At 38.1% G+C, this 144,179-nt stretch overlaps 6 protein-coding genes and 1 long non-coding RNA gene across 7 annotated transcripts in view; 3 read left to right on the top strand and 4 right to left on the bottom strand.

The window, feature by feature from the left end:
* The window catches only part of mmd (monocyte to macrophage differentiation-associated), a 4,814-nt gene extending 2,561 nt beyond the window's left edge, over nucleotides 1-2,253 (bottom strand). The window contains exons 1-3 of the mRNA XM_028041655.1: nucleotides 1,919-2,253; nucleotides 237-318; nucleotides 1-147 (exon numbers count right to left, since the gene is read on the bottom strand). The exon at nucleotides 1-147 is cut by the window's left edge and continues 14 nt beyond it. Coding sequence (XP_027897456.1) covers nucleotides 1-147; nucleotides 237-318; nucleotides 1,919-2,043 — 354 coding nt within the window. The 5' untranslated portion in view covers nucleotides 2,044-2,253. The remainder of the gene's footprint in view (nucleotides 148-236; nucleotides 319-1,918) is intronic.
* Nucleotides 2,254-26,524: 24,271 nt separating this feature from the next.
* LOC114160422 (uncharacterized) lies at nucleotides 26,525-32,094 on the top strand. Its single transcript, XR_003598757.1, has 2 exons — nucleotides 26,525-27,135; nucleotides 30,989-32,094. It is a non-coding gene; the product is annotated as an uncharacterized LOC114160422 (long non-coding RNA).
* On the bottom strand, nucleotides 31,932-37,225 carry tmem100a (transmembrane protein 100a). The gene is made up of 2 exons (XM_028043018.1): nucleotides 37,065-37,225; nucleotides 31,932-32,927 (listed from the first exon to the last, which is right to left on the bottom strand). Exon 2 carries the CDS (start codon nucleotides 32,863-32,865, stop codon nucleotides 32,461-32,463), a length of 405 nt encoding a protein of 134 aa, XP_027898819.1. The 5' UTR covers nucleotides 32,866-32,927; nucleotides 37,065-37,225; the 3' UTR covers nucleotides 31,932-32,460.
* Nucleotides 37,226-38,488: 1,263 nt separating this feature from the next.
* On the top strand, nucleotides 38,489-43,803 carry pctp (phosphatidylcholine transfer protein). Its single transcript, XM_028043211.1, has 6 exons — nucleotides 38,489-38,705; nucleotides 39,502-39,619; nucleotides 41,394-41,473; nucleotides 41,594-41,765; nucleotides 42,449-42,516; nucleotides 42,873-43,803. The coding sequence occupies exons 1-6, from the start codon at nucleotides 38,580-38,582 to the stop codon at nucleotides 42,945-42,947; spliced, it is 639 nt and encodes a 212-aa protein (XP_027899012.1). The 5' UTR covers nucleotides 38,489-38,579; the 3' UTR covers nucleotides 42,948-43,803.
* Nucleotides 43,804-78,354: 34,551 nt separating this feature from the next.
* On the top strand, nucleotides 78,355-79,724 carry LOC114159512 (noggin-like). The gene has a single exon (XM_028041473.1). The coding sequence runs from the start codon at nucleotides 78,687-78,689 to the stop codon at nucleotides 79,353-79,355; it is 669 nt and encodes a 222-aa protein (XP_027897274.1). The 5' UTR covers nucleotides 78,355-78,686; the 3' UTR covers nucleotides 79,356-79,724.
* Nucleotides 79,725-101,729: 22,005 nt separating this feature from the next.
* On the bottom strand, nucleotides 101,730-107,591 carry cbx2 (chromobox homolog 2 (Drosophila Pc class)). Its single transcript, XM_028043036.1, has 5 exons — nucleotides 106,253-107,591; nucleotides 106,094-106,137; nucleotides 104,187-104,252; nucleotides 103,291-103,360; nucleotides 101,730-103,212 (listed from the first exon to the last, which is right to left on the bottom strand). Exons 1-5 carry the CDS (start codon nucleotides 106,322-106,324, stop codon nucleotides 101,887-101,889), a joined length of 1,578 nt encoding a protein of 525 aa, XP_027898837.1. The 5' UTR covers nucleotides 106,325-107,591; the 3' UTR covers nucleotides 101,730-101,886.
* A 618-nt stretch (nucleotides 107,592-108,209) lies between these two features.
* Nucleotides 108,210-114,398, bottom strand: LOC114160442 (ectonucleotide pyrophosphatase/phosphodiesterase family member 7-like). The gene is made up of 6 exons (XM_028043038.1): nucleotides 114,127-114,398; nucleotides 113,192-113,337; nucleotides 111,928-112,557; nucleotides 109,450-109,681; nucleotides 108,838-108,961; nucleotides 108,210-108,749 (listed from the first exon to the last, which is right to left on the bottom strand). Exons 1-6 carry the CDS (start codon nucleotides 114,359-114,361, stop codon nucleotides 108,698-108,700), a joined length of 1,419 nt encoding a protein of 472 aa, XP_027898839.1. The 5' UTR covers nucleotides 114,362-114,398; the 3' UTR covers nucleotides 108,210-108,697.
* Between the last annotated feature and the right edge of the window lie 29,781 nt (nucleotides 114,399-144,179).

The raw sequence follows: 144,179 nt of genomic DNA, 5'->3' as shown, positions 1-144,179 counted from the left end.
CTTCCAGGTGATGATGTGAAACACGGTGGAGACCACGAAGAGGGCGCACAGGCCCAGTCCGTACACCCAGGCCGTGATCCGCTCCCAGTTGTTGTCGGACAAGCAGTGCAAGAGTGTCATTCCCACGAAGGCCGGCACGATGAGGAGCTGCAGAGACGAGAGTAAACAAACGGCAGTCAGCGGACAGTCCCAGACCGGAGCGGGTCGGCGGCGGCGTTCAGAGAGACGGGACTCACTGCATGAGTGTAGCAGTTGGCAGCATGTTCGTAGACGGTGGGCTGGTAGCGGCAGTTAGCAGAAGCCCGTCGGTTCATGAATCTGAAACCAGAAAAGTGAAACTTTTGAGTCAGAAAGACTCAAAATAAAAAACAGGCTGAAATATAAAACCGAGTTTGTGTTTTGGTGTCACAGTAAGCAATGCAGTAATTTCCATTTGCATGAATTAATACTAAAGTCTTCAGTTTTTTGGTTTCAACTAGCTCATTTTTGAAGAACAATTTTGTTTCACAGACTTTATAAATCATTTTATTTGTTGTTTCTGTTGTTTTTCTTATTTATTTTATACATTTAAAATTTAAAGTTAATTGAACTTTGAGAATTTGCGTTACTATGCAATTACCATTATATTACTTGAAAATGGTCTCAAAACGACAATATTATCTTTTGTCACAATAACTTATGGATATCGTGACAGGCCTACTCTGGTGAGCGTCTTTGCGTGTTTGGAAATCACAGCATCACCTCCAAACATTCAAATGAAGCTAAATATATAGACCTGTCACGATAACAAATTTTGACAGACAATTAATTGTCCCAGGAGTTATTGCAATAAACGATAATATTGTTGTTTTGAAATCACTTTTAAAATAAACGTTAAATTCTAAAGAACATTTAACACTGGAAGATATTTTAAATATCCAAAATAAAACAAAACAAATTAAATCAATTATGATGTCTCTGTAAAAAAACAAAAAAACAAAACTGTCCTTCAAAAACAGGGTTAGTTGAAACCGAAGCACCAGAGTGAAGACGTTTGCACCCAGTTCTTGGTAGAAAGAGAAAAACAAGAAAAATGATTAATCATGCAAACGGAAACTTCTGAGCTTGTTTTAATTTAACAAGTGATTAATTGATTTATTGCAACAGGCCTATAAATATGTTGGCTCTGAGTTGAACCCTGATGCAATCATAGCTTCAACCAACTTGTTTGTCAAACCGTTCACCTCACCACTGTTACAACATAACTGATCAAACTGATAGCAGTATTAGCTAACTAATGTAGTAATATTTGTTGCTTAATGCAGTTCACCATTATCTGAACAGGTGTATGATAAAATAATAATGAAACAGTTCTGTTTTCTTATTTATTTTATACATTCCAAATGTCTTCTGGTTTATTCCAGTGTTAAAATAATGAACAAACATCTGTACATCTGTAGTATGCATACTACAGATGTTAGTATGCTTTATAATTTCAGTGCTTAAATATATTCACGTGGTGAAAACTATGTTTTAAATTCTTCTATGTAATAAAAACAAATTCCACGAAATGAGAATTACTTGATTGCAAAACCATTTAAATATTAAAAAGTGTATTATTTGGCCAAAACAGAAGTATCTAAAACCCCAAAGATGATTAATATAAATAATGATTAACACCGATTTCATATCGAAAGACAAAGAGGCCGGAAGTGAACCCTCCCCATCTTATTGAGAAAAAAACTGATTTTCATAGATCAACAGGCATCCAGGAAGCCTATCAAAATTATGAATAGTTTTTATCATAACTGTAGCCTTAGATTAGTCAATTGTTAAAACTTTGCATTTCTGGAAATTCTCATATAATTTATACAAACTTTATTCACACAAAAAATAACATTTTTATTATCTAAAAAGAGCCAAAACTGCCTTCACTTACCTGTGAAAACTATAAACACCCTTCATATCTGCTCCTTTTATATTCCACAGATTAAAACAACAGAGACCTGATGAATAAAACAATAAACCTGCCCGAGGAGCCGCACAAATCGAAAGGCCTAACATCCAGCTAGCGGGCTACAAGCTAACTGTAGCTACAAGGCACCGTCGGCATCACCCCGCCCACTGCTAAAGCTCCATTTTAGCCTTTTTCTCAACACCATTATGATGGAAACCGCGAATCAACGCCTCATCTGGAAGATGGAAATGTCCATTAACACCAGCGTCTCACAGGCGGAAGCCCATAGCGCCCCGAACACCAGGGGCTGCTCAGACAGTAAAGAAAATCTGAAACCTGCTGAACTCTACCGGCGTTGATTGGCAGTGGGCTGAGCCAATCAGGAGCGACGCTTCTGCAATACGGGCCAATCAGATTTGAGATAGACGGTAACGTCATAAATATTAACTTTCATAAATTGTTTATACACCTGACCCAAAGGTAATATAGTTCAACAAATAATTTATCAATCAAATTAATATTTAAACGTAAAAGAAAACTGCTATAAATCCATAAATAAATAAAAACGATAGATTTTTTTATAACTGTTAATCATGTATTAAATACACAATAAAATGAAACACGCTTTATTAGATAACTAGATAGATTAATATAATCTATCTATCTATCTATCTATCTATCTATCTATCTATCTATCTATCTATCTATCTATCTATCTATCTATCTATCTATCTATCTATCTATCTATCTATAAAATAAAGATACATGACACACAGATTATCATTTAAAGTCTTATCATTATTATTATGAGACAGACCACTTTGTTTTTGTTTTTTTGTTTTGTGGTAAACTTCTTCTGATTCAAACACTTAATCTGAGTAAAAACCTTCAGACACATTTTGGCCATGAGTCCAGACAGTGAACTGCACACACTGCCATGTCAAGCTGGTAAAGCCCGGTTACATAACAGCACTGTGACTCCTTTAATGCTGTTTAGATGTAAAGGAGTGTTTATGTAAGAACACAGAGGGCTTAGTAAAGTTCGCTCTGTATTCGACCTCAAAATGAAACCTCTCTGGTGTGTTTCTGCCTCTTTTCTGGGAATATTTCTAATCCGCAGCTACATTTGTTTGTGCACTCCCTGGTTTTGCTCACATCTCTACAGACGTCGCTCATCATGGCTGGATGTAACTGATCTGAGTGTTTATCTGACTTCCACTAATCACTTTCTCAGGTGGGTGGAGGATGAGGTTTCTCTGCCGTTTAACCTGCTCTCACCGGAGACGCTGCGTCAGATTACACGGGGAATTTCCACCTGGTCAAACGATCTTTACGTCTAAACAAACAACTGGGAATACATTCACAAACTAATGGGTTGGATTTTATTTAGTAATGTCCTGTTTGAGTTTTATTTTTGTGTTGTAGTTTAGCAACTCAACCTCAAAACAAACTTTGGTTTGATTTGCTCTCAAATTATAATATGTTCTATTTTGCACACAAATCATGTTAATATGTTATTAAAGATTTTTGTAAACAACTGTAAACTTTTTCCAAATTCTGTCCAAGGTTTGAAAAGGTAATCAAAAGGAGAAGAAAACACCTAAAGGTCAGAAGTTTGATTTTATATGAAACTTAAGTATGATAAATAATAAAGTATGAAATATCACACAGTGCTGGTAAAAAGTTTCTTCTAAGAAGGTATAAATCAAAAACTGTATTCAGGATAATAATAATAATAATAATAAAATGTAGTTTACAATACACTCTACATGTAAATCTCAAAGTGCTACCGAATTAAAACTAAAACATTAACCAACGTAAAAACGATAAAAACTTATTAAAAATATTAATTGTAAGATATTAAGTAAAAAAATATTAAAACAGTGATTGAGTTTACATTTCAAATTGTACAATAATGAACCTTAAATTTCATTATTTCTTAGTTTGTTTTTATATGTCTATTTTTTAAAAGACTCCTATCCTACAGCAAAGTAGTTGACATCCAGACCAGCATTAGATGTGTAAATGTTTCTGAGCGGGGAGCTTTTTAAAATTTGGATTTAAGATAAAATATCACATGGAGGAATAAAGATTTGTCACATGTTCTATTGCTGTAAAGTCAATTTATTTATTTTTTTCTGTCATTTAAAAAAAAACAAACTTTTCCATTCGCAAGTCAAAAGGGAAAAAAAACAATACTGAAAAAAATTGAGACATTTTTTCTTTGTTGAATGCAAAACAAATTTCCTTCAAAGTTGATCTAGATCAAATATTTTCCACTTATTCTCAGCCTGGATTATAAGATCTGGATCTGAAAAGACCACCAACAATCCTTCTCTGGTTAAATTGAGTCCAACTCTTTAACTTTTAATTTCAAATCTTAAACAAGTATTTTGACTAAATATTTTATTTAATCACAAAGTAATAATTAATTATTTCTGTATTTCTAAAATATTATTAAATGTTAACTTTACTGATTCTGTTACTTTTTAAAGTATTAATAGAAATAAACAAATCATCCAATAAATTGAGAATATGACAAGAAAACTGATCAATAATAAATGGAATAACATGTTCATCTGCTTTTACAACATTACATGAGTAACATCATATCATTAAGAAAAACAAATTGAATTGTTCAGTTGTATAGAATCAATGATTCAGAGAATTGCTGATAATCAGAGGAAATCAATTAGCTGGTAATGTTAGCAGATACTAGAGCAGAACCTCTAATTTAAAAGCTAATCTGTAATTATTTGGATGTTTACAGCTAAATTAGAACATTTTTATATTTCATGATCAAATTAGTGATCAAAAAAACCCAAACTTACATTTTAAGCTAACATTAACCACACATTAGCATCTTTATTAGCTTTGACTCGTCATTCTTTGGGTAAGACTAAATTTTCTCTACTCTGGGGTACAGCTTTCATGTTTTTAATCCCTGATTAGACGCAGGATCATATCCGACTCCATCGTCTCTCTGATCAGGTTTCTAAACATACAGCCAGGCAGAGGAGTGGCAAAAGCAAACGTGGTGGATTAGCAGTGCTTTGCAACAACTGAAGGTGTTACTGGGGAATATTGTTTCTTCTGTCTGGATATGGAGCTGTTAACATGTCATGATAATTATGAGACCATCATATAACAACAGTCTGCAGTCAGAGGCCTCTTCAGGTTTGTTGCAGGACTGACTGCTACTGGAAATATTTCCTGCAAATTGACAACGATTCTTTGATTGTTTTTCTCTCTATCTTGCATTAGATCTGGTTTATGAGTGAAACAAAGATTGATTCAAGTGTTTTGCTTTATATCTTTGAGCTTCTTGCAGAACTTCAGTCTGTTCTTCATACTTTTCCCACATAGAAGCGACTTCTTCTTGTTTTTTAAAGGTTTTCTAATCAAAATAAAATTTTAGAAATAGCTGAATATCTAATAATTAGCTGTGAAGCTTCTGCTAAATGTTATCTTGCAGATTCTTATAACTTTTGAGTATAAAACTGAGCTTGCATGTAAATATGTCACTTGTACATGTTTAGAACCAAATAAAAGTGAGTACTGGCACCCCAGAGAGCATATTTGGGTTTTAGCAGAACTACGTCCAGGAGTCTGCTGTGAAAAATGTCCATGCAGGAGAGAGACTTGAATTAAAGAGGCTTTGGGTACACACATGGCAGCAAGTTAAATAGCTTTCTAATTGGTTTACACTTTCCTGGACGGGGTGTATTGGTCACATCCAGTCATGGTGTTCTAAAATCTCAACCACAGTGTGAAGGTCAGAGACTAAATTAAGTAGGAAAGTGAGTTTTTAATTTTTAATCTATGGTTCTTGTGTCCTTTTTTAGTTTTATTTTTGTTTAAGTTTGTCTGTGTAAATAGTATAAAATGTAGCCAAATCTTTTTTATGCTTTTCATACCAAACAGATCCTTTAATGTTTCTTCTCTACAGTTTCCTGCCACTGAATCCCATTTAAAATGAATAAATACATTAACTCTGCAGCTGGACTTCTATTTTTCTGTTAATTGTGAAGGTGAACATATTTCTTTCTTGCATTTTGCTACTCTGGGTTTCATAACATGCCTCACCACTACATTAAAAAAATAGTTTGAATAATAATCACTAAAACGAGCTTAGTAAATTCTGAAAATAAATAAATAAATATTGTTTTATGTGGCAGTGAGGACTGAAGATAAAAAAATTGCATTCATAAATAAGTTTAAAAATATATTTAATGGTAATTTTTTAAAGGTAAGTTTTTTGTGTGTTCAAGGGACTCAGGTGGATCACATCATGATGGTCCCAGAGGTTATTGTGAATAATTACTCCTCTAATGGCTCCTATCATCTCCAAGGATGCAATGAAGTATAAGAACCAACATTTAAGTAGTACTAGTGCTAATAATACAAGTACTTCCATCCATCCATCCATCCATTTTCTGTTCACCCTTGTCCCTAATGGGGTCGGGAGGGTTGCTGGTGCCCATCTCCAGCTACGTTCCGGGCGAGAGGCGGGGTACACCCTGGACAGGTCGCCAGTCTGTCGCAGGGCAACACAAAGACATACAGGACAAACAACCATGCACACACACACTCACACCTAGGGAGAATTTAGAGAAACCAATTGAAATACAAGTACTTTTCACATAAAAATGTGATCTGTGCCTATATGTGGAACTAAATCATATTTTATAGCTTTCATAGCGTCTGCGGTCTGAACGGTCATCCAATCAGACTTCTCTACAGAAGCTGGTAATTATTAGTTGTATTTTCATTAGTTTCCTTCGTCTTGTTGTGATTTTGTGATAATACTGTCGGCTCCACTTGCTCAAAATCGATCCATAGACGGTGGCGTCCATTATTATTTCCGTAAACAAGGCGCTGCTCTATGACGTCAACGTTCTTCTTCTGCGCATGCGGCTCGCTTTGAGGGCCAAACCGTTCTCAAGAAGACTGATTGCGGTCAGTTTAGTTGTATGAACGACCTCACAAATAAATAAATAAATAAACAAATAAACAAATAAATAAATAAATGTGATTGTAGCAAAAAAAATTGGAATTAAGCACTGCTGTGTAAATTAGTCATATTGTATATTTTCCGGCATAGAAGCCCATTCGATAGCAGAGTAGCACTATTTTAACATAGTTTTACTCAAGTAAAAGTAAAATGTAGCTGTTCTGTGTGCTGTGGTGGTGCAGTGGTTAAGCACAGCCCACATATCAAGGTCTTAGTCCTCGACGCGGCTGTCGCGGGTTTGATTCCCGGCCTGGCGACCTTTGCCGCATGTCTTCCCCTTCTCTCATTACCCACTTTCCTGACAATTAACTTTCAAATAAAGGCTACCAGAGCCAATAAATCCAAAAAAGTGGCTGTTCAAGAAATTACTTAATTAAGAGTAAAAAAAGCTAATTGGTAAAAAAGTCTACTCAAGTATAAATCATAACATCATTTAAAAATTACATCAGTAGACAAACCAATATACATTTGCATGGACATTTTGGAGTTTAAAGACCAAAGTGAAAATAATTAATATAAATAACATAATTGCAAAATCAAGCAAAAGATATTTTTTTCCCAAATCAATTTATTTCACAATCAAATTTATTAAATTTTAACAAAAGCTGCAGGTGTGTGCCTGGTGAACGTTTGGTTAAAAGTAGAACATAAAAACTCCTAAAAGTAATTTTTTTTCAGTTATTCAAATAAATGTAACTAGTTTCTACCCAAGTCCACTTTTTATTATTTTGTCAAATTAAATTTTTTAAAATACATTTTCACATGATCTTTTTGTTGTATTTTTGCCATTAAGTGGGTTGGAGTTTGTGTGAGCGAGCTACTACTGGCTGTTACAGCTGGAATTAATCTGTCATCAGACCAGCACCACCTCGGACAGATACCCACCTGGGATTGGCACTGGAGCGTCTCTAATAATCTACCAGATTAAATGCATGCCAGTGAGTTTGCTTCATGTTGTCTAAATAATTTAGACGTAAAAGTTAATGCTTCAGGCTGAAGATCATGGCTGCTTTCCTGCTCCCAGTTTATCTGCCTCAGTAACATCTGTTTGATTTAATCTGTGTTTCCATTCTTCGACATAATCTGCAATAAAACTCTGGTTTAACAGAACCCTGCTACCATAATCTGCTAAAACCAGCTAGATTAATAGGGTGTAAATGATAATTTCCAGAAAAACAGTGAAATTTAAAAACTAATTAATTAGTCATGTGTTTCCAGGCTATAGTCAGATTACAGAAGTTCTGTTTTATGAATTGAATCCATTTATTTCCTAGAAGAGTGAGGATTACGCTGAGCAACATCCCTGAGTCTAGGCGGCTTTCTTACATCTATTTCTGTCCAGCTTTAGCAACACAAGCTGAACGCTGGGACGTAAAAATAAAACATTGTCTCTTAGTAGACAGTCTGTATGTCTGTTTATTTTGCAGGATAATATTTTCTCGTTGATTTTCTCTTGATTCAGCTTGTTCAGATGAAATGCTGAACACATTGTTCTTATGTCAGACTTGTAAGAACTACATTTTCAGCTGTGTGGTTTGCTGATGTCACCGTGTCAAACAAGCCAAACCTTTTAAAAAACCTGTTCCCCTCCTCACCTGTGGTGGCGCTGCACCAAGAACCACTGATAAAAAACACCAAATCTCACCAGCTATTGTTGTCCACTTTCTAATGCAAATATCTTTGTAGACTTTTTAATAAGACTAACTTACAAGTAACTTTTCAACAAGATAGAGGAGCTTGTTTAAAGTCAATAATGTCTCAATATTGATGTTCTAGTTCCACTGGCTGATTTTTTGACTTTTAATATAAATTCCATATTTATTTCACACGGAAAAATGTCTTGTAATAAGTGGAAAAAATCCTCAAGTGGAACTAGTATGTTTTTATAATCAATTTTATGGAACTATTTACATAATTCCCTAAAATTGGAATTATGTCATATATCTGGCTGAAAGGTTACTTGTAAGTTGGTTTTGTCTTATTAAAAAGACATTTGCAGTAGAAACTGGACAGAAACATTTGGTACCATGTTGTGTTTTTGCATTGTGTATGTCAGCTGGCTTCTGGTTACACATTAAACAGATGTTATCTACTGACATGCAACGTCCTTGTTATGTGGAACTGATAATAAATGGGGTTACATTGTAACATGCAAGTGGATGATATGAGTGACGCAACTTACAATCCTTCAAACAGGACGCCTGTCTCAATACAGTGATATAAAAGAATAATTATCTCTCATGTTTTTGGTTTAATTTTGTCACATTGACATTGGATTAGTGTCAGAGCTATAGAGTTAAAAAACTGGCCTTTTTAGAACCTGTCTGACAACAGGAAGTAGACAAAAAGAAACACTTCAGTATATGACAATCGAAGTCGTAGATATCTATCAGTCCGGAACCATTTCCAAGGTTCTGGGGCTCCAGAGAACCGCGGTGAGAACCTTACCAAAACTGGCCGATCTCCAGCGTTATTCATCAACGACTCATCACAACATCTGGAACTGTCAGTTGAGGTCAGAGGTCGTGCTTCAACAATAAGAAAAATAGGCTGAGCAACAAAAAAAAGAGCCTCCTTTCAAAGCAGAGTTTCAAAGCAAGAAACTACACAAAAATGTGTCTCATATTTACCAAAAACATCTTAACGGATCTTTTCAGAAGGTTTAAATCTGACGTAAAACTAACAGCATTTCATAAAAGGACCTGAAAAGCTGAAAAGGACGAGAGAGAAGGATAAAAATGTAACCGGGATAAAAAGACAGCGGGTAAGTTATCAGGAGGAAGTTTGTAAATATTTGCTTAAGTTGCTACTAAAATTACTGTTGTCCTGTTTGTATTTACAAGAAAAATAAAGGAATTTTTTCGTTGTTATTTTGTTCTTCAGACAGTAATCACTTTTTTTTATTTTATAAAACTGATAAACAACTTGACTTGAGTTTAAATGTATTTCTCAATATAACACTACATCTCTATTGTTATGTTTCTGATAAGCCTGATCAGTTGTATCCAATAATCCAAATAAAGATATAATTTAAAGGGACGGTGTTATGCAATTTCCTGGCACATAAAGTCATTTTATTGCACAACCAGTAGCTGTGGCCATCAGTAGTTGTAAAAATGCAGCATATATCAAACATGACTTAGAAGAAATTAGCACTGCAGCTAACAATTATTTTAGTAATTAATAACCTTTAAGTTATTCTGACGATTAGTTAATTAATCAGATAAAAAAATAGTATATTCTACAAATTTCTCATTTCTTAACTTAAACCTTTTCTTTACTTCAATCTGTTCTAACAAACATTATATTTGCATTGTCTTCTGTAAGTGTTAGCTTCATTTGTTTTTTATGATTTGTAAAAGTGAAGCTTGAATATTGTATTTTATAATCATGTTATTTATTTTATCTTATTTTAGTCTTTAAAATGCCAGAATTGGGACATAAATTTACATTTTTGCATTTATAGATTTTAAATCAGATGTTCTGATCAGTTCAGTACTTGAGTCGCCTTTTAACCAGATACGTTTTTTTTATTTTTTTTACTTTTATTCAGTAATTTCTCGGATAGTTACTTTTCACTTCTACTTGAGTAAAAAAATGCTGAAGTATTGCTGAGGTTTCACCTGAACTTCGCTCTGGATTTTATAACTTTTATCACCGTCTGGACTGAGCAGTGCAAAGTCCAGTGGCTTCGAGGAAAAATAGTTTCTCACCTGCATCTTTTCCAACATTGACCTTAATCTCCAGTCCTTCCTTGGTTCCAATGACCCAAACGCCCACCATCCTGCCTTTATTCCTCCTACTTTATTAGTTGTGACATTTCCCCTCCAGAGCAGACAGCCAGCTTTGTGTTGAGATAAAGAGGGATTTTACCGGCACACACACACACACACACACATACGCCCCTCCCCCCCACGCACACACACTGCAAAAACACAAAATCCTATCAAGTGTTTTGTCTAGTTTTTAGTGCAAACATCTTGGCACACTTGAAATAAGACAAAACTAAGTTACTAACTTTTTATTACTGCACTAATAGAAAACCTTCTGGTTCAGCATTCATTGTTGTAAAGTGTCATATAAATAAGATTTGATTACAAGTAAATTTGAAGCAATTATAGGAGCTTGTTTTAAATAAATAATAACTTAATATTGATGGAGGAGTAATATTTCCACTGCCAGATTTTAACATATATGACATGAAAATGTCTTATAAATGAAATAATCTGCAAGAGGGACTACTTTATCAATATTCAATCATTATTGACTTAAGACAAGCTCATATTTCTTTCTTTATGTTAGTTTTGTCTCATTTCAAGTGTCCTAAGATACTTGCACTAGACCAAAAATATTCTGTAAGATTTTGTGTTTTTGCAGTGCACATTTTACTTTGGCGTATTAGAGCTACTGTTGAGAGAAAAAAGGATTAAATATCCACTGAAAAACTCAGAAATTTTCTAGAACAAACTCAGAAATTTTGAGATTAATGTCAGAAAATTTCCAGAAAATCCATGTAATTTCCTGGGGTTAGAAAGTCAATTTTTTTATTTTTATTTTAAAACTCAAAGAATTTCCGAAAGTCTAAATTTTTCAACTTTTGAAACTCAGATTTGTTCATGTTCTTCTAGAGATTATCTGAAAAAATTCTAGATTAATAAAAAAAAAAAAAAAAATTCTGAGTTTCTTCTTGCAAATTTTCTACTTTTCAAACTCCGAAATTTCCAACTTTTTCTTAAAACATTTCTGAAATTAAATGCCAATTTATTTAATTTTTGCAGTTTGTGTCGGAAATTTACTCTTCCTTATTTTTCTTTTTTTTTTTTTTAAATCTACAGTGGCCCCAACATGCAGCAGTCGTCACTTAAACAACTACGTCACTACCTCTTACCTTCCAAGTCTGGTCCTGTGCAGGTCAAATCCGAGCTTTGTCCCGGCACAAAACAGCAACATGTAAAAGCAAACGAATATGTACAGCAATAAAAAGCAAAAAAAAAAAAAAGTGAGGTATGTACAGAGTTTATCAGCGCTGTGTCCTTCACACCATCGTGCTCTTCTTCTCCCTGAAGTCCGAGTGCGACGGTTCGTGGTAGGTGGTGATCATGTTGGCCGTGTCCCACCGGCCCATCGGCGCCGAGGAGCTCTGCATCACCACCAGCCTGATGGGGGACTGGGTGGGCTGCGGGTCCGGAGCGTACTCCTTGGTGGGATCTTTGCCCCGGCAGTCATACATGATACAGGATATGAGGAAAACCAGGAGCAAGATAACGTAGCTGGCGATGAGGATGCAAAGGTTCAAAGTGACGGGGTCGATCTCCTGGTAGTTTTCCAGAAAGCCCATGGTGCCTGCTTCATGCTGGCCCTCAGGCCGTGGAGATCTGGAGGAGAAGGCAGCAGCTCTCTGCCACTAGATCCTCCTCAATCTGTCCTCTCACCTTCCCTCCGTCTCCAACCTCTCCGTTTCAGATCAGCGCCTTTGCTCTGTGGCTTTGTGGTAAAAATACTTTAATCCGCCTCGCTCCTCTAACCTGTAATTTCAGCTCCCCGTTTAATAACTTAAGCTGCACTTGCAACTCATCAGACTCTGCATTGTGTCGCCATCCTCTGCCAACAAGCAAACATTTAGAAACAGGCGTATTTGAGGACAAACCAGTGTGTGTGTGTGCGTGTGTGTGTTTGTGTGTGTAATCCTAATCTTGGCTGTGAGAAAGGATTGACAGAGGAAGCCATCTGGCTAAACACTAAATAGCTATTCAGAAAATGCTCACAGAATCAGCTCAGCAGAAATAAATTTCCTCATGAAATGTGTCCTGCAGATTATTTTGTTGAAGTTGTAATCCCAGCAGATTACAGCGACCATTGTCTGGGGAATCGGAGAGGAGATTATGCGTCATGTACAGAATGAATGTGTTGTGTAAAAGTTGCAGTTATGTTTCCATTGACCATGTAATCGCATAATTTGACATTTTAAGAATAAATAAGCTTAAAATAAACGCCAATTACAGAAAACAAACTTGTTTTTTGATTTAAAAAAAGTTTTTGTGCCAGGATGGTTGTTTTGTCCGTATCGAAGTTGGTTTATTTCGCATCACAGGAGTCACATGATCAAGAACCAGATGTTGCCACTGGTGCAAACTACAGAGAAGACGGCAACAGGAAGTAGCTGGAAGATGATGGCGCAACATACTTGTCTGTGCAGCACACTGTAAAAACACAAAACCTTTCCAAGTGTTTTGGTCGAGTTTCTAGAGACGATATCATAGTTCACTTGAAATCAGACAAAACAAACTTGCAAGTAACGTTTCAGCCGATTAAAGGAGCTTGTTTTAGGTCAATAATTCCTTAATATTGATTAAATGTAATAATTCCATTGGTAGATTAATTAATTTATGATGAGACATTTTCCCATGTTATAAGTAAAAGAATCTGCTAATGCAACAAGTATTGTTTTGGTCAAAATTAAGGAATTATTTACTTATATAAGTATAATAGTATAATTTACTATTATTTTCTTTGCTGAAAAGTCCCTTTTGAGTTTGTTTAAATCATTTCAAGTGCAAGTTCAACTGCAAATTTTGTTTGTGTTTCTTAAATTAGCAGAATATTGACATATTTGTAATATATATATAGGGTATTGTGTTTCTGCTAAACGGCAGCAGTTTTCAAAAGGTCAGGACTGGGACTGATATTCTTATCAATGTTTGCACAAAATCCAAATTAATAACTTCTAACGTTTTTAGACAAAGTCCAAAAAGATCAAACCATAAAACAGTCGACCTGTCGCTTCGACGTTTCTGACGCCATCGGCAAAAACTATTGCTGCAACCTCCTGTTTTCTGGAGAGTGAAGAGTGCCAAATAAATAAAAAAAACTCATAAAATGAATGTGTCATTCACTTATCAGCACTGGAATTAAATTGATCAAATATTGAATTAATTATATGTGCCTCAAATAAATGTCTTGATATATATACAAAAATAAATATAACTATTACATTTTTTAAAATAAATGATTTCATATTCTTGCTGAAGCACATCATCCATTATTAATTAATGATGTACACTCATTAAAATTAGTGGGCGGGATTAGATGGCTGAGATCCTTACGTCTGATTGGCTGTTTCAGACAGGAAGTGAAGACAACTTCCTTATTAATTTATGGAGCGGAACTGCAGGATGGCCATGGCTCCATAATCGATCATCAGATCATTTGTTTGTGGCAGAAATTAATCCCCAGTGGGTCAAGAGAAGCAACTTTGTCATTTATTGCGTTGTTTTTGCTGACGTTGCTTGTGCGGCAGCTTAATGGGTGTACCAGAAATGTGAGTACAAAGGTTCCGTCTCGGCAGTTTTCTACATAAAAAAAAAGGATTAATTGCGTTAAATTTTAACTGGTTAAAATTAAATAAACTAAATTAAAGCTTTGAAGTTCCGGCTTTATTAAAACTGTAAATAATTTGCGTTGAAATGTCTAGAACATCCACTAGAGGGCGTAAGAATCACATGCAATGTTAGAACAACTAAGAGTAACTTTAAAAGAGAAAAGCGGTAGATTTATGAAACAATTAATTGTAACATAATTAATTGTGAAAATTATTGTTTTTAAAAATTATAAAGTAGTAATAACAATTATTTCAAAATGAAAATGTAAAGCAGGACAAATACACAAAATACAACATAACGGTTCTGAAGGGATCCAATACAGAAGGTAATTTATGTATGTTTGAGCAATAGTAGAATAATAAAGTACATCAAGTTTCACTTTGCCTATTTTACACATGTCAGTATCATCTGACTGCATGAAACAGACGTTTCTAACCAAACAAACACAAAGTTTCTAGCAAAGATTTTACTTATTACTTGTTATTTTGGAGCAGCATTACTCCAAAATAACATTAATAGTACTATTAACTAAATATAAGTAAAAGTTTGATGTAGTAAAACTGCATGACAACACATTTCTCCTCTCATTTTGCTGCCCTCTAGTGTCGGTTCTGAAAACTAAATGCTAACACCATCACTGCTCCATTCCTTTTGGTGTTAAAACTGCTGCTCACCTGTTTCTGATGGTCAGTATAATTTAAATGTATCATAAACTTCTTAATAGAGCATCAGAAAATGGCGCCATGAGAAAACCCTGAGTTAAAGGGGCGGCATCATGTATTTTCCAGGGATATGGTGCCTTTTTATAGCTCAATTAAATAACTATGTTACCTTCAGTTGTTATAAAAATGTTATATGTATCAAACATGATTTAAAAGAAAGTTTACTTTGTAATTTAGCGCCTTGAAATTGGGCCTCTGTCTCTTTAAGAAGCTCCTACTCTTTGTCGCTCCACATTCAGCATTATTTCTGTTTTGTCTTTTTTTCTAGTTTTTCCAGTATTTTCACCGCTGTCTGCATCTTTGTATGCATTTATTTAACCATTTATGCCTCAGTGAGATTACAAATATCAAGAGAGACTTGTCAGTACTGGTTGAAAACAAGTTAGTTATGAATATAAGGAAGAAAATTTCTTTGTAAGTGAAATAATCAAGATTAAGGAATTACTGACTTAAAACAAACTCATTTCTCCTAAGCAGAGGCGGGTAGAACAACCAAACATTCAACTCATATAAGAGTAACAGTACTTCCTCAATATAGTTTTATTCAAGTAAAAGTAAAACATAGCTGTCCAAGAAATTACTCAGCTAAGAGTAAAAACGTATTTGGTAAAAAGTCTACTCAAGTACTGAGTAATTAATCATTTAATTTTTAAAAATTACTTCATCAGATGGACCAAAACATGAAGCTATGTGGAAATATCGCTTTAAAGACAATAATAAAAATAATTCATATAAATACCATTATTAAGAAATAACAAAATCAAACAGAACTTTTTCCAAATCTTTTTTCTTTTTTTCAGTACAAGATATATAAAATTTCAACAAATTCTGCAGGTGTGTGTCTGGTGAAGTTTTTAGTTTAAACATGTTTGCTTTTCATTCAGTGGGTAGAAAATCATCATAATAAAATTACTCAAGTAAAAATTAAAAGTGCAGGATCGTAAAAATACTCCTAAAAATACATTTTTTCAAAGTTACTCAAGTAAATGTAACTGAGTAACTAGTTACCACCCAGCTCTGCTTGTAAGTTAGTTTTGTTTTATTTCAAATGCACTAAGATATCCATCCATCCATCCATTTTCTGTTCACCCTTGTCCCTAATGGGGTCGGGAGGGTTGCTGGTGCCCATCTCCAGCTACGTTCCGGGCGAGAGGCGGGGTACACCCTGGACAGGTCGCCAGTCTGTCGCAGGGCAACACAGAGACATACAGGACAAACAACCATTCACACACACACTCACACCTAGGGAGAATTTAGAGAAACCAATTGACCTGACAGTCATGTTTTTGGACTGTGGGAGGAAGCCGGAGTACCCGGAGAGAACCCACGCATGCACAGGGAGAACATGCAAACTCCATGCAGAAAGACCCCGGCCGGGAATCGAACCCAGGACCTTCTTGCTGCAAGGCAACAGTGCTACCAACTGCGCCACTGTGCAGCCCGCACTAAGATATTTGCACTAGAAATTAGACTGGAAGGACTTGGTTAGGTTTTGTGTTTTTGCAGTGTAGGAACTTTGCTGTGGTGCAACTCTGAGAGTTAGTTACCTTAATGGTAATTTCCCAGCAATCCCTGTCTGTGTCATAAACAAAGCAGTAACTGTAGACATGTGTGTACAGCAACCAAGTTAACATCAAACAGAAAAATCAAAACCACGATATGCATTTAATTTTTACAGCTCCAGCAGTTGTTTCTTTGCTAATGAGACACAAACACTTAAAGCTCAACCAGCTGCAGCAACATGGCAGGAAACCAACCAGAGTTTTTCCTCGCAGAACAAGCAGCACATAAACGTGAGGAGCATAAAATCAGCTGCTAATCTGCGCCGCACAGGATGACCTCACTCTCCTCTCAGGGTCCCAGCCTATGTGTTCAGGAAACTGATGTCAGGGTCAAAAGGCTTGACCCCGATCCTGCGTGACTTCCACCCGGCTCCTCAGGATGGGAGCTGAGGAATCATCTGTCGGCGAACAACAATGACCTCTGTGCGTCACAGATCCTGCTGCAGAAGTTGGCATCTGGAAGGAGTCAGAGCTGCAAGGGTTTTGGTTACAGCGAGGAACGTTTTCATGTTCCTGCATCTTGTTCTCACTAAAAACAGAGATTACACCGCAGTCTCACAGGACAGCTGTCATCTGAAATGAAGATCAAACCATATTAGATCAGTTTACATAATAAAGAAAAGGTTCTCTGGGTTCCTCTTTTAAAGTTAAAGCCGACGGCCGTAACAGGAATAGATTAAAAAAAAATCAGTTTTAATTTGTCCAGCTTCATGGAAAACTAACATTAGTATATAATTTAAGATTTGTTTATTCATGTTTTTATTTCTTCAAAGAGGCAGCAGGAGTATAAATGTTAATATCTGTGACTGTGTGCTAATAGAAAACAGTAGCGCCAAACTAAATATTTAGTCTAAACTAAAGAGCATCACAAGACCCAGCTTTTATTTTGGTAATCCACTTCCGCTTACCAGCAAGTAAATTGACATATGGACAATTTTCTAAATATTTAACTTGCTAATTAAATATTTGATTTGAGGTTAAATATTTAGCTTGGTATTTGAATACTTACTTTGGATCTAGATATTTAGTTTGTTAATTAAGTATTTAGTTTGAAATTATGGAATGTAAATGGATAACATGGAGAAAATATGACTTTGACCAATGAAGCTGCATTTTATTCATTTAGAAAGTGTAATTAACCCATTAATTGACTGTAGCGTTACAAACGGCGCCCCATAATGTTCTAGCAGAACTTTCCACTGAGTGCTGTGGGTTCAGAACCAGAAAGCGTTCTGTGAATCAGAGGAATGCTGCCTTTTCTTTCCTGGGATGTTGTGCTTCTCAGGTTTGGCTGAGTCTGCTCCGTTCCTGCTGGGTGGAGCTTCTCCTGACCCTATCTGAGAGCGACATCTCCCCCAGCGCCAGGCTCTGGTGCCAGGGAGTCCAGCCGTCCCGCTGGGACGTCCACAGAGACACTCAGGAGGGACAGATGAGAAGGAACTTTAGCTGTTTGTCTCTGTGAACCGACGACTTCAGGACTCGTCTTGTTTTCTCTCCATGCGGTTGTTTGGCTGTTTCTCCCAGCAGTGATCCTCCCTTTGATCCGACATGTTTGTGACCTCAGTCTCGCTCTCCCACCATTGATCGTCGCCAGAACAAATGAGGAGGGAGAATCCCAGCAGGTTCTCCTGACCTCACAGTGTGAGCTAACACTGAAACAGGAGAGTGTGGGAGAGTTTGTGCCTCATAAAAGTGGAGTAAAAGGCCCATAAATGGCTCCAAGTCAAACAAAAGGTTTTCATTTGACAAAATAAATTACTCTAATTGTCTGCAGGAACTGTTTCCTGCTCCTCTTGCTTAGATTAGAGGAGCACTGCAAAACCGCAAAACCTTATGTAGTAATTCTGGTTTAGTAAAATTCCTCAGAGAACTTGAAATAAGTCACTTTTCAGCAAGATATGGGAGCCTGTTTAAGTCAATAATTCCTTTAATATTGATAAAAAGTGGCCAGTAGTTCCACTTCTTCACAAGACATTTTTCCAGTGTTATAAGTGAAATAATCTGCAAAAGGAACTACTACTATTTAAAATCAATATTAAGGAAATTATCAACTTAAAACAAGCTCCTTTAAATCTTGCTGAAAAGATGAAAAGTTCATTTTTGCTAATTTCAAGTGTACTAAGATATTTGCACTAGAAACTAGGCTAAAACACTTAGTAAGACTGTGTGTTTTTGCAGTGCAAATACTTTAAATGCCTAAATCAACAACCAAACCTTCTTCAGTATTTATGCATATTAATGATTTATTTAAGCTGTTCTTTTTTTAGGTGAAATGTTTAAACAGAAACAGCTTCAGTGAATTTAAACACAATAACTGTTAGTAATTTAAAGCAGCCGTTCTTTGATCCACCATAAATATTAAGATTAACGGTTAAGAAAAGTCCAGAAATGTTGAAATCAAATGTTTGGGAATGTTGAACAACTTTATTCTTTCCCAACCATTTTCATGTGTGAAAGTTGAATTTGAATAATTTGGAGGTAGTTTTCCTTATGCTCACTTGGTGCAAGACATCATTAATGGCAAGGAAATGACTCCATAGCATGATGCTGCCACCACCATGCCTGACAAAGAGAATTTGGTCAGGAGATTCACCCTGATAAAAAATGAAAACAGTATTATTATTCAAGCTATTCCAGGGTTAAACTCTTGGATGTTGTTTTTCTTTCTTTCTTTTTGTTTCCATAATGTTTTTCCTGCTGTTGTTATTTTGTAATTATGTTATTTGTAGAAATTATTTTCATTTTGGTCGTTAAAATACCAACATTTCTACATAACTTTATGTTTTTATCCACCTGATGGCGTCATTTTGAACTGTTAAATGATTGACGATTCAATCAGTTACACTGCAAAAACACACAATTAAAATAGACCAGAAGTTTTTTTGGTGACGTTTCTAGTGCAAATATCTTGACACATTTAAAATAAGACAAAATTAACTTGCAATTAACTTTTCAGCAACATGTAGGAGTTTAAGTTCATAACTCATTGATGAAAAAGTACAAGTGAAATAATCTGAGTGGAGCAAAACATTTTCCGCATAACATAAAAATATCTTAATAGTAAATTATTTCACTTATAGCTGGTATTTAGTAATCAATATTAAATAATTATTGACTTAAAACAAACTCCAGATTTCAAGATGTTCACCTTAGATTAAATAAATTCTTTCTTGGTCTTAACAGACTTAAGTGGATAAATTTGTATGACACAGTAACTGTTCAGGATTATCAGAAAACACGACAGTATATTTTTTTAAAGTCAGGCTCATTCTGTGGGTGAGAGGGAGATATTTCCCTGAGCCTGCGTTGGTTACTGGGGCAGAGGGCGCAGATGAGGGAGGTGAACGTGATCCAGAGTTCCTGCCGAGACGTCAGCAAGGAGCTGCTGTTACACAACCAGGAGACAGCTGAGGGAAGCTCCTGCTGCGCTGACCTCTCAAAACGCCGCTCTGGCATAATAACTGGCTTTGTGCAAGAGGTCCTGTCACTCATTCAGCTCTTCCAGCATTTCCTGTTTGACAGTTCACATGAATCACATCAATCTTGAAGAAATCCAGAACAGAGAGGGAAACAGAAAATCTGTGTGAAATCACCGAACGCATTTTCTGCACAAAACCATTCTTAGTTCTTCCTATTTTGAGTTGTTTTAGGACATCTTGTCACTTCAAATCCAAATAAGATGCTGCTGGCCACGCCCCCCAACTCCACGTTGACATGCGCACCTGAAAATGGCTGCAAACAGATGTGCAATCTTTGAAAAGCAGAAGTAGAGTCTCCTGCACAACCAACAAGAATGCAGCATCCAGTGGTTTCTGGATGGTATATCAACAACAAAAACACTTGTCTTTTCCAGCAGCCGTTGTACACTGTAAAACATTTGAAGGTGCTTTAACTTGAAGATGAAAGTAAAACTGGTGCCTTGAAAATGCAATTTACATCAACAGGAAAATTGTTTTGGTTTTAACTAAGAAATTAAAGTTCATGAAGTTGATTTAAAAACAAGAGATAAGTTGTCTAAACATTGTTTTTTAAGTTCATTAACGTTAAATTGGGAGATTTAAATAAAATGCTGCAATTTAAACCAAATAATTATTTCACAATATGCACTAAAAAAATCTACCCTCTCTGAGTTAAAGAGCCACATTTCTCTATTATTTTCCTCAATATCAAATTAACATAAATACTTATTTTACTTTGGAATAATTAAAATTCTCCTTTCAAATCACATGAACAAAATTTCTGATCTGATAATGACTTTTATTAAACATCACAATAAATTATGCAAAGCTTCAGGATATTGTCCTGTTCACACTTAATGTTTTTGAGCAAGTTGCATTAAAATAAACATTTAGTGTAATAAAACACAAGAGTCAGATCAATGTAACACATTTCCATCTCAGGATACGACAACATGCCGCCAAGGACTCTGGAAATAGTTCCCACTCCTCGTTTTCTTCTTTCAGTGTTTTTAAATGCTAACCTACAAACTTTAGTTTATTCAACTTTTAGATGTTTGATCAAATTAATAAAAAATTAACACAACTTACTGCTGTAAGTTTATCTTTCACAAACTCACATTTAAGTTCAAAATCTGAAACTCGCTAAATTTATTTGACTTGAAGAGTAGAAGGTTGTAGACACAACTAAATGCTGCTCAAACGTTTTACAGTGTGCAACGCATACAGCAGAAAAAAAAAACAGCTGACCAAGTGTTCTGGAGCTCGGTTGCTAGGTAACGGGCGGAACTCTGCTGGGGTTGCTAGGTAACAGGCTCTGGCTACATCCTGTGATACTGCTCATAAGAAGATAAAAATACTGATGTGTTTGCTTGTTGGTGCAGAAACCTCCCGTATTTTTAAGATATTCTGTCGATTTTGTGGAGATATTCTACTGCAGTCTGATAGGACAGCTGTTAAAGTCCAAGAGACAAACGTATTTTGCGAGAACTAGCAGAAATGGAGCGTTATGCTTGCTTTCTCGTGAAAATGGAGATTCCTGAATTTGTAGCAAACCAGCCGCATTCCAGCGGAGACCAGAGTGTGGTTTGGAGTTCTGTTCTCCAACTCTATCATTCTTATTCTTCAGTGCAAATACTGTGAAATTAAAAAGTGAAACGAGACTCATTGAGGTTTCACAAAATATGGTGTGCAAAATGTGAAGATATTTAATTGCATCATTTTATGAGGACATTAATCATGTTTTATTGGTGCAGTTGTTTTCACACATGTTCCCTTTAATTTGAAACAGATTAAAGGAGGTTTATTTATGATGATGTGTCCCAATTGTTCTGAAGAATCCATAATAAAACAAGCTTATTTGAATAAATTGGTTCTGAATCAGCGATCTTGAGGAAAGATGAGAATCTCCAACTGGAATGTGATTTTTTCCCCAATTTCGTAAGGACTAAATGAGCTGCTGTCACACAGCAGTGGATGAGAGACAGACTGAGGATCTTGCAGATCTGATAAAGTCCCAAAAAAAAGAGTCCTTTCCTTCCTGAGTGGAGGACTGTTTGTGTTAGAGCGATGTGCGTCTCTTCTTCTGGGTGTGGGAAGCTGCTCCTCCCAGAGTTCCTGGTTTCCTCTCGCTAAGTACCCGCCACCAACCAGACTGGGTGGTGTCACTCAGACTGCCTCAAAAACGTTTGTGCAAAACAAGAAAAAAATCAGATTTTTACCTAAATTTAACATTAAGTTAAATGTTAAATTTAATTTAATATTTAAGATGTTCAGACAAAGATGTTGTGTTTGATTTGCTTTGCAGATGGAGATGCCAGCAGTTCGCACTGATCTGATGCACATCCATTCATTCTAAACAGCTCTATTAGTCCTAAAAATTATTTCTATCATTTATATTTACTTACAGGTGAATCTGCACTGCAAAAACATAAAATCTTGCCAAGTATTTTTTGTCTAGTTTCTGGTGCAAATATCTTCATAGACTTGAAACAAGACAAAACCAACTTACAAGTAGCTTTTTACTAAGATGTAGGAGTTTATTTTAAGTCAACAATTTCTTAATATTGATGAAAAAGTACTGGAATAATTCACCTAAAACATGGGAAAATCACCAATGGCCATGCAAAATACCTTCATTGCATTTTTTGTAGAAACTCATTTTAAGTTTCTACAGAAACCAGACAAACTACAGTTTGCTACAGACAAACTACAGTTTGCTACAGTCAAACTACAGTTTGCTACAGACAAACTACAGTTTGCTACAGACAAACTACAGTTTGCTACAGTCAAACTACAGTTTGCTACAGACAAACTACAGTTTGCTACAGTCTGGTTTCTGGGTGGAAAGTCAACAACAAAATACGTTTCATTTTCAGCAGCCATTGTACAGCGGTAAAACCAGCTGACCAAATGTGCTGGAGCTCTGCTGAAGTTGCTAGGTGATGGGCTGGGCTTAGCTGGGGTTGCTAGGTAACAGTGCAGTATGACTCAACAAATGGCTCGTTTTCTAGACACCAAAAAGCCAGAAAATGGCTGGATAACAGGATTCTGTTTTTGTGCAAAATGTTTATGAGATCAGAGCTACAAAAACTGTTGACATGAATGTAAACTAAAACATTTTCTGTTATATTATGACTACAGTATATCAAAGCTACAGAGTAAGGAGAGAGTGAGACTTCTCTTCCTCCTTCCACGAGTCTGTTATTGTGAATCTCATTGATTGATCCCTGAATTGCCTCATTTTCATGTCATGACTGCAGCCGCAGCCTGAATCAGTGAGAACATCACTTCCACAGCCTGTTTGCTCTTCGCCTGGCAGGAATGTCCACAGCTGATAAAACCCCAGACTTCATCCAAACACGTCTCCCCTGCTGGTATTCCCACTGATTGTTTGTCTTCACTGAGGAAGAAGAGGAGGAGGATGAGGGTGGAGGCAGTGGCTTGAGTCAGGGGGCTCTGCTGCACACAACAGAAGAAAACAAATTAGTTTCTCACCAAAGATACTCCATCAATAAAACATTTATGATCATCTGGCTTGGTTGTGATTTCCAGATGGATGTTTCTCACTTTTTATTACTTTTCCAGCCCACAGTGACGTAGGGTAGCGTGGTTTCATCCACTTACTGACTGAAGAAACGAGGGAATTCATGTCTAGGAGTGTCTTTGGTGGAGATCGTTACCCTCTGATGATGTAATGAGGCTCATGTTTTGTTCTGCGGATGTGGATAAAGTTTGGGACAGTTTCCTCCAAAGCAGTGTGTGGAGAGAAGTGATGTTACTGGAAACCGGCCTGTCACCATAACAAATTCTGCTGAATAAAATGTCCCAGAAGTTATGGCGATAAACTAAAATACTCTTGTTTTGTGACCATTTTCACAAATGGTAATGGCATAAATAATGCAAGAACACTTTTACTTATTTTCTGAATTATTTACTAAAATAATTACTTTACATAGCAACTTTTTCAACAACAAAAAGACCCACAACCGGAATATGCTATAAATAATATTGTCATATCTTTTCCAGTAGTAGATTTCTGCTTGTGTTGTTTCTCTGTTTTGTTTTCATCATTATTTTCCTCCAGCCTTCATTTTCTTACTTCCAGTTCTTATGGGAGGATAAGGCTGTTTCATGGGGTTCAGTTGGGAACCAAAACTGCAACATTTCTTCCATTTTCAGCTTCTGCGGTTCTCTTTCACACTACAATGTATGAAACCATCCAGACTAATTGAGAAACCTGTTCCCCTCCTACCCTGTGAGGGCGCTGCAGCGAGAACCACTGGAGGAAACGACACGAAAGCCTTCAAACAAGAAATGAGCTCAACTTCCTCCTTCACGAAATGTAAACAAAAATAGAGTAGCGTCGATTTTAGCAGTGGGAGGATTTCTTTTTTGTCTGTGGTTTCCTGCTAGCGTTAAACTAGCATGTGTATTTTTGGTGGTATTTACCCAGAATGCCCTGTGCTGTAGTCCACTTCCTGCTTTTGGAGCGGTTTGTGTTCTACTTTGCTTGGTTTTTAGTTGGACCAGAGTTTGATCTTTTGGTCCACATCAGAGTTACGCATTCACGCCTTTCTCTTTCTAGACAAACGAGAAAGACTTTGATTAAAGTGGACTAAACATTGCTGGTGTGAATGCAAGATGAAAAACAAAGAAGTTTCATTATTCAGATCTGAACTGATTCTCTGAAATTATTTGTCTTAAAGCTCTTTGGAAAGGTTTCCTTTACGTTTCAGTTTTATGTGTGACAGTGAGTAATGGCTGAGGGGCGGAGGGGACTGTGGAAACTTCACGAGTTGCTCAGATAAAAAGGAAAAGGAGAAGTTCCCTCCCATGACATCACTCTGTTAAATGACCTCTGGGTGAATCAGACACACCTTTTATATTTCCTCCAGGGCCCATTTACATAAAGCTGGTTATTTACTGATCCAGGAATGTTTGTAATAAATCACAGAAGCAACAGAAAGTTAATTTTTAACAGCAGGATTCTCTCCATTGTTATTACTTCTCATTATATTCTGAAGTTTCACTAACATGGACAATACATCTGGTTCTTTTAATATCTGATGTTAGATTTCGTTTAGAAATGTTTCATCTCAGAGGTTTTATCTTATTTACCATCAAACCAAGCAAAACTTTAAAAATGTCACAATTAGCCCTATCATAATGACAAGTTTTGTTTAGTGTGATGAACGATAATATTGACGTTTTCAAGTAACATAATGACATAATAATGGAAGAATGCATTCTTGAATATCCATAAACTTTACGTTTTCATGAACATTTAACACTGGAACTGGACGACATTTTAAATATCCAAAATAAAATAAACAAAACAACAGAAACAACAAATAAAATGAATGATAAAGTCTCTGTACACAAAGGGCTCGTTGAGACTGAAGCACCAAACTGAAGACTTTTGTCATCCAGTTTTTGGTAGAAAGAGAGAAAAACAATAAATTATGCAAGTGGAAATTATTGAGCTTGTTTTAATTTATCATGCAATTAATTGATTTATGTTTCTTGTGACGGAAAGAACTGGATCGTTGTTCCAGAACCCGGGACAGCCTGAGCACGGACGAAGAAGACAAACCGAACACTTGAATGTTTGTCTTCTTCGTCCGATATTTACTCCAGAAACATACGGATGTAATAAACTTTGATGCATCGTGAGGCTGAAATCTGGGCGTCAGCTTCCCTTTTGTTCTTTTTTGTTCTGTTGGTGGAGAGGATCAGCATCTGTAGCTCACCACAAGCTCAAACTCCACACAGATGATTCAGATGTTGTTCAGCATTCAGCTGGGAAGCGGAGCGCCCATCTGCCGGCCAGAAAGGCTGAATGTGATTCAGCACAGTCCTGCTTCCAGGGAGAACAGTCCAGAAAGGAAAGGAAAGGCTCAGAAGCACCCAAAGCTTCATAAACATGCATCAAAGTAGTTTTTACAGGTTGCACATGTAGGTCATTTCTCTATGAATTTCACATGTTTTCTGTTGTTGGTTAGATGAACAAATATCTGTTTTTATCTCACCGCTCCTGTTAGGTTGTGGTGGAAATCGCTAGAAAACAGTCACATCTGCAATCTGAAGCACAGAGTTACATTTACCTGAGTGTCTTTTATTTATTTATTTTTTTTTGAAAAAATGTACTTTTAGAAATATCTTTACTGTTTACCTTATACTTTTACTTTTATTATGAAGTATATCTTCTGTTAATTGAGTAAAATTTCTGGATTCTCTACCTAATGAATGAAAAACAAACATGTTTTAACCAAAAATTCACCAGACACAGACACACACATGCAGTTTTTCTTAAAGTGTTTTATTTATAAAACTGATTTTGAAAAAAATCAGTTTGCCTAATTTTGTTATTTTTTTGTTACTTGTATGAATTTTTGTCATTTTGGTCCTTAATACACCAAAATTTCCACTTAACTTTACATTTTACAAACTTTAAATATTAAAGGATTGATAATTTGATCAGTTACTCAGTACTGAGTTACTTTTCACCAAATACTTTTTTACTCTGACTGGAGTAATTTCTTGAACAGAGGTAAAGGATCTTGTTTTGAGTAAATACTTCTTGAATGTAGATAAAAAGTACTAGATCAAGTAGTTTTTATTTCCACTTATAATGGGACATCTTCCCATGCTAAGTGAAATAATCTTCCAGAGGAACTAGATATTTGCACTAGAATCTAGACCAAAACTACTTTTTAATATTTTGTGTTTTTGCAGTCTGCTCATTTATTCACTTTATATGATTTTCTTTCCCTCCTGTTTTTATAATCTATTTAATGATTTTCAAAGTAGTCTGCTGCAAATCTCTGAGAAGTTTTGTCCAGTTTGGTTGAGGCCTTTGCCGAGTGAAACAAAGAGGATTTAAATTTGTGACAGTTGTCTTGTTGAAGTGGGACTCATCATTAAAAAGGGAGGAAACAGCCTGGAAGAGCTTTGTCTTTATGATCTGGTGAAACGGGGGTTTTACCAGAACCTCTGGGACTTTGAACAACCAACACAGCAGCCACTCCAGGAACCTCTGGCACCACATGAAAGGATCAGAAAAAGTGAGTCCTGCTCTGCTTCTCACACATTTTGTGACCTGCAGATGCATTAGCATCGAAGTGCACATAATGTTTCAGGAAAATTAGAACAAAGGTCCACTCAAGCTTTTGACTTTTCTCTCTCTTGGCTCGTCATGAAGCAAAACTGCCTCCGGTTCCCCTCGAAATGTGCATCTCATTACTCGATTTGCAGCAGAAGTTTTCTCTCTCTGCCTCAGACTCTTCATTTCATAAACTCTCTGCTTCAATCCAAACAAACCAAAGGCTGACGGGGCGGATACACCTCTCCCTGCAGGAAGGAGTTGAGCTGCTGCGTGACACTGAGGAGAGTTTAAAGACTCGGTTTGGCTCAATTTTATGGCCTCCTCTGATTCTGGACTTCCTCTTGCTGGGCGGCGTCGTGTCAAATCAGATGAGGGAAGTGCAGCAGATGCTTTGAGATGGCTCATAATTAAGAGCGTCACATTTTACAAAAGCACTTCAACACTAAACCTGAAGTAATGCATTCATCTAGAAAATATTTTTATAGAAAAAAGTTTCAAAATGATAACAAAAATGTCTTTTTAGGGTTTACACCTGTAGATTTGGTTGGATTGGGGACCAAAATTGCAACGTTTGTTGCTGCTGTGATTCACTCTTATGCTGCACTGAATCAAACAAATCAAACTAATTAAAAAACCTGTTCCCCTCCTCACCTGTGGGGGCGCTGCACCAAAACCGCTGAAGGAAGCGACACAAAAACTTCTGGAGAAGACACTGAGAGCAAAAAAAACATGAAGATGGCGAGGCATCAGATTTTGTCCATTGTAGAATTTCTCTTTTGTGCTTGGTAAAAGATCGCAACTAGCTAGCTAGCGCTGGAATAGCATGTTTGTTTTGGTTGTATTTACCCAGAATGCCCTGCGCTGTAGTCCAATTCCTGCTTTTGGATTTGATCTCTATCAGAGTTCACTTCAACCAAACCCAGATCTAGGTTTGTAGGCGGCCAGAGTTCGCTTTTTGGTCCACATCAAACAAACCGGACTTTGATAAAAACGGCCATGAATGAAATCTAAGATCCGATTTAATAAACAATTAGATCATTTCAAACACTGAGAACGTTTTATTAAAAGGACCAAAGCTGCAAAATGGAGGCTGACAAGACATTTGTTTTATTTTTTGTGTTTTTAAATCAGTTTTGGGACATTTTAAAAGTGAATTGACTCTTTTGGTACATTTCTTGACCTCATGTGTCCTGGGGGCTGAATGTTATAACCCCAAACATAGCAAACATCAACAGCAGCTGCACTGCAAAAACACAGAACCTTACCATGAATTTTTGTTTTCAGTTTCTAGTGTAAATATCTTAGTACACTTCAAACAAGAGAAAACTAACCTAGAAGCAACTTTTCAGCTAGATATAGGAGCTTATTTTAGTTAATAATTACTTTCAATTGAGGAAAAAGTACAATTTCCATTGGTAGATTATTTCACTTGTAACATTGGAAAATGTCTTGTTTTAAGTGAAACAACTTTTGAATCAGTACTGAGGAATAACAGACAGAGAACAAGCTTCTATATCTTGCCGAAAAGTTCATTTTAAGTTAGTTTTGGTCTTAATTCAAAAGCATAAAAATATTTCCACCAGAAATTGGACAAAAGTCATTTTCTGCTGATTGCAGGAAGTAAAACCTAAAATGATGCTGAATGTCTCTCTGTTGTTTATCGTCTGGACTTTGGAGAGTGTTTGTGGATCAGTTCAGTCAGAACCTGCACCGTCGTCTGGGTTACGCCGTTCCTGCCAGCTGGTCGGGGGCCGTCGGATCGGGTCCGTTTGACCCGCTTTATCTCCAGACTGCACAGCTGTTTGACTGGAGAGAAAGCTGCAAGAGCTCAGCTCATTATGTTTAATTGTGGAGAATTTCAGCAATGTGCAGTCGGCTGTGCTGCAGGCTGGAGTTTCACGCGGCTATTTACCGTTTCTGCACTGAAGATAAAGGTTCTGTGCAACCCTGAAGTGTGATATTTATGTTTTATTTATATGTCTTGGAGAAACTTGACAGTTTCAGTCCTTGTAGACTCATATTTTCCGCTGGGTGTGCATCCATCTTTGTGCAGTCAGTTTTTTTTTTTGTGATGCTGATTTTATAGAGAAAAGGTTAAAAGCTGAAGACTTGAGTAGTGAACATGTGTTTTTACATTTTTGCTGCTTTCTGCTGGCTGTGTTTTAACCCTTATTCTGTCAAATTTCAACAATAGAATTACTGGTTGAGAAATAGAAGCAGACTGAAACTAAATGCCAATTTACATCCAAAAACATACATGAATTCTTTGTAAATATGAATATTTGGTGAAAAGTTCACTAGCAGAATCATCTGCATAACATCTAGTTGTGTTTTCATTACAAATGTGTGCAAAACCTTGTCAGTAACTGCATTTCCACTGACCATATAATTGCACAATTTGACAAAAATAAATTTGTTTAATAGAAACATGGCAATTTTGAAAAAAAGAAAAACTTGGGTTTTCGATTAAAAGTTTTTTGTGCTAGGATGAGATGTTTTTTTTTCTTTGGACTTTCGAAATTGATTTTGCAAAAGTGCAAACTTGATCAAGAACCTGCTGGCTAAAAAGACAAAGAAGAAGAAATGTGGCAGGAGGATGACGTAGCATCATGCTTTTTAATTACTCACTGCTTGAACAAACTTATTCATGTAATTTTTATCATGTTTTAATCATGTTTTGATCGTGTTGTAAAATGGTTATTTTGTATGACATAATTATCAGAATATCAGCAGACACTTGTTATGAAAATGCAGCTAATATTCCACTGATGTCGAAAAAAGCACAACTGTGCAATTTCATTAAATTAGAAACTAAATTAAAATCACATTTAGTTTGTTCAAGCATTAAGTTATTATCATCATCCAACTGCTTCCTGTTGTCTTCTTCTTTGTGGTTTGTAGCCGTGGCAACATCCAGTTGTTCATGTGATGCCAAAAAAGTGTTTCAATTGCAGCTTTGCAAAATCACAACGAACTCTGCCACCGCTTCTTATCTGTAAAATTCATGGACATACGATAAAATTAGGTATAATATGATAAACAATGTCAAACTACTAGAAAACTCCTTGTTATTATTTTCTCTATCACACATTTTTTAAAACAAGAAAAAAACTATTTTGGTTATTAGATTACCTTAACTTGTCAGATTGTGTTTAAATTTTTTTCACACCTCTTTTCAGGCTTGACTACATCTGATACATCTGACATATTTGTTTTACATAATGTTACTAACAATAAAAAATCAAAGTGTTAGTGGTACTAATTTGGAAATATTTGTGATATTTGCACTTATTTATGACAGTAAATGCAACTTTTTATGACTCTATAGATTATGGACTCTAATCTGACATCAATTCAGGCTGAGGCAGCTGTTTAGTACAAGTAAGAAAGTTTTTGACAATTTTGGAGAAAAATCTACAATAAACTCTCAATTATTAGCTAAAAACATGTGGGGATTTGTTGATTTTGCGTAAATTTTTCTGAAGAAATTGGAGGGACTGATTGATACAATTTGGCAGTAAACAGATAAAAACTGCATTGATATGACTGATAACATAATATTTAAGCACACTTTGTGTTTAGTCTAGAATCTAGAGGGCCACATAAACAGCTATGGTGGGCAGGATTTGGCCCACGGGCCTTGAGTTTGACACATGTGCTTTATCTGGTTTATCGATACATTCTGGCACAACCCAATGTATTATTGAACATTTGTGATCTTAATGTGGCCCAAAGTGAAAACGAGTTTGACGCCCCTGATCTGCTTCATTAGTAAGTGAACACCTTCCATTGTGGCGACTTTCCTCCTCCAGATTCCCTCCTGTTTATTGATGAACTCCTCCAGCCGGCAGCGCGGCCCTGGCTGGAATGACAACCATGTGAGGCACAAAAAGTGACGCACGCAGACCCTGCAGGAGCCCGCGTAATGAGGCTAAAGACGCTGACGGCAAGCAGCTGTCAAACCTCATATCAAGTCTCTCCATTTTTCCAGCTTCGGGCTGGCTTCCTCTGAACCCGAGAAGCCGGGCAGCAGACGCCCTCCAAGCATCGCCTGTCCCATGAATGTGTTAGCGATCCGCGCACCAGAGGGGTGGTGAGCTCCCAGAAGTGACACCGTGTGTTGTAGGGTCTCCTCTGACGCAAGGAAACCTTTTAGTTGTAGTGTCTGGTGTCACTCGGATGCATAGCAACGCAAATGCTGCCTATAAATATACTTCCCTGTCCGGGCTATTTTAAAACCAATAGGGTCAAACCGAAGAGTTCAGCTTCCTTTCAGTGTTGGAGACAAAATAAAGTAAAAAACTGTAAACGAATAAACTTCTGCAAAGGGAAAGCAATGAGTCAGCAAAGAGTGTTATGTAAAAAACAAAGGGTACACTGCAACAACACAAAATCATACCAAGAATTGTTATTCCAGTTTCTAGTGCAAATATCAGACAAAACTGACTTACAAGTAACTTTTCAGAAAGATTTTGGAGCTTTTTTAAGTCAATAATTCCCTGATATTGACGAAAAAGTATTTGTACAATTGGCAGATTATTTCACTTATACCAAGGGAAAAATGTAAAGTTTTGTTGATCTGGGGAATGTGGTTGTGGACTTTATGGAAAGGGCTTGAATTAAACACAGTTTCTGTCACAGAAGAAGAAGTGAAAATGGTCTCAAAACAACTTTATTTTAGATTACCGCAATAATTTCTTGGATATTTTATGGTCAACCAAAATTTGTTATTGTGACCGGAAAGCTTGCCAAAACTTTTTCTGCACCATGTTGGCGAATCAGTGGCTTTATTGAAACTCATCTTGTTATACATGCAATGACTTCAAGAGTTTACGTAGTAGACCATGAAGATAAGTTCAAACTTTGCTACATAAAGTTTATTATCAAAAACGATGTGAAGGATTAAAGTTCTTCAGGAGAAAACACATGAAAGGTTAAATAGTTTTCTCCAGAACATCATGTATATTATTATGACTCTGGATTTCCCTGTTTCCGTCCTCCATCCTGGGCTGATTTTTTCTTTTCCCACAATCCTTCCTGTTGCAATCAGCCGCCACATGCTGCAGCGGATTAATGCAGGACTTCCTCTCCACCGCTGTGCACAGTGGTAATTCAGTTTAATTGGGATTCGTTCCTCCTGGCTGCGTTCCCAGCACTCCAGATGCTCGTCGTCTGTTTGACAAATAAACCCCTGCCAGTGTCTTCAAAGCCCGCAGCGTCGGAGCCTTTGCAGGTCGGAAACGCTACAATGATGCCTGATTACGTCCCAGAGAGTTTGGCGGGTTCATGTGAAAATGCTCCTCCGGTTGGTGACCAGGGCGGTCTGACTCTCTCGCCGCCTCTCCTTCTTCCGCTCCAGCCGCACCTTCCAGCAGACGGCGCTGGACGCCAGCAGCACCAGCCCGGCCGACAGCAGCACCAACCCGAAGTAGGAGATGGTGGATCCGTGCGAGTTGAAGCTGTACGCCACGGCGGTGACCACGATGCCGGCGATGAGGACCACCACGCCGAACGGGACGGTGCAGCGGTAGCAGGAGAGCTCCGCGCCGCCGGTGGCTGCCGTCAGCTGGACCTCGTTAACCAGGGGGATGTTCAGTGTCGTCATGGCGACTGGTGGTTGCTCGGGGGCTTTGGGCTTCTCAGAGGTCGCTGGCGTCTTCATTGCGTCCTTGTTGAGTTCGTCTGGCATCGCAGGATTAGGATGAACCGACTACAGTTGGCTCCTCACTGCGGTGCTCTGGGGCTCCCAGTCTGAGGAGAGACAAACCAACCAGTAAGCAAACCAGCAGAGTTATGATCAATCCAAAATATCGATAATATCAGGGCACAACTTTATACTGTCTGAGGTGTGTGGACACTGCGGCGTGACTCTGTTTTAGGGTTTTTACACATCTGATAGTCCAGTAGACGCCCTCAGCTTGGAGACCAGAATTGCAACATTTGCTACATTTTCAGCTGCTGTGATTCAATTTCACACTTTTTGACTGAATCAAACAATCCAAAGTAATTGAAAACCTCTTCACCTCCTCGCCTGTGGTGGCGCTGCACCAAGAACTATTGAAGGAAATGACACAAAAACCTCTAAAGAAGACACTGAGCACAATTTGCTGCTTCACAAAATGTAAACAAAAATGGAGCAGCATCAGATTTTAGCAGTCAGACGATTTCTGTTTTGTCTTTGGTAAAAGACTAAGAAACCATTTCTCCCTCTAAAACTAGACTCCCACGTTTGTTTTGGTGGTATTACCCAGAATGCCCCGTGCTGTAGTCCACTTCCTGCTTCTGGAGCAGTCTCTATGACGTTCACATATGCATTCGAACCAAACCAGAGTACACTTCAACTGAATTGAGACCGAGGTTTGTAGGTGGGCCAGAGTTGGCTCTTTTGGTCTGCATCAGAGTTTGATTATGCACTCACCAAAACAGCTGGACTTTCTAGACAAATGAACTACAGTTCAATTAAAGTGAACTAAACAGGTCTGTTGTGAATGCAACTGCAGATCGAATCATTTTCAAACAGACAAAAGTCATTTTTAGGCCTTTGTTTTGGCGCCCCCTCTCGTACAGCACCCATATGCAGGAGATATCATGCATACTAATGATAATTGCAGTGATTGATGATTCTATCAGCTTTTCTTATGATTAATTGGCTTAAAAATGGGCAGGCTCTGCAGGATTTCTATTTAACTTATTTTAGTTTTTACACATTAGAAATATATTAAAAGATGTAAATAATGCCTGCAATAACAATAGCAATTCTTTCGTGTATGCTTAATCAATACCAAAGGATGCATCTGCAGCTAAAAACAAATACTGTGTACTAATCTGTTTATATTTTTGATGAATAAAAAGATAGCAACAGGTGCTTAATTACAGGTTTATTTATTGTTTTTGCAGAAAATAAAAATATTTAGTCTGTATCCTCAGGTAACAATTATTCAGTTAGATGACGATTATTTCTATAATCATGATTAATTGGATAAATTGTTTCAGCCCTGGTCAAAAGGCCAACTTTAGTTGCTCAACGCAGAAGAAACGAGTCTGAAGCAGATGTTTCTGGTTTGATTTCCACATCACATTTCACAATTTGCCAGCCCACTCTGACCACCACACGCTGCTTCAATAAACCAATGTAACCCCTTTGCACAATCCAGGCCGCCTCAGCCCAGTCAGGGGAGAATGACGCAGGTCCGCTCAGCCCGACACGAGCTGAGACATTCCCTGGAGAGCGCGGGACACGGAGCACTCGCTGAAACGCAAGAAGCATCTGAAATCACAAGCAGTTTCACAACCGTCCCCTCCTTTCTCCCGCCTGCGTGTTTTCCCAACGCGAAGCCGGGATTCAGACGCTGAGAGACAAACAAGTTGCTTCATCACAGCCAGATGCTGCTGGAGTTCATCTTTCTTATCCCAGAACAGTCACTGCATATAGGAAGCTTTCCTGGAGGTTTGTTTACTCACTGCTGATACTGGACCTCAGGTTCAGCGTCAGTCTTTGGATTGAAGCTGAAATTCTTCCACGTTTAACATTCCAGCATGTGGCTGAAATGTTTGATATTTCTCTAAACTAAGCGACAGATTTCTTTTTGTTAGTATTAAGCATCCCATTGAAGAGGGAGGGACACAGAGGAAACAGAAAATCACTAATAATGACTTAATTTGTTCATGTCTCTGAAGGTAAAACAACCCAGAATGAGAAAGCGTCCACACCAGAGATTCCCAAGACATTTTGTCCAAGTGAAAGTCAAGTGTCAGCCGCCTGAATGATTATTTTCCTGTTTTATCAACAGTTTTCAGTTCATGCTGCTGTTCTTTTATTTTTAAGCAATTAGAAGGCACGGCGGCAAAACCTGAAACTGCTGCTGCACAAGACACTCAACAAGTTGTTGCTAGGAAACCAAATGAGTGAGTTGCTAGGTAACCAAATAATTAGTGAGTTGCTAGGTGAGTGAGTATATTCCAAAAACCCAGTTTAGCTGGCTGAGAGGTTGAGCTACTAAAATAAAAGCCTTTCCATTGCCTACATCTCCCAGAATGCAGTGCGGTTCTGGATCAGAGTTCAGTGAAATTATTGAAAATTTTATTAGATGTATTATCAGTAGATATTGATCACGTCTATCGCTATATATAGCTATATATATATACAGTATATATACATATATATATATATATATACTGTATATATATATATATATATATAATTATTTATATATATAAAATACAATAAATCAATAATTGATAATTGATCAATAACTGATAATTCCAGTTGTTAATAAAAGGTGACTAAACCAGTGGGTTTTTAGCATATATTCAAAGGAACTCAAGTGTTTCAGCTGTTTTGCAGTTTTCCAGAAGTTTGTTCCAGATTTGTGGTGCATAGAAGCTGAATTCTGCTTCTCCATGTTTGGTTCTGGTTCTGGGGATCCAGAACAGAACCAGAAGACCTGAGAGATCTGAAAGGTTGATACAACAACAGCAGATCTTTAATGTGTTGTGGTGCTAAGCTGTTCGGTGATTTATAAACTACCAGTATTTTAAAGTTTATCTTCTCTGTCTTCCTGGTTTTAGTCAGAACTCCAGCAGCAGCGCTCTGGATCAGCTGCAGCTGTCTGAGTTTTTAGACAGACTTGTAAAAACACTGCTGCAGTAACCAATGCAACTAAAGACAAACACATGATCAAGTTTATCTTGCCAGGACATTAGTCCTTTAATCCTAGAAATGTTCTTCAAGTGATAAAAGGCTGAATTTGTAACTTTCTTAATGTCTCTGAAGGTTCAGGTCTGAAATCACACAACCAAAAAAACACTTCCTCAAAAAACTGATATTATTACCTGATTAAAAATACTTTAAACATCATAGTTAAAATCAGACATTTTACCACAACCCATTTCTTACCGACCATCACAAACACAAGAACATTTTTCAAAATAAAAATCTGGAGGTGGAAGAAACTTAAAAGTGTTTCACTGTTCGGTCTTTCAGCCAAAATCAACAAAATAGTTCAGCAGTAACAAAATCAACTTTCTTCCTGTGAAATGTCGTGAGGGGATGAAATTCTTTGATCAAATAACTGAAAACTTAATTTCTAAGATTTTTTCCACTTGTAAAATGTTGCATAGGTTTATTTCTTGTTTGCTACAATGTTGCAAATAATAAATGAATGTTCTTGGTGTTCTCAACTAATTTCTAGAAATATTAAAACTGCAACAAGTTGCAGTTTAATTGAATAGATAAGATATTAAAAACTATTTTTAATGACTGTTGGGAATTTTGTGTATAGTGGACGCTGTTTAATTTTCAGATCTTAAAGAGATGGTACCAATCTATGCATACAAAACATGATAAACTGCAGTGAAAAAATAAAAATGTTTTCTCATAAAATCCTCTGAAACTTTGCAGGCTGGTATGTTATTTGACTTATTTGAGGAACAAACAGGCGAATTTTTCTTTTATATAATAAAACTGTTGCTGCTGGTTAAGTTTGCTGCAGAAGTAAAAACCAAACATTTACATTTCCTTGAATAAATTTGTAGAGTTAATTATTTAGTGTGTTTTGTTGCAATTCAAGCCAAAATGAAAGAAATCCAAATTGAAAGTTTCTGACGATTAAATTGTTTTAAAATAATGTAGCAAGAAGGAATCTGAAATCAGTTAAACCTTTATTATCCCACAGATTCACTTACAAATTCAGCTTCCTTTATTTTCACAGCGACAATTCGCAATAAAAGCAACTAAAGGTTTACTAAATAAATAGATAATAATCAAGCCAGATAATATTCACCAAATTAAATTCCGAAAAGTGGAATTAAATCTACTGAAGGCGGAATAAAATCATTTCAAGATTAATTAAATTAGTAGAAATTAGAAAAATTAAAAGTATTTGTTACCTCATGAGTTATTCCAACACCACGTTTCCGAACCGCTGCAGTAAAAGTCGCTTGTTTCTGAAGCAAAGTGGTTCCTAAAGTATCTGTCTGGTTCGGTTCGGGCTGCAGTCCGACTCTCCTATAGTCCTGGGGGCCGAACTGCCATCCTCACCGAGGCGGACCGTGTCAAGTATCGACGACTGCGTCAAGTTCACGGTGATCAGGGAAAAGTGGATACTTCCGGTTGAGTTTTTCCAAAATAAGATAAGTCACAGCCGCATCTAAAAGAGCCAAAATGAAAATAAAAAATAGATCTGATTTCGTTACATCTGTTCGATTTGAAAGTCAAACATCTTGAAATTAAATCTGATGTTTTAGATTAGCTGTTTTTTTTATTATCACATTAATTAAGTACAGAAGTTTAAAATTACTGCACCTTTAAGTTATTTGGAATAAACAACTTTAAAAAAAAATTAGATACATTTTTTGCAACTAATCAAATTAAGTTTATCCAAGTAATTATATTAAGTTTAGTTAGATTTTTGTTCTGAACTGGAAGTCAAATGTTGACAATTAAAACTGATTCATTTTAATTCAAATATTATCTGAAGTATTCCCCGTTTCTTATGAACATTTTATTTGTTTGTTTTTACAACATTTCTTTCTTCCACTCAACTTTCCTTAATACTAGGATGCGGGACACAGATTCTTTAGCAAAGATTATTATTGTTATTATAATTTATTTATTTGTCTGCATGTCAGTGACTAATAAGTAAGCAGACTTTCCAAAACATTTACAAATTTTCTAATTTTATCTTCATTTTACTTTAGAAAAATATTACTCTGCAATATCATTACATTGTTGTGTTTAATTTGTTTATATTCACCTTGTGTAAAATACTGAATAAATTAAAAACAAAATAAATCATAGTGTCCAGAGCTGGGCAGCAACAAGTTACATTTACTGAATTACATTTACTTCAGTATTTTTGTTGTTGTTGTTGAAAAAATTTATATTTAGGAGTATTTCTACTATGCAGTACTTTTCATTTTTACTTGAATAATTTTATTATAAAGTATTTCTTCTCTTACTTGAGTAAAATTTCTGGATTTTCTATCCACTGAATGAAAAACAAACATGTTTTAACCATTAATTCACCAGACACAGATACACACACCAGCAGTTTATTTTTTAAAGTTTCATAGGTTTTTTATTGAACGGAGCTGATTTGGAAAAATGTATTTTGCCTGATTTTTTAAATTATTATTTTATTATATGAATTATTGTCATTTTGGTTCTTAAAATACCAAAACTTCCACTTAACTGTATATTTTGATTCGTCTGGTGATGCCATTTTTAAATATGAAATGATTGATCATTTGATCAGTTACTCAGTACTTGACCTTTTTACCATACACACTTTGTGACCGTTTCCAATCTTTTATTTGAGTGTTTCTAAGCGGAAGTTGGGAGTTTGTGTCCGGCCAGGCAGCTCCGTCAGCTGGCGGCCGCTGTCGGAGGAGCCGAGCCGCGTCATGTCGCTGCAGTTCGGGGATGAGGAGTTCCAGAGAGCCTGGCAGGAGCTGGACGAGCCGCAGCTGGACGGATGGGAACTCTTCACCGAGGCGATGGGGGTCCAGATCCACCGGCGTTACGACCGGGTAGGCAGAACCGAGTCGGTCCGACTGAACAGAACCTCTGCAGAACCTGCAGCAGGTGTATAATTAACGCATATGAAAGCCGCTCAGCCCTGGCGTCTTGAAACGTAAACAGATTATTTATTTATTTTTTATTTTGTCTTAATATTAATAATACTTCATCTGGGATGTCCTAGCGGCCAGAGGCGGAAAAATCCGGAACTGAGCGACAGTTTGCTGATTTACTCAGAAACTGCCTCAGCAGGTTCTCTGCAGCCTTCAGGAAACTGGAAATTTTGCTTGTAAAATCTTCCAGAACTGGAAAAGCAGGTCATAGGGAACGGAAACTAAGCATGGAAAAAGTAAATCATTTTTAAAGGGTGTAAAACCAACCCTTTTTAAGCTTTATACCATGGTGTAATGTTATTCCCTCATCAAAAACATGCTTGGAGTGTTGCTTTAATCTCCCAAGGCAACCATTCAGTTGTCCAAAACACCTGGTGAACTTCGTGCTGGCCACTCAGCTCCTTCAGACTAGCCCGCAGCAACTAGCAAACATCTGCTGAGCTCATTATATGAGCTACTTCTCAGTGCGACACTGGTAAAAATGTTTTTAAACAGTTAATAAATATGATAACTTCCTCAAGGCAGAGTTTCAGAAAGAGCAGGAGTTTTTAAAGAGACAGACGCCCAATTTCAAGGCAGTATTATTTATTCTATAGTAATGTTTATTAAAACCTGTTGAAGTAAATCCAATAACTCTGTCTCTGTGGGAGAGAGAAAAAGGAGTGAAGACCTACCTTCCTTTTGCTGTTTGCAGGAAACTGGACTTTATGAGTACAAAGTCTATGGAGCGCTGGACAGCTGCAGCCCAGAACTCTGTGCAGACGTCTACATGGACCTGATGTATCGGAAACAATGGGATAGTTATGTGAAAGGTAAAAAGACATGTTCACACCTGTTGTCTCTGTTTATTTTAGAATATCTTTGAAAAACTCAGATTTTTGATTTGGGTTTCATGCACATCTGCAGCACCAAGCAGGTAACGTGTTGGCTGCAGCTGGTAGTGGCTGGTACCATCCAGAAAGGAAGGAATGGTTCAGAGTGGATGTAGTTTGGTTGAGCTGCAGACTGGCTATGAGGGAAAGTGGTTAAAACGGGCAGAAACACGTCAGATACCGAAACTGGGTCAGTTCTTTTAGTTATTGATTATTCTGATGATTAATCAGCTAAGAAAAACGCTGCATTCCGTATATTTTTTATATAAGCCTTTTAGGAATACACCCATCCACTTTTTCACTTCTGATACCTATATTGATATCTGAGGTTTAGTATTGGCTGATACCAATCCAATACAGAAAAAGAGTTCTGAAATGAATAAAACATGTTCATTAACTAACTGAATTACAAATTTATTTGATAACTCTGCACCAGTACAGCTCATTTAAATACACCAATCTTTACAAGCTTGGTCAAAAATGGACTGAAACAAATATTAAAATAGGATCTGTGCATCTCTAATTAGAAATGCATCAAAAGTTGCAAATAAACAACGCAATAACATAATTTGTTGACAAGTAATTTGAACCAGGTGAAGCCAAAACTACCACTGCTACAAATATTTACAGATAAAGGTTTTTCTTTTATTTTAAATGAAAAATGTATTTATTTTTTGTACTCACTGCTGTGAGTATGTTGCTCTTTTTTTATTCTGAATACTCCAGTTAGCAATTAATTGGTTGATAAATTAGTTGACAATTGTTTGTATAATCGATTTATTATAATTCATCATGATTAATCCCGTTAATCGTTTCAGCCCTAGAGGACGCAGAGAATGTCTCGAATTGCATCCGAACCCCTCCAACTGCTTATTGTTTGAAATAATTAGATTAGTTTTGTTTTCTACTTCCTTGTTTAAGAGCTTTTAGAAAACACTTTTAAAGTTGATGCATTCCTTTTTGTAGTTTTGTTTTAAATTGAGTTTGAGGTGTTTCTGTCTTGTTTTATGTGTTGCAGTAAATGCCATCAGAAGGTCAAAGATTTGTCTGTAAAATAAGCAGCTGTGTTTATTTGAGCCTCCATGACTAACAGGAAGATTCAGCTGGAAATCTTCTGAATATTTGGGTCAGTTTGGGAAGCAAAACTCAAGACCAAGGCTGAATGTTTAGAACTTTGACAAATATTTGAGGATGTTGCCTTTTTTTTAAACCACAAATTGCAAAAAATAATGGAAAAAAACAGCAAATTACTCAACAGAAACGGCTTCTTAGTATTAAATTATTAATGGTTATAACAAATAAGCTGATATAGTTTGGTATGTGAGAATGAAATAGTAGAAGAAGGTAAAATGGAACGTCATGGAAGCGAAATGTGGATTGAGGACTTGCTCTCAAATCTCAAAGTTGAACACCAGAGGCATGTTGTTCATGGTTCTGCCAACACATTTTACAAAATGACTCCCATGAGACTCCCAGTCAATTTGGCATAAAGTCAACTAGGATTTGTTTTGTTTTGTTTTCTTTTGCTTTGTTTCTATATCTATGTAATAGATGTGTGGATTTGAATGTATTGGTTGGGGATTTATTTTGCTGAAAATCCAATAAAAATATTAAAATAATAAGCAAAATGTTCCAGACAGAAAAATAGAAATTAAACTGCTGCTGCAGGTGTAAGTGCTGCTTTATGAAGCTTTTGTTATTTTTGTTTCCTCAGAGCTCTATGAGAAGGATTTCGATGGACAAACGGCGATTTACTGGGAAGTGAAATACCCGTTTCCTCTGAAGAACAGAGATGTATCCTTTAGTTCTCAAAAGCAAACAGACGACTTCCTTTCCATTTTTATTTGTTACTTTGTAGTTATGATAATTTCATGCAATCTTAACATCCATGTTCCCTGACTGCTCCAACCTCAGTATGTTTACGTAAGGGAGCGGAGAGACCTGGACATAAATGGCAGAAAGATCTTTGTGATCCTGGCCAGAAGCTCAGCGGAGACGGCGTGTCCAGAGAAGAGCGCCGCTCTGAGGGTGAGCGACTACAAGCAGAGCGTCGCCATGGAGAGCGACGGAGCCGACGGCACTAAAGGTGACTAACTGCTGATTAATATACAACAAAGCCAATGAAAATCTGATGCTCGATTAATGATTTGAATAATTATAGAGCTAAAAACGTGACACTTTACAAGAGAAAATATAAGTAAACAATAATTACTTCTGGAGTTCCCCCAGGCTGCTTTCTCGGGCCACTTCTATTTAATGAAATCTATTCTACAAGAAAGAAAGTCTAAAACAAAAAATATTTCTGGTGTTCCACAAGGCTTGTTTCTTGGGCCACTTATATTTAATCCTTTATGTCCCAAATTTAAAACCTCTGCCTGGATATTTTTGGTTATTTTAATTGTACACAATTCTTTAAATGTCCAGTGAGTAAATATATATTTCCCCATTTATCCATAACAACTGGAACTACCAATATCTAGAAAGTATTTTCACAATTTACCGCCTATTAAAAGAATACCACTCAGATTAATTTCACTTCCTGCTACCGGGGGGAAAAATGACCGTAATAACCCGATATTAGCTGGAAAGCACAACGTCTTGTCTCCAGGAGAGAGATCAGCACCTCCACTAGTTTCAGTTAACTGGAAACCACCTTCTGGCTGTTGGAGGGTTAAATTTCTTTTCTTAATGTGATCAGCTTAATGTTTTCAGTGAAGCAGTTAGCAGTTGAAACCCTCATGTGAGGACTAATCTTGTGCTGTGTTTCAGTGTTCATGAACTACTTTGATAATCCTGGCGGCATGATCCCGGCCTCGCTGGTGAACTGGGCAGCGAAGGTGAGACCTGTCATGTTCAAAATGGTCTAAACAAAGTGCAGAAATTATGCTACGTTGAAAACCTGCAAAATGAGATATGTTTTTTTGGGAGACGACTCACCAGGTGTGTTTTGTTTTTTTTCTTCTTTAATTAAAGCATTTTTACAGAATTTTATAAATGAAAGTAAAGCACTTCCCACAACTCTGCAGTTATCTGCATGTTCAGACATTTGGTGTTCCCTGCAGACCCTCTGGGATTCTTCGTTTGTCCCCTTGCTTTACGATTCTCCTGGGTCTTTGTTTACTGGTTCTATATGGGTCTTTTTGGCTCATCATCTGGACTGATGTGTGTGTTTTTGTTTTTTTACTTCTTCTAGAGCGGGGTCCCAGGCTTCATTAAAGATCTGCAGAAGGCCTGCAACAAGTACAAGACATACTGCGAGAAGAAATGAGTGCAGCTCACTGGAAAAACACAAAATCTCAACAAGTATTTTTGTCTAGTTTCAAGTGCAAATTGTTATACTTAAAATATGAGAAAAGTAACTTACAAGAAATGTTTCAGCAAGATATAGGAACAATTGCCAGATTATTTCACTTATAACAAGGAATTTTTTCCATGTTATAAGTGAAATACCAGTGGAACTAGTTCTTTTTCACTAATATTAAAGAATATAAACAAGCTCTTATATCTTGCTGAGAAGTTACCTGTAAGTCATTTTAGTCTTATCCCAAGTCAACTAAGATATTTGCACTAGAAACTGAAGTTACTTGGTGAGTTTTTTGTTTTTGCTGTGCTGATGGTGACGGCGGCTGAAGAGTTTTCTTGCTGCTCTGTTGTGTTCAGGGTGCATGTGGCGCGTTGTTTTTTGCAGCTGTTCCTGTTTACTTGGCCATGAAGTGAAAGGCTGCTGCGAATCGATTGTGTTCCCAGTTGCTGCTCTGCTCCTCTCTTTTCAGGGGATATTTTAATTGAATTGACTGTTTAGATGATTTGAAGATGTTAATCATTCCTTTTGGCTGTATTTTCTAAAACAATCTTTTTGCACAGGATTTCATGACCTTGTCTTGTTTACTGTTTGTGTTGATTGAGGGAGATGCAATATATTTTACTGAATTGGGATATTTTACAAATGTTCACAGGTGCAGAACTTCTGCAGCGCTGCATATGGACGCTGGATCATTTCACGCTCCTTTTGTTCTGCTGTATGGAGTGGAGCTGTGTCAATGCATATAAATTCATTTTAATTCACCAATGCTGCTTGTTGATTCTCTCAGCTAAAATCAAATTAAAACGACATAATTTATGTTGTAAAGTTTTGGTGTCAATCCAATATCGAGTAAATACAGAGCCAGTATTGGTGATACAGATAATTTTTATTGTTTACGTTTGTTGTATCATCAAACTTCTGACATTTTGCTGTTTTTATGATTTTTCATTTGAATTGTTTTGTTAAAATTATGAAGATCATTTGGAAAAAGTTTATTGGTTTCCACAAAAGACTTTAAAAACATCTCAACACAAAAAACAGAAATGATAGAAAAACAAATGTGTGGTCTAGGTAACCATAAGCTACTCAGCAGGTTGTTGCTAGGTAACCATAAGCTACTCAGCAGGTTGTTGCTAGGTAACCATAAGCTACTCAGCAGGTTGTTGCTAGGTAACCAAAGAGTGAGAGAGTTGATGCCACCCAACTTGCATAGCTAGCTGTGAGAGGTTGAGTGGCTGAAGTGTTTCCTCTGCCTACGTCTCCCAGAATGCTGTGCGGTTCTGGATCTCAGTTCAGTGAATATTCTTAATATTGAATATTCTCAGATGTATTATCTGTAGATATTGATTACCTGTGTATCGCGTTACATATATATTGTTATTGGTTTATTGCCCGTAAAGCTAAGAAGTGACGGTTTAGATGGAATAAAGTACAAAACTTTGATAGTTTCACGGAGAAAATCAAAGCAGTTAGCTGACTTTACATGAGTGCAGATGTTACAGTTCCAGTTTTTTGTTTTTTAAAACTAGACAGAGGAAATTAAAAACTTTAATAACAAGTTAAACATCTTTTAAAGTCCTTAAAATCTTTAATGGATATTTTTTAAATGATTATTTTAGTTTTATCTAAAAGTCATACTTGTAGCTCCCTCAGACTCATTTCACCTTATTAGTGTCTTATAAAATAGCCTGAAAACATGAAAAATTAACATAAACAGTTTTTTGTTAGATTTAAAACAATTAAAAAATGGAATGATGTTTAACAAGTAGTACATTAAAAACAACTCTGGTTTGTAAATAAACATCTTTTCCCATGAAGAATATTAAAGCAAAAAAAAAAAAAACAAGAATTATTGAGCAAACAGAGCAACTGTTATGTCTGATGTAGTTGCGCCCCCTGCTGGTTAAACGGACACCCTGACCGGAGCTGCACACAGAAGCAGAAACTGTTTCTCATTTTTAATGTAGTTAATGTTTCAAAATTAGATAAATGAATCCAGTTTGTTGCTGTCCAATCGAACCTTTAATTTTTCTTCCTTTATGAACAATCTATTAATTAATCAAAATCAATGTTGGTATCAAATCTTCCCTTTAGTATCTTATTTTTTGGAAATTTTTGCACATTTTGCGTTTTCTCCATCGAAAAAAAAATAAAACTCTGAAGATAAAAAGTTCTCAAAACATATAAATACTTTATATATGTATAAATTGTGTAAAAAATCACCCTGCGACAGATTGGCGACCTGTCCAGGGTGACCCCGCCTCTGCCTGTGGCACCAGCACCTCCTGACCCCACTATGGACAAAGGTGTTAGAAAACGGATGGATGGATCTGTAAAAAAACATTTTATTTGTATTTTGGTGAGAAGCTGAACAAATATGGGTTGAATGTGGAGAGAAAAGAAAATTTCCTCAAATTTTTTTTTTGATCAGAGAAATTAACTGGAGCTCATTTTACTGTGGTTTTATATTCATGTTTTAATATCTGCATTTCTTTTGTTGGCATGGCAACCCTAACAACATGTATGCTAACTTCCATTTCCTCAGTTTTGATCATGTTTCACAGAACCACCAGATTATTATAATTTTTTTTATCTAATTGTTGTAAAAAAATTATGGGCTGGTGCTGAAACTCTGGCGCCACCTAGTGGTTCCAGGAAATATTCCAACAACGGTTTATTTCTGAGAAAGATGCGTGTGTGTTTAGATGTGACTCCACAGTTTTCATATGGCATTTCTTGATATGGTAAGAAGGTCAGAGGGCAGCTGTTGCTCCTGAAACACTCTTATATTCAGCGTAAACATTTTCTGATGTTTTCCCTTCTTGGCACCGGTTTGTCTCTGAGGAGCGGAGCGTCATCAGATGCTTAGACGTGACTTTATCATAACCCCGTATCTCCTGGATCAACATTCTGCTGCTAGTCTCACACATGGAGGAAAATATGTTTCTTGGCTGCCCACTATGTGTCAGAGTGGAGTTCTTTTGATTGCTAATATACAGCGCTAATTAGCTCTAGAAAGTCATCTTGGATTGCAGCAGCCCCCTTAACCTCAGCTCAGATTTCCCAGGTGCCTCGCAGTCTGCCAGAGCTAACAAAAATAATGGCTCCACTTGGAAGCAAATTTTTCAGAGTTGTCTTGTTGTGTTTTAGCAGATTATTGTTGGAGATATTAGTCACTGGAGGGGATTCTTGAACTTGGGAAGGCCTATAAACACTTTATGAAATGTTTCAAGTACGTAGAGGTGCATTTATTGTTATTTCTTTGGCTGAAATAGATTAAAGGTGATCTATTATGCTTCCTTTTACATGTTAGGGTAGGTTTGTGGGCTTTACAAAATGTGTTCAAAACTTTTTTGACAAAGTCTTTCTTGGATAATTAGATTTCTCTGCTTATGAGCTCCTGTCAGGATGAAAGGTCTTGTCTCTTTAAATCCAAAAAAGCCGCTGCTGGCCACACCCCTCGACTCCACGTTTACACTCGTACATAAAAATGGCTGCAAACATGAGCAATTATGCAACCTTCCACCTTTGAAAAGCAGAAATGGAGCCTCCTGCACAATCAACAAGAATGCAGCAAGTGGCTTCTAGATTGTAAATCAACAACAAAACACTTGTCCTTTCCAGTAGCCATTGTACTGCAGTAAAACAAGCTGACCAAATGTGCTGGAGCTCAGTTTGGGTTGCTAGGTGACTGGTGGAACTCTGCCTGGGTTGCTAGGGAAGGGACTGTGCCTGCTGATTTGTGACGTCACCACTTCTTGCCAAAAACTGTCTGGATGGTTTTTTTAAAGCACATAAGTTGTTTTTAGAAGCAGTAGAAACCCAAATGGACGTACAAAAAAACATGCAAAATGTGAATCTTTCATTAATAAAATACCCTTAAAGATAAAATTTATTTTTTAATTTGAAGGCAGTGATTCGGGAGCAGACAATAATGCGTTTACACACAGCTGGGGAGTGGCAGAAGTGCTTCTGTATGTTGAAATATGTTTGCGTTTCTGCCTAAAGCTTGTAAAAGCTTCACCTTTAGACTTCAGTTACAGAGTATTAAACCGAGGCGCTGGAGGCCCGGCTTTTTTAATGACGGTTCTGGCTCAGTTCTGGGCTTCAGAAAGTGTCGGCCCCGTCCACCTCCATCGTTGGCTGTAAAAGTTTAAAATAATATTTACGGACTGCCCGTGGATAAGTGCTGATTTGAATAAAGAGTTATTTTTACAAGCAGAAAAGCCACAAATCAGATATATAGGTTGATAATGTTCACCTCCAGGCAGAGAGGCTCATAATGCGCTCTTCTTGCCGTCTACGCCGGCGTTTCTTCTGCCAACTTTCGGTTGCGTAAGCTGCATTTTGGGGTCAACTGTATCTCGGCGAATGATATTTTATCTAACTGTACTTTGCTTGAGTACGCACTCACATGACCAGCTTCCTGTGAGACATGAAGACGCCTTCAGGCGACGTAGTTTAGATACAATCTGTGTGTTCATGAAATAACTGGAATTCAAATCCAGCATCAGACTGGACCTAATCTGTTTGTTTGAAAAAATAACTCGCATTGCTGAGGTTTACGTTTGAAGGCACTTTTAATAAAACTTGTTGTTTTTTTAATGCTAAAGTTTCTTGAACAGTTTTGTTCTCTGTGTGTTTACAGAGAACAACACTGCTGTTTAAATGTTCAGGCGATGCTGAACGTTTAAAATTTGATGGCTGATTTAAGTTAGTTTGTTGTCTTGTTTTTTTTTCTCTCGCAGCCTCACTTGATTAAAATGATTTTTTTTTTTTGTTTTTACATTATGTTGCAAAAATGTTTATGCAGAAAAAAACCTTTCAGGATGCAGGCAAAAAATAACACAGCGAATGAGTGGCTTGCTCTGCAATAATGTTTCAACTTTAGGTTAATGAATGCATCACAGCTTAGCAGGTAGCCATTTTGGAAAACTTTCTTTTTTGTATTAAAAAAAAAATCAAAACACAAACAAAAAAGAGTTATAAGAAGAAACGGTCCACCTTGGAATCTGCAGTTATTTTGTGGTTGATAATTGGCCTTTTTTAGTTCTTCACTTTGTCCTTTTTACGTTCTAATTTTTCTAAATATTCTAATTTTGTTGGAAATTATCACTCCAACTCCATGTTTGGCTTCTTACAAACTCCAGCGTTCACTTCTCCTGGTAGTAGATTTTATTAAGGATCCCCAAAGTTAAGGGGGCTGAGTACAAATTTATTCAAATGTTTTAATTTTCCTTCTATTTTTACATCAATGTTACTTTTTGTTGCTGTACTAAACACAATCTAGTGGTGGGATTTGACTGAGTTAATGAACTGAAAACCATATCAACCAAATAAGCAACATTTCAATTAAAAATACCTTTCGGCTACTAAATATTGAAAAAATAGACATATGAACTCAACAACAAATATATTGGTTTTAATCATCTGTATTTATGTTTTTCAACCATCAGACTGGAATAAAGTTCAGCGTTTCACTGTTTCAGGAACTCATAATCATTCATGAAATTTCTATAGAACTGTGGACGCTGACATTAGCGTTAGCTGATACATGTTTAGCATTGAGATGCTAATTTGGCCGTTAGTAGCTTTGCTGATGGGCTAACTCCTTTTAGCACAACTTGAACACAACAATAGTCTCATCCAGCATCCCATCAGATCGTTTTTTGAAGCAGAAATTAACCTCCAGCGGGCCGAGAGAAGCGGCTTTGTCGTCCATCGCTGCTGTTTGCGGATTTAGCCTGTGCGTCAGATTTATGGCTGTACCAGAAACGCAAGACAAAGGTTCCGGTTCAGGAATTTGTATGTTTAAAAAAAATTATTAGTTGCGTTAAAATTTGGTTATGTGTTAAAATTTATGTAATTATTAAAAATTAACCTTTTAAAGTTATGACCCAGGCCAAAAGTACAGACATACAAGTTCCAACTCTGAGTACATGAGAGTGTTTCCCTGCTACCGTAGGAAAGTTTTAAACTTTTCAAAGAGAAAGTTTTCATCTGTTCCTTAAAGGAGGAATATAAAAAGGTTTTAGTTGGTTTATTTAGCCCAAACGGTTTTCAGTTTTAAACACTCATTGCCTCTAATAGCAGCTGATGGATCATTAGTAGTAACTGTCTCTGGACACCACAGACGGGTTCCTCCTCCTCCTGCAGCTCTCCCTGCAGCAGACTGGGGCTCCTCTCTGTGTTTTTTTCTTTCTGTGGTTTCTGGCAGCCAGCTCCAGATTTCTGCATGTCTATCTGTGCAATCAGCCGACCAGACCCAGAGTCGGCTTGGAAAAAAGCAGCAAAAATAAAAAGACTCTGAATAAAACAAATACTAAACAATAACTTTTTCTGTTTGCAATACAGACACACTCATTACTCAGACTTCCGTAATCTCTGTGCTTAAATTAAGTACTTAGCTCTAATCATCTACACGTTGATGGGAGAACGGTGTCATTTAAAGAGCAGAAAGTAAACATCATGTTCTTTTCCTTTTGGTTTTAACTTGCCATTGTTTATGTCCAGATTTACCGCGTCTGGCTTCATCTGCTGCAGAATTATGACGCATGTCTCACTTCAGTTGCATAAAAGTTGGACAAAATGCATTCAAACTGCAGACATTTTCAGAAGTTACAGTTTATTTCTATGAGGGGGATTGAAAAGGTTGGAGCTGTTTGGGGTGGGGGAAAAAATCACATTCGTGTCGATGATGAAAAGCCTTTTGGCTTCTTTACTACGGCTGTCACTGACTTATAAAATGTACAGAAGGCTGTTCCTTTCAGGAAGTTGTGATTGTAAATATTAATTGAAATTAACTAACCATTTGGAAATTTTACACGTTCCTGAACTTTTCACCAGATGTTGAGACTTTTCTCTGCAAATCTGACCAATCACCTTCACATTTCTGCATCTCTTGTATCTGGAAAGCCAAACCAACAAAATGAAAGCATATAATGCTAATGCTAAAAAATATATCCTTTTGTAAAAACCATTTTGAGATGTTCTGTATGATTTGCATATACAGTTCATTTCAACTTGACCGACCAATATATATAGAATTGTTCTTTTTTTATTTCTGATTTTATTTGTATTAATGTTGCCATTTCAAAAAGGCGCTTGAAAATGTTGTTTGCTCTTGAAATAGTCCTGGGAAGGTTTTGTGTAGCAATTAATTTTTTTTTTTTCTGTAAGACTACGTTATGGCAAAATTCAAGCTTAAAAAATCGGAACTTTCACTGCAACTTTTAGAAAAATGTGCCACAAAATCTGTATTTTAAGGGCACAACAATTATGATAAAACATTACAAAACCCTGGAGGAACTGAGAATTGTAGAGAGAGCAAACCTGTTGTGAAACAACAGATGGATCCTTCTGATTGGAGAAGGAACTGTTTAATCTCACACTGATGTCTCACACTGATGTCTACCGGTTTAAAAAGTCTAAAATCGAACCCAAACGATTAAAATCAAGTTTCAAACAGGCAGTATTACATAAAATCGACGTAGTTTTATTTCATGTTATGTTCCCTCATTAATTGTAGTTTTGTTTGATTCTTTCGTGCATGTTTGAGGAATCGCTGAATCTCCTATGTCAACCTAAACACGTATTCTCACGAACCGCTGCTTATTTCCACCAAGCTCCTCCAGACTAGTGGCAGCAGCAGTTGGCAAACACTTGGTGAAACTGCACATCTTCTGAGCTCATCACACGACCTACTTCTCAGTCCAACTGTCCTGTGAACGGCTGCAAACGGCATAATGAGGAGCATTGTGACAATTTGCCAAAGATGAAGTGTTGGAATTTTGTAAAGAGACAGAGACGAAATTTCGAAGTAGCTAAATTTCTCTTAAGTCATGTAACATAATAGTTATTTGGTTGTGCCATAAAATTTCACTTTGAGCATGGAAAACACAAAACTGCCCCTTTAAGAGGTTTATCAGCCTAAAAGGTGGCTGGATGGTGGTGAACTGAGCTGAGTTTTGGTTTTTGGCATCATTCAGTTGGTTTAATGACCAGAGCGTCTTTAACTCTCCTGTAAGACCTGCCTGCAGCTTGCAGAGCCTCAGTGGTGCAGGAGGATTCCTGATGTCTCTGAGAGAATTACTGTGATTCTGGTTCTGCTGCTGTTCACACAGCAGTAATGGATGTGACTCCTGCTGCCAAGTTGCTCATTATGCTCACAAGAAGAAGAATCTGCAGTTTTCTTCCTCCTCTGCAGTAACGACTGTAAATCCTCTCCCTGATTTGCTCTGATGCACTCAGATGTGATCGAATTCTGATCTGTGGGTTCGTTTCAGACACATGCACTGCAAAAACATACAATCTTACCAAGTGTTGTCTACACTGTAAAAAAACAATTCTGTATATTTAATGGTGATAAATGGTAAAATTGTGACAGGAAAAATCTATAAATTGGTGAGTTTGTATAGTTCACATGTCTACATTAATTTATTGTTTTCATGTTCATTTTAGGAAAAAAACACATTCTTTTTCTTTAAATTTTCTTATTGCAGTACAACATTGACTCCAGCATCACTTTTAACCGTAAAATCCGTGAAAGAATAAAATGTTTTTTCCGTAATTTTATGGTGGAATTTTGGCAAATACAAAATTTTATGTTTTAGCATCAAATTTAAAGGACTTTATAAAACATTTTGAAAAAGATTAACAGTGTAGTTCGCAGAGCAAATATGCTTAACTTGAAATAAGACAAAAATAACTTACAATAATTTGTCTGTAAGATAGCGGCTTGTTTTAAGCAACATTGATTAAAAAATACTAGTTAAACTGGTAGATAATCTCTTCTTGTAAGTGAAATAATCTGCCATTGGACTAGTACTTTTTATTTTAATCAATATTCAAGAAATATTGACTTGCATCTTGCTGAAAAGTTACTTAAAAGTTAATCTTATTTAAGTGCATCTGTTAAGGTTCTTGTACTAGAAACCAGCTGAAAATACTTGGTAAGACTTTGTGTTTTTGCAGAGGGCCTGGCAGCTACAAGCCTGGTCAGCAGCAGAACTCGGGCGTCGCTCCTGCCTCTGTTCATTACAGCTTTGGACTTGAACACAAATCGAAAGTGCTTCCTGGCTGCAGCCGTAGCAACAGAAACTCTCCTGATTTATCCAGAGTTTGAGTCTTTTTTTTATCAAAACGGAGTGAAATCTTTTGTATTTTCCTCATTGATTTTCATTGCGGCTCAGCAGACTGGCGGAACCTCCTCCATCCACAAACAGAACAGAGAGAACAAACTGAGACTTGTGTACATAAATTATTCAATCTACCTCGCTTTAATTTGGTTATTTTATTGGTGTGTTTTTGGAAGCAGAAGATAGGCTGCCATCCAGACTCTTAGGGGTTTTGTGAGCTTGGCGCGGATCGGTTCTGCCGCCGACGCTGTGTTTGTAATTAGTTTAATTCTGCAGTTATTAAGTCGTCTCTCAAGTGCTGGAAGGAATTCAAGCTGCGGCCTGAATTCTCACACAGTCTGCTGTTTGCTCTTTACTGGATGAGGCTGGTGCCGTGGTACTTAAGTGGGATGATTCTCCCATGTTGTAGTTTGTTGAGCTGTCAGTCTCACTCAAACTTGGTTCAGAGCCAGAAAACTGCTGGCACCATCCCTCCTCTCCTCATGAATAAAGGACTCCAGTTTAATAATATTCCTGAGATTTTTCTTGTTTGCTTTGCAGCTTTTTTTTTCATCCCACCGCAGATCAACAGAGCTGAAGTCTGGCAGACACAGAGGAAGGTAGAGATTATTGCCAATAAGTCTTAAAGTTATTATAGGGATTCAGAAGTAAAACTACTTTAAAAAAATGTCCATGGAGAAATGTTGGTCTAGTTTCTCTTGCAAATATCTTAGTTTTATCTTAGTTCAAACGTATAAACTTACAAGTAATTTTTGTGCAAGACAGAGCAGCTTGTTTTACAGCAAAAATTCCTTAATATTGATGGAAACGTACTTGTTCCATTGGCAGATTATTTCACTTGTAGGACATTTTAACCATATCACAATTGAAATAATTTGCCAATGTAACCAACAAGTACTTTTTAAAATCAATATTACATAATTATTGACTTAAAAAGAGCTCCTATGTGTTGCTGAACAGCTACTTTTCAGTTAATCTTGTTTTATTTCAAGGGTACTAAGATGTTTGCAGTAGAAACCAGAGCAGATATACCTGCTAAGATGTTTTTGTTTTTGCAGTGAATGGAAGAGTCAGAAGAGTTGAAAATGTGCTGAATCAGCTCGTAACACTTTATAAGTAAAACATAAAATCTTACATTAATTCAAGTTTGCAACTTGAATTAATGTATATGGCCATAAAAAAAGATTTTGTAAGTATTGAGAGTAGAGCAGGTTTATGCAAGATTTCACTGCAAAAACAGTCGTACCAAATATTTCTGTTCTAATTTCTAGTGCTAATTTTATCAATTCACAAACACATTAGTTTACAACTTTTTCTACATCAGTGAAGAGCGAGCAGGAAGAAGAAATACCTTGTAAAACCACAATCTTATCAAGTATTTTGAGTTTAGTCTATAATGCAAATATTTTAGTACACTTGAAATAAGACAAAACTAAGTTTATTTACAAATATGACTAGTTCTTTCTCTTCAATACCAATGAATTATTTACCTAAAACAAGTTCCTAAGTGAAATAATTTGCCTATTTTGTTCCACTGGCAGATTATTTTGGGTGCAGCTCGTTCTTTTTCATCAGTATTAAGGAATTCTGTAGTATTTTTCTTCTTCTTGCTTCCTTTTCTCTCATGTATAGTAAATGTAATAGAATGTGTTTGTTGATTGAAGAAATTTGTCAAGTGATCAGTGCAGAATTCACTGTTCACAGAATTTTTTGTTTTTATTAGCGTTTATCTTGCGGGGATCTGATCTGTGTGCGTTGCCAGTGTTTATTTTTGTGGAGCATCTTTTGTATCGGTGGCCGGGACTCAAAGGGCTGAAGAGGCGCAGCGTTGCCCTCTGCCGCCCCAGAGACTCCAGAGCGGACCGGGTCTTTGTTCAGTCTGACCTCAGCGTCTTTAGAGACGCAGCCCATCAGTAACTGCCGCCTCCGACTTCTGAGGTCTGTCTGCTTTTTTAGTTCTAATTCCAAATTAATATCAGATTATTGCTCTGATGTTTTACAGATTTCCTTTTTTGTAACTATCGTTTCAGATCATTCGATTTTAAGATCAGACGAGAAAAACTGACCAAATAGAAAAAGTTGTTTTGGAATCATAATTTTATATATTATGGGATTAAATGGTTTCAATAATATTCTATTTAATTTAGGAAGATCATCAGCATCTGCAACCTGTTCCCCTTCTGGCCTGTGGGGGCACTGCGCCATTAACTACTGAAACAACACAAAAGCCTCTGAGGAAGATAGTAGCTGCTTTTCCTTCGCAAATATTCACAAAACTTTGTCGATATTCATCAAATAAACACAATTTTACAATTGTGGTGTTTCCAATTAAATGACAAATGTCATTAAAATCCCACATGAATACGTTTGTTCCTGCGATAAGACATTAAAAAATACTATCCTATCGTAGTCTTCGTGTTTTCTGCCAGTATCGCCTGGATGTTGATCACTTGACATATGTGATGTGAAAAGTTTCCATTGCAGTTTTTTGAAATGCATAAAGTTCAATAGAGCCGAAAAACCTCCTCGTCTTGAAGCAAAACATAACAAAAACATGAGGGTTTTGTTTGCTTTTGGTTTGTTTTGTTTTTTTAAAGAAAATGTTTTTTAATGCAAATTTGTGCTATTTGCATTGCCAATGGTTGCCAATGGAAACGCAGCTAAACTTATTTCTTCACAAAATGTAAACAAGTGAGTTTGGAGGTCAGATTTCTGTTTTGTCTTTGGCAGAAGACTGCTAGCTGTTTCTGCTGCTAGACTAGTGTGTTTTGTTTTGGTTGTATTTACCCAGAATGCCCTGCGCTGTAGTCCACTTCCTGCTTTTGGAGAGGTCTCTGGTCCGTTTGTTGTTCACATATGCGTTCAAACCGCACCAGATGTCATTTTAACTGAACCAAGACCAAAATTGGGTAGTAATTAGTTACATGTACTCAATTACATTTACTTGGAAAAATCAGTATTTCTACTATGCTGTGTTTTTTACTTTTGCTTCAGTAATTTTATTATGCAGTATTCCTAATCTTACTTGAGTAAAATTTTTGGTTTTTCCTCCCACTGAATGAAAAACAAACATGTTTTAACCAAAAATTCACTAGACACCGACACTCACCTGCAGCTTTTGTTAAAGTTTCTTTATTGACAGAAACTGATTTGGAAAAATGTATTTTGCCTGATTTTGATTCTATTCGTTATTTATATAAATTGTCATTTTTTTCTTTGAAATACCAAAATTTCAACTTAACTTTATATTTTGGTCTGTCTGTGTAATGTTTAGATATTAGATGATTAATCTGATGAAATACCTTTTACTCTCACGCGAGTCATTTCCTGGATGGCTACTTTTTTACTTTTACTTGAGTAAAAATGTATTGCTACTCTTTTGGATTCTCTGCCCTCCTCTGATCCAAGTCGAGGTTTGTAGGCGGGCCAGCGTTCGCGTTTTTGGTCCACATCAGAGTTCAATTACGCATTCAGACTTCCCCAAACGACCCGGACCTCAACGGACTGGAGTTGGATTAAAGCGGGTGTGAATCCCCCTTAAGCTCTGTAATGTGTGTCACAGTTCAGAGGAAACCGAAGACCAACCCAGAGTGGAGCAGGAGCGGGCGTCCTGCCAGGCCGGAAGAGAGAGACAATAAAACCGAGCTGACCGCAGACTCCTCAGCTTCCACTGTCAACACTCTCCTGTCTGTCCTCACCAGCGCCGTCTTGTTTTTTTAATGATGGGAATTATCTAAAAAGTGTTAAAATTGTAAAATGAATCAGCTGTGCAGAGCTTTAGGATGTGTCAAGCTGCGACTGTCGTGGTTCCCCTCGACTCTCTGCTCCGGCTCGGTGTTGAGAGAAACTCCACAGGGAGATTATTGGGCGTTAAGCACAGATATCAGGGTTCAAATGATAAACTTTAAATATTTTTTCTCAAACTGCTCAAAATATATATAAAAAATAGAATCAGTTCTCCTGGATTTTATGTTTGCATTCATTCTCCTACTATTTTATTCAAGAAAGAAATGTGGGTGGCAGAGTTTGGTAGTAACTAGTTACAGTTACTCAAGTAACGTTTTTGGGAAAAAAATTTACATTTTAGTTTAACTTGAGTAATTTTATTTTGAAGTATTCCTACTCTTACTTTAAAGTAAAATTTCTGGATTCTCTTTCCACTGAAAGAAAAACAAACATGTTTTAACCTGCAGTTTTTATTAAAGTTTAATACGTTTTTTTTAATGAAAAAACTGACATGGAAAGAAAATTATTTTGCCCAATTTTGTTATTTCTTTAATACTTTTATGATTTATTGTCACTTTTGTCCTTAAAACACCAAAATTTCAACTTAACTTTATATTTTGGTTCTTCTGATGATGCAGTTTTTAAATATTAATTGATTAATTTGTTCTTTAAATTCGTACTTGAGTAGACTTTTTAACAAATATGTTTTTATTCTTGAGTAATTTCTTGGATGGTTACTTTTTACTTTTACTTGAATAAATATATGTTGAAGTATTTCTGCTCTTACTTGAGTGTAATCTCCAGGTATTCTGCCCCCTTCAGGCGGCTGTCCTGTTTTAATTTTCTATTATCAGAGCAGCTTTCCTGAATGTCTCCTAATTAATTGTTGCACCGTGTGCATCTGCCCTTCCTGCAGACATCAGCTGACATCAGTGAAACTTTAAGAAGGGAAAGGAAATAAAGGATTGAAACTGAATCATGCCCAGGGTCAGATGCCGTGCTCCACACTGCAAAAACAAGAAAAAAGTATTTTTTGTCCACTTTCGAGTGCAAATATCTTGGTACTCTTTAAATACAACAAAACTGACGTACAAGTAACTTTTTAACAAAATATAAGAGCTTATTTTAAGTTGAATTTTCATTAATATTGATTGGAAAAAGTTCAGGTTTGTCTGGCAGATTATTTCACTTATAGCATGAGAAAAATGTCTTGTAGTTTTTCACTGATATTAAGGAATTATTCACTTACAATAAGCTCTTGTATCATTTTAAAAAGTTACTTTTAAATTTTGTCTTATTTCAAGATATTAGCAGTAGAAACTAGACAGCAGTACTTGCTAAGATTTGGTATTTTTTGCAGTGCAGTGTCTGGGAAGCTGATTTGAAGCAATAAATGTTCATAGAGGCCATGATGGGAGCAGCTGGACTGGAGATCAGCCTGGTGGGTTTGAGTGTAAAACCAGATGCAGCTGATGGAGGGAGGAAGATGTCATATTTATCAGGAAGCTGCATCACCTCTTCCTCTGAAATCGCTCCAGTTTTTCCATTAAACCGACTGACTGACCAGAAAACGGTCAGACTCCACCAACCTGCTGCGAAGCCAAAGCCTGCAGCGAAATGGAGAAAACGTGAGATGATTCATCAGATGTTGATCTGAGCTAAAGGGCAACGTAATGCAGAGTTCTTCCTCTTAAATACACACATTTAAGACTTTCTGCTAGAGGAAATTAAATGGCCCAAGCAGGCCTCCTGCGATAATCAAATCAATTGTGTCATAAGTTAAAACGAGTTCAACAATTTCCTTTTGCATGACTTATTGTTTTTTTTACCAAAAACTGGATGAGAAAAGTCTTCAGTCTGGAGAAAAGTCTGTTTTTGAAGGACAATTTTGTTTACAGAAACTTCATAATTAATTTGATTTGTTTCCGTTGTTTATTTATTTTGGATATTTAAAAAGTCTTCCAGTTCCAGTGAATCATGTGTCACGGTGATTCATCTTTGAGAATGTGTTCTTGCATGTTTATTTTGCCATAACCATTAAAAATGCCTCAAAATAACAATATTATCATTCATGCCAATAACTTCGGGGACAATTTATCGTCCAGTAAAATTGATCATGATACAAGTGGACTTTATTTTCTTTTTTTTAAACATACCATAATTTGTTTCCAGTAATCTCAGTGAGGAATGATTGAAAATAGAAGATGATGCTTTTTAATCCCACAAACAATAAACAAAGTGAAACAGAGATTAACCCATATGAGTAGGTCAACACGATGTTTGCAGTTAAAGTAACTCCGATTTACAAATCTTAGCTTGAGAACTGTGATTGGACTGAATCCAATCAAATATTTTTTTATCGGTTTAAAAAATATGTAAAATGTTTGAATGCAAAATATTTGGTGTAGACATCATCCCCATGGTGAAACCTGGTGGTGGCAGCATCATGCTGTGTTGTGCTCTTTTCCATCAAGGTTCATGTAATCCGGTCTGAGTTTGGAAGAGTTATAAAATATCAGAGAATCCTGAGCAAAATGTGGTTCTACAATGATTAGACTCACAGGGCTGGATATAGAAGCACGCCGCACATTTCAGATTTTCATTCATTAGACCTGAAACTGATATGATCGCTCATAAAATAAACATAAATAATATTGAAACATGTGACTGATACCTTCGAGGACATCGACCATCAAATGAAGGTTGTGGACATTTTGCAGAAACGTTGAAACTTTGATTTGAAAAATGAAATTTTGATGTGAAAATTTTTTATTTTGTTCCCTGATTGGCTCAGTGGTGACCAAAAATAGTCCTATTATGGTTTTGATTTGTAGTAAAGCTGCACCTTTGCAACATGGAGTTCACAAAAAGACTAAACAGTTTTTGTCTAATTTCTGAAACCAAATTAGAAACCAAACTTTTGAATCACAGAGCGGCCACATTCCAGACGCGTCGTCCAAGCAGCGGGGGATCGGATGGAGGAACACGCAGAACCTGGATGGTGTGAAGACTCTCCCTCTGACCCCTGTGGCTGCTTTGATCGCTGGACCGCGGTGACGGCGCTGCACTCCGTGCCAAATTGCCGTGTCACAACATGGCGGCTCATCTGTCAATCTGGATTTCTCTGCTGCAGATCTGAAATGCTGCAAATTGCCGTGACGAACTAAAGAAACGTTCCCTGCAGCACTCGTCCATTTGTGACCCGCCTTCAGCTCGGCCGCTGCAGCCGGTTTCTGAACGCTCTCGTTTATTAAAAACCAAAAGTTGGACCCATTTAAAATCAAGAATTTGAAATCTTAAATGTAAACACTCAAGCACCTTTAGCAATACAATCCAGTATCGTTCTGTAGTGGTGAAAATCCAGGAGTGACAGGAAGTTTGACTTTTTGAAAACTAGCAAACGACAAAACTGACCAATAAAACTTTCCTTTACCCAAATGTCTTTTAGGAAAGGACTAATTAAAATGAAATGGTTTCAGTTTCTGTATGTTTTAGTCTGATTTTGTTTAAAAACAAACAAAGCAACTTCACCTTTAAATGTCAGAAACAGATGTTAATTTGAAGGGGCAGTTTTATTATTTTCCACGCATTTAGTGCCATTTTATAACAAAATCAAAACCTTCTGTTGTTATGAAAATGAAGTAAACATCAAACATGACCAATTAATGCACAAACATTACAGACCAACAAATTAGTGCAAAATAACCAGAAAAGGGAATAAATAACAGAAATAAAAGGGAAAAAAAGACGTATACTCCAAGGGAAATTTGACACCTTGAAATCGAGTCGCTGTCCCTTTAAGAAGCTCCTGCTCTTTCCGGCCCTCTGCCTCTGAATATCATCACAACGCTCCTCCATTATGCCGTTTCCAACTGTAAAGATATGTTCAATGATTTTTAAAGATGGCAGCAGAAAGTTGAAGGGAAAATGAGATGGAAAATAAAAAGTGGAATCTAATAGATTTAAATTTGTTTAAATTAAAATCTGTTTTTCATTGCTTGTTATAAAGTATTGGCTAAAGCAGCTTATTGAGATGTTTGTTATGCTTATCTTTCTGATTGTCTGATAGGAGTATGATGCTGTTAATAAAGTCATAACTTATTTTCATAATATTATGAGTTTATTGTCATGTTTTGATTTTTGTTCCGGTACGAGTTTATTCTCATATTATAACTTTTTTCCCAATCAACTTTATTCTTGTAACATTACTCTAGAAATACTGACTTTATTCTCATCATATGACTTTTTGTACTTTTACTTTTTTCTTTTACTTTTTTTCATCAGTATGGTATCAAAACAAGCATAAAATGGAAAAGTTTGCGTCAAGAAAAAGATCGAAGGAGCCGTCCAGAAAGTGCGAAGCAGCATTTATTCTAAACGAATGTAATAACTGATCAATAATGGATAAAAGTGAGGAAAAAATCTTTGTAAAAGTTCATGTTTCTTTACATATTTGTAGTGTAATCTGTGGAAACATTTGGCGACCCTTTGCTCTAATCCCTGCAGACGTTTCTGTGTTTCTTCTTCTCCTGGTCTGGAAGAAAATCTTCAGATTTTTTTTCACCTTTTTAGATTTAATTGCTTTTCTTGCCTTTTAAGTTAATTTTTGCTGAATGTTCAGACAGGTTTCCCTTGTCTCTGTCCAACTGAAGCTGTGCTGAAAGCTCCACTGTGTGGAGGCCTTTATATTGTGTCTCGGCGTGAGAAAAATGCTTTGGGAAACAAACGTTGCTCAGCATGCAGCAGTGGAAAACTCTTCGTTTATGTGATTGTCTAATCCAAACTACAACACATCTCATTGCTACAAATTGCCTGTTAATTTTCTGTGTGCAAAGCAAAGGATTTTTCAGGGCTGTAAATTCGCCGACAGTTTGCTTCTCTTTCCCTACGAAGAGCTGACAGATATCGGGTTTAAGAGACTTCCTTACAATCCAGGAATTATGTTCATTAGTCCAGGATATGAGCTCCCAAATGCTTCAGAAGAAAAATGGAGCAGAAAAAGAAAGCGGTACATTTTCAGGGTCTGACTGCAGGGCTGCTGGGGAAGAATGCGTCTCTGACTGGAGCGTCCCCGCTTAAAGAAAGCAGATCATGTTACATGCAAACATGTCATTTGTGGGACACTAGGGTGGAAATGTCTCCCTGGGGAGCAATCAAAGCGACTCCAGGTTTTTTAAAAAAGTCTCCTCTCTCCACCGCTCCTCATTTTTCAGTCTTCCATTCGGTGGAAATCTAAGCTTGTAACATTTGCTCTACCCACACAGCTCGGTTACAACGATTAGGAATCAATTAACGTTTCCCTGCTTTTCTTTGTAATTCAACCCCAGTGAGGATAAATCTCTCCACGGCGACGTCTCTGAACTGGTTTTCTGGCTTTTTTTATAATGGGAATAAACAAAACAAAAAAGTGAAATTTAAGTTTTTACTAAATTAGCTAATTAGTGGTAAATGTTCAGTTGATAAATCCAGTAATATTAAACAGAATTGACCAAAAATACTTAAAAATAAAAAAACATTCTGAGGCTGCAGCTTCACCTGGATTAAAAACCAAAAATAAATTATCTTTCAGACCCCTTTGGAGCTAAAATTTATGACTGATTTAATGTGCAACATAAACCTGAATATCATCTGCATAATAACAAAAGCCATGCTATATTTTAGAGTTAAAATACCCCATGTTGACTGAACATCTTCTCATCTAATCTGGATCAATCAGGTGTATTGATTGGTGTGAATCCTGTGTAGATGCTGCTGTAAAAACTGGCACATTGGATTGATTGGGGATGGCAGGTTTCCAGTCCATCAGAGACACACAAACAGATACTGGAAGGCAATTTAAAGACCAATTAATCAAAATGTCATGAAATCAAATGAAATCAACAAAACAAAAGCAACGTTAGGCTACTGCCTCTTTTCTGATCAGCTCTAGGTTGTTTTGGCGTCCCTCATGGTGGAGTTGGCCGCTTTCCGAATGTTGTGACGTCAGGTGATCATCTCTGAAAAATCAAACCATTATTCCATTTCGCTGCTACAACGGCAAGTCTGAAAGACATCAGCAATGACCAACAGCAGCTACACCTTAATCTGGTAGATTATTATAATAAGACCAAAATTATTCACAAGGAAAACATCTGAGTCTTCCCAGGACTGCACAGAAAGTTCAGCCCAAGGGATTGGCGATTCTGCAAACTGAAAGTGAAACAGACAGAACAAACGTATAAGTAACTTTTCAGCAGTTTGTTTTTTAAGTTAATAATTCCTTAATGTTGATGGAATAAGCATAAATTCCACTGGCATATTATTTCACTTATATATTTTCATTAATATTAAGGAAAAAGTTACTTGTAAGTTAATTTTGTCTTATTTCAACTGTACTAAGATATTTGCACAAGAAACTATATAGAAATATTTGGTAGGATTTCGTGTTTTGCAGTGAAGCACGGCAGTGGAGGGCTGATGATGTGGGGACTCGACAGCAGCCACTCATTTTCTTTGTTTTTGGTACTGGAGTCAGTCCATGTGTTTCGGTCCATCTTTAGAGCGAACCATAGAGACCTGGTCGTGTTTATTCCAGCAGCAGGAAGTGCATCTGCTCAGCAGCACTGAGGGCAGCTGTGTGAGGTTGCACCCTTAACATTTACACACTTGGCAGTAGCAACAAAGCAGCTATTGCTCTGGCAACCTCCGCTAGTCATTAAGCATAATTTGTCTGGTATCCCAGTGCTGAAAATGCACAAAGGAGGGCGAGTAAAGCCAGCATGAGTTCGTCTTCTGAGCTGTCCTGTTGAGGGTGAGGCTGGGGGGGGGGGGCAGACAGCGACACAGCGGCTGGCTCGGCTCCCACAGGGCTGCATGGAACAGCAGCAAGCCGAGCGGGATACCTCCACACCCCCTTTCTCCTCCTCCCGACGACCAGCCGCCCGTTCCCTGCAGCCGGACGGTTAAAACAGCAGCTCCTGTGGCCGGCCAGCCGGCCGGCCTCCAAACTCTCCCCTACTGGATTTACGCTCCTTTCTTCATTTCTGGTCTCTCCCTGTTGCATCCTGCGACTTCTAGGAACTGTATTCCTTTTCCTGTCTGCTGCATCGCTAAAGGTGAACCACAAAATCCAAGCACTGTAGAGATGTTGTCAGGAATTTCAGAAACATTTCACATATAAACTACAACTCTACTTTTTGACAAATATTCCTGTTCATTGGAAAATTATAATATGCTCCTACTGTGTTTCCTAAATCCCTAATAATAAAGTTTCAAAGGGGGCATAATATGTAAAAGTCACATTTTTGCACATTTTCTACTTCCCTTTTGGTTTTCCACTGCTTCTAAACACAGGCTCAGTGCTTAATAAAACCAGCCGGCCGTTGTTTTGGCATTACTTTCGTGTTTTTTGGTGAAAAACGAGCCGTTTCAAAAACCTCCGGGAAGTAATTTAACAAATCAGCAGGCACTACCCGTCACGTAGCAACCCCAGCTGTTACCTAGCAACCCCAGCAGAGTTCTGCCTGTTGCCTAGCAACCCAAGCGGAGCTCCAGCACGTTTGGTCAGCTTGCATTTGCTGTACAATGGCTGCTGGAGAAGACAAAAGTTTTGTTGTTGACTTACCATCCAGAAACCACTTTCTGCATTCTTGTTGGTTGTGCAGGAGGCTCCACATCTGCTTTTCAAAGATGTACAGTTGTATAAATATACATCTGTTTGCAGCCATTTTCACGTGCGAGTGTAAACGATGAGTTGGGGGCGTGGCCAGCAGCAGCTCATTTGGATTTAAAGTAACAGGGGCCCTCAAAATAGGCTGAACTGATCAGACTAAAATCTAAAAATGATTTTGTGCAAAAAAATTTAATGAGCATATTTTGTACAGGCCATATACTGTACCTATCCTAACCTATTCAAAGAATCATAATAACTCACCTTTAAAAAGGGGCCATCATTAAGTTCAGGACTTTTATAGGTTTTGTTAAAAATTACAAAAACATGCATGTTTTTCTGATTCTTGGACCAATTTCAGTCAAGCAAATGTCCCCTTGCAGGGAAACATTGTAAAAATCAAGCTGAGTTTTAGTTTTAACCAGAACTGCATTTAAGCCACTTGGATTTGTTTTGATTTTATGACGGCAGAACTGTTAAAAATGTGCAGTGAGTGCTTATGCTTGTGTTTCTAAGACAACCTCAACTTTACTGACAGTAATTCTGTTAGTGTATGTTTTGGACTGTGCAATAACAGCTTGTAGGGAAAATGCAGAAGAACCTCCTGCCACCTCCTTGAGCACCAAGGTTTGGTGCAAAAACAACAGAACAACTCTTTAATATTGGAGCACACAAACCGGGCCAGCTTGGTGTCGTGTTTTATGACGAGAGGTGAAAAGAGAGAACAGTAGTTGAATTAAAAACGGTCTGTCTCCATGTCTGCAAGAGGCATAAACACCGGTGTGACTTTATTGAACCTCCACAGGAGGCTGGCTGAGGTGAGACCTGCAGGGTGTGAGGAGCTTATAGAGGCACTAAAGTGATTATGAGCTCCTTCCCATCAAGCCCACAGATGTGCCGGAGTGAGCTTCACTCGGCTTGTTGGTTTCTATCTGCTCCGCTTTGTCGCTTCAGTCAGGGAGCTTTAAGAGGCTTCATCCATCCAGGTTTAGACCAAACTGAGGTCCCTGGGCGCCACCTAGTGAGTCGCAAGGTACTGCATACCGTGACGTGATAAAGTTAGCTTATCCCATCACGTCTTTTATTATTTTACTAAACATAATAAAAGATAAATGGCTTAAAATTGAGTAACTCAAAATAAAATCTGAAGATAAAGGTGGAAAGTTTCTCAGGATAAGTTGCAGAACTTTTGCTTTCAACACCCTTAGGATGGTACCGGCATGCAGGTCTAGGTCTGAGGCTGTGCTGAGTGCGATACGTGACAAGGGGTTGACCAGCGCTGCGCCCCACGCTGACGAACTGCATCTTAACCCCTAAAATAAAATTGTTCACGTTGCGTCGTTCAACACTTGTCTATGCTTCAGACCAAGAGTGTTCAAAGTGCGGCTCGGGGGCTATTTGTGGTCCTCGGAACAATTTTGGGTGGCACTCAAAATTGCATCAGTTTATTAATGACCTGATGCAGCTGATCTGCATTTAAAATGTTGGCGAAATTTACACTGATGTCAGGCTATTCAAATTCTAATTTATTAGTAACAAAGACAAGCATCCAGTGGTGTCTAATAAAATGCAGACTTGAGCACAGCCATTTAATAAACTTGGACAAATAAAGCAAGAGTGAGCCATGTACTGTGGCTAAAAAACCCACAAAAAATCTAGAAAAAAGATGGAAAATGTAGAATTTTTCTTTTTTATCTCACAAAATATGGAAGAGCCTTTCTTATTTTGAATCTACAAAGACCTACAGATATCTGACTGCTTTGCGTATTTTATTAAAATATTGTGTGCTTGGTTAGTCTGTTTTATTTAACTTGTAAAAGTACAAGTCTTTGTGACTACATTTAGAAAAAATACGAAAAAAATGTTGTGGCCCCTGTAGTAGTTGCTACTTGACATTTTTGAGTGCAGTGCCAAAACATTTGGACTTATTAAAAGTCTATAGGTCTAGACAAAAGGGTGGAAAAAAGGCAAAAACTACTTAGCATTACCAGCTAATTAATTTTGCATGCAAACTGATAAGACTGAAAGTCACAAGGATGCACAGCAGCCAGCCTGCCACTTCATGTTGTGCAAAGCACCCCGCGAGCTCATGTAACTTGCTAGCTTCGGATTGTGGGAAATGTAGAAATTTGTCACAGGAGATTTGTCAGCTCGCAGAATCCGTTCCGCTCACAGATTACGTGCAGTACACGCAAGAATGTGGGAGTTTTTACAGTCCAGAAAACATTTCTCCTGACTGCACTCACCAGAAGAACTGTGCCAAGTTGACGTTCTTGAACAGGATTTTATTTAAAAAAATGGTTCTACCAACAATCTCCTGAGAAAATGATAATTCAGTTTTTATCACAGCAAGGTTGAAACTGGTGGTGGGGGTGCAGAAACCTCCCATTTATAAAGGGAAATTCCTTCGTTTTGGTGCAGAAAACATTTGTGGCGAGTATTAAGAGTGTTGTAGCCTCACAGACATGGAGCTCATGGGTGAAGGATCCGATCTGTGGTTTACTTTTAGTCAGAAGCTGGAATGAAATGACTGAAGAGATGAAGAGCAGCAGCGGAGCTGAATTTAAGGTCTGAGGTTGAGTCTGCAGTCCGGCGGTCGGTGAAAGTGAAGACTTGTCTGCCAGCCCGCTCTTCCCCCCCCCTGCTTGTTGGACTCAATGAAGCCTCACCGACTCTCGCTCAGCTGGCCGTCTCATCCCGCGCTGCTGCTGTGAGAGCCTGAGGAGGGAGCTGGGAAGCTCCTGGGTGGCAGGGCAACGCACGGGGGCCTCCCTGGCTGGCGCCTGTAATTTTACCTTCCCATTCATCAGCCACAGATATTAATAATAACAGCACATCTGGATTCACTTTACTGTCTCGTGTTAACCCTTTCCACAGCAGGACTGAGGGCTGTTGAAGCTGCCGGCGAGGACTGAGCCCTGCCCTCCCTCTTCTTCTGGTGCAGGTCTCATTCCTCTCGCTGTCAGTCTTCATTTCTGCCCGAGCCGCTGCGGCTCCTTTCCTTCCTCGGCTCGGGCCGACAGGCTCGCCTGACAAGCGTCACGGCTTCCAACCATTCAGCTTTTCTGTTTGTTGACCAGTCAGAGAAGCTGACACTCTGTGGTCTGACAGTTGTGTGTAAACCAAAGTTGGAACATGTAATGTTTTCCGTTTTTTTTACCTGGTGAATATATTTGTGTTTGTAGGACAGTTTGGAATTTCACCAAAGATTAGTTTATATCCTTAAAGATGGCCTGTTAAGCTTCCTTGAACACATTTGGTCTGTTGGCTGTGAAAAACATGTTCTCTTCATTTGCATTTGCACAAAATCATTCTCAGATAATGAGATTTTAGTCTGCTCAGTTTTGCAGTTTTGGCATTCATTTTGTCTCTTTTAATCCAAAAAGACTGCTGCGGACCACACCTCCCACTCAATGTTTACACTCACATGTGAAAATGGCTTCAAGCAGATGCACAACTATACAACCATACGTCTTTGAAAAGCAGAAGTTGAGCCTCCTGCACAAACAACAAGAATGCAGCAAGTAGTTTCTGGATGGTAAGATGGTGAGTCAACAACACACTTGTTCTTTCCAGCAGCCATTGTTCGGCGCATACAGTGGGAAAACCAGCAGAAGAAACAGGCTGGAGCTCAGCTTGGGTTGCTAGGTAACGTACTGGGGTTGCTGGGTAACAGCACAGTGTGAATCAACAATCAGTTGGTTTTTGAAATGGCTCATTTTCCAGAAACCAAAAATCATCTGGATGTTTTCTTAAGCACTTGGATTGTTTTTAGAAGCAGAGAAAACCCAAATTTAAGTACGAAAACATAGAAAAAGGACAACAGAAACAGATCTAACCAAAATAAAAACAAAAAAATAATGAAACTAGAATCAAATCAAACTGCCAAAACGACTCAGCAACCTAGGATCCCAAAACTTCTTTATATGAGTGCAACTTCCTCCTTTGCAAAAATGGAGTAGTTTCAGATTTTAGCAGATTTTAACCATTTCTCCTGCTAGTACGAGACTCTCGCATTTGTTTTGGTTGTATTTACCCAGAATGCCCTGCGCTGTACCGGCTTGCTGCTTTTTGAGCGGTTCCTGGTCTGATTGGTGTTCACATATGCATTTGAACCGCACCAGAGTCGACTTCAACTGAAATGAGAACGAGGTTTTTAGGTGGATCAGAGTTCAATTACGCATTCAGATCTCCCCAAATGAACCGGACTTTCTAGACAAACGGACTGGAGCTAAAGCAGTGTGAATGCACTGCTCCCCATTATTCCAGTTTGTCCAGTAACATAATGTGTGTTTGTGTGTAACAAACACAGTAGGACAACTGGTCCAGGAGAGAAAGTCCTTGCCTCAGATTGGGATTAAAACTGTAGGGTTTCACTTCGATTATTAGCATCTAAGCTTCCTGCAGGATCTGGGGAAAGCAGTTTGGTGCATTATTAGAAATGCAAACTTGGCTGCATGCCGCCGCTCCTGTAACACACCGTGTGCCCGAATCATCCCACCATGAAGGCGTGCGGGAGGGGGGGAGTAAATCACCCCACGGAGCTGTCTATAGGTAGAGCCAGGGTCCTGCCGCTGGCCGCCAGGCTTGGCCCCCCGCCCGTCGCCTGAGCCTCCCGCTGGTGGCAACAGGTGACAGAGGTCTGCTGTGTGCAGAGCTCAGAGCCCCTCAACCCATAGAAACACTTGCTTCATTGCTGCCCCCCTCCCGTTAGCTGCAGCGAGACAGACAGGAGCAGAATGAGGCTTTACTGCTGTTTATGTGCCACTAAATACGAGGCAAAAAGCTCAGTGTGCATCACTCATCTGCTCATGAGTCAACGCTCATGATGTCACGCTCTGCCATGCCAGCCTCACACACAACTATACTGTAGTACCAGAATGTTTTATAAAAGAGCTTATTTATTAAAAATGGGGAAAGTCGGCTCTTTTTTCCGTGCAGTTACCTCCCAGAGAGCCGCGACTGTTAAAGCGTCGTGCCACAAACAACCTGCTAAAAACACTTATGTCTCCCATGCAGAAATAAACACGGGCCAATTAGCGTTCTTATTTTTGGAGCTGCAGGAGCTGCCAGAGCTGCTGAAAATCTACCAAGCAGTCGCGGATTGACGCGGGGCGCTGCGGGGCCGGGGCCCCGGACACGCAGGAGCCGCTCAGCTATTAAAGAGCCCCGTCAGACTCGACGAGGGTCTGTCCCCCCTGAAATGAATCCTTGTGTCGGGGAACAATAGGGCCACTATTATCCGACGCAGAGAGGGATGAATTCACATGGGGACAGGTCGTCTTGATTTATGAAGTGTGAATTAGGAGCTGAGAGTTGGAGACCGAGGTGGGGTTCGGTGGGGAGGCGGAGGTTGCGCCGCACAAACAGCCGTCTGTGTTTTTGAGAGGATGGAGACACGGCGGCAACCTCCCGTCATTCCCCCGTGAACCGCCGCCGCCACCAACTGCAGCAGCGCTACGGCAAGCCAGTTTCACATAAAATCCACTTCACTCTACTTTACAGATTCCTGAGAATGGTTTATGGGATATCTGTTTTATAACACTAAGAAAGTTACAGAACAGAAACAATAAAATTACAAAAATAAAGTCATATTACTTTATTGTCCTAGTACTATGACTTTAGTCTGATATTAATTAGACTTTATTATTATGACTTTCTGAAATATTTTAACTTTGTCATATATTACTTCTTTATTCTCACAATTTTAAGAATTTATTCCCAAAATGCAATGTTTTTATTCTCATTTTGACTTCTCAACACTTCTAATATTCTTGTATTATTTCAGCTTTATTCTTGTATAACTTTCTCTGAATTTACTCTAACATTATTTTGACCTTTTTCTCAAATTATGACTTCATTCTCAAATTATTATGACTCTATTCTTGTATGTTTTCACCTTATTCTCATTTTCTTACAACTTTATCATATTATGACTTTACTCTATTTCAACTTTATTCTCAAAATTATTACTTTATACTCATTATTTTGACTTTATTCTCGTAATACGACTTTAGTTCTGTACGAGGCTTTATTCTCATAATTTTTATTTCCTCTCTTTTCTAATACTCCATCATAAAATGTAGTTGTTCAGTTGAAATGCATTTGTAGGTATCTAGGATGCCATCATTGATAGTCAGATGAAACTGATTGTGTGTACGATCGGCCTGCCATAGAGCACCACCGCCTCCTGCCCTGCTCCCTCCGGTTCACAGCAGAGAAGTGGCCAGATCTCTGCATGGAGATCAACGCGCTAAAGTCCTGCTGGTCGTCAGGCTTCATTTGAATCCCAGGGCAGGTTGATGGAGTGCTGCTCCATCCATCAGGAGCTGCAGTGTTTGCTCAGATCCCAGTAATGTAAAGGCTCATCTAAAGCTGCTGGCCCTCTTTCTCCTCTAAGCCAACATGGAGTGTGTGCCAATGTAAACCTGCTGACCAGACGGTCGGTTGCCCGAAAGCCGCAACTCACCACTGCTCTGGTGCATAGGCTACAGTGTGCAGTATTAACACCCTTTAAGCGTTTACTCATTTTGTTGCTTAACAGCACATTTTATTGCTACTTTATGTGACAGACGAACACGAAGGTGCATAAATAAGGAAAAGTTTTTTGTAATCATCAGATGCATTCTATTTTACAAAACATCTCAAGCTCAGATTGGATGAAAAACATCTGTAAACATCAGTTTTCAGTTCTGATTTGAACTTTGACTAGACTTTCCTATCCTGTTGATCTAAACCGGCAGTGCCAGTTCAGTCCTGCAACTTTTAGATGCATCCCTGCTGTGACACTCATCATTTTGGGGGAATATAACTGAAAATGCAAAGTTGTATGCTTTAAACAAAATGTTAGAGTTTTAGATTGAAGAAAGTGAGAAAATCTTTATCCAGAAGTTTCAGCAGATAAGCAGGTGCATAACAGTTTTCTGCTTTTGCTGATCGCTGAAATTAGGGTTTCAAACATTTAATAGACTTAAGATGATCCTATCAACTAACTAATAACGTCTGCTTATGAAAACATGAAAACATAAACACTTCTTGTAGTCAACAGTTGAGAAGACCAACAACAAACATTACATTTTGTCATCGTTAAAATCTCAAAAGCTTAGACCGTTCTTTCAGTGTTGCGGTTTGGCTGCCATCCAGAAGAGGGCGCCGCTGGTCATGTTTAAGTGCAGCCAGTTAGCACTGAAATAATTATGGCAGAGTCATCCCAGAACAGGAGAGAGAAACAGTCCAAACACAGTTTGATCTGGTATGCAAAATGTATTTTATGCGGTTCTGTTTTGAAATATAAACACTCGGCAAACTCCTGGAGTTTCACCTTTAATAATATATTTCTGTTTATTCAGTCAGTATTTAATACAGCTAAAATATAAAATAAAATATAATAATCTGCTTATTTATGTCTTATTTGTCATATTATGAATATTTTAGCGCTTTGTGTTATTGCAGGACAGTTGACCCATTTAATACTAATTAATTATTAGCAAATTAATGAGTTAATCTAAAGTTTATTGACCTTATCAATAACTTGCTGAAATGATTTCTATTGGAAGCCACTGTAACATGCTGCCTTTTTTAACTTGTTTAAATAGAAGCTTGTGTTAAACAAACTTCCTTGTTTGTCTATTATTTTAGAAAATAATAGATATTATCACCTATAAACCATTTATTGGTGATAACATCACCTATAAATGCTTCAGTAAGGAATCGGCACAAGATGGACTGACTAATGACCTGCAGCTGCTGCTGTGGTTCTGGTTTTTCTGCAGAAAGTCCAGTCACTGCTGGGCCGTCTTCTGAACAGACGATTAAGATGTTTCCGTCCAATCATTGCAAATTTTGAGCAAACTTTTAATATTTTGCAAAAAATAAAAAAAAATGCGAATGAGACCTGTTTCAATTCACTGAAAAACGCCTAAATGTTTAAATGTTTGTTACATCAGAACTTATTTAGCAACTTTAGAGCCAGATAAAGTTTAGGAAATACCAAAAACCACCAGTGAGCTTGAAAGTTTTTTCTTGGAAATGATTTTGCATTTTTTTCTGTTTCTATTGAACTTTTCTAATGTGATACAAAGATGGAGCTGTTTCCACACCAGCAGCCCTGATAACAATAAAAACATTTATATAACTTGCATGTCAGAACCAGGTCCATTAGGCGCTTAATGCCTGCCTTTGTTGCCCTTTAACCTTTGTGTTCCCCAAGGCTGCGTTCTCATACCCGACTTTTGTGTTTTACAACTAAGTCCTCCTCATTTTCGCTTGTTTGGTTTTCATTGCATGTTGCACAGAAACATTTTATCTAACATGATTTTATTTACATCGACTCAACTTTTCAACTGAGGAAAGTTTACAAAAGTTTCAAAAATATGTAAGGATTTCATTTATGTTTTAGCGCTGATGTTTAACACTATTGAGGCCTTTCCTCCAACTGGAGACTTGCAGGAACTCTGTTGTTTTTCTGTTTAGTTTATGATTCTGATTAAGTTTGTACCTTTTTGTTCTGTCAGCCGGCTTTATAAACCCAGGCGTCTGGTTAATCACTGAGCACTTTGTTCTGCATTTTGCTTTAACGACCATGTTTGGATGCTGGCTTTTCTGTCTGTGAAAGTTTTATGGAGGAATGGAAGGAAAACTGACTTGCATCAGGTTTTGGGTTGTTTATCAACTCTGCAAAGAATTGCACTGAATTTGCTCATTAAAACTGCTTGTTTAAAGCTGCAGGTATGTATTTTCATAATAGATTTATGAAAACAAGATATTTTTCTCATTTCTCAAAGCTTATTATAATAATTGTTACCTATATGTGCTAAAAGAAACAGAAGAATAAGTTGGAAAAAGATCAAATCAAAGTCTAGAGAACTCAAATTAAAGAATTAAATGGTAATTATTTGACTTTAGAAATCCTTATTTATCTGTTTGCCACTAGTGTTTTCGCACAATTTTCAAAGTTTGTTCTTTTGAGGTGAAAAAGGAAATTGTATCAGGAAATTTTCCTCATCTCCTGATACAAAGGAAATGAGGAGAATTTTCTTAATTTATGAGATTGATTTGTATTTGGAGCGACTATCTAAACCTTTGAGCAAAAAACCAGAAACCTTAATGCTTTCTCACTTCGTACAGGAGCAGTTTTAGCCTCAGACATTAAAGTTCATAATTGGGAGCCACAGATTATTGGGTCTTCATGCCTCTTTGTAAAACTATGTAATTTAACTGCTGTAATCTGTGTACAATCTGCTGGATTTGGGTCGTTTATTCTTTGATTTCTTTCACAACATATTTCACACAGTCATACTTAATGACCTAATTAAACCCTGACAGAGCCAAAAATGGAAAAGTTGTGTGTTGGTGGGTAGGGGGGCCCATCCCATAATTCAACAGCCGATACAACCACCTTTAATTACCAATACATTAAATCAATCAACATTCAAAATGTGGAAAGGACAAGAAAATCAGACCTTAAACAACTACAGTGTCATTAAAACACTAAAACATAAGCAAAAGCAAAACGTTTAAAAAGCAGAGGAATAAAAGTGCGTTTTAAGAAACGCGTGTCTGATTATGTAACAAGACAGCTTTCCGTAGTTTACTAAAAGCTCTGTCTGCTCTGTTGATAAACCAGTTTGGACCAAACTTCAGTTTGATGGACCCACATTTAACAAATACTTTATGTAGAGAAGTTACAAAGCAAGCTCACATCATGACTCGGCCACCACCATGCTTTGGTTTGTTATGAAGATAAATCATTGGTTCAAAGGTCATTTCTCCAGACGTTTTCTCGTTTAGGAAATTATACATTTTCAAACTGGAGCTGATATTTTATTTAACCATAAATAATTCTGAGAACTCGTTCTTTGTGATCATATATTCATTTTTAGGGCTGAAGTGATTAAGCAGGTTCATCATGATGAATTGATTGTTGAAACTATCAAATAATTTATTAATTGATTAGCTGGAATACAATTATTCCAAAAAAAGCAATTTAGTGAAAAAACTACACATTCAATTCAATAAATATTTTTCTCTTCTTACCTGTACAAGTAACACTTTTATAAATCTTTATATATTGACGGTCACACTTGCAGTTTGCCAGTATTATTTTTATTTTTTGTGTCTACTCTAAATTCACTGCCGTGTCTTTGTGCAATGACAGTAAAGTAAATCTAATTAAGTCAAAACTGTACAAATATTTTTTTTTCAGTTACGATAGAAAAAACCTTTTTAAAAATATGTTCTACTCAGAATTCAAGTGTTGGTTTTAGCTTCACCTGGTTCAAATTTTGCTGCATTAAGGGAACATTTTTTCATTTTGATCAAAAAAATGTTTTTCTTAGTAGAAAAAAAAATTATTTGTTTGCTTTCATATATAAAATAGGTTTTAATGGCTGATAAAAGTCTGCAGTATGGGACAATAATCGATGACTGAGCTAACCGTTAGCTGCAGCCTTGTTAGTTTTTGAGAAAAGTGAACGATTTGGTTTCTTTACGACTCGATTGTTGCTGATTAGAGACAGAACTCTAATGTGTTGGATTTTTTGTTGAATCTGCTGAAATCCCAGCAGTAATGAAGACAGTTTAGAAATTGATTTATTTTCTCACACTAAGAGACAACAGCTGGGTGTTTTACATAGTGGGGCATTAGTGTCTGTGATGCGGTCCTGGTGATCCTCCAAACTAAACAGGATTGAAAATCTAAAGACATTAAATCCCTCAGAGAAGATCCAAGACGAGGTCGTTCCCTCCAGGAATTTATTCTGGAATATCTGGGATTAAAAAGTCTGATCCAATCTGTGCAGAAATATAAATATGTGTAAATGGAGCTGTCAGTACTTTCCTATTTTTTAATTCTAGAAACTTTTGAAAGATATTGAACATTCTTACATTCTTATAGAACAGTTTTTCATGTGAATTTAGGTTCTGTTTAATGCTCAGCATAAATAAAAAGATGAATTGCATATTTCCTTAGTTTAGGTAAACATGTTCTGGCTGTACATGTTGGTACTTTGCGTTGATAAATAGGACAGGAGGAGTGTGACACGCAAGAAAACGATCCATCATCTGACTCATGGTCAGCAGTCAGCAGCAGCCATTAATTTTAATTAAGCTCCCAGCAGGAGTGATTATTGGGATTGTGTGCTTTTGGATTGCAGAGGAATGGAAAAGTGTGTGAAACAAACTAGCAATTTGCACACCTCCCAAGTGCCAGAGTAAACAGAGAGGCACCCACTTCGTGTCTGTGTATTCAGCTTGGCTGAGCGGTGTGAAGCGGCGCGCTACCACTGCGAGATAAAGCTGCTGAAGGGACGGATCCAACCGCTCCCTGCAGAAAATCCCTCCTCAGATGTTAAGCATACAGGTTTGAAAGCTACCTGAGCGCCAGGCTGCTCTCTGTTGTCAAGATGGCTGCCAAGACCCAAGTCTGTTTTTTCTCAGTAAATGAGAAACCAGCAGGGAGGGCCACCGTGACCCGCTCCAGCCTCAAACGTGGAGATTAATTCTGAATCCTAAACTCTTCAGGAACCAGACCTGCATTTAACAAAGAGCTCATTACATCGGGCAATTTATTAGCCAAAAGAACCATGTTTGCTTAACTTAAGAGTGGAAAAAAGCCCTCAATTAAGCAGGCGTCTGTCTCAAGTGGGCTGGCGCTTTAAGGAGGAATGATCCTCTATCTGAGTGTTCCTGTGGTTAAACAGTAGGAAGGGATTAAAAGAAACCAAAACAACTCGGCGTTAAATGAGCCTGGCGCTCCCGATGACTCCTAATGAGAACCATGTTGGGAGTTCTCCCAGGCAGACGCGTCACAAACGAAGCGCTCCGCCGCCTGGAATGTCATTTTAGCTTTATTTTGGATTTCAATCAAGTGTTGGAATATATACTTTGTTTTTGCTTTTATTTGTTCCTCTTACAATGTTTAGATCCTCAAGCAAATTTTAGTCACAAACAAGAACTTGAATAAATACAGAAATATAGATATATTTTAAATGATCTCCTTCAGTCAACGATGTCAGAACTGACAGGTCATATCAAAAGAAGAGTTTAATAAAAACCCACTAACAAACTTAAAATATTGGTAGAAATGTGTCTCTGCAGGGCTGCACAGTGGCGCTGTTGCCTTGCAGCAAGAAGGTTCTGGGTTCGATTCCCAGCCCGGGGTCTTTCTGCATGGAGTTTGCATGTTCTCCCTGTGAATGCGTGGGTTTTCTCCGGGTATTCTGGCTTCCTCCCACAGTCCAAAAACACAACTGTCAGGTTAATTGGTTTCTCTAAATTCTCCCTAAGTGTGTGTGTGTGTGTGTGTGTGTGTGTGTGTGTGCCTGGTTGAGATCAGCCGTTTGTGCTAGAAACTCTCCATATGGCTGTATTAAACGACTTTTTGCAAAACTTTTAATTGAAGGAACGTTTATTGGGTTTAATTTGAAACATTAAAACATGAAATACCTTTGCACAGCACTATTAAAATCTGTGAAACGTGTAATTGAGAATGAGACATTGCGCTGGACTCTGAGGCTGTTTGTGTCCGCTGTTTACCCGCCGCGTCCCGGCGTGAATGCTCCGGATTGAGCCTATCTGTCAGCCGCTTTCAGGACCGATGGTTTATGATACAAGCTGCTCAGATGAAAAATATAAGGCTGACATTTTCCAGACTTTTCACCATCATCTGACCGTAAACTAAATGAGTCGTGTGCTCAGATGCTCGTGTGAATTAGCTCATTGAAAATGAAACAGAGATGCATTTATCTAGAGTGCATGGTTTATGGCTGATGTAGCAGCTGGCTAAGTTCTTCCATTAAATTATTTTTCAAGGAATGATTCTCAGACTGCGACTCGGACTTGGACAGGTTCACAAATTGTGATACTTTCCGCTGCTGCTGCTCGTTTGAGCAGCTTTATTGAAAGGTGGCTCCAGAAATGTTGTCCCACTTGAGCTGGACACAAACAGTAAATACACTGCAAAAACTGGAGCTGGCAGCCCACCTCATCTGGAAATGGCTTTTCTCTCTTCACGAGTTGAAGTAACACTAGCTGCATAAAATTGCGCAAATTGGAGTTATTATCATAAATTTGCCTAATGGAAATATGGCAAATTTGAAAAATTTTTTTTTTTTGTAATAACGTTTTTGCGCTAGGATGAGATGGTTCTTCAGCTGTATGATGGGAAATTATGGGAATTTTAGATTGAAAAAAGAAGTAAATCTCTGCAAAAAAAAATCATTAATTTCCTTGTTTGTTTTTCTAGAAAATTTTTGATTTTTTTCTCTTTTAGAAAATTTTTGATAGAAAAGAAATTGCTCAGAAATGTTGCTAGAAAATACTAAATTTAATCTGACATTTTCCAGAAAAAAAACAAGGAAATTTTCTGTGTCTCAAAAACAAACATTTGCTACAAAGAACTAAGAAATGTTGAAATTAGTCTCTGAATTTTTCTAGAAAAAAATTAAATGTCTGAGTTTCAAACATGGAATGTGCTAGAAACAAATACAACTTTCAGAAGATGAAAATGTTTGACTTTTGAAACTCAAATTTCCATTTTTCTTTAATAAATCACAAAATATGAGGTTTTCTTCTAGCAAATTTTTGATTTTTGAAACAAAACTTTGACATTTCTGAAATTTTTCGCAGGAATTTACTTTTTAAAAAAAATCCCAGTATGCCTTGCATTCAGCTGTATTACAATTGGTGTATTTTGCAAAACTACAATGGAAGCACTTTTTTGCATCATGCGGTCATGTGATCAAGAATCAGAAGCTACCACTGGTGGAAAGATGAAGAAGACAGGAAGTGCAGGGAGGATGATGATGCAGTTTTTTTTTCCTTAAATGATTAATCGCAAAACAAACGTATTCATATGTGACTTTAACTGTGTTACTTATTTAATGGAAACACTCAAATTGTGAAATTGTTTTTCGACATTAGCAGAAAAGGGACAAAGATTTTCTCTCATTTGTAATGGAGACGCAGCTGGAGGCAGCAGGACAGCTTTTACTGATGTCATGAATATTTGAAAAATTAATGCATTATTGCTGCTTTTTTAATGTTTTCTCCTGTTTGTTTTTGCCGTTTTATCTCATTCCACCTAATCTGGTTTAATAATCCAAGTGAAAATATTTTTGTCTCACATCTGCTCTGTTTAGCTCAATAGGAACTGGTTGGGATTTTATGTGAAAAAACAAAATACTATGAAGTTATAGGAAAACGATTAAAGACTTTCCCTTTTTAACAGATAAAGATCTGAAAAGTGTGGCTTGGATTTGTTTTCAGCTCCTTTGAGTCAGTAACACATTTGGCCGCCATTCCAGCTGCAGGTATTTGGGAGTTTTGCACATCTGCTAACTGAATTTCCCCATTTTCTGGAACACAACATGATGCTGCCACCACCGTGTTTCACCATGGGGATGTTTCTGTTCGTTTCAGAGTTTGGCCTCGTCTGAGCAAATTTCTTCCATAGTATTTATTTTTAATGATCTTTTTACTTCTACTGCCTCTTGTGTTTTATCGTGTTTTACATGATTAACCTGGTGGTTATTGTAAAGGCTTAGCAAATAAATTTATCATTATAGAGGTTTGACTTTTAGCAGTTTATCAGTCTCTAAATCAAATTGATCAATCTTAAAATCTCAACAATTTACATAAAGTTTGCGGATGCAATTTGATAAACTGTCAAGCATTTCAAAGTTTCGTAAATTTGTTTTTGGGTTTTTTTGAGTATTTGGTTTCTGCAGAAACTCCAGGGAGGATCCGCTCATCAGACGCTACAGCTTAAAGAATGAAAGTCCGATTTAATGTATCAGAAAACCAACAGGGGGCGTCTCCTCTCGCGTTCCGGCGCGATGGGAGGAGGAGGAGGAGCAGGTATTGGGGATCTCCTCCTAGACAACAAGCCCACATTGAAAGCGGGGCGCAGGGATTACCTCACGCTGCGTACGGAGAATAAAACGGAGGCGGCGGCTTCGGCTCGGCGCTTTTCTGCAGCGGACGCCAGCGGAGCGTCATGCCGAGCCGCGACGCGCGGAGCGCAGGAACTCAGCTGATCGATCAAATCCGCTTCCACTGATGTTTTCCTGCTCACGGGGAGTTTCATGATGGAAAAGTGTTTTTGAGGGATTCTGGACACGCAGTTTTGGAGACCGCCGGCGCGTAAAGTTGCCTTCTCTCCGCTCCGTGTGCGCGCTGATCCCGCGGCTCGCCATGGATCAGCCTCAGCAGTGCGCTGCCGTGTGTCTGCTGATGCTGTCTCTTGGACTCCTGACGGACAGAGCGATCTGTCAGCACTTCTTCCTTCTCCGCCCCATCCCCAGTGACAGTCTGCCGGTGGTGGACTTAAAGGAGGACCCGGATCCGGCCTTTGACCCCAAGGAGCGGGACCTTAACGAGACCGAGCTCCGGAGCATCCTGGGAGACTTTGACGGGCGCCTGCTGTCCGTGTCGCTCCCCGTGGAGGACAAACACTCCGGCTCCGACGAGTCGGATCACTTCGACATCCTGAAGGCGGGCGGAGTTCTGCCGAAGGAGATCCGGGCGGTGGACTTCGACATGCAGATCGGCAAGAAGCACAAGCCGAGCAAGAAGCTGAAGCGGCGGCTGCAGCAGTGGCTGTGGGCCTACACCTTCTGCCCGGTGGTCCACACCTGGACCGACCTCGGCTGCAGGTTCTGGCCTCGGTACGTCAGGGTCGGTGGCTGCGTCAGCAAAAGGTCGTGTTCCGTTCCGGAGGGGATGGTCTGTAGACCCGCGAACTCGACCCACCTGACGGTGCTGCGGTGGCGCTGCGTGCAGCGGAAGAGCGGGCTGAAATGCGCCTGGATCCCGGTGCAGTACCCGGTCATCACGGACTGCAAGTGCTCCTGCTCCAGCTAGGACTGCTGGGAACTCTAACTTATAAGCTCGGCCATTTTATCCTCTTTATCCCCCCACCTGCACTACAGAGTGTAAGAATGTATTTCTGTATATGTGTGACCAACTTCCTGTACAAAGTCAGTATTATTTGTAACCAGAGTCTACTTTATTTGTGCAGAATATTGCTTTTATATATTTTGTATTTATGGAGAAGTGGCGCACAGAGGCACACACGGACTTTGTGTTGCACGAAGCGGATCAACCTCAGAGTTGAACTATTGATTATTGATACAATCATGTTTTATCCTGTAAATTTGGGAAATGTACTATTTATTCTTTATATTCGTACAATAAAACGACACACACATGATAATAAAATGACTTTTCCTTTATTTTCTCCATGCAGACTGATTGGAATCACCGAGCCTTCTGCGCACAACGATAGCGCCAACTTTACGCACTGACTTTGCACAGCTTTGCGTATTTCTGGTATAATTCAGGTTTTTCTGTTTTGCTTCCCATTAAACCGTTTTATCAAATCATCAACAATGCGGTCAGTTCCTGCCTGCATCAGACACCTTACAGGCTGATTACCTAGCAACAGCTGCTCTGACGTCTCCATGTGTTTCATCACAAACCCTCCTGCCATGAACAGCCCAGCAGGAGCAAAGCTGCTTCCTCCTCAAACCGGAAGAGACTGAAAAATGATTCCGCCGCATCACCGGGATGATCAGCTGTCCCAGAAATGATCCTGATAAACGATATTATTATTTTTAGATAATTTCCAAGTAATATGATGATGATGATGATGATGATGATGATGGCATGAAAATGAGACATCGTCCTCTCAAAGATCAATAAATTTAAATTTGTTCAAAATCACTTAACACTGCAGCTGTAGGATATTTTAAATAACTAAAGAAAATAAACAAAATGACCAAAGATAAAATAAAAACCCACACATACAAGCAAAACTATAAATAAAATGGATCATGAACCTTCCTTTCTTACAGTTCATTTAGGTTTCGTATTATATTTAACATAGATGCATCCAGAATACATAACCATGATGAATTATTTAAAAATGTTTCCCATCAATGTGGCATTTAACTATAAAACTCAACTGAAATAAAATGAAAACTCTGCATAAACCCAGCTGGATACGTGCAACGTTTTGATTTAATGTCAGCATTCACACTGCAAAAACACAAAATCTCACCAAATGTTTTTGTCTAGTTTCTAGTGCAAATGTCTTAGTTCACCTGAAACAAGAAAAAACAAACTTAAAATAACTTTTCAGCAAGAGAGAAGAACTTGTTTCAAGTCAATAATTCCTTAATATTGATGAAAAAGTTCTAGTTCCACTGCAAGATTAATTCACTTATAAAAATGTCTTGTTAGAAGTGAAATAATCTTGCTGTGGAACTAGAACTTTTTCATCAATATTAAGAAATTGTTGACTTGAAACAAGTTATTCTCTCTTGCTGAAAAGTTACCTATAAGTCAGTTTTATCATATTTTAAGTGTAAGATATTTACACTTTAAACCAGACAAAAATACTTGATAAGACTGTTTTTTTTTTACAGTGCACTGTCAGCATCCTGCCTCCCGTTGCCATGGAAACATTCTCCAGGTGTAGTCTGGAGATCTGTTGTCCATCACCTGTCATCAGGCGACTTTCTGTCACATTTGGTTCTTGAATCATTTTCTTCTGCTGAAACCGTTTCTGTGTGAAAACTGAAATCCTTCCGCGGCTTCAGTCCTGCTGGGTTTGGGTCGGAGCTGACTGGGTTTTCTCAAAGAAAACAAAACATCTTACTGTCTCACATTTAAAACCACTGCTTTAGATCTCTGCACACAAACAAAAAGTCCTGCAGTGTGAGTGTAAATAAACCTCCGTATTGTCTCCTGTGCAGTCGGGTCTCCGTCTCTGAGTCAGGTCCCTCCCTCCCGTCCTTCCAGGGTTTTAGTCGGGCAGACTGTGGGGCACCAGGGAGCCTGTGTTTTGTTTTAGTTGTGTTTAGTCCGTAATGATGCTCCTTAACCTCAGAGGCGGCTCTGCATGTACGCGCACAGCTGACAGATCCCTGAACTTGTCACAGGATTGTAACGTAAAGCTGAAGGTCGGTACAGTGAAGCCTAAACAAATGAAATGTAGAAACTAACTAACTCTGATGTTTCTGATTATAAATTTACATTCAGAGCAAAATTACCTTTTGGCTGAAAACAGGGATCTTCAACCTGCAGCTCTTACTAACTTTGGCTGAATAATAATGAACTTACTAATGTTAATGGAGAAGGATATAATATTAAAGTTTTAGCAGCTTTTCTGTTTTTATTTTTATTTACTTTTTATTAAGTAATTGCACACTGCAAAAAAAACCCAAAATCTTACAGAGTAATTTTCTCGTGCAAATATCTCAGTACACTTGAAATTAGACAAAATTAACTTACAAGTAATTTTTCAAGATATAAAAGCTTACTTTAGTTTAGACCAATAATTTCTTAATATTGATTTAAAAAGTACTAGTTCCTCTGACAGATTCTTTCATCTATAACGAAGCATTTGTTCCATGTTGTAAGTGGAAAATCTGAAGGTGGTCCTGGCACTTTTTTGTAAATTTTAAGAAATTAACTTAAAACAAGCTCTACGTCTTGTGGAAATGCTAGTTGTCAGTTAGTTCCGTCTTATTTCAAATGCACTAAGATATTTGAACTAGAAACTAAAACAAAAATACTTGGTAATATTTTGTTTTTGCAGTGCACAACAATTTCTACTTCAAGCGCTATCAACTTATAAATTAACTGTAAATATAAACTTTAGCAGATTTTTCATAGCATTTTTGAAAAATATCAACATCCCATAGAAGAAAATGTTTCCACCCACTTTATTGCAAAAACTTCTTTCTTTGTTTTTAAAACCTTGAAGCAGAAATAACATTAAGTGGAAGAACACATTTTCTGCAGTAGAACAAATTACAAGCAGTAAAAAATTAGAAGCAGTTTCTTTTTCTTTTTTCAAAATATGTAACATCTGCAGCTCTAAACACATTTTGTTGAGCTGGACTGAGGGCAAAACGGCTCTTTCAATTACAAAGGTTACAGGCAGATGAAATAAACATCATAAATAAGTAAATGGAGGTCAAAGTTGTTTCTGCTACAATCTGGTTGTTCATCCATCACTTTCGTTTCAATACAAAACTTTATTCGTTCCAGTAATTTAACTAACAGTTTATAAAAACTGTCTTTGTTCAGTTTGGTTTCTGCTCTCAGTATTTGGTCTGGGCTCCTTTTGCATGAATTACTGCATCGCAGCATGGAGGAGAGCAGCCTGCGGTTCTGCTCAGGTGTTCAGGAAGTCCAGGTTGCTTTGTGAGATCTCCACTGTTGGTTCTCTTGACCACAGTTGATGCTGTCGCCATGGTGATTACAGCAGTTATTGTGTAGTTTGGGTAGTGTTTCCTGAACCAAGTCCTGTTGGAAAGTGAAATCAGCAGCATGGAGTGCTCTAAAATATCCTGGCTGCTCTGAGTTTGGACTTGATGAAAACCCAGTTTTTTTCCACAACCTCTTTTCCTTCCACTAAACTTTACGTTACTTGGGGAGTCAGCTGAATTGCTGCCATGATTGCAGTCTTCCCCATGTTTTTATTATTAACTTAATTTACAAAAAAACTATTTTTTAAGTTGTAAACTAGAGTTAACTGAAATAAATGCTTAAAAAAAAAAAAATGCTGCTATTTTCACAAATTCCCCCTCAGTGAACATCCCTGCCCCACTCAGCTCCTCCAGACTAGCAGCAGCAGCAGCAATTAGAAAACACCTGCTGGTACTGGAAGTCTGCTGAGCTCATCATGCAATCTACTTCTCAGTCCAACACTCCTAAGAATGGTTATAAACGGCATAACGAGGAGCATTGCTGTGACGAGTCTCTGAAAGAGTAGGAGCGAGACAGAGGCCCAATTTAAAGGCATCACATTTCTTTTAAATCATGTTCATGTACAGCATTTTTATAACTGAAGCTCCTTATATGTACATGGAAATTACATGAAATAAGTTTTGATATTCAGATCGAGATTCATCTTGAAGAGTCGACATGGACTGTTTATCATCTGTAGGATTATAAAATGTTAAAGGGAAGCTGTAGACTGTAAAGCCGCCCTGCTGTAGGCGGTGTGAAGATTAACAGATTAGTCCATGAAGTTCTGGATGCCTCTTCACTCCGTTCGTCATATTTCATCTCTAAATGTCCTGAAGTCTCACCAACCCAACAATCTTCTGCTCTTAATCAGCAGCCATCCATTACCTTAACGAGGCCTCGGTGTTTGAGCTTTTCCCGCAGATATTTTCCTCCCTCCTCCCTAATCAGCCGTTTGTTCTTTGCAGATATTCTGAGCCTGACTCCTGATTAAATTCAGATAATTTCCTGATCAAAGCAAACCTCTCCTTGTTAGTTTAGCCAATGATTAAAACAGGAGTTATATGGATGATAAAAGTGGTTTAAATAAGTCTGACCTGCTCATTAATGAGTCAGAGGTTTGATTTCCTTCGCTGTTTTTTTCTCAGTTTGCGAAAGCCAGGCAGAAAAGTGATGTTTATTCAGGAGAAATGACAAATCGCAAATAATCCTCCTAAACGGGACATGAAAGGATGCCCCGTAAAGATCAGGTTTGAAAGCTTCAAACACAAACTCACTCCTCCTTTCTGACTGCGCCTCTGTAATAAAATGATGCAGAGTTTTGTGCTTTTCTGCGGTGATGAAAGAGAAGAAGTTCTCTTTCATCTTGATAAAGCTGGAAGCTCAGAGACGGTATTGGCTGGCAAACAGAAACGGTGCCATTATGAGACGTTTCTCATATCAGATATATCCCTTAAACTCTAAATATAACCCGGCTGAGCTGAGTGAGAAGTTCAAAAACGAGTTTCTGCTCTGCAGAGTTCGACCTGCAGCCATCGTTTGTCCACCTGAGCGACTGGACTGTCCAGAACCAACCAGGTTTCACATTAAAACAGCGGCTCTAACAATCAATCTTCTTATTTTTTTAGTTTATGTTATTGTTGCAGTTCTAATACATGAACCCAACAATCTAATAATTTGCATGATTGAGAAGCAGTGGCTGATCTACACTGCAAAAATAAAAAATTTTACCAAGCGTTTTTGTCTAGTTTTTGGTGCAAATATCTCAGTACACTTGAAAAAAGACAAAATGAACTTATAAATAACTTAATTCCTTAATACAGATTTTAAAAGTACTAGTTCCATTGACAGATTATTTAATTTATAACAATATATGTTCCCCCGTGTGATAACAGAAATAATCTGCCAATAGAACTAGAACTAAAGTAAAAAAAAACTTACAAAGTTCATAACTTTTAAAAAAGACAAAGCTACAGATTAAAAAGTGGTAGTTCCATCGACAGATTATTAAATTTATAATAAGACTTTAAAAAGTAGCTCCCAAAACTGCAAAAAACCCAAATCTTACTAAGTCTGTACATATTTTACACTTTTTTTGGTATTAGTTTTTAGTATTTTGTGCCACTTTCATTATTTTCACCAAACTTTTGTATTTTCTGATTTAAATTAAGTTTTAAACAAATGTCATGACTGTTGTGAAGCACTTTGGTCAGCTACTATATAAATAAACTTTGACTAGACTTCAAAATAAGACTAAACTAACTTTAAAGTAACTTTTCACCATGATGTAGGAGCTTGTTTTAAGTCAATAATTTCTTATTTTGATAGAAACGTTTTAGTTCCACTGGTAGATTGTTACACTCCATTCGATCTGACTGAGCTTCAGCTGTTTTCCAGAGAAGGAGGCGTAAACATTTCAGTCTGAAGGTGGAGACAAACTCCAAAAGACGTTCAGCCAATCTTTCTTTTTCCTTCCACTTCACAATTATGCATGACTGCAGACATAAAAAAGAAAAAAAGCTTATTTTCTGATTTCTGAAACCTGATTTTAAACAAAAAGTAAGTTTTGTTTTTGTTTGTTTGTTTTGCATTTAAACTGATACATTAAACCCCACATATCTTTTTTTTTCATGGAAATTAGAATTACAGTTTTATTTTACAGTAACCAGCAGATTCTACAAACTGATCCTACTAGTCTGGTTACTAAAAGCTCCCCTTCACTAAAACCGGACTCCTCTAATGACTTGTCAGCGTCTGTCTGTCAGTAGGATCAAATCTAAGGACGTCCAGATGTCCATCTGAATGGAGACAGGTGTTGTGTCTCATGGGGACGGTGAGCAGCTGTCTCTGCTGTTAACACACCTCCCATATGAACCTGTCCCTCATTTTAAACTTTCTGTCTGCTTTACCCTCTGAAGGAAAGTTTGACCCGTTTTTCTGAGCGATGAATCTTTACGTTGCTCCTCAGGTTTTCACACAAGCTGCTTCTTCCAGAAAACTTAAGATTTTACTGTTTTTTTCTCTCTTTCTCTTCTAACTTGATCATTTCTGCTCAGATTTGCTGTTTTTTTCTCAGCAGCTGCAAATCAAGCCCATATCCTGACTCCTACACCACCGTGTTTGATCGTTGGTTTGAGGCGTTTCTTCTGATTTGCTGTTTTATTTGGGGGATTTCTGAACATTTTTGGAATTGGTAGCACTTTATGTGAAGCAGTGTGTGTAAGACTGACATGAGACTGTCATAAACTTGACATCATAAAACCTGTTATGAACATGAAAGTCTTCATCAATGTTTATGACTGTAATGTAGTGTCATTCGTTAAATAATTACACTTTTAATGCAAAATTAAATTTGCCCTAAAAGTTGCATTAATAGACCATTAAAAGTGTAAACTTTTAGCAGATTTCTGTTCGAGAAAATGTGAGTGGCTCAGTATTCATAGATTAAAAAATATTGGATCAAAGTGAACATGAGTAAAACTGAGAAATGTAAAACCACTAAATGTAGAGAATTAAATAGTTTTAGGGCCTCTGTCACTTTAAATCCAAATAAGCTGCTGCTGGCCACGCCCCCAACTCAACATTTACACTTTCACCTGAAAATGGCTGCAAATGGATGCACAATTACACAACTGTACATCTTTGAAAAGCAGACATGGAGCCACCTGCACAACCAGCAAGAATGCAGCAAGTGGTTTCTACATGGCAAGTCAACTCTTGTCTTTTCCAGCAGTCATTGTACAGCGAATACAACGGGAAAACCCGCTGACAAAATGTGCTGGAGCTCGACTGTGGTTGCTAGGTAACGGTGCAGCACTCGTCAAATGGGACTGAACAATTTTTCAGATGCCAAAACATTAACTTATCACCAAGATGAGCCAAGTGTTTTTTAATCATGGGTTGTTTTTTTGAAACATTTGAGAACCAAATTGAAGCACAATGTGAATTTTGTGGGATGTTTCCCCTTTAAGGTTTGTGCCAATTAGTTTCCTGCACAATTTTAGAATCAATTCAGGCCCTTAATATCAATGAAAAAGTTTACTTTAACCTTTCTCAATGCTTTCGTTACTTTGTTTCTCCAACTAATCATGTTTGATGATCTCATTTTGATTTCGGGGACTTTTTAATTTCAGCATCTCATAACTTTAAGGTAAAATTTCTGTAGTCATCCACTGAACATCACGTCTGTTTCCATTTCTACTTCTTCCCTTCTTTATGAAACTGCTTGTTTTATAATGTAGTCAACCACTTATCACCGTCAGCTTTAACATTTCTCTGCACCAATATTTGATTTTATTGCATTTTATTGCCATTCGTTGTGAGGAATCCTAAGTCGTTCCGGTTGCTGTTGACCGGAACAGTAACCGAAGGCGTCGTCTTTGTTGTTTTCCTGGTTTTGCTGTTTGGTTGAAACATAAACCTCCTGTAAGAAGTTTTATTTGCTTGGTGAAAGTTGTGGCTTCCCAGTCATCAGATAATCGGAGGCTTTTTGAATCCTCTCCCTGCTGCTGGTGTTCAAACGGAGATGCTGACATGGAGTCCTTTTCCTTTCTTATTTCAGGTATTTCTTTCTTTTCAGGCTGTAAATTTCTTTGATTTGTAGGGGGAGGAATCTCAGTGTTTGATGTTCAGACCTCATTAATCGAAACCTCATCTGGTATGCAAGGTCAGACCCTACTTTGATGTGCGTGGGGCGGCCCTGCCAACTGGAGAGCAGCGAGGGCGCAGCTCGTTTACTTAAATTCACGAACCGTAGCAACCCTGACACGTTTTGGCTTTTGCCCATCAACTACTGTGAACGTCTGGTTAGATACGGGCGGCTCCTCGTTAAACAAGACTTTCAGAGAAACTGATTTTAATGCTAATTATTTCTTGGTGCCATGGAAACCTCTCTTCCCTAATCTGAGTACACAAGCAGTAGTTAATCTGTTTACACGGCAAAAACACTGAAGCTTAACTTTTATTTTTGCCTAGGTTCTACACTAAAACTAAGTCAAAACTAACTTTCAAGCAATGTTTCAGTAAGATCCGTGATCATATTTTAAGTCAATAATTTCTTAATATTGATGAAAAAGTTACGCTGGCAAATTACTTCACCTAAAACACATTTTCCCATGTTATAAATGAAATTATCTGCACTTTTTAAAAAAATCAATAGTCAATTCAATTAAAAAAAATGTTGTTTATCCCCAAGAGACAATTAGAGGAGTCACACAGATCTTACATAATAGCTACAAGATAAAATAGATAAATAGAAAGGTCACTTTGTTTATACAATTATTTGATTTTATTTACTTTTTACTTGTTTTAAGTCATTATTAAGAAATTATTGACTAAGTATAAGAACATATTTCTTGCTTCTCAGTTAGTTTTGTCTTATTTCAACTGTAATGAGATATTTGTGTTAGTAACTAGACAAGAATACACGATAAGATTTAGATTTGGCAGTCTTTACACTTCAAAAACACAATATATTACAGAGTATTTTTTGCTTAGTTCCTAATATCTTTATTTTGCCTTATTTGGAGTGAACTAACTTAGAAGGAACTTTCCAGCAAGGTTTAGGAGCTTGTTTTAAGTAATTCATTAATATTGTAACGTTTTCTTTCCATTGGTAGATTATTTCATTTAAAGCGTAACATTTTTCCATTTGTGTAAGTGAAATAATAATATAATATTGAGAAATTATTGACTTAAACAAGCTGCTACGTCTTGGTGAAAAGTTACTTATCAGTTAGTTTGGTCTTATTTCAAGCATACTAAAGTATTTGCAAGAAAAACTCAACCAAAACTACCTGGTGAGTCTTTGCAGTTTTGCAGTGTTCCCTGTTGGTGTGTTTGTTGTGTGGGATAAAGAAACAGCCCCCTGTTTGCGCCTTCTACAGGAATTCACTGCAATTACCTCCTGAGCGTCGTATGTAAATATGAAGCTGCGGGGCTCCAGCGGCAGGCCAGCGCTCACTCACACTCCGAGCCGGGCCTTTGTTCTGCCTGGGCTCGGTTCCGCTGGCAGCTTCCAGCTCCAGTCTGTGCCCAACGAGCGCCGTGTGAGCCAGCAATCACTCATTTCCTGGGTGTCCCTGTGTAATAAATCCCCCCGCCCCGGCCCATGGCACCTCCAGTGTGTTCAGGTTTATCTGCTCTTCATCCTGCCATCTCGCTCCGCTAAACCAGCAGGGCGATTATTAATCCACTCTGTTCTTTTGGCTTTGATCGAACGGTAAAAAGTTGAAGACCTGGTTCCATGAAGTCTGAAGGATTCCCAGACCGATTGCAAGATATCGGCAAATTGATTCCAGATTTGCTTCCTTTTTCTAGTAAGATTAATAAAAATAGAGTTAACATTCCTCTGTGTTCGCTCAAGAACCATAAAACATGTCTAACAAATGAAAGTCCCATAAAATCAGAAATCCTTTTATAGTGAGTCATTCTCATTCTCAGCTATTCATTTTTATTTAGATGTAAAACAAACAAGACAAGTAGGTATAAAGTTATTCAGAAAAACATTTGATGTAGGTCTGCAACTAATGATTATTTTTCTAATCGACTATTCTATAATTCTCAAAGTGCTAATAACGGCGAAACAACTCCTCCAGGAAAACAATTTATCCACTGTTATCGGTGGCTAAGCTAACTAGCATGAGCATTCATGGCTGACTCCATTGTGGTGAACAAAGTAGTATACACGAGCTTGATTGCCAGCGCTAGAACCCTCCTCCTGACTCTGATTGGTTGTTTTTGACAGCCTCTGTAGGCAGAGGAGACAGACTATCGGTCTCAACATGACAATTTTAAAATCATATTTCATAAAAGTTACACTCTGCAGCTTTAATGATTCACCTGGATGTTGCCCATGAAATGTAACTTTCCAGATGCCGCTCAGAGCCCAGCCAGTTAGGAAATGGGCGAAGTCTAATCATAAGTTTAATGAGAAACATTGAGTAGAGAAGAATCAAAGATGAGGTTCCAGAAGCAGGCAGCTCATCCAGATCCATTGCTCTGCAGGGTGGAAGGTTATCGGGAGGAAAAGGCCTGCGGCAGAACCAGGCTGGCGTCTGCCTGCTGCTGACTGAGCGCCTGTGGGTTCTGTCACATAATTGCATTCTGTCAAGTTGCTGCACAAACACGCCACATAAACACTGTGAAGCAGAATTAAAGCTAATATCTGGAATGAATTTCCAGCTTTTCTCAGCTGTTCAAAACAAGAACCTGAAGTTATGACGTTTTGGATTTAAGTTCCCAATCAGGAATTAAGATTAATGTCAAATATATTTTCAGTTATTGTTTTTCATAATAGTTTGAGCAAGCTGCTCCTCCTGAAACCACAAATTGTTGGTTTTATGTTTCTGTTTGCGTATGAATTACAAACAAGCTGCAACGTGTTAATTAGAGAGAATTACTCCTCTTTTTTCTTCCCTTCTGTATATTCAACCTATGGAACATGTAGCCTTTGATTAACAGGAGTTTATCCCAAACTAGAGGGAAACACGTTGCTGCTTTTCACTAAATATGTGGCTCGAATTTGCGCCGCCGTGTGTCTGGTGTCGCTGTTTGAAGCTTCTCCGTCTCGGGTCAGACTCTAGGGGAGAGCTGAAGCAGCGCGCCGCTGGAGAACGGGAGATTTATCACCTGGCCGTGGAGTGGAAAGAAGGGCTGCAAGTCTGGAGAGTGGGTTTCCACTTCAGCCTAATTCACTGTGAAGTGCTTTAGACACACAGGTTTGGGAAGATGGATGGAGAAGCCGGGCTTTTGTTTTCCACATGGCTGGCTCTTCCCTGCCTCCTGATCTGGAATCAGATCCTCTGGAAGACGTTCACACAGTTCATGTTCAGCTTGTTTCAAAATTTTAACCGAGATAAAATATGAGTCCAGGATGGATTCATATTGTACTGCTGTTTAAACGCTGCAGCTCAAATCAAAACATAAAATCTTAACAAGTAATTTTGGTCTAGTTTCTAGCGCAAATATGTTGTTATGAAACAAGAAAAAACAAAATTACAAATAACTTTTCAGCAAGATTTATTGATATAATTCATTAGTTTGCTCTTTAGCACAGGATATTTAACAGGCATATGAATATTATAACATGGTTTTAATTAGAAATGTTTGATAACTATTGAGTCTGTAAGTAATATATTTCATTAAATTTAGATAAGGGGTAGCAGTAAGTGTTCACTTCCTTCTGCTCCTTTTCAAACAGAAAAGTTGTGGAAAACCAATTATTTTGTTCTTGGTTATGTATGCACGTTTTCTCTGTCCTACTGATTGCTTGTTTTCTTGTTCAAATAAATAAATCAAATCAAGACGGGAGATTGTTTTAAGTAAATGTATTTCTCCTACTGGCGGATTATTTCACCTATAATAACTCAAATCAAGCTCCTATATCTTCCTGAGAATTTACTTGTAAGTTAGTTTTGTCTTATTTCAAGTGTGCTGAGATATTTGTGCTACAAACTAGATCAAAAATATGTGGTATGAGTTTGTTTTAGCAGTGCATCTAACAGGTGAGGCTGTCTGCTGCTCATCTGTTTTAATGCTCAACCTTTTTGAGCTTTATGTAGTTTTATTTCATGAATTTCAGTACGGTCTGAAGGGTTAGGGTTAGGGGTTATATGAAGGCATATGTGAACACCAAGCAGACCAGAGACCGCTCCAAAAGCAGGAAGTGGACCACAGCACAAGGTATTCTGGGTAAATACAACCGAAACAAACATGCTAGCAGAAGTAACGGCTTGACAGAAGAGAAATCCCACAAACACTAAAACTCAATTTTTGCTTCCGTTTTATAAAAAAGGAAGTTGCGCTCAGTGTCTTCAGAGGTTTTTGTGTCGTTTCCTTCAGTGGTTTTTGGTGCAGCGCCCCCCACAGGCGAGGAGGGAAAATGTCCCGAAATGAATGGAGTTTACCAGAATATCAGGTGTGAAATCAGCCTTAGAGTTTGGGAATATTTGAAGATTGATGAGCAGCAGCGGTTATTTCTGTAAGGTCATTGATGGAAAAGTCGAACAAGAAGCTGCTTAGAAATGAAATCATCTGGTGTGTGAAGTTAAAGGAGCAGCATGACTGGGAGCAAGTGAGGGAATGCTGCAGGATGTGAGAACAGGAATGAATTATGCAGCGCGGCTCAACGCAGGAGACGCATCAGGAACCAGAGGGAATCCTGAGGATTCCTGCTCAGGTCGAAACTTTCCCCTGTCAGCTGTTCTCACCCAGGACACAAACAGAGAGGCTGTGTCTTCAGAGCTACAACGGCGGCCATCATAAAACTCATTCAGGCCGTGTTGGTCCTGTAAACGTAATCTGCAGTGTGTTAATTACAAGCCGGCGCCTCTGGAGCAGCAGCCTGATCTCCTTCCTGAACAACGCAGCTCCGGCCATGGAAACGAGCTTCTCTCCCTGCTGGGGATCCTGTTTGAACGGGCCGCTTTAAACAAATTAAGAGCCAGTCAGATGCTGTTTGTGTGACCCCTCTCTCCTCAGGGTGGGAGTAGCATAGTGGGGGGAGGCAACCAGAGCTCTTGTGTTGTTTACTGTCATTCATGTGGAGGGTTTGTGTGTTTAGCACACACATGACAATCAGGGGAGAAGAAGAAGCTCCTGTAGAACGGAGACGCCACCGATGCAGAGCAGCATGGAGTCATCAATCAGTCTCCAAAACAAACAAAAACCCAGGAGCATCTTGAATAGAAATGTTTCTGCTTTATGTTTTAGAAAAAATGTCTGAAAAGCGTTTAAAAGTTAAAGTTTAGAATAGATTAGTTAAAAAAGCTACAATGTGAGCAAAACATCTTCCTCTTAATTTTTTATTCATTAGAGAGGTTTGTTTTTTGTATTTTGAGAAACGTGCATTTTGAGTCGTTAAACTGACAAATATTTTGGAATATTTTGTAGGTTTTTAGCTTTTCTGTTTATTTTTAACTGCAATATTATGAAATAAATGCACTAAATAAAAGCAGCTTAGGTTAAATTTAGCTTTAAATCTGTCATTAAAATTGTGCAGTTTGTCAAGTTTTTGCTTTTCTTTATCAAAAGCAACCAAAGTTTTTTTTAACATTCGTATGGAGGGCAGAAAGTGCCACCATCCAACTAAAAACGTGTTTCTTATTCTTTAAACTGTAATAATTGTGGCAAATCAATATTTACTACTTTTTAAATGTTAAAAATACTAACTAGATCATTAAGTGCATTTTTTGTAGATTATTTATTAGAGCTAACATCTGATTGGTTAACCTGCTTATGGCTAACAAAAAAAAAACATTCTGCATCACATTACTTTGATAAATACATTTAATTCACACATGCTTTTCATATTTATTTATGGATTTTATAAGTCATTTTATAGAGTTAAATATCTGTATATAACTTTATTTAAATTACTACATAAAGCAGTACCTTTTGCCCTGAACTCACGTTCATTCACTGGGAAAACGAAAGTTATGTTTTATGGATGGATTCCCAGAGTTCCTTTGGTTTTTCAGGAAATCCGACCTTCCTGTTTGCTTGTGAGGACCTAATTGAGAACCTTTGTCCGCCTCTTTCACTGTAAACCCAGCGGACGCAGTTCTGTCAGTGAACCCGTCTCCCTGATTTTGTTATTCTGTTATTGTGTAATGGTTTCCAAAGGTTGATGGATGGCTCCTCCGCAGGTCTCCCTGAGGAGTAAAAAGCTCTATCTGGACATTAATCTACTGCTGTGAGACAGACACGCTTGTTTAGCCTGCACAAAGCCCAGTAAGCTGTTGTCTCTGAGAAAAAGCTGCCCGTCTCCAGAGCCACTGGAGGCAGCGATGGCTGGAGCCAGAGTAATGACCTGTGAAATTCAGCGATAGAGCTGTCCTGTTGCACACAGGTCCTCCGGCTCCGGGCCTTGTTCACAGCCTGCTGCTGATTTATCCGAGCGCCCCTCCTGGTGCCACGGGCTTTACGGGACTTTTCCGTGGGTAGAGTAAAGCTCTCCAGACTCTGGAGAAAATAATCAAGCTTTTGTGGAAGCTCAGCGTTAGAATAATGTAAATAAAGTTGACTTTTGTCTTTCTTCCTGCTATTAAGATGCAAATAGAGCAGTTTGGGTCACATTCCCGGTTTTATCCCATCGAGCATCATGGAAACGGCTCCAAATATTGACTCTGCTTTGTCTGGTGAATTAGTCAATATTTTCTCTCCACCTCAATCAGATCAGGATGTGAGGCTGAAAGTCGAGGCTTGGCGCCTTTGATGGAGGTAAGGAGAGGAGCTGTGTCTTCCCCAGGGCAGATTATACAAGGATCAGAAGGCCAAACGTCCCGCTGGCCCCCTAAGTCTGGAAGATACAGTTTGACTTTGTTACCGCAGCTTCACAGCAGAGGCAGAAACGTCCTGATTCCTGCCCCGTGGGTGTGAAAAGAAACTCCTCGGTGGGAGAGAAAATGGCTTTCATGTCAGAAGCTGCTTTGTTCAATAACTCCTCAGACTGTTCGGCATTGTTGACTCTTTCTCTTCCTGTTTATGTGAGAATTTACAGGTAAAAATTTGATTTAGAACAAGCAAATGCTGATAACCTGCTGGGTTTTCTGTCATATAAACGCTAATTTGATTTAGTCCAAGACAGAAAATGTTTTATATTCTTGAGACATGTTGTTATTTTTCCTAAAAAGCTTGAAGGATTGGGTGTAATTCGTTAGCAGCTTCTTTTCCAGGAAAGTTTAATGTAAATTTACAGAAAATGTATTGAACCAAATGGTTTCAATAGAGGAAATCTGAAGTTATGTTGGCCTATTTAAAGCCCAGAACTAAATCTGACATTTTGTTGGATCACCTGAATAAAGATGCCCGATGTTCTCCAGCCAATGAAAAGACTGAAGAAGGTGTTTCAAGGAAAGGCGTGCAAAAGTCTACAACAGATCAATCATGGTTTAATTTTTTTACGTCAGAGAATCTTTGTATACTTATTTTTTTATTTCTTCACACCATAAATCATCATTTCAAGACATTCAGCCAGAACAGACTACAGTTTAGTGTGTTTGCTACAAACACCTAAATCTATAAAATCTGTCTTTTTCTGGACTGACTGATGCTGAGATCCCAAAAGTCACGTATTAGCTTCTTCAAACTCTTAAAAATGAACTTTAAATAATCCTTTAAAGGAAGAGTTTGCTTCCAGTTTTCTGAACCATTTTTGTTGTAATAGATAATTTGGCCGCTACATCGTCAATTTGATGTTTAATTGTTTTAGAGATGACTTTGTTTTAGACGTTTGGGACTGAGCCTCCATCCTGCTTATCGTTACATAAGAGATTAAATTAATTACAGGAATGAACCTCAGACCAGTGGAGTCAATAGGCCTATTTTATGGGGGCTGAACCCTCCCTAAGCAATTTGGTGGTTTTTTATTATTATAAAAAACTGCCAACAAATTTAAGTGACTTTTAAAAAATAATCATATAAACTATTGTTTTTGTTTTACTCAGATATGATCATAAATCTGTCAGTTTCCCTTTGCTTCATAGTACAATCTGGACTGTTGGTGTCAAATATGACTAGAACTCCTCAGAAGGTGACACAAGCATGAAAGTTTGACTCTTTCGTTCAGTTTTCCAGGTAGTTCAACGATGGCAGGAAACGGTTCCTGCGCCTGGATCACATCAGACACCGTGACCAGTCAATAAGTCCTCTCTCTGCCTGGTTGTCCTTCAGGTGTCGGTGGATTTCGGTGCGAAGGAGGCGGAGTCCGTCTGGCGTAATAAAAGAAATCTGGGGGGAAAATGTGACAGATGTGGACACCCGTGCCAATGAGAAAAGTGAGAGTGGGACTGTCAGACATGTCGACTCCGGCACGGTGATGGATGGAGAGTGAGGTAAGATGGATGACATCGTCTGTCTGAGGCCGTGTTGTCATAGCGGAGGATTGCCGCTTGTCTGAACCTCTCAATATCAGAGAGCAAACTGGAGTTTGTTTACTCTGCTCCAGTGGAGTGATTTAGAAGGAGGGTGAGGGAGACGCGGGTGTAAGGTATGTTCGCTGTCGGGCCGGGTCGGGTTTTCAAACATTCCCTTTGAAATCGAATAGCAACTATTTCTGCAGTTTGAAACCAAACAGTTTGGTTACAATGATTGGAAGAGGAAGGAGTCAGACAAACGAGACAAAGGTGCAGTGATAATAATCACATTATTTTAACATAACACCATAATTGTGTGTCAGCACAGTCTGGAAAACAAAGTTCATCCTCCCTACTTCTGCAGTATTTAGAGGGGAAATGTGGAGTCTGCTGCTAAACATCATCTGCAAGTCCAGTAAGTTTGGGCAGTTTGATGCAAAGACAGAAAGACATCCCCAATGGCGCTGGAGAAGCAACTGTTGCTGCCCATCAATCTGGGAAGGGTTATGAGGTCATTTTCAAACTGCTGAGAAATAATAAAACTCCTTAGAAGCTCTTCATAGACTGTTAACATGATAAACATTCAAGCTAATGACAGAACAATTAGAAATGTTCTCATCTGAAAGAGTTAAATCTGATCAGGTTCACGAAGCTCCATCTGAATGAAGCACAACTACTGGAACAATGGACAGCAGAGTGGCGGAGGAGTCATGATGTGGGCTCGTTTTGCAGCCACATGGACAACTTAGTCATGGAGTCGACTGCAAACTTCAATCTGAGTCCATCTGTCCAACAGCAGGAGTTTAGTCCAAACTGTATCTTCAGCAGAACACTTATTCCAAACAAAGCAGCTAACCTACAACAAAGAAATGAATCAACGGCCTAATCAAAGTCCACATCTCAACGTCACTAAATGCTTTCTGTCGATCTCTATATACTATATCTTTCTGTGCCTGTTTCTTTGCATCCCTGGCTTTTCCTCTATCTCTCTCTATTTCTATCTTTCTCTCTTTATAACTCGACATATTTATCTATGTATTAAAATCCCGACAGAGTGGAACCTTGTGTATTCTCCAGGTCAGTTTGTAAGGATCTTAGAACTTGGTGTCATCCTGGCTCTGACAGGCGTCTACTTTCCTTTCAACCTGACCGCCTGTCATCAGATCAAACTGCCTTCATGTTGATGTATTTGTCTGTTTTCTCATCGCTGTTATAAACACATCACCGTCTCCAGGAGTCTGATGTGAAGCAGAGAGCCTATTGTCAAACAAAAAGAAAATAAAACTTTAAAAAAATGTTTCTCCTGATGAAGAAATCTGCAAAATAACATGTTTTAGATGTGCTTTGGTATGATTGAAGATGGATTTGTCTGGTTTATTCACTCAGGTGGATCAGGGGTTGATGGTGCATTGATGAGGTTGAGTTTTACGGTCATTTCTAGCCTCTAGTGAGGGCTGGCCTGTTGGCCTTCATATATGCATGTGTGCGTGTGTGTGGGGGTGTGTGTGTGTGTGTTGGGTTTGGGGGATCGGGGGTGTATTACACTGTCACACTGTTCATACTGTTTATGCATACCAGGCCACTGTGAGTGCCTCTTTGTCGCGTAAGTGTTTACTTGAATTTATTTCGGGAGCTCCACATGACTGGGACAGGGATCTCTATAAATTATGGAACAGAGCGCTTTGTGTAATGATAACTTCTGTCAGGTCCTCAGGCTGTGTGACAGTGTTGTTAGGAGTGTGTAAATACTGCGGTGGTGAAAGAGGGAGAGGGGCGTCTGTGGCCTGAAAGGTGCTGCACGGTTTCCTCCGGAGCCAAGCAGGAAACAATGCAGGAATAATCTTCCCTTGTGTTATTCCAGATTATCTATGACATTCCTATTGTTTTGTCTGTGTGGAGTGAAAGTTCAACGTAGTCATAACCAACATTTTAACACAATCTGTTGACAAAACCCTGTAGTTAATGTTCGAAAGCCATACTCTGTCATTAAGTTTAAATCAGCATCGTTGTCTTTCGCCAAATAACGCCCCAAAATCTTTTAGAAACGTTTTAATGTTGACTCGTTTGGTTTTACTGGGACCTGATCCAGCCTCTGATACAACTAATCACAACACACTGATTGATTGGGAAAAGGTGGGTTTGTATCAAACCGAGATAAACAACAAACTGGGGGGGAAAATCAGATGTGAGACTCCTCAAGGCTCCGTTCTCTGGCCACTTATGATCCCATTACCACAGATTATTTTGATTCACTGTTTACCATATGTATCGCCATTTTCAGAAAATTAGAATATAACTAGATGAGGCATGTTGGATTAAAAACACTTTTTAAAAATAATCTTTAAAAAAGTTTTAAATATGCTTTCCACTTATTTTTTTTAATGTTGTAGTGTCATATTCTAATTTTACATGTTAACTTTTCATTACTTGCAAGTGGAAAATAAATATAGTTAACAGAAAATAAGGCTGTTAAATGAATCTCTATCATGTGTTTCACTTAGTGATAAAGTTCCTGAAATAAATGATTTTTTCTGTAATATTCTAATTAGTTAAATGGGCCATTATTACAGGAGATTCGATTGGAATTGTGAGGTAGTAGAAGACGTGTAACATGTAAGCTGATGAGACAACTTTATATTTCCGTAACTAAAGTCACTATTTTGGTCCCAGCAGTGGTAAAAAATGTCATAGATCATGAGTGAAGTAGACTAAATACTTCAGAGCAGCTAAAACACTTTGGTTCTGTTATGGTCTTTGGAATAAATTGAGCATTTTGTCCACACAGTGAAGTGTGGCAATCTAATGACAATTTTGACATCACTTAGGGAGGTTATTTTACCAACTGGACAGTTTCAAAACAGAGAAAACCAGCTGCTATAATCAGCAGCAGAACGCTCCACTGATGAAGGTAAGAACAGTAAAATATAAAATCAGTTTACTGGATGAATGGTCATTTATTTTGCTTTGCCAGGTGTATTGTCTGGCGATGGACAGACTTTTTGTGGTGGCAGCAGTTTGTGGCTCAGGAAGGATAGAAACTGGTCTTAAAACCTCTAGTTTAAAGATTTTTAACATGTTCAACAGGTTGATTTTAAATTATTTATTGTTAAATTAGATGACCAATATTTACTCTGTGGTTACTTCTATGGTGATCTTTTACGGTTGGAAACTGCATAGTCAAATCACAGGAAGACCTGTGTCTGAAGGGAAGAAAATGAGGCTTGTTTGCATTTTCTGAGTTGTCTAGAAAATCATAAGTTTTCACCTCTACATTTATTCTGAAATGTTTGGAATTGTAGGAGTTAAAATTCGAATTATGGGAAAGAAAAACCTTTTTCATATATATATTTGTTCCATTACATTGTTCTCAGTAAAATTATTTTATCTTATTTTAACGGAAAGCATGACATATAGACTACAGTGTAACATTACATCTAAATTGTGTATTAAATCATTTTCTTCTGTCTGCTGTATCATGTGTAAGGGCGCCATCCAGTGGCGATTTAGTGAGCAATTAAATTGTGGATTTATATGAAACCGACTGTTATCTTTATCAGTCAGTTTTTACACTTTTTGGAGTTGAACTATTAAAAATTCATCCTTGTTTACTCTTAGCAACAATAAGAATTTGTTCACTATTTCATTATAAATTGAAGAAAAGTTCAGATTTTGAGTAAAAGTTGATGAATATTTGTGGTTCTATTTACTCAAATACACAAGAAAGCAAAAACCGTGGTCATTAAAAGATCAGTAAAAAGTTTCCACCACAAATAAAAGATTACTTTTATTTGTTGATTATTATTTGTTGATTACATCTAAAGAAAACATGACATTTAATATCACAACAATAAAATATTAATCCAAACGTGGATCTCATGAAAAATGGTTAAAAGTTTTTAACTGTTACTTTTAATCTGACAAATCAGCCTCATTAGATATTCTAATTTATTCAATATTACTGTAGTTTTTGATTGTGTAGAGGCAGACGCATGAAATGATACTTTCAGGGCATTTCTATATGGAGCCAATTAAATTCACATTGATCGAGATATATAAATATGTAGTTGGATTTATATATATATATATATATATATATATATATATATATATATATATACAGTACACACATAAAGGTTTCTAATCTGGAATATGGCTTTTAGGAAAATCTTTCTTCCTTTCTAGGAAGAAGTGCAATAATCTCCAGGCAGGAGGGGAATTCTCTCTCAAATTGCTAAAAAAAATAAAACATTTAGTTAAAGAAAAAAATCTCCTGGTTGTGAATAAAGACAAATAAACACAAACTGAGGTCCTTTGTTCTGTTTATTAGTCAAGTTTCACAAGGCTTTATGGTTAAAATAAACACAGAAAACAAACCCCGTCTAGATGGATATGTGGCAGTTTATGCCTTGATGTTTATATCTGTAAAAAAGTAGATGCCAGAAAAGTAAAAAAGCGAGTTGCGTCAGCCTCCCAGCTGGCGGAATAACATCATAGCTTGGCTCTAAATGAAAGAATAAAGCAGAACTAAACCATTCAAATGCTTTCAATCAGGCGTGCAACATTTGTTTCTCCCAGCAGGACCTCCTCCCTCACGTTACAGGAGTACAAATAAGAAAATCAAACAGGTTTAGGCTCCATTCAATGCTCTGGGGGTCCTCCCTGCATTCAGCTACCTGCGACCGCAGCTATCTTTAGGGGAAAAGAACGAACGGCTCAGTCTGCAGGCGAGTTGAGTCGCTGCTTTGTTGCTGAACTCCTCCCACGGGAGCAGAAAGCAGCGCACATGGTTGCTGTTTCTTTCCCTTTACATCAGATAAAGACCCAGATTCTTTTTTCCTCCCTCTGGCCTGAAACACCTGTGAATAAAACTAGAACCGTTTTATAACTAGAGATGCACCAATCCAATGTTTAAAAAGAAAAAACAAGTAAATTTCCACCAAAAATGTCAGAAATTTTCTAGAAAAAAAAAAAACAAGGAAATTTCTGAGTTTGAGAAGTCAAACATTTTCTAAAAAAATCTAATACTTGGATTAATCTAAAAACTTGAATATTTCCAAAAGTCTAAATTGTTTAACTTTTGAAGCTTGCTCTAATACAACCTAATCAGTTGTATCAAAATTTGTGTATTTGGCAAAACTGCAATGGAAACAGTTTTTCACATCACACATTGTGATCAAGCAGATGTAGGATGATGGCAATGACGTACCATGTGAACAAATTTATTCACATAAGGTGTGTTTTTTTAACATGAGCAGAATATTTTTGTAATGGAAACGCAGCCAGTGAATGTACAGGACATGTTATGCTGCTGTCTTAAACTGTCTTTATAAACATTTGAAAAAATGAATTTTTTTTCTCAAAATTTCAACATGTTTTTCTGCTCATTATTCCCTCTACATGTGGTAAAACTCTCCAGAGAAGGACAGAGGTAAACATCCTCCAGTCAGAAGTTTTACCTTCATATCTCTGTGAATGCAGATACCGTATCTGACTTCCTGCATGTAAACAGAACCTGTCATAATGATGCAAACGGTCCAACAAGGCGTGGAAACCCAGCCCAGTTAGAGCTCTGCTGAGGCAACATGGGATGGATTACCCTGGATAAGTTACAAAACACGACTAAAACTCCCTCAGGGAGTTTAAAATAATCTCACTCCTGTTTATAACCACTGCTTAATTATTTCTGTAACATTCTGATCACATTTATAGTAAAACTGATAAACTGTCACATTCTAACTAAATGAGCTAAGCAGTTAATTTGCTAACTAAATATTTGGTTCAGCTAAACACAGCTAATATTTTACTAATATCTTAAAGCTATACATTTAGCTTTTTGTACCGATATATAACAATATACATATATTCCAGTTTTCTGAGTTTTTTTGTGCTGGTAAGAGTTTTAAAATTGGACTTCAACATTTTGTGTCAGCCTTGTTCTGATTGGCTAAATCTATCTGAAACTTAAGATACCAACTCAAATACCACTGCTAATAACCTCTGAATTTAACATTAAAATGAAACTAAAGTGAACCGTCCCTTTAAGACTGGGACTAATGATCACACGGGCTCTGTAACTGAATACCGTAGTTTCTCTCTTGAGTAACACGACAAACGAGGACAAACGTTTATTTCTCTGCGTCCAAAATGCACTTTTTTAATACATATGACAAAATAAATAATTACAATCAATGACTGACTCTATTATTATTGTTTTTATCTAAAATATGTCTTGACTACTATAAGTGAACTAGTGAACCCTGCAGACCCGCCCAGGTCGACTGTCAGTAGTTGCGGATGCTGAAGAAGCCCACGCTGGTTGGCGACTCTTTCACCGTGACGGTGACCAGGTTCGCCGTGACATCAGTCACAAACACGTGTTCGATCAGGCTGCGTGTGGGCTTCCAGTCCTGGTTCTGGCCCGCCACTGGGTGACCCTGTCCAGCGTACGAAGAGTCGTGGTCCGAGTCCGAGCTGCTCTCCTCTTCGCCGGTGCTCATGTCGGTCATTTTGGCTTTCTTGCTGCCTTTAGTGGCCGTTCTTGCTGGCGGGTTCTGGATCTCGGAGCAGGACTTGTCCAACCGGCCTTGGACCTTCTGGAATTCCTTCATTTCTCTGAGCTTGTCTCCACCGGCCTGCGGTTTCCTGGCAGGCGGTCTTCCAGAGGAAACCGGACTTTTATTGGCGTTTGTCTCCAGATTTTGGGCGACTGTGGGTTTTCTCGCAGGGATGACTGGATTTCTCAGGCCCGATGCTGCGGTGGTTCCAGGAGCGTCACCGCTTTGAGACTGCTTGTTCTGAAGGTTGAGGGGCTGATGGCCTTGATTGGAGGAGGAGCTCTTAGACGGGGAAGCCCCTGCTTTAGTACCGGCTACCCGCTGCATTGCGGACCCGGTGGAGTGGGGCTTCTTTGGTCCGCTGGGTGAGCTCAGAGTGTGCTGAGTGGTTCCTTGAACTGGATGCTTGGTGGTATTCACATTCAGAGCAGCTACTCCTTTGGATTTACAAGCAGCTGTTTTCAAATCCAGACTTCCTCCACTGTTCCCGCCGGAGATGGACAGCTTCCCCTCGGTTGCATTTCTGATCTGGTTGGATTTGTTCAAGGCCAGAGACGCGGTTTGGACTGAAGATCTCCCAGATCCAGGTGAGCTGGTGGCGGGTTTAACCGCCCCACCCTGGGTCAGCGGGCTCCTGTACGGACCAGGCGCCGCATCTTTGGCTGAGCTGCGGTGGAAACCCATGAAGGTGAAGCTCGCCGGATGAACCGGCTTCTTGATCGCCCCTGGAAGATCCGTCTCTCTGGCGGTCTTCAGGACTTTGCGCGGACCCTTGTTCTGCTGGAACTCCTTCGCCTCCGGAGGCAGGGGCTTCCTGTTTCGCTTCCTCAGGGGCTCCTGCTTCGCCATGACGATCTGCGCCTTCTTCTGAGGGACGGGATGTAGCTCCCGTGGCCTGACGGTCGGGCTCGCCTGTTTGGCGTGGCCGTCATCGCCCTCATCTTCATCTTCTGAGGATGAAGACGAAGAGGAGCAGGAGGATGAGGAGTCGGAGGACGAGGAGGATGAAGCAGATGAAGAGGTGCTTGATTTTTGGGGTTCCGGTATATTCTCCTAGAATTTTAAGAATAATTGTTTAGCAGTCCATTGTTGGTCCAGAAAGTAGACGGTTCTGCTGTGGTCGATACTTACTATTATCTTTCTGGGTCGTCCTCTGGGCCGTTTGCGTCTTTTAAGCATCAGAAGCTCTTTTTCTTGTTCTCTGATGGGAAAAATATTTTGCATTGAGGATAGAACGAGCAGCTAGTGACGCTACCTTTGGTAACTTATGACTCCTGTGCATTATGGCAAAGTTAATTAAAAAAGAAATTAATGAACAAATTAACTTCTTGATTCAAACTTTGCAGTCTGCTATGAGATCATCTAGTACTGTGCCAAACTGGTTCAGGAACCTTTTTGTGTCATAAAATCGGGACAAAATCCAACAATCACATACGTGGATCCTCAAGGCTGTGTCCTTGGGCAACTTTAATTCAATATCTATATATGCTACAACAGAATACTAGGACCAGGCTATTTTTTTTATGAAAATAGTCATAATAATACAAGAGTAAAGTTGTACGACAGTTGTAATAATATAAAAATAAAGTCATAATTTCATCAGAACTCCTACAGGTATACTTTGGAATCTATTGAAGGAATAAGGAAATGCTTACCTTTAGTCACAACTGCATAATATCATTTTAGTGTCCACTTTGAAAAAAGAACCAAGCTGAGATGCATTTTATTCTATTAAAATGACTAGGAACCAGGAAATATTACTTTTTTAAAAATATCTTGTACTCCATCGTACAGGAATAACAGAAAAAAGGCAGAAATTAAGATTTATTTATTTTTGCTCCCAACATTTTCTAACGAGATCAGGACTCAATTGGACTACTCAGTTTTTAAAACTACATTTAAGGTTTTCTTTCATTTTTTTTTTTAATAATAATTGACTGTTGTTCATCTGTGATGTCACTAAATGTATTAAATCAATCAATGAGTTAAAACATCACAAGCTGCACAGGAAACCAAGGGTTACCCACTTCTTATTGAATGCCGCCAACAGTCTCGGGTCCAGAATGTTTTCCTGCGGCTCCCAGCTGTTGTGTCTGAAATAAATAGAAAATGACACCCAACAATTAAAGAGTCATTTTCTATGTGGTTCTCAGAGGGAAATATAAAAAAAGTTGGTTTTTAAAGCCAAACTAAATAATTAAAAGCAAAACAGTTGCTGAAATATAGTTGACATTGATTTCCATCAACCCACATTTGTCTGACCCTTTCTCTGCCAGTACCATTATTTACTTCATACTAGATGCAAGTTTAGCATTTCTGAAATTGCACACTAATATTTTAGCTCCATAATATATAGCCTCCACAATCAGATAGGAGAATTTCACAACAAGTTAAATAATTCATGGAGTAATTTGATTTAATTTCACTACAGACATCAGGGTTTAATTTTCTGAAAACAAAAATGGGGTCAATAGTTTGTTTGTCCACATATGTCCCTAACTCTTGTCAGAGTCTGATAAAGTAAGTTCTTCCAACATAAATCCTGTTGGTTGATGTGCTAACAGACTGGAAATGATGAGGTTTTAATTTTGATAGCAGAAACAGACAGATTTTTGGCCTATTAATAATCACTGGAGTGTAAATCAGTGGTGAAATACAGACTGATTTGCTTTCTTTGTAGAAAATTCAAACTTGAGCAAAACCTGTATGGCTTAGTTATCTAAATTATTCTGGTCACATGTTCCTCGTGCACATCTGTGTCTATCAGAGTAACAATGCAGGTCAGAACTGTAGCAGAAACAGTCAACCTGTAAGCTTTTGTTTTTATCATCTGCAGTCGCTCTTCACTTTGAATTACACAAACAGGGCTCTTAAATGTCTGGGTACGGTGCTGGTGTGTTAGGTCTCCCAAGGTACCCTTGTAAAGCAACATTTCTTTTAACTTCTTGCTTAACATATTACCATATATATTTCCATTTTTTACTCAATTTCAGGCTAAAGACTTTGCTATCCCTGCTTTTGTCTGGTTTATGTCTGGATAAACCAGAAAATGTTTTAAATATGATATAGTTTTGGCACATTTGAAGACTAAAAATGTTGGCAGTTCTTGGCTTTAGTTAATTTAGAGAACCTAAATGAGATGTTTTTTAAATGTACATCTTAGATTAAGTGGAAATAGGCCAATTTAAATCTAACTGCCCTTTTCTTTGGTGCATCAATTTTTAAAGCACCTGCAGGCTCCCTTCCTGATCCCCACTGTATTTCTGAACCTTATTATACGTCAAACAACCTAATTATAGTGCAGGGGGAAAAAGAAAAACCGGATTGATCTGATCTGTAATAAGCTTTCTCTTAGTGAACAGCCTATTCTGATCAGCAGTGAGGAAAATAATCCACCCCCACCCTCTGCCAACACACACAAAGGATGTGGTTCCAACAGAAAACCCTGGAGCTGGCAGGCAACAGTGTGAACTGATGGAGGATTACAGGGATGGAGCAACACCATGGATAAAACCTCACATTTTCTGTCATAAACTAATATAAAGCTTAATAAAGTAGAATTATTTTTTTGTTTTTTTTTACAAACTATTGCAAATTTGGATTATTTATGTGCAGAAAACGTATTAAAAATTTAGTGAAGTTAATATTTGTAACCGTCTGAATGAGCTGAAATCCAACTACTAAATCAGTTTAATGATGCAGGGACAAATCTGCACCACTTTTCAAAGACAATTCTGGATTTCTGAACAAAAGAAGCAACTATAGAGGTTCCCAATAAAGGTAGAAACAATTCCCAGGAGCAAAACACAAGTCTGGGGTGTATTTCTAGTTCTGGACCGAATGGAAAGAGCCAGGGTTCGGTTCTGGAGGAGGCAGCAGGCTCCCATCAGATACGTTGTTGTTGTTTTCATTGTTCGGGCTGAGTAGCACTTACTTGGATGACCATCCCCTCCACTTCACCAGAAACTCCAACTTTCCCTGAAACAAGAGCGCAGAAAAACGGCAACAGCGGCGGTTTGGTTAGCGAGAAGCCGCCGGAGGAAGGACGGAAAACCGCGGAATGAGGATGAAAAGGTCGTTTCTGAAGCCCCACCTTTCTGAGTCGTTTGTTCAAAATGCACTCGGCATCAAAAACCTGCTCTCCCACGGCGCTCAGCTCCTCCATGATTGCCTTCACCCCGAAAACGGAGGCTTCCTCAGCAGCCAATCAGAGCAGCGATGGGACAGCACCGGATGTTTGCAGGAAGGCTTTCAAAGTAAAAGCGCTGGTCGCATACAGAGCATAGATGCTATGTTTATCAGTAAATAAAGCAGAAGAATTGAAAAGATGCGGGTAGATCTATTATTATAAGTAGCAAAATCTGGCACGAAAAAAAGTGGAATGAAGATGAGGATGAAAGTAATTTATACAAAAGACAACATTAATAAAAAAAAAAAGTCAAACAGAAGAAAAGAAGCTGAAACAATAGTTTAGAATAGTTTCCATCTAAACTATTGTACTTAACTGGCAAAACATGGATAAACATGAGGTGTGTTTAGAAACATTGTTGAACTATGAAGTACATAAATCTGAAAGAACAATTGCAGATAGAATGAATGTTGGGAACTGAAGGAAATAAATAAATAAATAAATAAATAACTAAATAAATAAATGTAAGAAAAAAATGTCCACAAGAGACAGAATGCAGTCAGAAATATTCTGACACAGATGGTATTTTGCAAACCTTGCAGCCTCAGCTGTGTGTGATCAGGTGCTTGTCTATTAATTACAAAGAACTGTAAAAAGTTGATGAGTAGATCTTCAGTTCAGCTGCAGTTGTTGTCTTGACGATGGTTTACTTCTAAGGAATTTCAGGAATTTCAGAAATTTCAGACTGTGAGGAACTTGCTGCTGAGAGGTTAGGAACTAAAATAACTTCAACGTGAGAAGTTGAGCTGCACAGAAGATTGTTTCAGGAAGTTCAAGACGCTCCAAAAAGCTCAAAAGTTTCAAACAGTTCATAGTGAAGAAAACATTTTGGTGGTAAATAAACAGAAACTCTGCAGAAAGAAAAGGAATCTGCTGCAGAATGAATCAGATTAATCTTTTAGCTGATTGTTTGAGACATCTGGAAAATCATTTATCCGTAGGACATTGGGGGGGGGGGGGGGGGGGGTCATGTGTGCCACCACCAACTGTGACGCATCCTAATTTAACCCGTATGTGAGTTTATTGTGCCACTCATAGCTGGAGCATGGCAGAGAAATTCTGTTACTTTACTTCTGATTGGTTCTTTTTTAAACTTTTAACCTTTTTTGGTTGAGTTCTTCTATGTTTAGACATCCTTTTTGAGTTATGATGTGTAACCATGGTAACGAGGCTTTGTTTTTACAACTGGGTGCAGCTGACTGGCGTCTCAAAAGCTCAAATAATACCTGAACTAAAGCCTTAAATCCCAGAGGAGTTGAAAAGGAGGCTTCAGGGAGAAAGACCAGGTCAAAATAACAGAAAGAAAAACAGCTTTTCCATTCATCATAAGAATGATACAGAGACTAAATAGGGAGCAGCAAAAGCAAATGAGGTGGATTAGCAGGGCTTTCCAACAACTAATGGTTTCATCCAGGGTGTGCTGTTGTGAAATATCGTCTCTACCGTCTGGAAATTGAGCCGTTAGCACGTTGTTGCAAACAGCAAGTCTTCAGTCAGAGGCCTCTTCAGCTTTGTTGCAAGATGGACTGCTACTGGAGCTCCGTCTTTCCCAGCATAATTATCCTCTGTGAGTTTAGAGGATGTGAGGTACAACAAAATAAAATTTCCCTATGAGATACATATAGTGTTTTTTAAATAAATCTTAGTTGTTGAACCCAAAAATTAACAAACTTTATGAATAAAAAACATTAATTTAGCTTTTCATTTGACGTTAAAGTTTAAATTAAATATCCCTGCATTAATATCAGTGTTAAATATGAAAAATGTCAAACTGATCAAATATGTGCACAAACATTTCGAGTTGGCTAATATTTTATCTACAGGTGAAGTGACATAAATGAGGGTAACCAGTTTGGAGACGTTTATGGATTTTTTTGTAAAACATCTTTAATTTTGAAAGACTTAACAGGAAGTGTTATCCTTCTTGATGCACCTTGACTGGGCAACACGGACACAGGCGGCTAAATCAGAATGTGATTGTGGAAATATGACACTCGGCAGCTACCGTAGTCTCATTGACACAAATATTATTGTTTATTCTCTACAAATAAATATTTTAAAGCAAAAATATATATTTTTAATCCTTGTTAGTTTATGCAGCACAAACATCTGAGTATTTTTTTTCTTTTGGGGAAAAAAACTGATATTTAATTACAATTGTATTTCATGGCATGAAACTCAGAATTTGTTATCTGTCATGGTAAAATGCTGCATTATTATCCAAAATAAATATGTATAACACAGCAAATTTAAGCTGTTTTATGCAGGTTATGGGATGATGGACAAATTTCCCTTTGGTAGATATTTCTCTATGCAAGATGGAGGAATGAAGTTTTCTTTGTGTTATGATCACAGTGAAGTTTGTTTTGACTTCTCTTCTTCTCCTGGCGAACTGTCCAACCTGTAACAGAGATGCAGAGCGATAAAAAACAATCCTACTTCTACAATAAAATCATCTCCAAAAAATATAATCTAATTCTTTCCCTCACCTTTTATTCTTTCGTTTTCTCTTGATGATTTTCTGTGTCGTTGATACAGTGAAAACTAGGAGAAGAAATCCAGCCACTGCAGCCAGTCCAATGAAGCCGTTTTTCCAGAAGTTCCGAGCTTCACCTGAAAGAAGAAGAAAAAAAAATTTTCATACTGAATTAAGGGCTTTTTCTACATTATTTCTAAAGTTTCTTCTGACACTTTGATATTAGGGCATTTTGAAATAGCGTCCTTTACACCGAATGATTCATTCTTTACCGACTTTACTCATATTGTTTAACATAAATATCACTAATGATCATTACGTTTACTCACTCTCATTTATTCGAATAATGTTTGGGAACAATGTTATTTAAGGGTTAAATTTACTACACCATATTTGTAATTTACTGGAGTAATATTATTAATTATTATTAATAGTTTGTAGTGAAAAACAGATTGCATTTTACAATATTTCTTTACATTTATTTTATTGTATTGTATTTTTTCTCTTCTTCCCTCCATCTTTCTGAGGTCCCTCTATCGCCCCCTGGCGACCTATCCTTTGATTGAGTGAAAGTTGAGTAATGAAGAAAAATGAAACATTTCCACACCTGATGAGTGGAACATGCCTTCAGGTTGAGCCGTCGCCAGCATGTGCTGAGTGACGCTCAGGTGGCCGTCGTTGACCTCGGGCTGGATGTTCAGAATGTGGCACATCAGCGGATAGATGTTGACCGTCTCGAAGGGCCCCACCTCCAGGTTCTGGTGGAAGGCCGGACCCACGGCCCTGAAAAAGGGCTTCATGTCCATCTCCTGATTGTCAAAGCCGTGCTCTCCTTTGTTGAACTGAACGGGGAAATACTGCAAGGACAGGAGGCAGATGATGTGACAGTCATGGCCCATTTTAGGAGGTTTGATAGGAGTTTAACTTTCATTAAACAGTCATTTTAATAAGGACTTCCCAGCCTGGCCTGCTTCCAGCAGAGGGAGATATTGGCTAAGAAAAAGACTTGGTTTCATGCTATGATGCCTTTTCTGCCTTTATAATAACTCTCAACTCATGACACTGTTTAATAACAGATTATTTTCATTTATCTTCTATTTTTAACATCAAACACATATGAGAAACAACCAAATAATAATTAATTGTGTCATATTATGGCTAAAAGTCATTAAAAAATAGGTAGAACAACCAGTTATCTAAGTAATTGCATAACAGTTTTGTGCTTATCTTTCTGTGGGATCAACTCAAATCGGCTGGAAGCCATGAAAGGAGAGAACAAAGAGTCGGCTAATGTCCTGATCGCTGCCGCTCGCATCCCGAGATGTCAGATAACCCACTTTCACCGACTCTTCTGTTTCTTCAAACATCCTCAGCCCTTTCTGCTCCTTCAGGCCCGATGTGGCGCTTCACAGTTTGGACCGACAGCGTTCAGCTGAGTTGAGTACGGAGCCAAATGAAAATGCTAATTTTGAATTTCGAGGCATGAAAAGCTTCGCAGAGCATTCGAGAGCTCTGCGTGTCATCAGCCAGGCCTGGATTATCTGTGCAAATGCACTTGATTAAAACTGTAATGTGCCAAGATTAAAATTTCACTCCTGTTTCTAATTGAAAAGAGCTCAGTTTCACAACTTCCAGAGAGCAAATTCTGGGGCTAATTTAATTACATCGGAGGTCAAGACGGGAGGATGGTTCTGGAGTGAACATGATGGCGCTCCTATCAGTTATAGGCCATAAATGTGCGTCTAAATCAATGTGATCATAATCACAGCTTTACTGGCAGCTGTTAATGTGTTAACAGGGCTGTTATTGAGATGCTAGCAGGTTAAAATGGGGCATCCTGGATTTGGCACAAATGGCAATTTATTTTACCCTTTAAAGGGTAAATCAATAGGACTTGCTGTGGGCAGAGAACTGTCACAGAAGCTGTCACTTCAGCTTTAAACTGTCCTTCATGTTGCACGTCAGGCCGGATAGAAGCTGAAACATGAGAGCTGAGTTTTTACTGCTGCAGGTTCAGGTGAGGTTCAATTAATTGGGAAATCATCTCACACAGAGTGGTACTCTCACAGCATTTCACTCTTTCTGTTGATAATAGTTGCCCAAAATTACATCAGACCAGAAAACAAATATTTTTATGCAGAAATGGTTTGTCTCTGTTCTGTAGAGCATCTGAACTCTGTCTGGGCTCTTTTGGAATGAATTATTGCATCAATGCAGCATGGCATGGAGAAGACTGCTTCCTGCTCAGGAAGCCCTGAATAGTTAGGGTGTTTTCAGGCCTCCTAGTCCAGTAGACTCGGTTCGATTGGGAACCACAGTTGCAATATTTGTTACATTTTCAGTTGGTGCAGCTCACTTTCCATTGTACTTTGTCAAATGAACCAAAACCCTTTGAAAAACCTGTACCCCTCCTCATCTGTGGGGGCGCTGCATCAAGAACTACTGAAGGAAACAACAAGAATACCTAAGAAGAGGGAAAGCAACTTCCTTAATCATGAAATGTGAATTAAAATGGAGTGGAATCAGATTTTGGCAGTTGTAAGATTTTTCTTTTGTCTTTGGTAAAATACCATGAGCCATTTCTCCTATTAGCGCTAGACTCTCGCGTTTGGTTTGGTTGTATTTACCCAGAATGCCCTTTGGTGCAGTTCTCTTCTTGCTTTTAGAGCAGTCTCCGGTCCGCTTGGTGTTCACATACGCATTCGAACCGCATCAGAGTTCAGTTTCAGCTGAACCAAGGCCGAGGTTTGTAGACGGATCAGAGTTCACTTTTTTTAGTTCGCATCAGTTTGATTCTCATTCTCACCTTCGCAAACGAACCAGAGTTTGATTACAGCAGATCAAACACGTTTGGTGTGAATGCACCCAGAAGTTCATCTGCTTTGTTGGTTCTGGTCTGATTAAGTTTGCCAGTGTTACCATGGTGGTTAAAGCAGTTATTGGTTCATATGGCAGCGTGAAGCACCACCATATTACATTACTGTGTTAATAAATATTGATTTATTGGTCTGATCCATCTGTGTGTAAGGAATATATACAAAAATAATTTTTAACTGGCTGTAGTGAAGCATATTCTGGATTATAATAGCAGAACTATACCAACCCCATTGAGGACGAATCCAGGGTCGGTCCATAAAACGATGGGCAGGATGCGGTCGTTGTTTGAGAAGTGAAGGTGCTCCGGCATCTCCTCCTTCTTGTACACGTGCAGGTTTGGGTGCGCCCCCTTCAGGGCGTTGTAAATGGTCTCCAGCTTTCCAGGCTTGGGCAGCAGCATCCCAGAAGGGCCGTAGTCCAGCAGCTGGAAGGACACGTCGCTTAAGGAAAAGCCCGGGATCTTGGACAGGACGATTTCTTCTACATCTGGACCACGAAAGACGGTGGTCATGCCGTGGTCAGCGGTAATGATGATGTTCAGCTGTTTGGTCAACCCATGTTTTTCTGCCGAGTTTCGGATGTAGCCCACAGCTCTGTCCACTTGCTTCACCATCTCTCTGCGTTCTGGTGAGTCTGGCCCGTATTTGTGGCCCGTCATGTCTGGTTCGCCGAAGTACAAAGACACAAAGTCCAGATCCTGATCTCTGAACCAGCTCATCACCTTGTCCGTGTTCTCGTACCACAAGGCCTCGTTACTGTAGTCATAGAAATTGGGCTCCACTTCGCGCACCATAGCAACCTCTCCCTGGTAACTGGATGCTGTGCCGGGAAAGTGAAGAGAGCCCGCTTTCAGGCCCTGGAAGGGTAAAACACAAAGACTGTATATGACATGTCTGCTGGAAAAGTTGAGAGGTAGGTAGAGACTACATCAGCTCATAAAGTTGGTTCTATAGTCCTCATCCCAGTCTCAATGTATTATGCAAAAAGGGAAATATGCTAAATTCACTTTTTGTACTTCCATTTGGGTCTTACTGTTTCTAAAAACAATCAAGTGCGTAGAAAAACCCACCCAACCATTTTCTGGCAGTAAATTCATATTTTTTGGTGCCTGGAAAATTAGTCATTTGAAAAACTTCCTGCTTATTAAGTCACATTGTATGGTAACTGCGCCATTGCCTAGCAACACCAACTAAGCCCAGCCTCGAAACGGCTCTTTTTCCAGACACCAAAAAACATAAACTTATTGCCAAAAAATAGTCGTGTGTGTTTCTTTTTTGTTTTAGGTGCATTTTTAGAAGCAGTAGAAACCCAAATGGAAGTATGAAAATGTGCAAAAGATGAATTTTGCGTAAAAACGGCCTCTGGAGGGTCAGAAAATCCAATCTGTGTCTGTATTTAAATGCATTTTCCTCCACATACAGCTGAACCTTAAGAAGAGTTTGCAGCTGAAACTGTGAGGACTCAGAGTTTTGCTTAATGGCATCTCAAACCTGTCGCTGCGCTGTGATCCAGATCGGCAGCGTGCCGTTGTCCCACCACTCGTTCACAAACTGAGTCTGATAGTAGCCCTTCTTCTCACTCGTGGTGGTGTTGAACCACATGTTGTGGATCACACCGTGGTTCTCAATGTAGCGCCCTGCAGAACAGAACCTTCATCAGACAACTGCTGGACGAAGTCCTACAGCCAAGTTTGGAGATTAATTTCTAAGAAGTTACATTTCTTGAGTAGGAGCTGCTAATTGGAATCAAATGAACAAAGAGAGAACATCCTTTCTGTCAATCAACCAAATATAAGCATCTATCTGAAGGCCAAATGATTGAATCAAATCAACTTGAGGGCCTAAATCAACTTGAGGGCCACAACTCCACACCAACTCAACAACAAACTAAGCATGTAATGCTTTAATTAAACATTTGGTCAGATTTGGTGTTGTAAGGGGATGTGTAAATTATCATAGAGCCCAAACTTAGTAAGGGTTTTGGAGCTTTAGCTTATTTAAAGAAATTTAGCTTTCCACTGGAAACAAATAGAAATAAATTTAGCCAATTCTGAGCAATAAAATCAGGTTTAGATCAGTCTTTCTAGGCAAGTTTAGTAAGTTAATTAAAACAGATTAGGGTGCAACAAAGTCATCTTTCGCCAAAATGTATTAAAATTCAATTAAATTAAAAAATACTTATTAATCCCAAAGAGAATGTTTTTTTATTTCTGTCTTTGTACTTTGCATGAGAATGCAAAAAGTATGGCTATTTAAAGACCAATAACTGATGATGTCGCCAACATTTTCTGCTGTAAGGTGATGTCACTTTGTACAACTTTTGCCCTAATTAGAAACAGGAAGCCTGTAGAAGTCTTTGAATCATTCTTGAGTTAAAGTCAGGGGCCGTACTGGGAATCGCTGTTGCAGAAGGCGAAGTGTTTTACCTGTCAGGAGGGTGAAGTGCGTCGGACTGGTGACGGTGAGATACGGAGGAGTGACATACTGGGCCTTGACTCCATCTTTGGCCATCTGGTCCAGGTTTGGCGTGTCCACATCGCGGTCGTAGTCCCATCGGAAACCGTCGAAGGAGATGAGCAGGACCTTCTGCTTCTCTTTGGCCACCGGGACTCCGAGGACCAAACAGGCCAGGAGGACGCAGAGACTCGCAGCCCGCAGCATGACGAACTCCTCACAGATCTGGACTGACCCCGGCCTTCGGCTGAGGCTTTAACTCACAGGAAGTCCCGCCTCTTTTCAGTCCTCTGAAAGCCCCAAGTTCTGAACAAAGTTTCCCCGACTTATCTTATTGTATTGATTAGATGGACTTTATCTCGGCTCCTTCAGCATCGGGCCTGATGAGGTTTATGAGGCGGTTTTATGGCTGGGACTTGTTTTCACTGTGAATCCCTCGTTCACCCTCTCTCCTTCATTCCCAGTCGTTTGAGTGTTGAGTACTGGCAGTAAAGCAGATTAATCTCTCCAGGCATGTTGCCTGTTTCTCCTCTAACTCGGTTGTTGATGCCGCCTTCCTGCCCGTCTGTGTCTCTGCGTTTCCGACAATGGGGGAACGACACTTTGATGGCTTTCACCTTGAGTTGGGATGGTGCATGATTGATCTGACATCAGGAAAATGAAAAGAATAAGAGTCTATATCTCATCATCAGGTAGCAGTGGTCCCTCGGGAAGCAAAGATCCCTAATAGACCTATTTGTTTTAATACGTCTGGATGTTGTTCGGATTCTTGAGAGGCAGTGGGACCGAAACTATTCTGGAAAATGTTTCATATCAGATCAGTATTCTCAATATCACCGCATTCTTAGGTAACCTTATCAATGTCCATCAAGTTACCGGACAAGCTAACTCTTCAAATTTGTTCTTTATTGTGTTCGTCCTTGACAGAAGTTCAAGGGAATAGTCTAATCTTTATGGAGATAAGGGATAACATTCATCAGCTTTCATTTACCTCATTCATATTCATCAGCTTTCTCATATTAACTCTATCCGCCCGTCGTCCACTGTCAGCAAGATTTGGCGAAGTGTTTTGGACTGCTGAGACCCGGGAAGGCTCAGATCTCTGCGATGAGAACTTTATCAAACACACACACTCAGAACTTGTGGGGCGAGCAAACTTTATCTGACCCGCTCAGTCCTGCGCAGCATTTCCTGTGGGATTCTCACATTTTCTCCTTCAAGAAAATTTGATTTTATTTCTTCTTTTTTTGCCTTCAGCTCTCCCTGCTGAGGAACACCTTTCCCACACAAACATCCGGTAAAAACAGCCTCAGCTGCTGCAGTCTGTGAGAGTGTGGAGTGTAGAGGCAGTGCATAAATTAGGACTCTGCGTTGGTCATACTGTTGCATATTTCAGCAAAGTGTCTAAGTCTACTCTTAACTGCCTTACAGTCAAGGAGAGGAAAGGACTGAAGTGGACATAAAAACCTTTCTGGTTTTAGTTGGATCTATCAAGGAAAGTATCACAATGCCAAGCTGGAAGGAAACCAGCAATGACTTTAGAGAGGTAGCTGTTGCTTCCCACCAATTTCAAAAGGACTTTTTATCCAAATATTGTCATAAGACAAAGTGGAAAACCTTTAAAGGGGCGGTAATATGTAGTTTCCAGGCACAAAATCTCATTTTACAGCATAATCATGTAACTATCAGTTCTTATAAAATTATACATATATTAAACTTTACTTTGCAATTTGATGCCTTGAAAATCTGCCTCTGTCTCTTTAAGAAGCTCCGCCTCAGCACGTCTTCACAACAATGCTCCTCATTATGCCGTTTACAGCTGTTCTTAGGAGATATGGACTGAGACGTAGTTTGTATTGTGAGCTCAGATTTCTCAAACATGCATGAAAGAGTCAAATCAAAACATCAGTCATGTTTTTGAAGAAGAAATAACACGATAACATGATTTAAAACTAAAATAATATATAGATTTTACCGCCACTTTAAGATATCTACAAACACGTGGGGAAGTTTTGACTCATCTGGAGTCAAAAAATTTAAGCTTTTAAATGTATAAAAACTTACATTGAAATTTTATATATTTCAAACAGATAAAGAGTGAAAACTGAAAAAAATAATAAGACAAATAGTTATGCCACATGCAATTTTATACAATTTGTTCAAAAAGACGCAGGAAGAAGTTAAGATATTGTTTGACCTTAATTAAAGCATTTAGTTATTTTAAAAGATTCTAGTTCTAATTCAATAACTTCCACACTGTTCAAATAAAATAATATTTTATAGAAGGTAAAATTTAAAATAACTCATATTTTTCTTGGCTGATCATTCTTTCTTTTTTTTGTTTTTATCAAAAAACTTTTTCTTTTTTTTTTATTGCTCATTTTTCTGTTAAGCACATTTATTTTCAAAATGTCAACATGCACAATGGAAATGCAACTATCGGTAGGAATCTCTCCAAAATCCCAAAAGCAGACGTCAGTTAGCAGGTCAAAGGTTAAAGTTCACAACAGGGAAGTTAGAAGAATTATTTCTTGTTGGGAAAGGTTGAAGGAGAAAGCAGAAGAAGAAATCTGTAAGAGGGCAAACACAGTTTACTGTCTCGGCCTCCAAACTGTGTTTTCTATTTGATGACATAAATCTTAGAAGATTAGACCTTCCAAATCGAGATGAAAAGATGAATACCAAGGAAATATGTTTTTGTCTAATCCTGTTAAAGCCTTTTTAGTTGCTCCAGACGCAGCTCTGAAGCTGCATTTTTAGAAATAAAATGTTTGCTAGGTTTCATCTTTAATGCCTTCTGGATTTACTCTAATCTTTACACAAAGCAGCTAAATGTCACCAAAATGTTTAAAATCAAGCTTCTAAAACAAACAACAACAAAAAATCAGCATATTTTTCTGCAGCAGTAAAGGCAGTTTAAATAAACCACATCTTAAAGTCTGAGGAGTCTGGCGGGTGTTGTCAGGTTGCACCTCACTCTCCAATTCGCCTGAGAAACCAGCAGACTTTCCCACACGCCTAATCTTGAATCAGAATTGCTGATGAAAGACGAGTGAGATCCAAATTTAAAATACATAAACACAACCACACCTCTGCAGGATGAAAACAAATCCTCGGCTGCATCTGTATTCAGCTCACTTTGGAGTTTGAATGGAGGCTGCTCTGTTCCCCGCTGTGGCTGGAAGTAGACCATCAAGTTCATGCCAGCGTGCTGTGATCGATGCGTTTTGAATTGTGTGCAAACAAACTTTTAATGCATGAATGGCTTTTTATCAGATTATGTGCATGTAGGTCCAAGTGTAAACCTCCAAACCGCAGGGAAACTCGACTGGAAGTGCACGTGCAGTAAATAACCGCTACAAATGCAGCATTTTAACGGGCCTGTTCGACATTTTTAATCGCCGTCATGCTGTAGAAACCCACTGTGCAGTTCTACCTTGTTTGGCTGCGTGCAATGAAAAGGTGGGAAATAAAGTCAGAACCATCTGTGGGATCGTAAACACAAACCAAAATGTGTCGCAGAAATCAGGAAAGACGGCGTCTGACATGGTTAAAGCAGGCAGAACACTGATGATAATAATAATAATTGTTATTATAATAATAAACCATATCTGGTTATCATAAAGCATTAATGTGTCTGAATGGTGATGCTGTTGGTTCTACTGCAGAATGAAGGTTGAGGGTTTGAATCCCAGGCTGGAGTCTTTCAGGATGGAGTTTGCATGTTCTTCCTGTTCAAACGTGGATTCTCTCTGGGTATTCCAGCTTCCTCCCACAGCACAAACACATGACTGTTGGGTCAGTTGTTCTCTAATAGTGTTTTCTCAAAACTGCAACATTTGTTAAATTTTCATCTGCTGCAGTTCTCTTTCAAGCTTCACTGAGTCAAACCAACCAAACCCTTTGAAAAAGCAATTCCCCTCCTCACCTGTGGTGGCGCTGCACCAAGAACCTCTGAAGGAAACAACATGAAGAAGACAGTGAGCATGGCTTCATTTTTCACAAAATGTAAACAAAAATGTTGTGGCATCAGATTTTAGCAGTTAAGGATTTTTTTTATCCTTTGGCTAAAAACTAAAGTTTCTCCCGCCAGCGCTAGCTTGTTTTGGTTGTATTTACCCAGAATGCCCTGTGCTGTAGTCCATTTCCTGCTTTTGGAGCGGTCTGGAGCATTTGACACCAGATTTCACTCTGACGAGCATCTTACATTGGCGATTAGCATGGTTAGCATTTCTAAAATATATATTTTTTGTGTATGTTTATTGTAGAATATTTACAATTTCTACCATTTTATTTGATAAAAAATTAAAAACACATTAAATCAGACGCCACTGTTATTGTAACAATCGTCCAACGTTTTCAGATCTTGTTTCTTTTGTGCTGTTGTCACATGAAAGCTGAAGTAAAATCAGATTAACCATAGAAACTGAATTCCATTTTTTTTTCTGGATTTCCATAAATGTATTAAGACTCATAACCCAAAAATCAAGAACTTCATGGCAGGTGTTGATAATGTGTTTAAATCAGATGTTAGTATTATTTTTGAATAGGGTTTAGGTTCTTAATTTAGAAACTCCTTCATGGGTTTTTGCATTATTTCCACGGATCAATGGTCTCTTGTTCCTTTTATCTGGCTGGGGTGTTAACTCACACTAATTGGTAACAACTGCTCCACCTTTAGCAAGTACAAGGACATATGGGGAGAGATGGGAAGAACAGAGGAGAAACAATTATTGTCATATTGGTTAATTAGAAGTAATTTTTCAAATGACAGCATGAAAACAATGCATTGCTGTGAAAGTAAATGAGCTTTCAGATAATGAATAAAATGTGCAGCTTCCCTCTGCTTTATCAAGCTCCATCATGAAGCTGTTTTACTCCAGTAAACTTTGACTGCTCCGGGCTGCGGAAGTATGAAGAAAATATATTTATTTATGAAACCGAGGTCAAAACCGGCAGCATTCAGAAATAAGGAAAGCAGGAGAAACTGGGTTGAGTTTGTAGCTCTTATGAGAATCTGGGATGTATTTTTGAAATTCTTTGCTAGTTTATAGGAAAATGTTGCAGCCAAAGAAGCAGAATGAATACATAAAGACCAAATGTTTGGTTTTATTTCAGCTGTTTGCCAAACAAATTTATAAGTCATTAGATAAGTAAGCACAATGATAAAGAAATAGATATATGAACATAAATAATTACCCAGATGCTGTCAGTAAATAAATGTATTCATATAGATAGATGGATAAATAAAGATATGCAGATTAGTTAGTAGCAGCATCCTATGAAACCGAGGATTTCATATGGATTAGATGATCCAAAATCTCAGTAATAATACCACGTTGGTATTGGTATCAATATTAGCATTGTAAGATATTGAGTTTCAGATTTTTATGTTATCTAATTTTTGTACAGTAACCAAGCCGTTCAGTGATTTATAAACTACAGTCTATTCTCTCAGTGTAGAGAGTTTAGATCTGCTCTGTCTTCCTGGTTTTAGTCAGAACTCCAGCAGCAGCGTTCTGGATCAGCTGCAGCTGGAGGGTTGATTTTTTTAGGCAGACCTGTTGCAATAATCAATGTGACTAAAGATAAACGCATGAATGAGTTTCTCTAGATCTCGCTGAGACATTAGTCCTCTAATCCTGGAAATGTTCTTCAGATGATAGAAGGCCAACTTTGTGACCGTCTTTATGTGACCCTGAAAGTTTAGATCAGAGTCCATCACTGCACCCAGATTTCAGCCTGATCTCTAGTTTCCAGCTGTAAGAACATTCATGATCTTGATTTGGCCCAAGATGAAAATGAGTTTGACATTCCTGAATGTAAAAGGTGATGGATTCTGCGGACCCCATGTTGCCATAGAGACCGGACTCTTCTCGTCTGTCACACATTCATAGCTGCAGCCATCCCAGCATGGTCCCGGTGTCAGCCCTGTTCCTACATACTGTAAACACGTGATGACAGCAGAGAGCCGAAGATTCCCCGTCCTTTAAATAAAAACCATCCCTGTCATTCAAGTCGCTGCTGGTTTACACGGCGAACATGAACGGCCGTGTCAGCGCTACGTCAAACCAACGCTGACCTTGAGCGTCTGTCTGTGGCTGAAAAAGCCTCACAGTGAATACGGCTGCTGTAATGTGCACTGACATTGATTTGATAACAGTGAGATTAACATATAGAGAGGCTGCAGCCGTTTCCACCTGAAGTGCACCGCGCAGCACACACAACATACATTATTAAAAGTGAGCGGCAGGAAAGTGACAACAAATATTATAGCAGCTTTTCCTTCAACAGGCTGCAGCTGTAGCATGTAATTATTATCTGTTCAGTGGAGCTGCGTCTTCAGTTTGACCTGGAGTTACTGGAAAATAATCAGATTCTGGTCAATGATCAACTAAAACTAATGTTCGTAAATGGCTGCGATGTACTTTTACCTCCCTGCTTCTCGTTATCCTGACTCTCTAGCAAATCAGACGGACATACAGTAAATGCCAACACTATTGAAATATTTTTCTCTCTGTATGAAGAAGATTAGTTTGCTTTACATAGAAAAGTGATCTCTGACAGCATTATGTGAGGAATCCAGATGATTCAGACTCTTCAGGTCTGAAACTTGTTATTAAATAAAGCTTTCTGTGGCCATAATGGGTCACAACACTGCACAAAACACAAAATCCTACCAAGTATTTCTGACTAGTTTTTAGTGCAAATATCTTACTACACTTGAAATAAGACAAAACTAACTTACAAGTAACTTTTTAAATATTTTTGAAAACGTACTAAATTCATTGGCAGATTCTTCCACCTGTAAAGTGAGAAAAATGTCTGGTAATTGAACAAAATAGACTTGTACCTTTTTAATATCAATACTAAGCAATAACTTACTTAAAATAAACTCGTATATCTTGCTTAAAAATTACTTGTAAGTCAATTTTGTCTTATTTCAAGTGTACTAAGATATTTGAACAAGAAACTCAGAAAAAATACTTGGCAAGATTTTGTGTTTTTGCAGTGTAGATAATTCCAAGAGCGTCAAAATAAAAAAATTTGTGGGTCAATTTTAGTTTTTTTAAACTAAAATTGTTAAAAGATATGTTGTTGTTTTTTTTTACCCCTAACATAAAAAAAGAGTCATGATTATTGTAGGAAAGAGATGCTTAAATTATTTTAGATCCAAAAGTTAAAAAGGGGTTTTAGACATTTACTTTAATAAAAGAAAAGCATCCTGTTTGCAAATCTATAGGGCTTGAAATCAAAATAATTTATCCATTCTCATCAGTAGGACCAGGGTTTGGATGACTCTTTATTTTAAAATACCTTGATCAGTTTAGTAAAGTTTAATAAATGAATTAAAAACAAATTTAGGTGCAGGAAGGTTTGCTTTTGAGTAAAAGTTGCTGTATAGATGTAGTCTGTTTATGTCAGAATTAAAGAGAAACGACAAAAGGCTTGGAGATCCTCAGAGAATCAGCCCACAGGCAAAAAATGGCCCCCGTGCCACACTTTGGACACCCCTGATACAGTGGTACCAGTGAACCAGAGTTACTGGATTCATAAAGTTCAAAATGCTTAACATTCACTGATTTAATCAATTTTCTGCTGTCGACACGTAAATGGAGCAAGTGGCACGAATCTTGTTTCCAAGCTTCAGTTTGTATTCTGTCTGCATTTTGGCCCCAAAATAATCTGCCAGCTTCGTGTCAGAGAGGAAATGTCATCATCTCAGGTAAACCTGCGGGAGATTGCAGCTGAAATCACTCCATCAAGCTCTTCAGCCGACTGGTTGGTACAAACAATGAGACGATGTGATGAAATCATTGTTTTCTTGTGCTTCAGAGAAAAGCTGCAGCATCGAAACCACGGCTGAAAGAAAAGCTTCGTAGCATCTGAGAGGACAAACGTCTTTATACTGATGGATTTAAAAAGTTCCTCCTGCTAAATTTAACATCAAAACAGACCTAGGCTGATATTTGAATATATTTTGTATTAACTAATTTAAAAAGTTGAGTTTTGGGTAAAACATATGTATAGACAAATGTTTTTGTTTGGTTTGTCTTTTTTATCTTGAATGCAAAGAATTGTATATATTTTAATAGTTTTGGATTAATTATTGCTCTGAGTGTTGTTTCAGTTTGCGCACTCCAATTTACGATTAATCAATTCCTAGATAGGTTTTTGTCTCTAACATGACCGGAAAAAACAACAGAAATTATGAAGAATGCTGAATCTTCATAGAAATTTGATGTATTTTCTGATAAAAGCCTTTGAAACTTATAAAATGTCTTTAATTGTTCTTAATTAGGGGTCCGAAAATTAAATGGGCTGCAGACAAAAGTAGCTGAGGCATCAAGAAACAAAGAGGCTGTCAAAGCCAGCTGCTTCAACAAGCTGCCGCACAATAAAATGCAAATTAACCCAAACATTCTTCTTTTATCTTGTACACTAAAAGCTTGTTCATTAAACAAAAACAAAAAATAGAGCTGAAGTTTTCTCCAAGTAAATTAAAGACGGTGTTATGTAATGTTCTGCAGGGGTGTATTCAGTTCAGAGTTCAAGTTGGGTTTGATTCATGAACTTTAGACGAAAGACCCTGCAGAGAAAAATGTTTTCAGCTGTTCAGTTAGACGATGCAAGGCTTTATTTTCCGATTAATATTTGTACAAAGTACACAAAAAAATTAATTAAGGGGTAAAAAAGTGGATTTTGCATATGTCCCTTTTAAATTCTGTATTTGAGTACTTTATCCACCATTATTGGTAACTTCCATAAAAGCACCAGCTAATTTCCAACAAGTTTGAGGAAAATTCACCTTTAAGTTCTGGACAGGTTGCAGGTCAGTTTGTGCTGGCTGTGCCTCCTCTGGTGCTTCTTCCAGATTAACTCTGATTCCTGCTCACCTCCTGGTCGGTTTTGGTAAAAATCTGCAGGGAAACTTTCTCTCATGGCTGATCACACGTCTCCAAACTTTACCACAACAACAACAACAACCCAGCTTGAAGTGTCCTTACATATTTGTGGTGGGCAGTGTTTACGTATGAGGGAATCTGACGGCTATTATTAATCTTGAACACGCTGGACCTGCGCAGCATATGTGTTTGCTGTGACTCTGTGTGAGCCACAGAGCAGGTGAGAGGATGAGTAAGAAGGAGTGAAGGAGTGGAGGAGGCTCGGGCTTGTGGAGGCAACCCGGCTGATTTGGGGCTCGGTTCCAGAGCGTGGGCCCGTTCGGGCTCGGTAACAGGTTGACGTGATAAACTCTGCAGCCGAGCCCGTAACATGTGGCACCTCCTCCTCCTCCTCCTCCTGGTTCTCGTTGGCCTGGTGTCTCACTGTGGCGCTGTGGGGCTCCGGTGCGCTGGCATTACACTTTCACACAGCAGTAATTGATTTCTTTAATTTGCTTCAAGAGAAACTGTTGTCAGCCAACCAAGCAGCCATTTTTCAGGCCACTTTAATTAAATGCCAGGTCTTTAGGTGTGATATGAAATTCGTTTGGCTGCTCTGATCTTCCACTCTGAGGACAATTCATTAACAGTTTCGCTCAGCCTTTATGTTTTGCACAAAGCTTAAAAAAAGGTGTTCATCAGTGACATTTCCGTCCCTGTGCTTTACTTTCCATCATTTCTTAAAGTGCATTTAAACCGGAGATTAAACACACTGTGGCTGTTTCACTTGAGATAAAACGGAGTCTGTAGAGCCGCGGAATAACAAAGCAGCTCCTCGGTTGGGTTTCTTTTATTGTTCTGCAGCAGATTGTCAGTCTTTCAGGTAACTAATGTACCTGAGGAGACGGTGATGGGCTAATTCAGGGATTTTTACAGTAAGGGCCACAACGGGGCGATGTGAGAGACTCAAAAAGTTTCAAATATTGAAAAAATTAAATCCCACACATTTTTAGACCTTAAAATATTCATCATAATTTTTGTTTTTTGTTATTAAAGCATTTTTAAAGATAAAATACAAATTAAAAAAATTTATCTAAATGTTATTTTTTATTCTCATCCTCAAGCTAGCGTTGCGAGCAAGAAATGGAAAAGTTTTTAACAAGAAAAAGACCAAACGAAACAGACAAACCATAACTACTGTGAGAATGAACGAACATTTGATGTCCACCCAGGCCCGGATTTTAGGATGGGCTTGTTGGGGTTCCAGCCTGGGACCCCGGCGCTTCGGGGCCCCGAAAGATGCTTTGTGTTTTTGTGAATGAATAAGGTCAGAATGCCTTAATTTTATCACTGGCTAAGAGGATTTTGGCGTTTTTTGTTGAAAAAATGTCTGATTTGTTCTGGCAAACGTCCATCATGAATGCTTGATTATTATTGGTCCAAGTTGGACGTTTTGGGGCGGAGCATCAGGGAGGGATTTCTCACGATGGCGGACAACAGAAATCTGAAACAATTAAGTTTCACAATTATTCCTGTTTGATTTTTTTGTTGTTGTTTGTTTTGATCTCAAAATTATTTATTCGGTGTCAAACTTTTTTTCAGTTTCAAAATTATTTGTCAGTTTCACATTTTTTTGTAAAAACATTTTCAGTTTCACATTTTTCTAGATCAATTTTTTCAGTTTCAGAATGTTTGTTTTTTTTTTCTTCAGTAAAATTTTTTCTTTTTCTTTTGAACAAACTTCATGTCCCCACTTTATCTCCATGCCTTTCTCAACAATCGAAAGTGTCACCGGGTCTGTAATCTGTTGGGAATTACAGGTGGGCCTTCTGGTTTATTTCAGCTCCAACAGGAGGCAGCAGGAACACCTCCCTAATAATATCCTGACGCCTCCCCACTCGCTCTGACTCAGAGATCTTTCCACTCATCCTCTCCAGAAGAGGCCTTCCTCTCCTGGAGAGGAACATCAGCTGCCTCTTCTCACCTCCCACCACCATCAGCCTCTCTGCTGCAGCGCGGTGTTGTAGTTAAAAATCCAGACCTGCTGCTCTGAACCTGATTTAGCATCAAATTTAGCCTCTTACAAAACGCTGGCGCTGTTCCTGCATACATGACCAGATAAATAAATATTAGAGAAATGCAGAGAAGACTTGAATGATTTATTGCATTTTGACCTAATTACTTTGAAGTGACAGATAATTGTGCAGGGACTGAAAAAGCATAAAAAATAGAAGAGGTTTTATCAACTGTTCGCATTCAGCAGCTGTTTGAATGTTAATACTACGGAGGAAGATTAGTGCCATTGAGAAGAAAGAATATTGTTTTTCTCAGAATTTCTACTTTAATCTCAGAATTCAGACTTTTTTTTGCTAGAAGATGAAACAAATTGCTTTCTTTTTTATGATAGTAGCGATTTCTGGCAATGTAAATACTTTTGATCAATTTTAGAAATAACATACATCAGCCTTTCAGATTTTTGTATGCCAACTTAAATTTTAATAGATTAAGACATATTTGCTTTAATGACAAATGTTAGATGCTGATGTAATGATTTAGGTCAAAGGTCAAATGGATTCTTAAAGTATTGCGAGACTTGACTTGGATAGAAAGAAAATGTCATGAACATCACTGATAGATAAAAAAAACTTAATTATTTACTATTTATCTAACTTGTACTCACAGATGTTGAAGTGAATAAACACACAAACATGTTTAAGATCCAGTATAGTTTAATTTATCGTGATAAATGCTCCATGTTTTCACGTTTTGAGGATCCAAAACCTCCTTATCATCATCCTTCTGGAAAATGTTCTCTCACTGTGAATCAGCTTGAAAAGACAGGAGGGTTTATCACAGCTGGGACTCTATAATGAAAGATAAAAGTCCGGCACTCACTGATCTGTTGGCAAGTGCTCTTTTGTGTGAACATCCATTAAACAGGACTTTCCTCTTGAATCGTGTCACAAATGTGGGAGAAAAGATGAACGCGATGTACCTTCAGACAGTTTAATCTGCCTTGTATCTCGCTGTTTGTTTCTGTGAACATAGTTTTCACATGTTTCATTCAGACTCCTGCATCCTCTTCTGAGCTTCACCGTAAAATGTTGGTATCTGGAGGGGGAAACACTGTTATAATGAAAAATGTACCCAACTGGGCTTCATGCAAAAGGGTAGTATTTAGTTTTACTTTATCAATACTGTTATTTCTTTAAAAATGCTTGGATTTTTGTGTGCTGGGTTGCTAGGTAACCAGTGGAACTCTGCTGGGGTTGCTCGGTAACGGGCTGGGCTCTTTGGTTGCTTGGTAACCACAGCAGTGCCCGTGGAACATGACTCAACATTCGGGAGGTTTTTGAAACTGCTGGTTTTCACAAAAAGACATGAACTATAACTTTTTTAGAAGTTTTTAGAAACAACAGAAAATCAAATGGAAGCTTAAACGTGTATATTTTGCAGAAAAGATCCCCTTTAAGGTATATTTGACACCCCTGGGTTATAAACACTAACTGGAAATAAGTAGAAAAGCAGTTGACACCTTAAAGACACAAAAAAAAGCCTCAGAAATCCTGTAGATGTTCTTGTTAGACTACACATGACAAAATCTTGCAAATAAATGAGTACCAGATCACAACTTTGAAACACTTTTAGGTCACAGTTTATTTCTAGAAGCATAAAACTTTTGTCAAAGAGACATTTCCTGAACTTCAACCAAAACCTTCCACTAATACTGTTATCTTTGACATGATTGGAAAATATAAACACAAAAACAAACAGAAAATGAACCAAGTCTGAAATTTAACAAAGTAGGAAAAACTTTAAAAGCATCTGAAAACTTTCCGTATCCATGGTGAACTCCAGACTTTTCCTGAGATGCCATTAATCCAAGCATGACACTGTCCTCATCATTTAAAGCTTTTTCTCTTCTCTAAGTGAAACATGAAACGTGAGAATGCTTAAAAGGCATCGTTTGTGTATTGTGTTTATCAGTCACAGACCCACACTCTCTCCTGACAGCTTCTTGAAGCAGTGAGACTCATTTTCTCTGACAGTTAGCATTTTTCAGACTGCCTTTTCTGAGCTCATCATCTGTGACTGCTCATCATCTGTAACTGTGACAGCCGTAATTCCTGGCTGTTTGGCAGACTTTCTCGCCACTTTGGTTCTGCAGTAAAAGATGGTGCTTCCTCCCCTGGCACGAGGACGCGAACCTGCAGAGACTCCTGCAGCTTAAAGTGGGCAAAAACACTACTTTCACTAACTCCGAGTCCACAGCACTTTCTGTCGGAAAAGTTGAAACTGTACAAAAACAGTTCAGACCGACCTCTTCACTGAGAGTAAAAGGTAAAATGATGTCCTGTAAAATGAGAGTAAAATGATGTCCTGTAAAAAATTATGCAATTTAGTAAAAAACAAGGCACATTTTGGCAATAAGACAATTCAGCATGTTAAAAACATAAAATATCAGTGAAACAAGTTGAAATACAGACAAAACTTGATGATGTTCCAGTTATTATTAACCAAAAGCAGCTCTAAACTGCTGCGTTATTAGCTTTGATTTAAAGAAACTCAGTGTTTCCCCTGTTTTCTGGAAGTTTGTTCCAGATTCATGGTGCATAGAAGCTGAAAGCTGCTTCCCCATGTTTGGTTCTGGTTCTGGGGATGCAGAACCAGAAGACCTGAGAGGTCAGACAACAGCAGCAGATCTTGAAAACTACAATTTGTAACTTTTGTAAGTAAATATGTATTTTTACATATATGTTTAAATTAATATGTCGGATAATGTGGAAAAATGTAGCTCCTCCACTTTTTCCCAGTGTTAACTGTAGTAATAAACCACTCAGTCAGAAGCAACCAATCAGAGCCAGGAGGAGGGTCTCAGCGCTGTCAATCACTCTCATGCTCACCCACTCCCCCTTGCTGTTTGCTAAGCTGCAGCTGGTTCACCATAACATAGTTTGCTATGAATGCTAAAGCTAGTTAGCATTGCTACCAGTGATGGCAGATAGACCTGTTACAGTAAGTTGTTTTTCCACCATTACACTAAGATACAGTATATGCCTTTATAACTAGACAAAAATAATTGGTAAAATTTGGTAATTTTGAAGTGTACCTATTGTTTTCTGTCATTTAAGTTAGTGTCAATATGCATGCTTCTTATATTAATGAAACCTGATTTTCTCCACTTTCTACTCTTCTATTTGATCAAATTACTCCAAACATGTTCAGGATGTTTTGTAATTTCATATCTTAACTCAAGACTGAAGTGAAAATACTTGCAACTCATCTGTGAAAACGATGACTTGGTTCCAGCTCTGCTTATAAATTATATTTATAATATATAAATATAGTTCTTCAGCAGCTGTCCCCAACTCTCACACCAGCTCTATAAAGGCGTTTAGAGAAGACCTCCACAGTCTGCAGTTCATCTATCTGCTGCGTAAAACTTCTGACTCTGCAGCTCCAGGGCATCATTACCCAATCTCCCCACCTGCAGCCATATTTCTACATTTTTAAAGCTTTTCCCACTTCCAATAATACGTGTTTCTCCAACATGTGAGCTCAAGATGTCGGATAATTCATGACGGATTGTTTGTTCCTACACTCTGCTCCTTTTTAATTACTGTGAGCTCTATTTTTACTTCATGACTGGAGTAAAAAGTCACATAACCCGGATGATAAATGAGCGTGCGAGTGTGTGACGACAGAACCAACTGAAACACACATTAAATATTAATTCTGTAATAAATAGCAGCATTTATATCCATTCAAAACATAATTTCACAGCACAGCCCCACTCCTGCTCAAACAAAAATAGACCTGTGGAGGTTAAAGGAAGTACTTATTTAAAGCATGAGGGTTTACAGTGTCAGGACTTCACCCCAAAATGTTTTTATCTGAAAATAGAGAGTCATCCGTTGTAAATGGGACATTAAAAGGAATCCCACATCAATTTCCCCAACCAAACGCTGCATACCAAGAGTCATTTTGTCAAAGTAGCCGTGTGATTATTATTTTTTTTATTTCCATTTGAAAGCAATTAGCTGAAAGGTCCTTCCCTTGAGTTTCTGTGGCAGAATGTGTGGAATGACTCAGGATAATTGCTGTGAAATGAACAGAGCGCCAAGCTGAGAGGAGCACGAAAAACCGCAAGGGTTTCCTCTCCATGGAAACGCCTTCCGCCTTTGTCAGAGCACCAGGAAATTAGGCAGCAAGTGATAACGGGGCTGAATGAGTAACAAATGCAGGGGGTGAGTGATATTTACTCCATTTCAAGCTATTACAGAAATTGAGTGTTTCCCCACGTTTGACGCTGCGCTGACTGAGGGCTGGATCGAGGAGGAGGAGGAGGAGGAGGAGGAAGGTCATTAAACATGGCAGCCGCCAGTGACGTGAAGCCGGAATTTCAATATTTAGGTGATTTCAATAGTTGATTTCACTTTTAAAATAGTCATAGGACGCTGCAGGGTTGGTTCCATAAACAGACAACAATGAAAACCAGACTTGTCATTTTATTTTATAACTTTAAATGAGGAAAGATGTGGCGGTGCTGGACAGCAGCTGTCAATCAGAATGACTGGCGGCCGTCGGTGTAAACGTGGATTTGCAGCAAACACTTTTTGCAAAGTAAGAAGATTAACGTTCATATACTTTATATGTAAGTATGATTACAAAGAAATCAAAAAATTGTATTATGGAAAAGGTACACAGGTAACCATAGAGACAGTGTCGCACCGTCATGTAGCCTAGCATGTATGGAAACAATTGGTTAGCATCTCGTTTTCTGTACGTTGTTAAAAGGTCAAAGTATTTTTTTGAGATTATGTTTGTATTGATTGGGTAATATAGTCAGCAGAGTAATTAAAAAATGACTTATAGTTGAACAAAAACTAATTCTGGCATTTTATCCCAACTTTTGACCACTGATGTAAACTGAGTGTGTGGGAAAAATATAAATTTCACATCAATTTGAAAGGCTAATAAATAGATTCATAAACACAAAGAATATTATATCTATAATTTCAGTACGTTTTAGTTAGTTTATAAAAGCACAATATAGTTCCAGTTAGTTATTGTTTTTCCCCATTAATTACCGCTTTTATTTATTTCAGTTATTGACAATGTTTTCTCAATTTCAGTTTTTATTTCATTAGTTATAGTTTACTAAAATAACTTTGATTCATAGTTTGCTTCTTTAATTTCAAACCACATTTGTATACATCTAGGAAAGAATATGTTTTGTACTGTTGTGATTTCTGCTGGATCATGAAATTGTAAAAGAAATATTTCATCAGTTGGCTGAAAACAGTCCGAGGCGGCTGCAGTTCAGAAAGCTTTGTTGTGCAGAGAGTCAACGGGTTTTCGTTCGAGATCCCCCAGATCTCCACACATGCAGGACTCCCACAATGAAAGGCGGTGCTGTCAGCAGCAGCAGCTGATGATGATGATGCAGAGGAAGAGGTGTTGGACAACTCTGAGTCGGTGTTTGCAGCTCATCTCAAGTCCTTGCCAGTAGCTGCCTCCTCAGCTTCTGCCCTAATTGCTGCCTTGCTTGGAGGCAGATCTCCCTCGGTGTGCCGCTGCCTCTCCGCCACGCTGGCTGCAGAGCCGTCTGATTATTATTGTCATTATTCTCATTAGTAATTAAGCAGTTATTGGCTCCCCTCTTGCTCTGAGTTTGATTAGGCCTTCAGGTCCTACTGTATGGATTTTGTCTGCAGCTCTGGAAACTCGTGATGTGCGGAATGATACTGAAATATCAAAACCTCTGGTACCAGATCTTTATGCTTTAGAATCGATTATGAAGTAAAAGTAGCAATACTTTGAATACTTCAATCATTTGGTATAATGTATCATATGGGAAAACGGCAAATATGCCACTGTTCCTTAAAGCTGCAGTTTGTATTTTACATATTTGTTAAAAATGTCAACATTTTGTGACAGTTTAGTTTATGAGAGATGATCTGTGAAAAGATCAAGCTCCTCCACGTCCTCGTTGAGCTAATATTGCTATCTGGCAAAATGCACCAAAAACAACCAATCATAACCATGCTAGCTATCCTGAGCACTAGTTAGCATTTGCTAACTCTCTAGAAGAGGGGGAATGAGCAGTGCCACACCAGTGTGTGATTGACAGTGCTAGGACCCGCCTCCTGGCTCTGATTGGCTGTTTTTAGTTAGAAGGCAAAACCAGAAACACGTAAATGATGGAAAGTTTCAAAGATGGTCAATATTTTCAAATTAATCTATTTTTGTAATGTCAATTAGAATACAAGCTTTAATTTTATAGTAGTTTTTAATAATTAAACCAGGATTTATTTCAGTAGGGTTATTACTTCATTAATTTTCTTTTTTTTTAGTTTGTATGATTGTCTGCTGTTTAAAATAGCAGACAGTAAAAGAGGATGATAACTCACTGTACTTTAAAACACGTAACTTAGAATAAGATCCTCTTTTTTTAGATTTTCCAGACACATGAAGTGTTTTTGCACAGAGTATCGGATCAATATCATCGATACCAGCTTTAAATTCACTCAGTGTTGAATCGCAGATGAAATATGTGTTACTGAACATCACTGCTGGATGTTCAGTTTGGATGCAAACTGAGTCCAGAAAGCAGCAGAACTCGACCGATCTTAAGTTTTTTGTCAGTTAGCTAGACCGCCCTCGGCTCACGCAGCGAAGCGCCTTTCCATTTCACACTCCATCCTTGTTGGGAGCGGCGGAGTGTGCACCTCCTTTGTGTTGGACATCACAGAGGCCGAGATGTCAAGAAAACGCTCAACAAATACAGTAACGGCAGGAGAAAGAAAGTCCTTCTGCCGCTGCAGTCGGAGAAAAGGTTCACGAAAGAAAGGCCCCGTTCTGTCGTTCCCATTTGATTTTAGACCAACTGAGAATCAAGAAGTTGTCTAAAATGCAAAGTTTAATAATAACTTTGCATTTTATTCCAAGCTTTCAACCTTGGAATAAAATGAAAAAACTTTTCTTAATGTTTTTCTAAAAGTCAGTCTGGATCCTCTCAGCTTTCAGATTCAGCAGCTGTGTTTCTACATCCAGCTTATTGTTCAAAGTTGAAATGTTTTCTGGTTAAATAGATCTGATGTCTGATGTGTTTCAGGTTGAATTATACCTCTAGAGTTTGTTGAATTAAGATTTAATAAAGACAATTTTTTAATTGTGTGTTTTTTTATCAGAATATACAGCAGATTCATAACTATAATATTTTATTTAACAATTGTAAAAGTTGTCCTTTCAATGTTCAATGCACTTCCCTTGGATAGCGAGTCTGATGTTTTTATTTGTAATAACTGCACATTATTAACATTATTATTATTATCAATATTCTTGTTATTATTAATCTTGCTTTTCATATATTGTTTTTAACACTTAAGAACTTTTTTTCTACCTGTTGCTGTTGCTGCTGTACCTGAATTTCCCCTTCATGACAATAAAAGCTGTTTTTATTCTTTTCTATTCGGACCAACCAACCTTCAACAAAGAAAGAAAATGTGAACCGTTTCTAAACTGTTCCATTTTCACATTATGTGACTTTATTTGTAAATATTACAGAAGCCGGAATAAAGTGAAATCATGTTATATGTATAAAAACTGAGCTGGCAGGTGAAGAACATTTTAAATGTCTACGTTCGTATCGTCACATATGATCTGTGCACTGCAAAAACACAAACTCTTACCAAGTATTTTTGTCTAGTTTCTACTGCAAATAGCAAAATAAGACAAAACTAACTTACAAGTAACTTTTCAGCAAGAAATATGAGATTGTTTTAAGTCAATAATTTCTTACTATTGATGAAAAAGTTCTAGTTTCATTCGCAGAATATAGCACAGGAAAAATGTCTTGTTATAAGTTAAATAATCTGGCAGTGGAACTTTTTCATCAATATTAAGGAATCATTGAAACAAAATCCTGTATCTTGCTGAAAAGTTTCTTGTAAGTTAGTTTTGTCTTATTTCAAGTGTACTGAGATATTTGCACTAGAAATATATACACAGATACTTAGTGGCATTTTGTGTTTTTGCAGTGAGTAGTGACTGAAAGATGAATTTGTTTATTTCTTGTTCTTTAACTTTAATTGCATAAAAAATGAATTTTTATGGTTCAGGTAAAATCTATTTCAGGGCAGCAAAGAGTCCTCTCAGCGTGTTTGTCCTTATTGCAAAGATTCTGATGCTCTCGTACCAAAAAGCATCAATTTAGCCTTTTCTGTCATCATACTGCACAGATGTATTAAAATGGCTGAAGGAAAGGTAAAAAATCACAGCAGGGAGAACTTCTTCTCAGCGAAGGTGACACCAAAAATCAAAGCGGCTCAGACCCGCTGGGTTGCCATGCTTAAGCCTCGGGGATTCCCTCCGTTTGGGAAGAGTGGAAGAGGGAGATGAAAATAATAGTGTGAGTATAGAAGAGGGAGTTCAGTAATCGTGCCGGAGTGACAAGGACCCAAAAGCAATTCCTGACTGAGCACTAATCCCCACTTTTTTGTGGAACGCACAGAGAGTGAGATAAGCCTGGAGGTTAATGCAGAGGCGTCTCTCCTCTGTCCTCCACGGTGACAGCGCCTGACAGGCGGACCCCAGCAGTCCGCCTTGTTTATGTTAATGCAGGTGGCTCGGGCCAGCTCCCACGCTGAGCTGCACAGATAGAGACATCAGGGACTCATCACTGTGGCACTTCTGACCTCTTGCCGGGCTGCCTAGGATCTCTGCTCTGGAGGAAGGGAGTACAAAGTGAAAGTTTATGGCGAACCCCAGAGTCCCCTCTAAGCAGTGACTGATGGTGCGTTCATACAAGAACTGTTCAGTCCACTTCAATCCAACTCTAGTTCAATGTTCTGGTTCATTTTAGGGAGATGTAAGTGGGTAATCGAATTCTGATGTAAACCTAAAACGCGAACTCTGGTCCACCTGGAAACTTAAGTCTCGATTCGGTTGAAGTGAACGATTGTGCTCCAAAAACAGGAAGCCGACTATAACACAGGGCATTCTGGGTAGACACAACCAAAACAAACGCAATAATCTAGCATTAACGGTAGAAATGACTTGTGGTCTTTCACCAACGACAAAAGAGAAATCCTACAACCGTTAAAAAATGTAACAAATGTTACAGTTTTGGTCGCCATGTTGTTGAAGTGTGCTGTACAAATAAACTTGATTAATTGGTTGAAGTGGCTTCTGGATGATCAGTCAACAACAAAACACATTTTTTCCAGCAGCCATTGTACAGTGCATAGATGGGTAAAACCAGCTGACCAAACATGCTGGAGCTCAGCTTTGGTTGCTAGGTAACGGTGCAGTGCCAATTCAATGTGACTTAACAATCGTCTCATTTTCCAGTCACCAATAAAACACAAAATTGTTGTTAAAAAACAGGCTGGTTGAGATTTTTAAGTGCTTGTGAATTTTGAAAAATAGATTCTCTTTAAATTTGCGATTTGTTCAGGGGAGAGTTGGGGAGTGAAACAACTTAACCCTCATTTCCCGGTGATTGAATCTAATCCTAGTTTTATTTATTAACATGATTGTTTAAAGTAGCAGATCAAATGCTTCACGTGTATTTAATAACCAAACTGCAGGTTGAACTAATCTAACTTTAATCTAACTTTATTTTACTAATCTAACTTTACGTACCTGATACTGCTTTCCAAACACATAGAAAAATGTGAAATTGAATTTAATAGAATAACTTTTTCATATTTAGTGACATTTCAGACGTGTTTCTGAATAATCTCTTTTGCTTTCCTGAGCCGGTGCTGGTCGGGTTCTGCTTCAGAGACGCCGCTGCTCTCCTCTCGGCGTTGTCACCTTGTTTATCTGGTTGCTACTCTGAGGTATCACTCTCATCATATGCCTTGTCTCGGGCTGATTAATGGGCGCGCCTTGCTGACCTGCCACCCCCCTCTTGTTTATGTCAGTGTGATGTAGGGCTGACCCGGGGAGCTGTGAGCGAGCCAGGGACATTGAGACAGATGAAGGGTCAGAAATGTGTGCTGAGAAGCGTCTCCTCTGGGTCTCCTTCATACGCGTGCGCTCGACCCGCGCCAGCCTTTCATTCTAATCTGATGATAATGATATTTGCTCAGGACGACCTCTGCTTGCACAGTGTAATTACCCCCCCAGCTTTCTATGATCTCAGCTATTGGAAATCGATGGGCCATAAGAGTGGCCCCATCAGAGCTTATTATTATCACGACTCGCTTTTCGTTACAGCGCGATCAGATTTAATATGTTGTCGACTTTTTAACTGAATGTTTTTCCCCAGTTTTTACATAGGCGGCTGTCATTGTTGAGCTCGGCCTTCAGCACATCGTCAAAGATGGGTAGTAACTAGTTACATTTACTTCAGTAACTTTTTTGAAAAGAAATTACTTTTTACTGCGATAAACTTTCTGTTCTTCTTGAGTGAAATTTCTGGATTCTCTGAAAACAAACATGTTTCAACCAAATATTCACCAGACACAGACACACACCTGAAGTTTTTGTTAAAGTTTTGTAAGTTTTATATTGAAAGAAACTGATCTGGAAAAAAAATATTTTGCCTGAATTTGTTATTTTCTGTTACTTGTACAAATTATTGTCATTTAGGTACTTAAAATACCAAAATTTTCCGTTATTTTATATTTTGGTCAGTCCAATTATGTAATTTTACATGATTGATAATTTGATATGCTACTCCGTACTTGAAATACCAAATACTTTTTTACTCTTACTTGAGTATTTTCTTGGCAGGTTGGCTACTTTTTACTTTTACTTGAGTAAAAATATGCTAAAGTATTGCTACTCTTACTTTAGTAGAGTTTTTGGGTCGTCTGCCCAACATTTAACGACACATTAACATCTTTAGTTACACTAAAACAAAGATGATCTGTATTTTCCTCCTCTGACTCATCAGCGTTCAGCAGGATCATCTTTAGGTATTGTTAGTTTCCTTTCTGTATGGCTGCCTGTTTAAATCGGTTTGAGGAATCCGCTGTGGATGGCTTCCTTCATTAGCCACTCATCCAGGGTTAAGTACCTGCAGGAACAGAAGGCGGCGGCCATCAGGCGACCGTGGCGCCGCACACTTTGGACGGAGGCGCTTCAGCTGCGGCCTTGCCGTCGTAACCTTCTAAACGCCTCTGGCACGGCGGCGCCACGCGGCGGCCGCTGATCTAAACATTATTTGTGGCACTTGAGACAAATGAAAGTTGCTCTATCAGGAGTAAAGCGGCGTCTTTGGGGTGACCTTCTCACTTGTTATTGTGAGTCTTGTCAAAGAGATAAGAGGATCACAGGAATGATTTTGTTGCAGAGAGGGAACCTGAGCAGACTTAAAAAACGCTTCTTATTTTTTCAGATCGCAGGAAATGGGAAGAACATCTTTTTCCATGCTTATGCATATTAGCAGGGCCGTTTCTAGCTTTGTGAGGGCTCCAAGCAAGATGCTGTTTGGGGGCCTCAAGTTAATCAAACTAACACTTTATTTGAAGAAAACTGACATAAACATGACATAAAACCTGTTATAAACAGGTCATTCAGTAAATAATGACACTTTCATTGAACGTTTTAAAGCAACTTTGCATTAAAATGTCATTATTTATAATAAACATTCATGAAGACTCCTTCATGTTCATGACAGGTGTTATGTGTCATGTCAGTCTTTTGCACACCCTTCTAAATAAAGTGTTGCCAGAGGTTCCTTAAGCCTTTAGAACCGGGGTGTCCAAAGTGCGGCGCGAGGGCCATGTGCTGCACCTGGACTGATTCTGTGTGGCCTTTGTCTTTAATTCAAGGATGATGCTGCACAGCACAGGTGTTTGGAGTAAATGAGACTTTCCATTTTTAAAGAGGGCAAAGTAAAATCTTCTTACATTAGAAAATGTTGGCAAAACCATCAGTTGTTTGTCTTTAAATAATGATACTTTACATTCTCTGAATGCATCCAGTGACTTTTCCTCAAACTTTCCTGCTGCCAAATCACTTTATAAATTTGGGTAAATGCAGCAAGCGGTTTAAAAGAAAGAAAAACCTAAGTCCTCATTTTATTACTCATATTGACTAAATTTAGTACTTTTTTCCCCCAGTTGATAAATGGAAAATTTGCTATACTTTTTTTAGTAATGCAAACCTATAAAACCCTTTTTTAAGTTTTAGATATATAATAATTTAAACATGCCTTCTCAAAAACATAAAATCTGGCTATTTTATCTGTTTATTACAGCATGTTTAGTTTATTGTTGAGTAGAAAAATTACAGAAAGTTTGGACACACCTGCTTTAAAAACCCCATAATCTAAAAAAACTCTAATTCAATGAAAACAGCAGTCCTCTGTATGTTAAAGAAGAAAAAAAACCCACAGATTTTTAGTGTTGAATCTGAATAAACTGATCTGGATTCAGTCATTCGTTGCCATGGCAACATGCTGTTCATTCACATGTGACATATTCATGATCAAACACCAAAGCAGAGTTTATGATGAACAGATTCTAGACATATAAATAAAAGACGAATTAGCAGGACAAAAAAACATGACAAAATAAAAAGACGTTGCATTTCCTTTTAACCCATCCCACATCGGCAACAAATGTGTCACCTTTAACCTTTGATCACTTTTCTTCTTCAGTTTTCTTCAGTTTTTCTGGGCCACTAAGCATCTTTTGGATGCCATTTGTATGGTTTACTTTTCTCACTAACGGGAATGATTGATGTCGTGTATCCAGCAATATGTCTAATTTTAGCAAAATACACAAGTCAGAGTTAATTTTGCAGTTTATTTTATACATATCATTATTTTTCACATATGAAGGATGTTATAAACTCCAGAGAAATACGGGATGTTTTAATTTTCCTGAGTTGAGGCTAAACATCCAACATTGAGGCCACAAACCCTAAATACCAGGATAAATCCTAAAGATCTGGGCTTTACCATTTAATGTGTGAAAGTGTAGAAAATCTGTAATGTATTCTAGATTAATTGTTTGGAAACAAGATTGAAAAGCAGAACAAGCAAATACTGCCTTTCTGCTGGGTTTTAGGATGGAAAACACAAGCCGAGTTCTGCAGATCAAGTTTATCCGAAGTCCAATATTCTACAGATGGATTATTCCCAAGAGGAAAACATGTCCAGACAGCTGTCAGTCTTCCCAGGAGTGGAAGACTGACAGATTTATTCCGAGGTCAAAGCGTGAAGCTCAGAGAAACAACCAGACTCTCTCAGGCTCCACATGTCTCAGTTAGCAGATTAAAGGTTAAAGTTCATAACAGGACAGTTAGAAAAAGATTAAACTAGGTCTGGAGAGGCTAAGGCAAAGCTGCATCTGAGTGAAAGGCATTTATTTGTTCTGAAAAAACACTTTTTGCTTCATTCCCAGCAGACATTTGGAGTACCACAAGGTTCAGTCCTGGGACCCTTTTTATTTATTATCAATATTCTCCCAATAACTCACTGCAAAAACACACAATCTCACCAAGTATTTTTTTTACATTTAGTTTCTAATGCAAATATCTTAGTACACTGACATTAAGACCAAACTAACATAAAAGTAGCTTATCGGCAAGATATGGAAGTTTGTTTTAAATAAATTTCTTGATTTTGATGAAAAGTTCTAGTTCCATTGGCAGATTATTTCACTTATATCATGGGGAAATTGTCTTGTTATAAGCAGATTTATGAAACTATCCATCCATCCATTTTCTTGCAGCCTTATCCCATCGGGGTTGGGAGGTGTGCTGGCGTCTCTCCAGCTGTCACCGGGCGAGAAGCAGGGTACAACCTGGACAGGAACTAGAACTTTTTCATCAAAATCAAGGAATTATTGACTCAAAACTTAAAACTTATGTTTGTTTTGTCTTATTTCATATGTAATACGATATTTGCACTAGAAACTAAACAGAAATACTTGGTCAGATTTGGTATTTTTGCAGTACAAGTAATAGGATTAGTTTCCATAACTACGTTGATGTCGCAATACTCTGGATTAGGATGTCACCATCCAAAAACTGGACAGATGCTTAAAACATAATGTTCTCCAGCTGAACAGAAAGAAAACTGAAGTTTTTATCCTTCTACCTAAAGAGCAACAATCTAGAGTCAACACACAGCTTCAGTTATTACTGGAAACTAGAGATCAGGCGGGAGCAGTTGAACTTTGACCTTCAGAGTCACATAAAGACAGTTACAACGTCAGCCTCCTATCACCTGTTGAACATTTCCAGGATTAAAGGACTAATGTCTGAGGAAGGTCTGGAGAAACTCATCCATGAATTGAATTGATTAGTGCAACAGTTCTGCCTAAAAGCTAAGAGAATAAACTTTAAAATACTACTTTAAAAAAACTGCTGACACTGAGTTCCTTTAAATCACGACTAAAAACCCACCTGTTTGCAGTTACCTTTGATTCATAATAACTGGAACATTGGCCACTATATTTACTTGATAATGATCTTTGATAAAGTGTAATCTTATTTGCTTGTTTCATAATTGGTATTATGTTTTTATGGTGTAAAGCACTATGAACTGCCTTGTTACTGAAATGTGTCTTACAAATAAAATTAACTTAAAGTTTAATGAACAGATGAGAGCCTAAGCATACAGCTCTGGAAAAAATTAAGAGACCACTTAAAATGATTGGATTCTCTGATTTTACATTTTATAGTTATATGTTGAGTAAAATGAACATTGTTCTTTTATTCTATGAACTACTGACAACATGTCTCTGAAATTCCCAACACAATTTTTTTATTTTTTCAGAAAATAACAGGTCAAAATAAAGAAAAAGACGCAGTGCTTTCAGCAGTGCTAAAATTCCCCCACGACGATGATGGGACTGATCAGATCAGGCAGAAAAAGACGTTATTTCAGGGCGTATTTAGTATTTTTATTTTGTTTTTACTGTTTATTTTTATTTAATGAAATGTAAAATAATTTTTAAAAACTCTAGATTTTACTCATTTAGAGCCTGTGACAGACTCTGGTTCAGCATGGCTGTGCATGCTGAACAGGCCTGATTTGGTTGCCTTGTTTTGCAGCGGACTGCTGTGAGGCTGTTTATTTGCTGTTTAGATTAGCTCATTGTTTGAGGCGTATGTCTTTAAGTCACATTCCCAGAGCTTCTTTGAGCAGCAATTTCCTTTTATTGACCCCTGTAAAGTGGCCGGCTCTGTAAACATCTAGAGGCTGTTGTGTTTTTATGAGCTAAAGGAAACCAATAACGCAGCAATCAGCATTTATTTTAAGATGGCACATTTGTGAGTTTTCACTGAGCATAAGAGCTTATCTGACCCTCGAAATAAAAACAATGATATCTTCGGGCTGCTTCACGAGCCTCGAGGTCACGACATGGATTTCTGGAGAAACAAACATTTCAGAGAGAAATATCAAACGGATTAAAGCTGGAGAAAGAGGGTCAGAGGATGAAGGAGGGAAGAGTGGGGATGGTCATCGATGACATGAATTGGTTGTGAAAATGTATTTTTAGCCCAGGACAGAAAAGGTGAGGAAACGGGCGGGGGGGTGGGAGTGATCGATATGTTTGTGCAAAGGGCAAAGGACCGCCGAGACACAACAATGGAAGTCATGAGTGAAGCGTTTCCTCCAGGGAACCGACATGGTGACACAACAAATGAGGAAACGCTCAGAGAGACGCGGCTGATGAGCTGCAGATGGAGCACAAAACACAGCCGCACATTCTTCTTCTTCTTCTCCTCCTATTATTGCAGTCTCTAAAATTTTTATATCACGTCTTCATTCTGCTACAATAGTTTTGGAAGTTCTTCAGTAAACCTTTTTGTTGGTGGAACAAATTAAACCGCTCCATTTTTAGATTTCCTAACTGGAAGCACAAAGCAGAGAAGTTTTTGAAATATTTGTCAGCTTTCTGCACCATTTGGTCAATAATTCTGCCCATGAAAATCCATCTTGGATGTTAAAGTTTTGCCTTATTGTACAAAACTCAGTGAGGATGAAGTTGTTCCATCTGCTGAATAAAATCCTCAAGTCTGGACCAAAATGTTTATTATTTTTAAGATTTAATGTGAAAGCACCATTTGACATAATTTTAATGTCTGATCATCTACTACAAAACGAATCCAGGAGCCAAAAATTCCCAAGCAGTCCTTAGTTGTAGTTTGTCTGTCTTTCTGTGAAACATAAATTCCCTGAAATACAATGAATTCATTGTTTTATTGTTAATTTGGCTGAAACAAATGCTGCTATATCCTAAAATTTGGAATTCAGAGAGGAAAATTGATTTACAGCGTCGATAGAAAGCAGCTTTAAATAAGCTCAAATGTATCATTTACCAGTTTTACCAGTTTCCGCCAGTTACATTAAGATCTGGATAAAACCTTTTTCATTTTATCAACAACAATGTGATCACCGCTTCAGAAGGACAGGCTCAAGGACGTCTGATTAGGATGCAGCCGTATCAGGAACAAAACAAACTGAGACATCGACTGGTCCGTCTCATCCTGCCCCCATAAACAAACTCTGACACTAACTGTATGCAAAACTCCAACATATGTGGAAAATTTCTTTACTAATTTATGAGCTTTTATTGCTTATATGAAATGATTATGACTGTTCAATAATAATTTCAACATCTATGTTGACAGGCCTGAAGACAAAGGTTGGTTATATTTACCCAGAATGCACTGCGCTGTACTCCACTTCCTGCATTGGGCGCGGTCTCAGAATCAGAATTTGTTCACACCTCCCCAAAGGAACCGGACTTTCTGGACAAACGGACTGGAGTTTGATTAAAGCGGACTAAACAGAGCTGGTGTGAACACACCTTTAATGACATACTTTTCCCTCCACTATAATTAAAAGAAATGTGATTAATTAGAAAAATGTTGCTTGTAGAACCAGAACTAGACTTTTGCTCGGTGATCCAAAGTCCTCTTTTCAGACGACAGTAAAGTTTTCATTTCATCTGGAAGTCATGGCTACAGAGTCTGGAGAAAGAGTGGAAAAGCACAGAATCCATGTTGCATGAAGTCCAGTTTGACGTTACCTCAGTCAGTGATGGTTTAAGGAGACATTCGACCTGCTGGTTCTGATCCACAGTCATTTGTTAGCACATTTTAGTTCAATTTATGCTGACAAACTTTATGGAGAATCAGATTTCAGACCTACTTCTATCGCCATGGTAACACCAGCAAACAAACCCCATAGAAAATCTGTGATCAGTTGTCAAGAGAGAGATGAGAGAACCAGCAATGGAGATGACCTCAAGAAATCCTCAGCAGAACCTCCTCCATGCTACGCCGCATTAATGCAGTAATTCAGGCAAAAGGAGTCCAGACTAAGTAGAGGGCAGATTCTGTACAGAACATGGAAGCATTTTTCTTGGTCTACATTTCTGTATTTAAAAAATCATTTTTCCATCAGTCTGATGCAACTTTTACATTTTCTGAGACAGAAATTTGTTTTTTATTATCTAATTTAGAGTCCATCCCTGAAGGTTGCTGTTATGTTTCCTGGACTCTCTCCGACCCGTCAGCGGGCTGCAGCGTTGCACATCGCTGTTTATTATCCGTTTAATTTAAAACCTCGACAGGGCTTCAGCTCTGACTGCATTAAAGTCTGATTAGTGCTTTGTGTGCCTGTCCTTCCAGCCAGTCGCAGCCTCCCCGTTCTCACTGGACGCCAGCTAACGAGGCGAAGAGCTCATTAAAGTTTGATGATAACGCGCTGAGGAACAACAGGCTGATCCGTGTCGTCAGGCCAGTAAAGGTGAGAGGTTTGGTTTGCTTCGGACCACCTGAACACGGAAATCCAGATGGGAGTTAAAACTTTGGTGGATAAAACCTGCGACATTAATGACGCAGATTTGCACCATCTGCAAAAACACAATTTCACAATTGCGATGTTTCTCAAATACTCAATTAAACTCAATTAAATGTTCACACGGCAAGTCAATCAATCAATCAATCAATCAATCAATCAATCAGTCAGTCAGTCAGTCAGTCAATCAATCAATCAATCAATCAATCAATCAATCTTATTTGTATTGCAAATTTCAGCAACAAGGCAGTTCAAAGTGCTTTATATCATAAAAACACAAAAATAAACATCATATTTGAGAAACCAAAAACAAACTTTACTGGTTTGTGACATTTACCAGAATCCCATGTATTGGTAAATCCTCCAACTACTTCCTGTCATCGTCTTCTTCGTGGTTTGCACCAGTGGCAACATCCAGTTGATCATGTGACTCGTGTGATGCAAAACAAGCGTTTCCATTGGAGTTTCTGATGCGGCCAATAAAACCTCATCTTGGCAGCAAAATGTTTTATCGAAATTGGCAGAATATATTTTTGACATGCCAACAAGTGCAATCATACGGCCAATGGAAACTCAGCTGCTGGTTTCTCAGCATGTATACCATCAACCTTTGGCATTTACTGTAAAAAGTGTGTATCCGTGTGGCTTTCTGTGTGTGTGCAGCTATTTCAGCCGGCTGTGACTGGTTAAATGATTTCTTGAAGGGCTAGGGGAGCGGCCATTTCATTTTGGCACCTAATAACAGTCAGGTCACTGTGTGCCCCAGCTGATCCTCTTTGATATGGTCCCTGCACTTGCCCAGGCCCTTTTTCACAGGTGCCAATCACTCCAATCAAGCCTCCATCCCCGCCTCAGTCCTCATCGCCGTCTCCACGCCAAGCCCCCAGGCTGCATGTTGCCTTCCCAGCAGGAGAAGAGTTTTGATAGATGAGACAAATTATTTGACCCTAACAAACACTACGACGGTTCTGCTCCACTTCGTTTTCTGGAAAACATATTTGGTGCAAAATAACTCAAATTATTTTTACCAAAAGGATACGAATCTTTTAGTGTGAAGCGATTTGATTCGTTTCCAATTTTTAGGTTCACGTTTTGACTCAAACGATTTTTAGGCTACAGATTCTTTTAAAATTATTCAGCTGGCAACAGGAAAAGACAGTGTAAACAAGTAGAACATTTATTTAAGTTAATTTATATTTAAAAAATCTAGGTTTGTGCGTAAAATTCTGTAACTTACATTTCCCAGTATTAGGTTAAGTTTTTCTTAAATAAAATATATCAAAGAATCATTCAGAGAAAACCTCACATGTTTAGAGTTGCTTTTGAACCATAAAAAATGAAATATAGACCAACATTT

This window comes from Xiphophorus couchianus, chromosome 16, assembly GCF_001444195.1.
Source record: "Xiphophorus couchianus chromosome 16, X_couchianus-1.0, whole genome shotgun sequence".
Lineage (NCBI taxonomy): Eukaryota > Metazoa > Chordata > Actinopteri > Cyprinodontiformes > Poeciliidae > Xiphophorus > Xiphophorus couchianus.
The sequence above is the reverse complement of the archived record's forward strand: the minus strand, read 5'-3'. Positions and strand labels throughout refer to the sequence as shown.

Excerpts from the sequence above, each read along its gene's own strand:
- LOC114159512 (XM_028041473.1), top strand. The coding sequence starts at position 78,687 with ATGGATCAGCCTCAGCAGTGCGCTGCCGTGTGTCTGCTGATGCTGTCT.
- LOC114160442 (XM_028043038.1), bottom strand. The coding sequence starts at position 114,361 with ATGCTGCGGGCTGCGAGTCTCTGCGTCCTCCTGGCCTGTTTGGTCCTC. Across the intron at positions 112,558-113,191 it reads GGATCACAGCGCAGCGACAG|GGCCTGAAAGCGGGCTCTCT; the intron begins GTTTGAGATGCC and ends TTACCCTTCCAG. Across the intron at positions 109,682-111,927 it reads CTGGATTCGTCCTCAATGGG|TATTTCCCCGTTCAGTTCAA; the intron begins GTTGGTATAGTT and ends CTGTCCTTGCAG.
- cbx2 (XM_028043036.1), bottom strand. The coding sequence starts at position 106,324 with ATGGAGGAGCTGAGCGCCGTGGGAGAGCAGGTTTTTGATGCCGAGTGC. Across the intron at positions 106,138-106,252 it reads TGAACAAACGACTCAGAAAG|GGAAAGTTGGAGTTTCTGGT; the intron begins GTGGGGCTTCAG and ends CTCTTGTTTCAG. Across the intron at positions 103,361-104,186 it reads TTGGCGGCATTCAATAAGAA|AGAACAAGAAAAAGAGCTTC; the intron begins GTGGGTAACCCT and ends TTTTCCCATCAG.
- pctp (XM_028043211.1), top strand. The coding sequence starts at position 38,580 with ATGTCGCTGCAGTTCGGGGATGAGGAGTTCCAGAGAGCCTGGCAGGAG. Across the intron at positions 41,474-41,593 it reads TTCCTCTGAAGAACAGAGAT|TATGTTTACGTAAGGGAGCG; the intron begins GTATCCTTTAGT and ends CTCCAACCTCAG. Across the intron at positions 42,517-42,872 it reads TGGTGAACTGGGCAGCGAAG|AGCGGGGTCCCAGGCTTCAT; the intron begins GTGAGACCTGTC and ends TACTTCTTCTAG.
- tmem100a (XM_028043018.1), bottom strand. The coding sequence starts at position 32,865 with ATGCCAGACGAACTCAACAAGGACGCAATGAAGACGCCAGCGACCTCT.